At 43.7% G+C, this 116,376-nt stretch overlaps 1 non-coding gene and 5 pseudogenes across 1 annotated transcript; 2 read left to right on the top strand and 4 right to left on the bottom strand.

The window, feature by feature from the left end:
- Positions 1-26,633: 26,633 nt before the first annotated feature.
- LOC123484780 lies at positions 26,634-66,029 on the bottom strand (annotated as a pseudogene).
- On the top strand, positions 63,537-63,666 carry LOC123484787. Its single transcript, XR_006658698.1, has one exon. It is a non-coding gene; the product is annotated as a U4atac minor spliceosomal RNA (small nuclear RNA).
- A 3,313-nt stretch (positions 66,030-69,342) lies between the features above and the next one.
- LOC123484781 lies at positions 69,343-76,854 on the bottom strand (annotated as a pseudogene).
- Positions 76,855-80,237: 3,383 nt separating this feature from the next.
- LOC123484782 lies at positions 80,238-85,928 on the top strand (annotated as a pseudogene).
- Positions 85,929-88,759: 2,831 nt separating this feature from the next.
- Positions 88,760-101,432, bottom strand: LOC123484786 (annotated as a pseudogene).
- Positions 101,433-101,912: 480 nt separating this feature from the next.
- LOC123484779 lies at positions 101,913-106,084 on the bottom strand (annotated as a pseudogene).
- Between the last annotated feature and the right edge of the window lie 10,292 nt (positions 106,085-116,376).

Consider the following 116,376-nt stretch of genomic DNA (forward strand, 5'->3'; position numbering starts at 1 on the left):
TTTATCATTTCATCATCCTGTACTACTGCTGTATAACAAGCTATAGCTAGCAGTGGACACAGTCCAAAAATGTATATAATAGTTTTAAGTACATTTTTGTACACTTGGTCAAGAGGGACTGGGGAGCCCAACAACCCAGAGAGCCACAGATGCATAGCCCCGTGTGCTGGCCTAGCATGTACTCAAGCATCCAATCCTCCCATTTCTAATTCACAGACAGTCAAAGAGAGCTATAATCTGTAGCCAACCCCAACCAACACTCATTATTTACAATTAAAGTTGTGGATAAAAGAAGTTGCATGATTCACTGCTGTTCATCTCCTGGCGTTGTTATGTTATCACTGTTCTAATTTTGCCTTCAAGATAGATGGTGATCCCTTTCCTTTTAGATAGCTGATAAACATGTTGTCTCTCTGCCTCCCTCTCCCCTCTCTCTCGCCTATCGCTCTCGCCTTCCCCCCCCCCCTGCCTCCTCTCTCTTCCTCCTCTCCCCTCGCTCTCTCTCTCTCTCTCTCTCTCTCTCTCTCTCTCTCCTCTCTCTCTCTCTCTCTCTCTCTCTCTCTCTCTCTCTCTCCCTCTCTCTCTCTCTCTCTCTCTCTCGCCTCTCTCTAGATGTATCAGTCCAGCCCTGGTGGTCAGTCGTCATGTAGCAGCTGAGCCGCCGCCACTTGGCAAAGCCCACCAACCATGACAGTGGAGTAGAGATGGCCCTCCACAGCGGCGGGGGCAGCATGGGGGACCTGATCGGGCTGGACGACCGGGGCCCCCATTGACTCCTCCTCCTCTGGCCTCGCGTCTGGGCACAGCAGGTGGGGCCTCCACCCACATCAACACTCAGGCCCCAGCCACATCCACAGACTAGAACACCTGGAAGAAGGAGAAACTGAAGACGGTGAGGGACTCTGCCAAAAAGTGGGCCAATATCATCAGCTCCTCCAGTCCAGAACACCAAGCAATAAACATACCAGAAGGTGAGTGAACATAAAAAACAAAGAAGTAACCAGTGTTTTATAATGATCCTTTTTGAGTATTAGATGGTAGATAAAGTAAGATAGATATAAGATCAAATATGTTTTGTCAATAAAAAATGCAGTAATTCAGACCAGACTATATTTCTCCTGTGTAAATAAATTATATTCAGGGTCCCTTTGGAGAGTGGAAATATGGGTGGTGGGCCGGATGCTCCCCGGCCTCAGTCTCAGTGAGCTGTGTTCCAGTAAGATGACTGTCCTGAACCAGCTGGACCATCTGATGGAACGGAGTGGACAGCACCACCAGCACCGTCTCCTCTGCCTACATCAGCTTCTGGGCGCTCCTCTGGCATCTGCCTGTTACTCCAGCCACGCCCAGCGATGGCTCCAGCTCAGTGGCCACCGCCACAACAACATCAGCTCCACCGGCTCCTACCACCCCATCTCTACAGACCTGTCCCGAGGTCAGCGACGCCAGCCAATGTGGAGGTGGTGGAGGAGGGGGAGGAGGTCTGCCCAGTTCCTCAGCCTCACCCCGTTCAGCACTACCACCTCAAGGCTAAATATGGCGGCTACAGGTGGAGCCCCACCCACGCCTCTACCCAACATGGAGAGGATGAGTCTCAAGACCTGCATGGCCCCCACGGGGACGCTTCCCAGCGAGACCTCGCGCTGGCTACTCCTCCTTCAACACTATTGCCCCAAGTGGTGTTCCCAGGCACTGCACCGAGCATGGGAAGTTATAACGGCCGCAGCATGATGCCCCACGGTCCGTCCAACATTCCCTCGCCGGTAGGGTCCGCCCCGACGGCCGGGCCCCTGGACGCGCTGTCTCCGCTGTCCCACCAGCCTCAGGTGCAGCGCCACAACAGCATGGGCAACATGCAGAACCTCCACTCACACGCTCCCCAGCCGAACCAGGCCCTATCTGCAGCCGAGCGCACCTGGCCCTCCAGCCACCAGCCGCGCTCCGACGGCTGCAGCGATAACTCTACTGCCCCCGGCCGCCCAGCATCTCTTGAGAACGTGGCATGGAGATCATGGCCGGCGACATGAGCGGCAGTCGCAACAACAGTGAGGAGGAGATGATGGTATTTCCTGATGACGCTGCTCACTACATCACCTCCAGGGCGGAGCTGAAGAGTCAGACTGTGCCACCGGTACAACCGACAAGCACAAGGTGGTTTCATGGAAACGACAAAACCCTGACCCCAGCAGCAACAGCAGTTTTACCAGCGAAGGATGGCTGTGGTGGAACCAATATGAATATGAATCCCTCGTCTGCACCACAAACCATGCCCATCTCCTGTGCTCTAAAGCCCAGGCCATCGGAGTTTTCCTCCTCACCCAGTAAGACGAGCACCATGCCGTAGTGAACGAGGTCAGCTCAGGGACTGTGGAAGCTCCTCACAACCCAACCTAACAAATTCTGGTCGAAGCAAACCAAACTCTCAACATGGTCAACAGAAACAGAACTTTGTCTCTGCTCCGAATCAGAATCTTAACTCCAACCAGCACATTGCACAGATGAACCACAACCTGGCTCACGAGCCCAGCAGGGGAGATACGCACAACAGCAGAAGGCTGACTCGAGGCTGAGTTGTGTCAGCAACAGAGCCTACAGCAACAGCAGCCCGCTAATGCTAACCTCAATGAACCAGTGAGCCTCTAGGCATGGGTTTAACCAGGGTCCTAGCGATGCTAACGCTAACGCTAACCAGCGGTCCTCCTGTAGTAGTATGGCAGTTGGTGGCACTCTGGGTATGTTGAGCAAAACAGTAAATCCTCTGTAGACATGCAGAACAGCCAGCTGGAGGAGCAGCCAGGGGGAGTAATGTTCAAGTCACATTTAAGGATAGCGGTGTGAATTTTTATGATGATTACATCAACAGAACTATAATATAGCATCCTGGGTTAGCATCCCATCCAAAATGGAGGTAAATATCCTCCAGCAAGACCGCCCACAGAACCTAAGTCTCTAAGCAGACAGCATTCAGGGTAATGACAATGCAGCGACAAAACTCAATTGGCAATCACTGCAGCAATGGCAACAACACAGACAACAATGGTATGTTCTACACGGGATGATACACGTGTTTGAGCCAAACGGGAACGTCAACATGCAGATGATGACATCATCAGTAGTGAATGTTCCTCAAATGTCCCTTAGACAGCACTGAGACCACCATGAACTCAGCTGAGTAAAATAACCAGGTCTCAGTACGTGGACTTTTCCAATGGGACAGGGGCAGAGGAGCCCTAGATTAATTCTCTTGACACCATGCTGATGACGGGGACCACTCCAGCCTAATGTCAGGTACATCAGCCCCAGTATCCTCCAGAGTCTTCGGTCCCAGACCTCCTCCAGACTCACCACCCCCGGAACTCTGTCACCCTGCCTTCTGCCCTTCCCTGCAGGGGGCAGCAACATGGCATCAGTGATATGAGCTCCCTGCTCACTGCGCTGGCAGAAGAGAACAAGTTCCTCAACATGATGTCATAGTGGATGATCCCAAATACACTGAAGGCAGACACAAGTTAAACCAGGGTACCTACCTGGTGTATTTGGCCCAGGACTTGTGTTGCAAGAATTGGACCTATTGTAACCCAAGCTCTTTAAACTGACTGTGTGAATGATAAGAGGGGAATATACTAGTTAACATTGTTGCAGAGGTGTTGAACTCCTCCTGACCATGTGATTGAACACTAATCACCTCATTGGAGAACTTTGACGACCACCAGAGACTAAGGAATCAGTTAAAACACCTCTATGTTTGTGTTACTTATTGTATTATCCTGTACAGTATTATTATGAGCTATTATGGCAATTTCATATTATTGAGTAGCTTCATATTTTGCCTTAGATGAGTAAGTTAATGTAATCACAGCACAATTTCTTGAGCATGTTGTACATGAGATATAGTGTACAGTTCTGCAGTAAAACAAGTTTACCAAGTGCCTGGCATGCCGCAGAATATGCAAGACAAGCATATGACACAGTTACGTTGAAATGCAACCAGGTATTTGTATGATACGATGGATTTTTTATATGTGTTATTTGAAGACACACATATATGTAAATTGTGTAAATTACTTGATCTAAAATGATTTGATTCTTTCTTTCACATCTTATTCGAAAGTATTCATCGGCGCAGATTTTGGTTTTTTCTGTCAGTGAAAATTGCAAAAAAAATAAATATGGGACAAAAATTATTAAATAATTCAATATCAGAAGAAATCTTTTTCTAATCTATTTAGTCATGTCAGGTCTACTTCCATACAGTGTCTTCGATATGCTTCATTGTCTTATTTGTCCGTTGAGTTGACTATTGAGATTAACAGTGATTGTGGGGGACAAGTTGTGATGGAATTAAGTAAACATTTCAAAAAGAATATGCAAAATACTTTTACATGATACATATTTGGGGGAGATTACATTGCCATTAACTCTCATGATGAATTATAAAGGTGAACTAAAAGGAAAAAGAATCCTAATTTTCAATGAAAAATGACCTTTTCTCCAGTGCAGCCCTTGCCGATGACAAGGATACTAAGATATCATAGTGTATTAGAATCAAAGCGTTTTTCAACACTACATGCAACTCGTTGTGCTGATATGTATATATATAAATTTTACAAAATACAGTATTGTTTTTGTTTACTGAATTGCGTTGGTGAGTTATTTCAAACCATGGGTGTTATTTTCTAATGGAATATGATATGTTTGAAATTGACATCATCATCAAAGGTTTTAGAACACCTACTCTATTCAAGGGTTTTTTTAATTTTTTAATTTTAGCATTATAGAATAGTAGGCAAGACATCAAAACTATGAAATAACACATATGGAATCATGTAGTAACCAAAAGGTTAAACAAATCAAAATATATCTTATATTTGAAAGTCTTCAAATAGTCACCCTTTGCCTTGATGACAGCTTTGCACACTCATGGCATTATCTCAACCAGCTTCACCTGGAATGCTTTTCCAACAGTCTTGAAGGAGTTCCCACATATGCTGAGCACTTGTTGGCTGTTTCCTTCACTCTGTGGTCCGCCACCTGATCCCAAACCATCTCAATTTGGTTGAGGTCGGGGATTGTGGAGTTGTGGTATCTGATGCAGCATTACATCACTTTCCTTCTGGTAAAATAGCCCTTACACCGCCTGGAGGTGTGTTGGAACATTGTCCTGTTGAAACAAATGATAGTCCCACTAAGCCCAAAACCAGATGGGATGGCGATCGCTGCAGAATGCTGTGGTAGCTATGCTGGTTAAGTGGTTGAATTCTAAATAAATATGCGACTTGGTCTTTTACCAAAAAAGGCTATCTTCTGTATACAAACCCTACCTTGTCACAACACAACTGATTGGCTCAAATGCATTAAATTACACAAATTAACTTTTAAGAAGGCACACCATAGCACTGAAATGCATTCCAAGTGACTACCTCATGAAGCTGGTTGAGAGAATGCAAAGCTGTATCAAGGCAAAGGGTGGCTACTGTTAGCCTGTTAGGCCTACTGCTGCTAGTAGTCTCTCTCTGCTCTCTCCCTCCTCTGTTGTCTGATTGCAGGAGGAAGTTGGTAAAAGGGAGTAGGGTTCAGCTGCAGCTCATTCACCATAACTACCTCAGCCTTTAAGACCCGGGCCAAACTTACCACACTATGTAGATCATAGTCAAGACGACCATGTTAGTCTGGGCTGCCGACTCAACCTGTTTATTTTTGCTCTTTGTGTTTTGGCCTGTTCTATTTAATTTTTCTCCTGTGCCAGATATTTGGAACCTGACTCTGCCTCCTACCCTGCCACCACCACCCTGCTCTCCACTACCGACCTCTGACTCACCACGGACACTAGGACATTACGGCACCACACCTGCCCTGACCTGGATCTGTTACCCTCCCTGTAACCTGGACTTGCTCTTCCCTATTATTGAACCTGGACTATTGAACATTTTAAATAAACCTGTTAAACCTTTCTCTGGCTTTTGGTGTACTTGTCTGCATTTGGGTTCTAATACTTGTAAATCATAACAAAGCTCAAATATAAAAATGTGTTTTGATTTATTTAACACTTTTTGGTTACTAATGTATTCATATGTGTTATTTCATAGTTTGATGTTTCACTATTATTCTACAATGTAGAAAATAGTAAAATTAAGAAAAACTACAATGAGTAGGTGTTTAAAAACTTTTGACCGGCAGTGTAGGATGCATTGTTTTAGGTCTCAACATAATGTACAGGCAGATAGAATCCAATTGGCCTGTAAATTCATATTACACTTTACTAGAAAATAAAACTCCCATTTTCGATCCCACAATATAATGGTGTGTTGTATTTCAGGTTAAAACTGAACATAGAGACAGTAGACACACACAGACAGTAGCCACCACATCAGAGAGCTGAACTGTTCGTTGTAAACCTCCCCCTCCATCTTAGAAGTATATGAGTGTTGATTGCTTAAATAATTCAGGAGAAAAACTTTCATTGAAGCCACACAATTTCTCCTCTCTTGCTGCCAACAAAGCATTTTTCCTCCACATCGTATCCTATCATGTCAGACATTTAAAAGACACCGGCTATCTTTCAAGGTAATTATGGAGGCTGAATATGTTTGTTTATCCCTGCTCATAATGTTGGCCTCCGACACAATGCTAGTTTCACTCCAGAAACAGGTGAGAAAGGACACACTTGTAAAACCGCAAGGTGCATACAGAGCATTGCTAAAGTTATCTGTGTGTAGTCTAACATGAGCAGTTACAGATCGCCCAAAGGAAATTGCTGTTGAAACCACATAAAACACACACCAGTTGGAGGGAGAGAGAGAAAGAGAGATTGAGAGAGAGAGGTCCAGGAAGGACAAAGCGTAAGCAGAGTGTTAGCGCTGAGGAACAAATGATTTTATTCTGACAGCTTTTGCCACTGGAATTCCTTATTCTCTCAGAAAAATGAAGGAGAGAAAAATAGCCTGAGGATATGAAATCAGACGAGACAGGGGTTAGCGAAGCAAGTCATAAATTAGCAACACCTCAATTTATTGGTAGAGCTAATAGGTTGAGAATAGGAGATGCACTGACTTTCGTGAGTATGTACAGACTACAAAAAACATCAGCTGTATTAGGGTGACATTGAGGGGAAAAAACGTGTTTTAGCATTTGGACATGTTTTAAAATAACCAAGGTTTATTACAGGAGGCACCAGCCTTAACCTCAAATCTATCAACCCTAACACTAGCTTCATGTCCACATCCTGGTTCAACCTCAACTCCTAGCTTCATGTCCACATCCTGGTTCAACCCTAACCCTAGCTTCATGTCCACATCCTGGTTCAACCCTAACCCTAGCTACATGTCCACATCCTGGTTCAACCCTAACCTCAGCTACATGTCACATCCTGGTTCAACTCCTAACCATAGCTACATGTCCACATCCTTGTTCAACTCTAACTCCTAGCTACATGTCCACATCCTGGTTCAACTCAAACCCTAGCTACATGTCCACATCCTGGTTCAACCCTAACCATAGCTACATGTCACATCCTTGTTCAACTCTAACCCTAGCTACATGTCCACATCCTGGGTTCAACCCTAACCCTAGCTTCATGTCGGCATCCTGGTTCAACCCTAAGCCTCAACCACAACTCCCCTAACCCTAACACTGTCCACAAGTACCCAGTTGGTTTGTCACAGAAACAGTAACCAACGGTGAAGTAAATCCACAGCTTACATGTGATATTATTAGCAGAAGTATTTTAACCTCTCGTCCTCATGTTAAAGGAAAGCATGTCCCTCTAAACTCCTGCAGTAAAGCAGACATGCCTGTTGTGAATTAAAAGGGCTTTTGAGGCATGCATTTTACAGCAGGTCTGCATTCGTCTGTCCCAGGGAGAGGAATGGGATTACAGGGTTTTTATGAGTGACAAGGTATTCAGGACACACACATGACTCTCCACATAGCTGCCCACAGACATCAGCCACAGACAGTTGGCACACGCACAGCTGGGCAGCTGCATGCTGACTAACACTGGCACTGGTCTGGACTGGTCTCCACTGCTGCTAACCACTGACTGGGACAACTCAAATTATACATTGGCAACATCCACAGGCTGATGAAAGATAAATCGTGAGTAACCATCCCCATCCACACAAACCTGTGGACATGGGACTAGTGCTACAGCAGCACTGAGCCACAGGCCCAGATTGGACCACAGCAATTAATGATGCATTAATATAGTGCTGCTGTCGGGAACAGGCTCTTGACTGATTGGATGAGCAATGAGAGCAGGCAAAGAGCTGCAAGCGCATTGTTGGACAATCAATCAATTAACCAAGAAGGCAGTTCCAGGCTGGCTGGTATACAGGCAGCAGGCAGGCAGGCCCCCATAATTACCACACAGGGTTAGGTCCTTACATCGCTCAGCATGGGGTCTAAAACAACCACCTTTGGGTCATTGAATAGAACAACAATTGCATTTGATTATTTAACAAATTAAGCATTGCAAAAGATTATGTATTTAATGATTTGTCATTTTAACCTCACTAAAATGGTGCTGTGGACAGTTTTTAAACCAGGCTCCCGTATGATAGAAATTCTGAACACCTAGTTTGTTTTTTCAGCACCATAGACCTCATCAGAGAACAACAGCTTTCATCCTGTGTCCCCTAGTCAGAACATCACCATCCACGGTGGTGCATCGATAGCCTTTGCACACACACACTTCCTCGCGGAGGGGCCTATACATGTCTGTTAGTGATTGCCGGAGATCTGAGGGTGCTCCGTTCACCAGGCCCCCGTGAGAGTTTCACGAAGCGCGCAGCCAGCCCTCTGACGCCTCCACTCCGCTGGTGCTCTACTCTCATTTAACTTCCAGAGTGAAGAGCATTGCTGCATGTGACACACCCGCCAACACACTTAAAGTGCCTCTCTCCTACATCTCCTCGATGTTGTTAATTAAATATAGTACAAAGCTCCTCCTCCAGAGTGGTGTTAGAAAGAGAGAGAGGAAAGAGAGTATTTGTGGACTCCCAATGAGGAGGAGGGGGGAGGGGAGGAGAAGGGGGAGGAAGGGGGGAGATAATGATTTTGGGCTCTGCATATAGGATGGGGCAGTGCCTGGCTGGTCCTTATTAGGGAAATAATTATGTTTGAAATGGGATGTCCATGCCTGCTCAGTTGGAACAGCACATTTTATATAAGTGTTACCCTACAGTGTTGCTCACTGATTGATCTGGCCACATGGGGACTCAAATTAATTAATAAATGAATGTTGTCTTTCAGTGGGAAAGAGGCCTGGCTAGGAATCTTAGATATTTAATGATATTATTTTAATAAAAATGAATGACTATATTTTGTGCATGATCATCAAGAATGACATCACAAGTAGAACTAGGCTGCGGGGCTAATTTTGTGGGGAAGATTCGGCCTTGCTAGCATGTCATATGTAATAATATATGTGACATAATGTACGGCTGTGGCTTTAATGGTGGGAAACAGTGTTGATGTTAAAGACAAGGGAGTGTGAGGAGGGTTAGAGACATGCAGCCTCCCTCACTATCCCCTTTGTGACAGGATCGTGCATTGACCAGTAACATTGCAACCATTCACTTAATCAGAATTTTCCATCTGTGGCAGACACCATGCAACCCAACAACAAGCACGGTTTGAGTGACACCACACATGTCTCCTTGATATCCCTAATAATTATATGACTCAATGATGGTTAAACAACTACAATTTATTTTATTTAACTAGGCAAGCCAGTTAAGAACAAATTATTATTTACAATGATTGTCACCGCCAAACCCGGATCGACGCTGGGCCATTTGTGCGCCAACCCTATGGGACTCCCAATCACGGCCGGGTTGTGATAAAGCCTGGAATCGAACCAGGGGGTGTGGTAAAGCACTGGAGATGCAGTGTAACAGACCATACACTGAGCCCACATTACAGGAATAGTAGAAACAGCACATTAATACAGTGCCTGCAAAAGTATTTACCAACCCCCCTTGGCCTTTTTTCCTATTTTGTTGCATTACAACCTGTAATTTAAATTGATTTTTATTTGGATTTCATGTAATAACATACACAAAATAATACAAATGATGTAAAGGAAATGAAAAATAAATGTTTAAAAAATTCTAAAAAATGAATAACGGAAAAGTGGTGCGTGTATACATATTACCCAAGAAGCCTCTAAATAAGATCTAGTGCAACCAATTAAATTTGTACATAATTAGTTAAATAAAGTCACTGTGTGCAATCATAGTGTACATGATCTGTCACATGATCTCAGGGGTATATATGTAATACCTGTTCTGGAAAGGCCCCAGAGTCTGCAACACCACTAAGCACGCAACACCAAGCAAAACATGAAGACACCAAGAGCCATAGGGACAAAGTTGTGGAGAAGTACAGATCAGGGTTGGGTTATAAAAAAATATCAGAAACGTTTGAACATCCAATGGAGCACCATTGGAATCCATTATAAAAATTGAAAGAATATGGCACCACAACAAACCTGCCAAGAGAGGGCTGCCCACCAAAACACACGGACCAGGCAAGGAGGCATTAATCAGAGAGGCAACAAAGAGACTAAAGATAACCCTGCATGGAGCTGCAAAGCTCCACAGCGGAGATTGGAGTATCTGTCCATAGGACCACTTTAAGCCGTACACTCCACAGAGCAGGGCTTTACGGAAGAGTGGCCAGAAAAAAGCCATTGCTTAAAGAAAAAAATACAAACACGACTCCAGAGTGGCTTAGGGTTAAGGCACTGCACCAGTGCAAGTTGTGCCACTAGAGATCCGCGTTCGATTCCAGGCCCTGTCGCAGCCGGCTGCGACTGGGAGACCCATGGGCGGCGAACAATTGGTCAGCATCGCCCAAGGTAGGGGAGGGTTGGATGGCAGGGATGTGGGCTCGCTTTCCACGGGGGCCATATATGAAAAAATGTAATAATGTAGGCATCCACTAACTGTAAGTTGCTCTGGATAAGAGCCGCCTGCTAAATGACAAATGTAAAATGTTTGGTGTTCGCCAAAAGGGCATGTGGGGAGATCAAACATATGGAAGCAGGTACCTGGCCGGGATGAGACTAAAATTGAGCGTTTTTGCCATCAAGGAAAACGTATGTTATGCTAGAAAACACCCACCACTCTCAGGAACACCATCCCCACAGTGAAGCATGGTGGTGGCAGCATCATGCTGTGGGGATGTTTATCGACAGGAATCAAACAGTAGAATTGAAGGAATGATGGATGGCACTAAATACAGGGAAACTCCTGAGGGAAACCTGTCTCAGTCTTCCAGAGATTTGAGAATCAGATGACGCTCACCTTCCAGCAGGACAATGACCCTAAGCATTCTGCCGCTGGTGTGTAAACTCAAGTGGTTTAAAGGGAAACATTTAAATGTCTTGGAATGCCTTTGCCAAAGCCCAGAACTCAATCCAATTGAGAATCTGTGGTATGACTTAAAGATTACACACCAGCAGAACCCATCCAACTTGGAAGGAGCTGGAGCAGTTTTTCCTTGAAGAATGGGCAAAAATCCCAGTGGCTAGATGTGCTAAGCTTATAGCAGACATACCCCAAGAGACTTGCAGCTGTAACTGCTGCAAAAGGTGGCTCTACAAAGCTCAGCCATTGATTTGGGGGTGAAATTATGCACGCTCAAGTTTTCAGAGTTTTTGTTATTTTGTTTGTTTCACAAATAACAAATATTTTGATCTTCAAAGTGGTAGGCATGTTGTGTAAAATCAAATGATACAAAACCCCCAAAAATAATTTTAATTCCAGGTTGTAAGGCAACAAAATAGGAAAAAATGCCAAGGGGGTGAATATGAAGCACTGTATATATTTTAGTGATACGTTTATTGTAAATGAATGTGAAATGCTTAACTTACATGCTTATAACAGTGCAGTAATTAATACAAACATTTATAATTAAATAAAAATGTAAAATATAATAAAGAAAACTTGAGAAACAAGAAATAAAATAGAAGCTATGGTGGTTAATGTAAAGTGAGCACTGTCTTGGAGTCAAACACTAGATACAAAGTGTTTTAGGCCAGGTGCTCAACTGGCCCCATGTTTTCTGAGCAATACAAAAAAAGTTTATATTTTTTATTGTTGGACATAAAATATTGAAACACCAGCAAAACAGCTCTTTTAATTTTAATTGTTGCAAAGATTCTAAGCTACAGAGATATATGTGTGTGCTGTATTTCAAATGTAAGCAATGTTTGAAATTATTATGTTTTAGTCAAATATTATATATGTTTGGGCTTTTCAGGTCAATTTGGTGAGTCCACAAATTATTTACAATTAAGTTCTGGCCCCTGACCATCTGCTCAAGAAAAAAATTGGCCCGCGGCCGAATCTAGTTGATGATTCGGTTTGGTCAAAGAGAGAGAAAGATCTTGAATGTGATTCTCCTGCAGCACTGAGGTGAGTGGTGCAGCAACCTGGGAGTCATAAACCTCTGAGGTGGGTTTATAAAGAGTATTAATAATATTTTAATAACTCATGGTGATGTCCTACTGACTCATGACTTCTGATCCGCTCATTACACAGGGACAACCACACAGCCAATAGGGAGGAGAAGGGCTAGGAAGAGTAGACGTCAAGGGCCATGTCTCTGTACCTGGTGAATATTAACAACGCTTCCTGCATAATCCCCCTCTGCTGAAAGGTAGAGAAAGGGAGTAAGACAGATACCACCGCGAGTTAGTGAGGGAGAGGGAGTCAAAGAAAGCTGGTGTTTACATGATAAATTGTCTAAAATGGTGTTAATGAGTTTCAACATGCAAACGGTTATATGTGTTTGAATGTGTGTATTACAGTATTAAATGCACGTGTGTGTGTTTGAAGTAAGTATTGAGCCCGATCTTAATGCACTGTGAGCACCCTGTCACGCAGTCAAAGGTAAAGCTTTGTGAGGAATGTAAAATCAGATGGTTTAAAGTTGAAAGATTTATGGAAATGGATTCCAGATGTAGTTAAAAATTAAGTCCAGTTGTGATGCTCTTGAGTATCCAGCACAACCCTGGTGGAAGACAGACCCCATCCATGCAGAGGAGGCCAAGTAGTAGGCAGCCTCATACAGAAAGCCCACCCTCAACACACAAAAACACCAGCCCTGCATCCCATTAAAAGTCCATTTCTCCTGCAGCGTGTACGGGTTAACCTCGTCATGGATTTGAGAGAAATGATGGTAAAATAAATAGGTTTTTAAAAGTGTGGTGAGAAGTTACGAATGCAAGAAATGACAGGTTATTAGGGGGCAAGACTGGCTTTCTGCAAGACACCATCAGGGTCCAGCATGGTCCCACATCAACAGCCCCAAAATAGGCTCTTTCACCTGGGACCAACCTATTTACACAACAGTCTGTCAAGAAGGAGGGAGGCTTTCTCCTCTCTCTGCTCTGCAGCTAAATGAGGGTTTAAAACTATTATCATATATCCCAGTAGACAATAGAAGTGGGGAGAAAGTGTAGATACAGGGGGTTGCCAAGTAAAGAAAACCGTGTTAATCACTTGATGGAAATGACAACATACAATGGAAAGGAAATAAGATAGTTTGAAAATGTTTAAATCAAGAAATATTCAGAGATTCTTATAAATTAAAATGTATGAATATGATAAGACACTTTTCCAACAAAAAGCATTTTGATTAAGAAACAACATTACAGCAAATTTTAACAAAATGTTACAGCACAAACATTACAGCAGAATTAAAAATAATGTATATCACTATAATCCCGAATATGTATCCTAGTATTTCAAAAACAGTTGAGAAGGCTTATCCAATCGTGGGTGACATCAGTGTATTAACTAATATAACATACATATTCATGATGTGTTGCTATGCAAAATAGCATCTGTCTTTCAATAGCCTACCATCTGTTTAAGGGACTTTGTAATATTAACTGTTTATTAGAGAAATAATACACAATAAGGCATTTGGAAAATAATTGTGATGCTCATTATCTTGAAGGTTTATACAAAAGAACAGAGTTTAGTGGTATTTTGATGTGTAGTAATTGATGTGGATGATGGAATGTCCCCTTTTAGTATTCGCTCAAAAAGGAGAGGAGAGGAGAGGAGAGGAGGGAGAGGAAGAGATGAGGGGCATTGTGGTGAACCTAGCCAGGCTAGGGGTTTTAATGAGGCTCTAAAGCCCCAGAGAGGGGAGACCTGGAGGTCCTGTGAACAGCAAGGTGGCATTCCTGACCTCCCCTCTGCTGCCGCCACTACCCTGGCTTCCTGACTTCTCCTAGACCCTGCTATCTGCAGAGTTTTAACATGCTCCATCCATCCCTTCCTTCCGCCCCTCCCTGTCTCAGCCTGGAACTTTCATGAAAGGCTACTAAGGGCCTGGATATTAGAGTCCAACAGCTGATCACTACAACATCCAGTAGTGGACTGGGCCAGAGAGTGCCAGAGGTGCTTTGACCGTGGTCCGCTCTCGCCCCTGTACTGCCCTGCATGTAAGGGATGCCTGATGCCTGAAATGTTTTCCCACATCAAATGATTTACACCTTTCAAGTGCTAAAAGCGGAGGGGATTTGCTGTTAGCCAGCCGTGTTCAGCATTCAACTAAAAGGGTATCCAGTGTTTTACCATCCTCTCTGGGAGCCAGACTAACGTGGATGGTGATGTTTATAGGCCAGGATGGTCGGAGTGTTGTATCACTAGCAGGGGAGAGGGGCTAATGTGTTTGATGATGATTGTTTGGACTGTGATGAACAAGGATACAGTAGTAACAAGGCCCTGAGACGGAATTATGGAACTATTTTAATTAGCAGAACCGATACAAAATCAGTTGAACTTTAATTTAATGTGAGATCCTTGCAATCAAGATAGAGGATTTCACTTCTGTGAATCTGGGCACCTTGCATGTATTTGTTTTAATATTTGTTACTTTCATGAACAAATCTATACTGAAAGGGATGTTCATCATCTAAGGCCTCAATAGAATAATCTCCACAAAACCTCCATCTGCCATACAGTATAGTCTGTAGGAGTACATTGTTTTCAACATCTAGTGCTGGCTTGGAGAAGGTGAAATAATAAAGGCTTGGACTGGGAATGCAGTTGAGACGCAGAATATCTTAACCATGAAGCTGTCAAGACAATCTTTCCCAGAACATACCCACTTACCCCATTACAGAGCAACGGAGCAAACTCCTAACCAAAACTCTGACATCGTTTCACTCAGAGAGCAAAGACCCAAACAGAGGAACCATCCTCTTTGATCTGCATGGCACACAAGGTCAATAATGTAACGGTGGTTTGGCTAAAATACAAATAATATATTTCTAATCTTCACAAAGAAAAAGTGGTTTGAAGATTGCATTCCTCTCTGTGGTCTGAGAGAAGACAGGTGAAGAAAGTTATTTCAACCCAGCATTTCAAAAGAAAACAAAATGTAATGTAGCTAAGGTCAAAAGAACAAAGGAGCTCTGTGTTGTCTAAATAGGGTGAATGTGCAGTGCATTCGAAAGTATTCAGACCCCTTTGACTTTTTCCACATTTTGTTACATTACAGCCTTCTTCTAAAATTGATTAAATGGTTTTTTTATCAGTCTACACACAATACTCATTATGACAAAGCAAAAACAGGTTTTTTAAATTTTTTGCAAATGTATAAAAAAAAATAAACGTAAATATCACATTTACATAAGTATTCAGACCTTTTTACTCAGTACTTTGTTGAAGCACCTTGCCAGCGATTACAGCCTCAAGTCTTCTTGGGTATGAAGTTACAAGCTTGGCACACCTGAATTTGGGGAGTTTCTCCATTCTTCTCTGCAGATCCTCTCTGTCAGGTTGGATGGGGAGCGCCGCTGCACAGCTATTTTCAGGTCTCTCCAGAGATGTTTGATCGGGTTCAAGTCCGGGCTCTGGCTGGGCCACTCAAGGACATTCAGAGACTTGTCCAAAAGCCACCCTGCGTTGTCTTGGCTGTGTGCTTAGGGTTGTTGTCCTGTTGGAAGGTGAACCTTCGCCTCAGTCTGAGGTCCTGAGCACTCTGGAGCAGGTTTTATCAAGGAATCTCTGTACTTTCGGGTCTGCCTGATCTTTCCCTCGATCCTGACTAGTCTCCCAGTCCCTACCGCTGAATTAGATTCCCATTAGCATGATGCTGCCACCACCATGCTTCACCGTAGATGGTGCCAGGTTTTCTCCAGACGGACGCTGGGCATTCAGGCCAACAACCAATCTTGGTTTATCAGACCAGAGAATCGAGTTTTCATGGTCTGGGAGTCTTTAGGTGCCTTTTGGCAAACTCCAAGCTGACTGTCATGTGTTTTTTAATGAGGAGTGGCTTCCGCCTGCCACTCTACCATAAAGGCCAGGACAGGGTGTGCAGAGATGATTGTTTGGAAGGTTTCCCATCTCCACAGAGTGAAACTCTGGAGCTCTGTCAGAGTGACCTCATCGGGCTCTTGGTCACCTCCCTGACCAAGGCCCTTTCTTCCCCGATTGCTCAGTTTGGCTGGGCGGCCAGCTCTAGGAAGAGTCTTGATGGTTCAAACTTCTTCCATTTAAGAATGATGGAGGCACTGTGTTCTTGGGGCCCTTCAATGCTACAGAAATGTTTTGCAATTCCCCAGATCTGTGCCTCAACACAACTCTGTTAAGCTCTCCCACGGACAATTCATCTCGACCCTCATGGTTTGGGTTTTGCTCTGGCATGCACTGTCAACTGTGGGACTTATAGACAGGTTGTGTGTACCTTCCAAATCATGTGCAATCAATTGAATTTACTCACAGGTGGACTACAATCAAGTTGTAGAAAAACACTCAAGGATGATCAATGGAAACAGGATGCACCTGGGTCTGAATACTTATGTAAATAAGGTTTTTCAATTATTATTTTTGTTTACATTTGCAAAAGCTTCTAAAAACCTGTTTTCACTTTGTCATTATGGGGTATTGTGTGTAGATTGATGGAATTTTTTTATTTAATCAATTTTAGAATAAGGCTGTAACATAACAAAATGTGGAAAAAGTCAAGAGGTCTGAAGGCACTAAATGACTGTATATATGTATCTGTCTGTGATGGGATTGTGTTATTCCAGTGGCAAAGACTATACTGTTTAATGTAGAGTTTAAACTATTGTAGCTTACTGAGAATAGATACAGTTTATGTCTCCATGAACAAAATGAGTTTAGTTCTGAAAAAGGATTTAACAGAAATAGAGACTAGGAGGATACTGATATCATGGATTTACAGACTAATGCAATAGTGACTTAACCCACAGTAACACATGCTAATGGTTTTCCTAGTGAGAAAATAATTCACGCCTGCCAAAATATATCAAGTAAAAAGGCTCCAAACATGATTATTTTCATAAATTTTTAAAGAAAACCTGCAGTATTCTCATTTCTATAAATCACTGCGGCTATTAACACGCCTTTTCAATAAGCAGGGAAATGCAACATCATTTACAGCAATTAGACAGCCTGGATGTAAAGTAACTGGCTGAGGCACCAGGCATGTTGTATGGCTCCTTCTGTAACCTTGCTGGAAGATTAACAGGGCTACAGCGCCGAGCAGCGCATGCTTTGGCTGGGAAAAAGCAGGACTGGAGTTGGGCAAGAGGACATGGTGATGTAATGCTGCCACAGAGGGTGAGCTGGTCTCTCCTTCCCTCTCCTCTCTGTTCCTCTCCTCTCCTCCTCTCTGTTCCTCCTTCCCTCCCTTCGTCCTCTCCTTCTCCCCTCTCCTTCTTTCAGGAATTCCTTCCTTCCTCTCCTCTCCTTCTCTGTTCCCTCTCTCTCTCCTGTCCTCCTTTCCCTCCCCTCTGTTCCTCTCCTCTCCCTCTCCTCCTCTTCTGCCTCACCATCGCACTCTCCAAAGAGAACCCCCTCCCTTTCTCTTCTTCTGTCTGATTATCAGCACAGTAATAAACTCACATAAAGCCTCTGCAGACAGACAAACATCTAAAACTCATGGCGAAGGAAAATAGTCCTTCTTTCTCTCTTTTCCACCCGCTCGTCCGGGACTGCCCGGCATTAGAACCTATTTATGCAAAGTAGCCAGGAGCCCGATGCCTGTCACCGGCTAATCACCACAAGGATGATAGATGATGTTTATTTTGTGATGATGAACGAGCCTCCGACTGATGATAATGTAATAAAAAAGGAAGATCAAGCCTCTAAAGTTGTAAAATTATCAGGCCATAATTTGCATTAATGTCTGGTTTGGGTGTTGGGGGCCTTGACAGCTAGTTAGGGGCTCCCCGCGCTGCTCTGGCGTTTTAGGACGAAACCACCTTCAAGTGCACCTGCTGCCCTTGGCCTCCAGAGAGAGATTGTCTTACATCCCATATGATGATGGTCACTATCATAATGACTCATTACTAACCTTGAGAAAGATAGCCTGGACTTTGATACTATCTCATTGACTGCATTCAAGACATTATTATGAGCCATCCTTCCTCAGCAGCCTCCACTGCTGTACTCATTTTATACCGAATTAGTAGGTATTTCAACATGAACAATTCTCTATAAGCACATACATTTCTAATGGCTGCTCTTTCCATATTTGTTTTAATTCTAAAATATATAAAGTAGTATCATCATACCAAAGTTGACTCATTCATCTGACCCTCCATCTGTTCAATATCACAGACTAGAGTGACCTGAACCACAGACGCTCTACTGGAAGTCCTAGAACCACTTGAGCAGAGCAGTGTTATTAGACGGCCAAGCAGCCAAGGACTTGGAAACATTTGCCTCAGTAGTTAGTTGTCCTGGGTTTTTATAAGTGTTTGAACCGAGAGGTCTCCAAGGGAAACTGAACCTCTGTGGTGAGCCAGCTGGAATAAATAGGAGAAGAAGAAGGAAGAGGCTAAAGAGACTAAAGAGGTTCAACTTTATAGTGTGATGTACCGAGGAATACATGAATGTGGAGAATTTATTATTGCACCAAATCACACTGAGGAGGAACAGTGTGGTTTTTTTCTCCTTTTCTGTTTTTGGTCTGAGGAACTTCTTAAAACCTATATTTAAATAGGACTGAGGCTGAAGTTAAACAATATCCTGAAATTAATACAGTGTTGACATCCATCAACTAACGGAGATTACTATATTGAGACAAAATATATATATTTTTTTTTTGTGTGGTGTATCAATGTGCTTCTTTTTAGATATTCTCTTTGAAGATAAGAATAGCATGTGTTGTACTTTATACATAATGCATGAGGAGAATTTAGATTTTTTTAACTAGCACCAATTCATACACATCTCCTAAGAGAGATAAAAATTATACAAATTAAATATAAACAAAAATGTTTTTTGTCTTTTCATTTTTACACAGATGTGATTCATAGGAGGTTTATGTGTTTGCATTCATTCGGAGGATTGTAAAAATGTGATCCTCCTTCCCCTCATATCACCTTCATTAATATTCTGTAGCTCTGAGCACTGAGGGAAAAAATAAACAAAAACAAACATTAAAGACACAATTATCACAAGCATACTAACCAGATGTCTGTAGGATTTGCCGGGCTGCGGCTAGGTAACTAAGAAATGATGGAGAATAAGCGTCAGAATCCCTGGTCCAGCCAATCGGAGAGGCTCTGGGGTTTAATGACCCCGAGGTAGAGGGTCACCAGAGTGAAAAAGCGGATCTGAGAAACTGTGGGCCCACTGCCAAGACAGGCCTCCATAAATCCCCGCTCTCTCAGAGGAAGCAATCTTGTATTATGCTGCTAAACCAAACCATAATCACAGCCTTGCATTGTGCTGTTGGCCCCGCACATGGTGCAGAGACGAGGCTACACAAGAGAGAGATCAATTAGCCTGTGAGCTGAACAGGAAAATAATGTGCTGCTGAGAGAGAGAGAGAGAGAGAGAGAGAGAGAGAGAGAGAGAGAGAGAGAGAGAGAGAGAGAGAGAGAGAGAGAGAGAGAGAGAGAGAGAGAGAGAGAGAGAGAGAGAGAGAGAGAGAGAGAGAGAGAGAGAGAGAGAGAGAGAGAGAGAGAGAGAGAGAGAGAGAGAGAGAGAGAGAGAGAGAGAGAGAGAGAGAGAGAGAGAGAGAGAGAGAGAGAGAGAGAGAGAGAGAGAGAGAGATTGTTCTGCTGCTTCGCAAAAATACATTTTGGCAGCTTTACATTTATTTATTTTAAATAATAAATAACAACACTTGTTTTCTGCATGAAAATTACATAAACAAATTCATTTTATATGAACATATAGATCCTAAATGATAACATATATTCCCCATTTCAAGTGCTTACTGCAAGTTGAGAGAACACTAAATTATACAGACAGAATAACAAAAACATATTCCATAGCCTATATGAAATGGTGTTCATTCATTTTAGAATGTTCAACAGGTTGAAGTGTTGTCAACATAGAGAGTCTAGTCCAATTTAGCAGCCCTTAAGCTCTCTCTAGTGGACAATAATACGGAACAGCTTTAAGATTTTTACCATACATACAGTGAGTAGATTGATTACAGTGTAATTACAGTATAATTAAATGGCTACTTTGAAATATATACACTAACAGTCACACACCTACTCATTCAAGGGTTTTTTTTTATTGTTTCTATTAATGAGAATCATTGTAAAGACATCAAAACTATGAAATAACACATATGGAATCATATAGTAACCAAAAAAGTGTTAAACAAATCAAATGATATTAATTTTCAAATAGCCATCCTTTGCCCAGATGACAGCTTTGCATAGTTTTGGCATTCTCTCAACCAGCTTATGAGGTAGTCACCTAGAATGCATTTCAATTAACAGAAATTCCTTCAAAAAGTTAATTTGTGGTATTTATTTTTAATGAATTTGAGCCAATCAGTGACAAGGTAGAGGGGGTATACAGAAGATATGGCAAGAACAGCTCAAAAAAGAAAAGAGAAATCCTATTAATCCAACATTACTTTAAGACATGAAGGCTAGTCAATAAGAAACATTTCAAGAACTATGAAAGTTTCTTCAAGTGCAGTTGCAAAACCATCAAGCTCTATGATGAAACTGGCTCATGAGACGCCACAGGAATGGAAGACCCAGAGTTACCTCTGCCGCACGAGGATAAGTTCATTAGAGTTATCAGCCTCAGAAATTGCAGCCCAAATAAATGATTCACAGAGTTCAAGTAACAGACACATCTAAACGTAACTGTTCAGAGGAGACTGTGTGAATCAGGCCTTCATGGTCAAATTGCTACAAGAAACCACTACTAAAGGACACCAATAATAATAATAAGAGACCTGCTTGGGCCAAGAAACACGAGCAATGGACATTAGATCTGTGGAAATCAATGGAGTCCAAATTGGAGAAATTTGGTTCAACCGCTGTGTCGTTGTGAGACGCGTGTGGGTGAACGACGATCTCCGCATGTGTATTTCCCCACCGTGAAGCAATGGAGGAGGAGGTATTATGGTGTGGGGGTGCTTTGGTGGTTAGCATTAATTGCCTGTTATTTATTTAGAATCTGGGGGTTAATACTTAACCAGCATGGCTACCACAGCATTCTGCAGCGATAGCCATCCCATCTGGTTTGGTAGTGGGACTATCATTTGTTTTTCAACAGGACAATGACCCAACACACCTCCAGGCTATGTAAGGGCTATTTTACCAAGAAGGAGAGTGATGAAGTGCTGCATCAGAGACGACCTGGCTCTCCACAATCCTCCGACCTCAACCCAACTGAGATGGTTTGGGATGAGTTTGACGGCAGAGTGAAGGAAAAGCAGCCAACAAGTGCTAGCATATGTGGTAACTCTTCAAGACTGTTGGAAAAGCATTCCAGGTGAAGCTGGCTGAGAGAATGCCAAGAGTGTGCAAAGCTGTCATCAAGGCAAAGGTTGGCTATTTGAAGAATCTCAAAAGAAAATATATTTTGATTGTTTAACACGTTTGTGGTTATAATGATTCAGTGTTATTTCATAGTTTGATGTTTCTACATTAACCTACAATGTAGAAAATAGTAAAAATAAAGAAAACCCTTTGAATGAGTAGGTGTGTCCAAACTTCTTTGACTGGTACTGTATATTTCCAAATCAAAAATCTTCATAAGTGACACAATCATAACAGGCGTGGATTAGCGTGTTTGTAAGGTGTTTAGCTTAAAAAAATCATGTCAGATTGAATTATTTTTGTAGCGGAACATCCTTTAACTAGAAGTGGCTCTCTGCTGGCATGAAATGTGGTGTATTTGGATGCTTAAAATATGAATATCACACAAATTCCCCTGAATCCTACTGTTCAGTTTCTATATCTGAATAATAAAATAATAGAGAAATTCACCTCCTGGATTCCCAGATCAGCAGACATCTAATGTCAGTTTGACACTGGTGCTGCTCTGCTCTCTACAGCTTTGGGACTAAGCTAGGGCCTGATGAGGGCCCTTCATATTAAAACAGGCAGATTAGACACCTTAAACGGAGGGCAGCTGGAGAGGTGCTGTTACGAGATGTCCTGCTGCCTCTCATCAGGCAGGCACGGTAGTGCGGTCACACACAGGAGCACACACACACACACACACACAACATGGGCCACAGGAACGAAACCCCCCCTCTCTCCCCCACTGCCTGCTTTTGCTCACTGTCTTCCTCTTCACTGACCCCTTAGTCTGCCAGCGTCTGCTGCTGCGTAATGCTACCACCATTCCCATCATGCACAGGGGCATACGAGCTTCCATGAGTCCCCACACCGCTCCCTGCCATCTGCCGTGATTTTATAGAAAATGGCCGATGATTTATGGCCTAGTCATCTCACAATGAAGTTGTTTTCGTTCTGCCATGGCGAACCTCCCGACTCCAGCCGCCACTCCCTGCCTGCTTGGGGAAATGTGTGCTAATCATACACCATAAAGATCTTTAAACAGAAGGGGGCTGGGCCGGGGCAGTGGAAATGGAGGGGCTTTAATACAATTAATTTTCAACAGCGTGGTGAATACTAATAGAGCTGAGTAGAGCAGACCTTGGTGGTGGCGTGTGGAGATGAGACGTAAATACGCAGAGAGATCCCAACCCTAATGAGACTGTTTCAGGTACCAGGGACTGTAGATTCGAGGTAGCTGCCTGACAGGCCATGCACTGTGGCCACTGCACCTTCTCCTTCAGCTTGATTTAAATGAAAATGACCTTGGAGTTTGGGTGATCCAGAGGAGTTCAAAGATTCATGCCTAGTTAGAGCTTGTAAACCTGGATGTCTCTAGTAAGTACACATTTGCCCCAATGTTAATTTAATCATATGCTACTGATTGTAACAAACAATACAGGGAATCCACTTCAACGCTGGCCTGCCTACTAACACTTTGTTTTTGATCCTTAATGATGCAGGTGGCGACAGTGTTTTTCCAACTTTATTGGTGAGCTTAGATGACCGGAGAACGCACACAGACCAAGGATGTTGCAGTGACAAATGAGCGTTGGGTTTATTGCTGATTCACCACATCCTGGGCGCATGGTATGCCTTCTATCCTATCGCTGATCAGGGAAGGCCATTGTTCACCCATGCATTCCATAAGAGCAGCAGGACAACTAATAACTGTTCAATTCAACTTTCAGTTTGCTTCCTCTAAGATAGCCTACTTTTTGCAGCCCAAATTATTTCCAAAAAGAAATAAGAATACACAGAGGATGCTATTCCTCTCAAGAAAATGCAAAGAGCGCCATCTGCTGCTCTTCCCCATGTCCTGCAGAATATTTTTTCTCCCACATTCGAGAAAAATACTGTATATCTGTCTTCTCAATTTATATTCAAATATACAACATATGTGATGACATGCTTAGGACAGTGACAGAAGTTGGTTTATTTAAGTTTAACTTCAACTAATTCTATCACAGGAGAAAGAAGTGAACAAAACATAGAAATATGTACAGTTGTCATAATACACAGAAAATATAACAGACTGAGTAAATATAAGTATGTGAGGGATAAAACAATAACTGAAGCTAAACAAAAGAAGCATGCATTGTAAGTGGTTCACAAGGAACAGAACAGCCAAGCCAATATTACATCTAGGAAAAATACTGCCATTACACTATTGGCTTTATTTACAGTAGCTTTGGGATACATCCAATGGAACCTTATTCTATAGGGACCACTTTTGACCGGGTCCAAGGCTGGTCAAAAGTACCACTAGGTAGGGAATAGGGTGCCGCTTGGAACATAACCTTGGTCTTCAACGCAACACATCTCCTGTATCATCCATGACATATAATACAGTATTTTAAATGGGGGCAAAGACCCAATTCAAAAGCAGTATTCATAAGCTATTAGGTATGGATTAATATTGCCAGGTATACTGTAAAAAAAAAAGAAGGCACAAGCAAATACACGCTCAAGATACATGGCTTGGAGGATAATAGGGTTTGGTTTTTTGATACAGGCTAATGCGCACACAGCATTCAGTCACAGTACAGTATACCATGTTTGGTCTACAAAATCAGCCCTAGCTTGGTAGCTGTGATGGATATCAATAGTGTGTGTGTGTGTGTGGTGTGTGTGTGTGTGTGTGTGTGTGTGTGTGTGTGTGTTGAGAGTAAGTACAAGCGACAGGAATCTTCATAGATTAAAAGCAAATCGTCTCTTCAACATAAAGTCAGAGTTGGGAATGTTAGTTAATCATTGAGGTTGCTGGGTGCATAATATGCATGTCCCCTCGCATGCAAATGAGGTCTCTCGACTCTCTTTATAACGAGTCATGGAATCAATTATTAAAAAGTATGTAAAAAACTATTTTGAGTTTATTTTAATCAATTGCAACAGGTAGGTTAACAAAAGAAATACTGCGTTTATATTTGACACAACATATTTTGGACTTGGACATAGCCAATGTTCATCCAGTCCAGAACAGATAAAATTGCTATGAGTTCTCACAGCATTTGAGAAAAAAGAAACATTGTGCACTGTTACAGTAATTTTTAACAGTTAATGTAGTGAAACTCTACTACAGAAACAGTAAGGCCCGATAGTGTTCTCAGTAACAATCACCCTTATCTTGAATCTTTTAACAGGGCTGGGCCCAATTCATTTCAATCAAATCAGGATAAGTAACTGAAATTCCAATTTCATTTTATCCTTATAGACAAGCATTGAGGAAAATTGGAAATTGGAATTTCTGAATGGATTGAATTGAAATGGAGTTAACCCCAACTCTGAATTCTAGTTCTAATCAAACAACTGTACCTTTAACATTCATAATAAGTACAGTAAAATACATAAGGTTTAACGCCATGATTAAGATTATAAAGCAGCAGTAACATTTCATAGGTGCACTTAAAAATGACATCTGTACATTTCAAATAAGGATGGTTAACTTACAAATGGTAATTTACAGTGCTTTGACAAAAAATTGGATTTTGTTATAATTAATTATTGCTGATTCCAATTCTAAAAGACCAAACTCTTTATTTCTTATTTTTTGCCTCCTATGTCTTTAAATTGTAAAGATTTATTTTTAAGCACTTGCACTTAAAATGTTTAGATTATCGCACCAATATGTAGATTGTCAAGGTCTTTTCTAATATATGAGAATAGGTATTGCCCATATTTTGCTTTTAGGACAAAATATTTCACATTTGAAAGTTTAGGACTCTTCATTGCGATTTTACATTACAAGAATATTAGATCCCAGTAGTTTTGAATCTCATTACAACATGCCTACATTTTTTTGCACAAAAACAGCAGACTTAACCTAACAACTCAACCAATAATTCCTTCATAATTATGTATGAAGGGTGATATTGTGATCCTTGTGAAAAGGAAAATATTCCCTTCACCAGTTGCTGGGCCCAAACCACAGTCAACACAGGCGAACACATAGGTTATACACATAGGCAATTTACAGAGGCTATTAACCCAGCTTTTCACTGCATTTACTAATCATTGGCCAGCCAAATGATCTTCTTCCACTAATGGAAATATAACTTTTTTTTAGATTTCCTCACTAACTGAGAAATTCTACCTCTTCACAAGGATTTATTATTAAATAAGGCTTAAAAACATAGCATCGCCACTAAGAACAAATTCTTCAGACGCAAATACTATGGAACAATTAATATCGAAAATCAAAATATTTTAAAATTGCCTCTTTACAAATGACCAAACACGTTTCCAAATAGGCCTATCTATCCATTGCAGAAGGAACACTAGAGACAATGAGGCAGTAGCGTATAGAGCAACACTTCATTTCCATCAACATTAAAACCTTTCAGACGGTTTATAAAGGATTCAGGTTTCATTCAAAGCTCTTTACATTCATTTGACTAGGTGTGAAGTAGTGTCACATTCAAATCGTGATAAAAATATGTGGAATTAAAGTATTTACAAGACTGACAAAACAGAAGGAAATAAAATACTGATTGCAACAGGCATAGGGTTTCCCAACAAGGAACAACCTACAGCCTTTATTAAAATACATTAAAACCACAAGGAGGTCTGGAAAGAAAGATTGAGGGCACAACTGTTTCCCTATCTAAAGTGGCGTTCATTAGGGGACGGCATGCGGAAAATATTTCCAAACGGTAAAAATAAAAGAAATTTAGTTTTAATGGACCAGTAGTCCAGGTAGTCCCTTCCTGTTTCAGTCTGTTTTGCACCGTTTCGTGCCCCTATGAACACTCTAACAGCTGTACTGTATGTACCTGCACACACATGGATGGAGCCGGAGGGCCAAAGTTCATTAGTAGGAGGAGATGTCTGAGGAGCTGCTGCTGTTGCTGGTGGACGTCTGGGCTCTTCTTTATGGCACAAGTTCAGCAGCTTCATCTAGTGGGATAGTAAAGACGCTGAATGGAAAACCAACACATCCCAACATGACGTTTCAAGATAATGAAAAACATTCTGCAACCTGTAGATCTTGAACAAAAGAGAAGGAATTAAAGACATTGTCGTCCGAAATGGTACTCTATTTCCTAGGCACTACGTAGAATAGGTTGCTGCATTTTGAGACTGTTCGAAAGGGTGTTGAGATGAGATGGTAGTGTACCTTGCTTCCTGTGAGCTGGGCCAGGTAGGGCTTCAACTCTTCGCCGATGACAGAGTAGACAGCCACCAGACAGAACACACTGGCCTTTCTCACCACTGCCTCTGTGTTGTCATACCCCCTGTACACACAGAGACATCAGAACATTATTAGACATACACTGAGCATACCAAACATTGGGAACACCTTCCTGCCCTCAGAACAGCCTCAATTCGTCTGGGTACAGACTCTACAATGTGTCGAAAGCCTTCCAGAGGGATGCTTGCCCATGGCTGACTTCCAATGTTCCCCACAGTTGTGTCAAGTTGGCTAGATGTCCTTTGGGTGTTGGACCATTCTTGATACACATGGGAAACTGTTGAGCGTGAAAAACCCAGCAGCTTTGCAGTTCTTGAAAGAAACCGGTGAGCCTGGCACCTACTACCATACCCCATTCAAAGGCACTTAAAGTTTTGTCTTGCCCGACTCACTCCTCTGAATGGACACATACACAATCCATGTCTCAATTGTCTCAAGGCTTAAAATCCTTCTTTAACCTGTCTCCTCCCCTTCATCTACACTGATTGAAGTGGATTTAACAAGTGACATCAATAAGGGATGCAAGCTTCACCTGGTCAGTCTATGTCCTTGGAAAGAGCAGGTGTTCTTAATGTTTTGTTATACTCAGTGTTTAGACAGTGTGGCATAATCCAAAAAGGACAGAAAGTAATCATCTTACGTAACTAAACCGCATCAACACTGTACTGGAAGTAGATACATTTCAAGTGCTTCTATTTGGCGCAGATACATTTAAAGTGCTTTCTATTTGAAGTAGATACACATTTAAAGTGCTTCTACATCAACCAATCAATGTAAGTAATCAATAAATCAACCAATGGACCAACCAATCATTCAACTTGATCTATAAAGCCCTTTTTACCTGCAGAGTCCTGGTATGATGTCAGGCAGCAGCTGGTGGAGGGGACTCCTTGGTGATGCCGATCACCTTGGTTGCATCTTGATGGAAGCCAGGTTGATGGGGTAGTCAGCCGTCTGGACGATGGGACACAGTACCTTGATACACTGTTCTGGGTGGATGGAGCCGGCCAGGGTGGGAGAGCTGACTCTGCTGCCCGTTTAACCTGGGTAGAGAGGGAAGATTAGGTGGAGTGAGGAGGTGAAATGGGTGATAATGGAATCGGGTTCATTTGGTTTATTGGCAGAGCAGGGTACATGTACATCCACAGGCAAGACTACACTTCATCCCGATAGTCTTTTCATAATTTTATTTTCAAGAGCTATCAACTCCATAAAAAAAACGAACACATCATCACACAGAGTTGAAAGCTATTCATTCAAGAAGTGCAGACTTATAGCATGTCCTCTAAAGCAGAGCCTCATAGACAGACAGACAGCCAATGAGAGCTACCTCTTTGTGGGAATCTTCGTGTGCCTCCAGGGTCTTCATGATGGTGAGTTCTGCATAGTTCTTGAAGCGGGACCCGGCTGGTTACGTAAGAATCTCCTTCAGCACCCGTAGCGCCAGGGCCCGGATAGTGTGCTGCAGGTTGGGAGAAAAGGACACGACATGCTCAGAACCAACAAGTCAGACAATGGAAGGAAAAACAGTGGATTCAAGCATCAGATTTTAGCATTGCTCCCAGGACAGAGTTTACTTTGTTGATTGTTGTTTTTAAAGTATTTTTTCTTCCTAGATATCTCTCTATCCATCCATCCATTGATCCATTCCTCCAGAGTCCTTTACATCTTGATCTGACACAGGGTCTCCAGCAGCAGCAGTAGCATGGTTTTGAAGTGTTCCTCCCACACTGCAGGCTGTCCTCCCGGGCTATCTTCAGCTTAGCTCCACCAGGGCTCCCCTCCTCTCTCTGGCCTCTCACTGGGCCGACAGCTCCTTCAGCAGCTCACCCACCTTTCAATGACCACAATAGATATTAGTCAGTGACCATAGAAATTACATATAGATCACTAAATGGAATTGAATAGGATCTCCATGTCCGTGACTTTATAGTGTTATTATGTAGCTATAGTCAAAAATAAAATAAATAAAAAAGTCAAATAAATTCTATCAATCCAGTTCCAGTTGCTCCGCGAGGGGAACGTAGCTTGGTGTGCAGCATCTTGTTTTCTGCACCACACTGTGTATGGCTCGCGAGGAAGAGGGGTGAGGGGGGAGTCTTCCTTAAGCTGATATATAGCCTATTATAAACTGGGTGGTTCGAGTACCCCGAATGCTGATTGGCTGACAGCCATGGTATATCAGACCGTATACCACGGGTATGACAAAACATTTATTTTTACTGCTCTAATTACGTTGGTAACCAGTTTATAATACTAGCAATAAAAGGCACCTTGGGGGTTTGTAGTATATGGCAAACATACAATGGCTAAGGGCTGTATCCAGGGACTCCGCATGTTGCATCTTGCGTAAGAACAGCCCTCTTAGCCGTGGTATATTGGCCATATATTGACCGGCCTTATTGCTTCAAATGTATTATGACCATCCAAAATGGCACCTATTCTTATCAGGGCGCACACTACTTTTGACCAGAGCTATGTAAGGAATAGGGTGGTCAAAAGTAGTGCACTATATAGGGAATAGGGTGCCATTTCAAAAAAGTAGCACTCACCATCTGGAAACTGCTCCACGTCGTCCTCATACACCGTCTCTCTCAGGGCAGCCTTGTCGTAGGCGCTGATGGTGTCTGTGGCAGTTGTAGGGGTTGTAGTCACGGCACCGGGGCCGGGAGAAGGAACGGGGGAGGGGGTGTTGAGGTAGGGAGGTCTTGTTGTCCAGGGCCAGGCGACCCCCGGGCCCCCCTCCACCAAGTCAACACCAGAGTCTGATGCTGCTCCAACTTACGCAGAGGAGAAACAAGACTATTGATATAACGTAACGTAACAACCATACAGTCTTATACATGTCAAAAATAACAAAATGTATGCATGTCCATGTCTATTCTAGAGAAAATTAATATATTGACCAAAGAGAACAGTAGCCAAACAAGTGCACTCGTTCACTTCCCCCTCTGGATTTAAAAAGGGCTGTTGGAGAAGATACTCCCTCTAGTCCATTCTAACACCAATCCAAGTCTTTTAAATCAATGAGGGGGAGGAGTGAAGTGGAGAATAGTAGGGGAATTGCCACGAAGCCCCTCACCGTATCTCTCTCTCTTGCCTCTGCCTGGCTCCGCCCAGAGGTCCTCCTGACTGCGGAAGCTGTGAGTTCTGATGGCCTCAGTGACGCTTCGCAGGGGAGCTATAGACTCATCAGTGTTCAGGTTCTCTGTGTCGGCATTACTCCAAACATGCTTCGTGGTCACACCGGGGAGGACAGGGTTGGCTTATACAAGTACGACACTAACACTACACATACAACAACACCACAGGAAAAAGACGTCTGCCCGGTGGGCAAAGCAGGAAAAAACTGGTTGAAACAACGTCAATTTTATTTACCTAGTATGTAAAGATGTCATTTCAAGCAGTTTATCCCGCTTATTCCTTTTCCATATAAAAGATCAACCATGCATAACAGTACGTGTTGACAGAGACAGAGTGGAACAGACTGGTGAGTCCAAAGAAGCTGTTAATGTGGTGAATCCTCTGAAAAGTGGCCACATGAGAGCACAGATTGCTGCTGCGGAATGAACAAAAAGTTAAGGAAAAACAAAGAGACTGTGGGGTAGGGACAAATCGCAAAGGTGACACAGCCATGCTGACATTGTACCTGGGAGAGTAAAGCACTCGTAGGGGTCTTGAGGGAGGGGGCAGCAGGGGTGGAGGAGAGAGGAGAAGGGAAGGGAGGGGGTACTTCGACAGGCCATCAGCACTCCTCAACCCCATAGCCGACTGTAATGTACCCAGAGCACGGCGAGGGAGGGAGGGAGGGAGGGAGGGAAAGAAAAGGGGGAATAGAGTCGTGAGGGAGAGAAAAGGTAGAGAGAGAAGGGGAACGGAGCAGAGCGGGATCGGGGGACTACTTGTTGTCATTGTTAGTTAAGTTGAGTAGTGATGTAACTAACTTCTATGGTGTGTTGGGGACCAGGTATTAAAGGTTATGTTAGACCTACCTGGGAGAGAGCCCCATGGGAGCAGTTGGTGGGAGAGGTGAGGGGGCTGCTGCGACTGCTGGGGTGGCGAGCTGGGGGAGGAGTCCGGTCCGCGCCATGGGTTACTGGGAGGCCTGCGGGATCACACAGAATTGGAGCAGTTACAGTACATTATAAACTGGGTGGTTCAAGCCCTGAATGCTGATTGGCTGACAGCTGTGGTATATCCAGACCGTATACTACAGGTATGACAAAACATTTATTTTTACTGCTTTAATTACGTTGGTAGCCCAGTTTATAATAGCAATAAGAGCACACCTCAGGGTTTGTGATAATATGGCCAATATGGCACGGCTAAGGGCTGAATTCAGGCACCTGGTAGAAAGCCCTTAGCCGTGCCATATAAACACCTCCTCTGGCCTTATTGCTTAATATATATGAGTTATCCCAGTATGTTGAGATTACAATACAACTTTATTGTCCATGTTACAGCGAACAAAGTTTAGGTTGTTGGCGCAACGGTGCCAGTGTGAGAAGATATTCAGAAGCGCATTCGAGAGGATCTTCCTTGAGCAAATTCAATATTCTTGTTCTGTGTAAATTCACCTCTCATCTTCTCATGATGAGGTAGATCTTTGGAGACCACAGCGATAGTCAGGTCTTACCACTCCGGTGTTGCTGGAGTTCCGGAGATGGTTATGCAGCAGTTTGGTGGCTCCGTCCCATGGAAGGTCTTGGGGGCAGGGCCCCCCAGCAGCATGGTGAACTCTTGGGGTGTTCAGCTCAAACAAGGCGATCAGAACCACCTGGGCTGCCTGGGTTTTAAAGGGTCACAGAGAGGTCAATTAAGTGAGGTCATCAAAGAGGGCGTTCACTTTTTCCATTAACATTGATGTATGATATCACGCAATAATGAAGTACTTAAGGGAATATTTGGCCCTTAGAGAAGAGACGGAACATTCAACAAAGCCCATTCTGCTCTTACGTAACCATGAGCTTGATCGGTCAATGTATTTACAAATACATGATCCAAATACATTGCACAGAAATACAGTAGCGCATATTTGTTTAGGTTCAGTTAGCATTCGTTAGTCAGGCGAAGTTAAAACCACATTGTCAGTTCTTGTAAACCTGTTAAAAACCAGTATCACAATGCTCTCGTATGAATTCAGTGGATGTTGGTCAACCAAACCTGTCACTGCAGATAAACAAGACAAGAACCATGAGTAATAAGTAGCAGCAGTAGGATATTATAGAAAATGAAATACTACCGCACATTCAGAGCAATTCTGTTTGCCCATTCCCACCCCATTGCTTAAAGTGGGTTAAATCTGCAGTTGCTACACATACATGTTTTGACTTATAAGTTAATTATATGTACCCATTGATTGTTGAAGATTATAACTTATAAATGCCTCATGAGCTTAGTTCAACTGTTGTACCCCCATCAGAATCCCAAATAAAAAGCTTGGTTTTACTCCACTGTTTGTAAACAAAAATGAATGTAAACAAACACGTATAGCCCACTCAAAACATGGTTAAAAAATTTTGATATCATGGATGGTCAGTCCTTGCATCCCTAGCTCGGTCTATGAATTTGAGAGCTGGTTACATTTCTCCAGCCCCATCTCTCAGCTTTTTAGCGAAACAGTGGTGGGAGTCGACACCTGTTATCATTTCAACTGCTGATTGCTGCTTTAACATTCACTCATTGAAGAACCCTTTGAAAGCAGAAAATGAACTGTTATGGCTCATTCAGACATTTCAGTCCCCATTCCCACCCTGCACTGCCACAGTTATAAAGCAGAAACAACTCTGTAAGTCTAAGCCAGCAAGGCCAAGTTGTGTTGTTAGAGACAGAGAGCCCAGGCGGGGAGGTTATGAGAGGCAGACTGCAGACCGAGCAGCTGACTGATGGGACTCTACTACCTGCTTGCACCTCTCCTCCACGTTCCCCTCTCCAGGTAGAGAGGCTACGGTGGTGCTGGGCCTGCTGACAACTCCTCACCCGCCCAGCTATGGAGGAAGCTCTGGGGTTGGGGGTCAACCGACGGGTAGGGGGGGGAAATGATCAGTTTAAAATACTCAAATAAAATCAACCAAAAGGGATGAAGCCGGCAAACAATAGTTGTTTGAAAAATTAGCCGTTAAATCAAGTACGTTTACAAGAAATGCTGATTAATGTGCATTGTCCCTGTGAAAATAAAGTCAATTAAAATAGAAGTGTCTGACGTTGTTACTATGGAAACAAAACAAACCTAACTCTACCCACCTTCCTGACGGTCGGACTCTCTTTGGTTCCGTGGGTCCAGGTGATGATGGGGAGACGGCCAGGCGTCTCGCTGGAGTTGACAAAGTCTGCGGGGGTCCATTTGATGGGCCAGGCACTCAATGTACCTGGATGGCCACGCTGACCTTCCAGGTTGGGGGTCTGGGTCTGGTCTACGATGAAACAGGATCAGGATGTTAAACTGCTGGTCGGTAAAGGGAACGAGTCCCTGGGAAAAGAGAGGAAAATCAAGAGAAATAGCCATGGATGAGAGGGACTGATCCACTAGAAACTCCACAAACAGACAAAAGCACCATCTGGGGGCTTTTCACACTGGGCAAGCAGAACCAAACCAAAGCTGTACTGAGCTGGCCGGGTCACACATCCACCACAGTTGGTGGAATCGTGCTGAAAAGCACAAAATGGGGGAGAAAAAAAAAATACCTGTGTGAAAAGGGTAATAGAGATGGAGCTTTAGTTCTGACCTGGTGACATCAAGAGCCTTCTGGACCGCAGCCTGTACAGACCCCAGGAGGTCAGCTCCCATCTTCTTCAGCAGCTGGGTGAGCAGGACAAACAGCCAGTCCTGCAGGTCCTCTCTCTGTGCAGGGTGATGAAGTCTACCAGGGTCTCCAGAAACATACTGAACACCTGAGAACAGACTGTAGTGACCACACAGTCAGTCACTCATAATAGGCTTTACTGTACATATTTACTTCACTGTTCAGGAGTAAGGTGAGGACAACACACAGTATCAATAATTAATCAATCAACTATCGAATAGTTTGATTCAATTGCATTATTATTAAAAGGTGACGGACAAAAACACTTATCGCTGATGTTATAAGTCCACCGCAAAGACCACCATGCTGACACAGAAACAGACAGTTAGTACAGTAACTACATTAGCTTCCCATCAGAACACAGGTTATATCAGACATGGGGGATTCTGTTGTGAGAGCTCACCTTGCTGTGTGGGTCAGCAAACATCCTTGTGAAGATCTCACACAATCTCTTCAGCTCCACCATGACTGCAACACGGATCGGAAAAAAGTAAGGCCATCAATCGCACAGCGCTTTTTGGTTTCAGCAAGATTTCTATCTAGAAATTTAAATAAATTGGTCATTTACAGACGCTCTTATCCAGAGCGACTTACAGGAGCAATTAGGGTTAAGTGCCTTGCTCAAGGGCACATCGACAGATTTTTTCACTGCCTAGTCGGCTCAGGGATTAGAACCAGCTGAACTTTCGGTTACTGGCACAACGCTTCTTAACCACGAAGCTACCTGCCGCTATCCTAGAGCCCAGTTGTCTCAGTGACGGCCTCAAATACATTACAAAAGTTCAAAAACAAAAATAGACGGTGTCATCCCACCTGAGAATTCTCTGGCTCTTGAGCAGGTTCTGTAGTCCCCCAGACCCTCCTTCCTCTCCTGACCAGTTGGAACTGGCACAGTGGTTCAGCACCTCGGCCACGTCCTCCGTCTGTCTCATGTAGTAAGGCAGGCCCGGAGACCATACCTCTGACCGCTCAGAGCAGGCGCTGTGGCGTCGCTGTTAGCGTCATCGTCTGAGTAGATCCCCGGGGACTCGTACGCCGTCTGACTGGCCGCTGAGGGTCAGGATCAAAGGTCAGATGGTCGTACAGGTACATATACAGTATCCTCACTAAGTCATGCCACAGAGTGAAGAGAAATCAATGACACTGTTACTGTTAAACAAACTACCATGTGACTACATTCGAGAGGCTAATAAGAGTCAAAATAGATGTTAATGATGAGGTTAACATCTACCTTGTTGTTCCTGGCGTCTCCTAGTAACAGGGCGTCGGCTACAGCTGCCTCCACCTCAGTTCCAGTGTTGAGGATCCTCATGGCGTTGACAGAGGCTGAGATAACGGGCCTCGGTGAGCCAGACCTATCGCTCTGGAGGAGAAACAGAGAGATTGAATAATACTTTTATAATAGTATTGTATAGGAGCACAGTAATACAGTATTACAAAGGAAAAACAGTCGACCTATTAACAAAATGGGGAGTAGAAGTCGTAATGGTGGAAAAACAAATGAAGCTAAATTTCATCAGCACGCCATGAGAAACTCAAAGAGAAGATAAGCAGGGTATAGCACAAAATAATAATATGATGAATTTAAGTTGTATTTTTACAGCACAGTATAAAAATCAGCCAATAAAAACAAAAAGTGTACTAACAAAACAGAATGACACAAAAGAACAAAGATTGACTTGAAAAAAGTAAGACGCATCCAAACTGAAATAAGGAGGATGCTCAGCTCTATAGTACGCCCCTCTGTGGGATTCTGAGGAGTGGAACTGCACTATGGAACACTGACATCTATTGTCTGTTTTAATAGAAACATGCAGGACAGGTCACCTGAGTGGCCCATGGACTCAGCCAAGAGTGGAGAGCACTGGTGGAGCTGGGAGACACGTCTGGACGGCTAGAGAGGAACACGGAGGTGTGGGGAGTGGGGTGATACTTTATTTGGATCGTCCATCTACTAACCCCTAACCCCCTCTAACACTAAAACCCTTATCCCTAACCTTACACTTAACACTTATCCTAACCCAAAACTTAACCCTTTACCCCCAACGCTTTATTCTAAACTCTAACTTGCAAGTAACCTTAGCAACCAGTTGCTTATCAACAGATAGTATGACCATCTGTAGATCTACAGATGGAAAATCTGGACTATCCCAAATAAAGTAGGACCGGAGTGGATATCCCCCACACGTAAAGTTTCGGACATAACTTTAAAAATAGTATCTTCTTCAACTCATACAGTACATGACTGTCAACCTGAGGAGGAGGCATTCTACCACCATGTGACAACGCTTAACTGGCTTCATGCCAACATTAGCACCAAGAATGTTGAGCGGGATCCCCAGCATTGGACACAAAGGCTCTGACCGCCAAGTCAATAAGCTTACAGCGGACACAAGTTCAGCATCAACTTCATCCCTGTATTATGTCACATCCAGTCAATGACTCCCTAGCATGATTAGTAAAATGGTTGTTGAGGAAAATGTTGTTGTCACTCACTTAGGGAGTGAAAGGGGAAAATGTGAAAAGACACAAGTTAACGCAATGCAGAAGATGGAAGCAGAAGAGGTTTGTTTCGGTTGGTTTTCTTGTGATCTACTCTAAGACTGGGCTAGTCCGGGTTCAGGCACTGAGGGGCATAGGTGGCTATGGTGTCTGGGGTGGGCATGTTACTATACTGTACTCACCCAGGCAGGAGAGAAGCCCCGAGCTGGGCTGGTGTCCTCGGCATTGCTCTCCCTAGAGGTGTCCCTGCTGCAGCCCTGACTCATGCTGCCGGGATACGGCTCTCGCTAGCATAGTGGTGGGGGTGGGACACACACAGAGAGAGAGCAGCAGGAAGATGAAATAGCTTTATAACACACAGCCAGGCAGCCCAACACACTCAAAGAGAGAGAGGCGGAGGTAGGGGAGGAGTTGAGTTCGTAAGGACAGAGGAGAGGAAAGAGACGTGGTTGCATTCAGTGACAGACAGGAGGTTGGGTGATTCAGAGAGCAGAGAGGTTGGAGACTCGGAGTACAGCTGTTGAGGGCTGTTTTCTGTCTTCCAGTGTGTCTGTGTGTGTGGTCCCTCTTCCTGGTCCTTACCCAGGCCTGATCTGTTCTGGACTGGTGGTCTCGGCTGCAGCCCTGGCTGCGGGGGACTTTAGACCTCCTGTCTGCTGGTGTTGTCCCCTCCAGTGGCCCTGGGGATCTGCCGGTATGGCTCAGGAGACGTCCCAGGGGAGCCAGAACACTGCCAGTGCAACACAACATAGTATGGTGTATTTCTTAAAAGGGAGAAGAATACATTCCCACACAGTAATAGTCTAAAAGGTGGGAAGAATTTCAAACAACTGCTCTGGATCAGTGTCCTTGATTCTGGTCCTGGGGACCCAGTGCAACATATTATTTTATGGCCCTGGCACTACACACCTGATTAAAAGTTTGATGACTTGATTAGTGGAATCAGGGTAATGCAGGGGCAAAAACAAATACGTGCACCTCTTTGGGTCCCCAGGACCAGGATTGAAACACTGATCTAGAAACAATGTGTATTTTTTCATTACGGCATGATGCTCATTTTTCTGGGGAAGATACTCACGTTGAGACACTGACACCATTTTGGCTCGACTCCTCCCCCTACTGTCTGTGACAGAGGGACACGCCCCACGCCGCTCCCTGAACTCGTTCTCCTGGGTACGTACACGGCCTGGGATAGAGAGAGGAGCGAGAGAGCGAGAGCGAGAGAGCGAGAGCGAGAGAGCGAGAGAGCGAGAGCGAGAGAGAGAGAGAGAGAGAGAGAGAGAGAGAGAGAGAGAGAGAGAGAGAGAGAAAGAGAAAGAGAAAGAGAAAGAGAAAGAGAAAGAGAAAGAGAAAGAGAAAGAGAAGAGAGAGAGAGAGAGAGAGAGAGAGAGAAAGTGAGAAAGAAATTGAGAAAGTGAGAAAGAAATTGAGAAAGTGAGAGAGAGAAAGAGAGAGAGAGAGGTTGGGGAGAAAACAGAGTTAACTTCATGTGGACACAGATCCATTCAACTCGCAGACACACCCAGCTTGGCGAAACCAGCCATCATCACCTACAGTCAAAAGACTCATACATAAGACCACACAGAAAACAGAGACACACTAATTAGTCTACACTTGCAGGTTGCTACTCAGCCATTTCAACAGACAGCATGCACTCAAATCTCTTATTAGCTGGTTTCAAGCAAGACATCTCAAGTCCCAAATGGCTCATCCTCTATAAAAAGTGTTTCATCTCAACATATTAATTCATTAAACAATAGACACAAATACAGAAACATGATTCACAACAAATATATCCCTGTATTTCTGTCTTCTAGCATAGGAAAAGGAGAGTACAGCACAAATGAGTTCATGAAATTACAGTTAAACAGCCAACGGTAAAGGTCAATAACCTGACAGACACGGAGGCTGCCTGCCTTTATAGGTCATGTAAGTTGGACAGATCTATTTGTGGACACAATCAATGTCTCTTGTCTCTCCTCTCTCGGCTACCAACCCAGTCCTGATGACCCAGTTCAATCTAGTTCTAATGCAGACAGTCCATGCAGAGTTCCACAGATGAGCACCGTATTCAATGATGCAGTACACTACACAGACCAAGGACGACCACTGTAAACTTGGTGCAGCATTACACAGACCAAGGGGACAGAGAAATCTGGATGACGTCTATCCAGCTCCACACATCAAGAACAAACTACACAGTTAGCCATCATCTTACCCTCTGGTCTAACGTTACCAGGTGTGCTGTCTAAGAGCAAAAACAAGAGCAGGAGAGTCCAGGAGAGAGGTTAGCAGAAGTTAGCAGGATAATCCCCATATGGAAGACGAGGGGGTTACAAGAGAAATCGGAAAGGCCCTAAGATGTATTTTAATCATCATATTTTGAGAAAAAAATTAAAGAAATTAGGGTTAAATATCCATACTGGTCCTATATCCCTCATAAAGGTCAGCAAAAGTGGCTCATAGAAATAGAATTATAAACTGGGTGGTTTCGCCCCTGAATGCTGATTGGCTGACACCAGTGGTAGAGATATCAGACCGTATACCATGGGTATGACAAAACATTTATTTTTACTGTTCTAATTACGTTGGTAACCAGTTTATAATAGCAATAAGGCACGGGGGTTGGTGGTATATGAACAATATACCACTGGCTAATCGGCTGTGTATCCAGGCACTCCGCGCGTTGTATCAAGCTTAAGTACAGCCCTTAGTCGTGGTATATTGGCCAATATATATATCACACCTCGGGCCTTATTGCTAATTAGAACACACAGAGACAGAGAGAGACAGAGACAGAGAACATATGGTTTGTCTCACTCTAGGCGTAGGAGCCGGGTGGCAGGGGCGGGAGGCAGCACTGAAGGGGGCGGAGAGGCGGGCACCGGAGTCATCCTGAATGCTTGGCACTAGCGGTGGCGGCAGCGTTCAAGGTCCACGTCTGCTACGGGAACGCTGGAGAGAGCTCTGGGGTGGAGGGAGCTCTGGAGGGAGAGCTGCTTTAGCTTACGGGAGAGAAGGGAAGGAAAGAGAGGGAAGGGAGGAGAGGAAAAGGAGAGGGGAGAAGAGAAGAATAATGGTTATAAGCCAAGCTCTCTACCCAAATGTATTTTCATAAAGAGAGAGGAAAGAGAAGGCGAGAAAAAGAGGGGAAAGGCCAACATGATTAACAAGTCGTAATGTCACGTGCACAAGTACAGGAATGCCTTTCTTGTTAACTCTAAACCCAACAATGCAGTGATCCAATATCAATGTAGTACTAAAAAATAACATAAGTTAGAACAAATACAATAACAGGAAATAAAAATAAGAAGAACACGAGAATGTAAGAGAAGCTATATACAGGGTCAGTTCCAGGGTCCAGTTCCAATACCATATTTACAATGTGCAAAGATACTGTATAGATTTCATAACAGATGTCAGCACGTTGTTGCTGTGCTGAAAATCAAGTGATCAGACATGTACGAAAAATATATATTCTGGTGTCTGATTATATACAGAGCTGTGGATCATTTAAACGATAGATCTGAAATATAAACACCTCCAGTGTGACGTAGTAATGTCTGTGGTAGTAATGTCAGTCATGTAATGTCAGTGATGTAATGTCAGTGTTCTTACTCCTGGTCAGGGTGTTTCGGCTGGAGCTCTTGGCAGACTGAGGACGGCTGTGGAGACAGACAGAGAGATAGACAGTGGTTAACCTGACTGACTAAGATCAATACTTTCATTACGACTACTTCTCATATCACAGACCGAAACAGAGAGGGAGAGAGAAACGGAGACAGAGAGAGACAGAGAGAGAATGACAGAGAGTGGGATATGCGTCAACAGCAACCTTGGGGAAAATCCTCTGCATTATCATTAACAGCAGACTTGTAGATTTCCTCGGTGAAACAATGTACTTTGTAATTTTTACCAAATCACCGTGCACAGACCACGTATTCACCCTGCACACCCTAATTGACAAACAAACAAACAAAAACAAAGGCAAAGTCTTCTCATGCTTTGTTGATTTCAAAAAAGCTTTTGACTCAATTTGGCATGAGGGTCTGCTATACAATTTTGATGGAAAGTGGTGTTGGGGGAAAACAGTTAAAATTGGCAAAAAAATCCCACATTTCTTTCCACAGGGCGGTGGGGTGAGACAGGGATGCAGCTTAAGCCCCACCCTCTTCAACATATATCAACGATGGCGAGGGCACTAGAACAGTCTGCGCACCCGGCTCACCCTACTAGAATCTGGAAGTCAAATGTCTACTGTTTGCTGATGATCTGGTTCTTCTGTTCCCAACCAAGGAGGGCCTACTGCAGCACCTAGATCTTCTGCACAGATTCCGTCAGACCTGGGCCCTGACAGTAAATCTGAGTAAGACAAAAATAATGGTGTTCCAAACAAGTTGCCAGGACCACAAATACAAATTCCATCTAGACACCGTTGCCCTAGAGCACACAAAGAACTATACATACCTCGGCCTAAACATCAGCGCCACAGGTAACTTCCACAAAAATGTGAACGATCTGAGAGACAAGGCAAGAAGGGCCTTCTATGCCATCAAAAGGAACATCAAATTCGACATACCAGTTAGGATCTGGCAAAAAATACTTGAATCCGTTATTGAACCCATTGCCCTTTATGGTTGTGAGGTCTGGGGTCCGCTCACCAACCAAGAATTCACAAAATGGGACAAACACCAAATTGAGACTCTGCATGCAGAATTCTGCAAAAATATCCTCTGTGTACAACGTAAAACACCAAATAATGCTTGCAGAGCAGAATTAGGGCGATACCCGCTAATTATCAAAATCCAGAAAAGAGCCATTAAATTCTACAACCACCTAAAAGGAAGCGATTCCCAAACCTTCCATAACAAAGCCATCACCTACAGAGAGATGAACTTGGAGAAGAGTCCCCTAAGCAAGCTGGTCATGGGGCTGTTTCACAAACACAAAACATACCCCACAGAGCCCCAGGACAGCAACACATTAGACCCAACCAAATCATGAGAAAACAAAAAGATAATTACTTGACACATTGGAAAGAATTAACAAAAGAACAGAGCAAACTAGAATGCCATTTGGCCCCAAACAGAGAGTACACAGTGGCAGAATACCTGACCACTGTGACTGACCCAAATTAAGGAAATCTTTGTGAGCATGGCCTTGCTATTGAGAAAGGCCGCCGTAGGCAGACCTCGCTCTCAAGAGAAAACAGGCTATGTGCACACTGCCCACAAAACAAGGTGGAAACTGAGCTGCACTTCCTAACCTCCTGCCAAATGTATGACCATATTAGAGACACATATTTCCCTCAGATTACATAGACCCACAAAGAATTCTAAAACAAATCCAATTTTGATAAACTCCCATATTTATTGGGTGAAATACCACAGTGTGAAATCACAGCAGCAAGATTTGTGACCTGTTACCACAAGAAAAGGGCAACCAGTTAAGAACAAACACCATTGTAAATACAACCCATATTTATTTTCCCATTTGTACTTTAACTATTTGCACATCGTTACAACACTGTATATAGACATAATATGACATTTGAAATGTCTTTATTCTTTTGGAACTTTTGTGTAATGTTTCCTGTTCATTTTTTTTGTTCATTTCACTTTTGTTTAGTATCTATTTCATTTACTTTGGCAATGTAAACATATGTTTCCCATGCCAATAAAGCCCCTTGAATTGAGAGAGAGAGAGAGAGAGAGAGAGAGCGAGAGAGAAGGATAGAGAGAGAGAGAGAGAGAGAGAAGGATAGAGAGAGAGAAGGATAGAGAGAGAGAAGGATAGAGAGAGAGAAGGATAGAGAGAGAGAAGGAGAGAGAGAGAGAATAGAGAGAGAGAGAGAGAGAGAATGAGAGAGAGAGAGAATGAGAGAGAGAGAGAGAGAGAGAGAGAGAGAGAGAGAGAGAGAGAGAAGAGAGAGAGAGAGAGAGAGAGGAGAGAGAGAGAGAGAGAGAGAGAGAGAGAGAGAGAGAGAGAGAGAGAGAGAGAGAGAGAAGGGGAGAAGGATAGAAGGATAGAAAGGATGGAGTGTCTCACTTGAGGCTCTCCTGTGAGGAGGAGGAGGAGCGGTCTGAGGCAGGAAGGGACATTATGCTGTCAGAACTCTTCAGGTGGGACTGGAGAGCCTTCTGATAGGACGACTCTAGAGCCTGGAACAGCTGCTCCGCCTCCCGGCTGAAGTGGCCGTGGAACGTCCAGTAACACCTGCACAAAACAACAGAGAGGACAAAGGCGCAGAAAGAGTGAGACAGCCTGTCTTCAATGGAGCAATGTTTCAGGTTGGCAGATATCAAATGTGGAGGAAAAGTTGTTACCATGATAACATGTGATGTTTGTGAACTCCTATTTTCAAATAAAAATATGGTTAATGTATGGCCGACATAGTGTGAGAGTGACTTACTTCCTGGCCACTGATCTGGCCTCGGAGTCTGCATCATGGACTCCTTTCTTGATGGTCTCAGTCAGAACAGCTACATTCCTGAGGGGTCAAACAGAGAAGGAACACCAGCTTCATTCTCTCTGCATGCAGCATCCCCTTTACCCCCCTCTCCACCAAAACCACCACAGCATAAAAGCTACGGTTTACATCCCAAATGCCACACTAATCCCTATATAGTGCACTACTTTTGACCAGAGCCCTACGGGCACCCTATTCCCCTATATAGTGCACTGCTTTTGACCCAGAGCCTACGGCACCCTATTCCCTACATAGTACTGCTTTTGACCAGGTGCCAGGGCTCTGGTCAAAAGTACTGCACTATACAGGAATAGGGGTGCCATTTGGGACGAAATGTAATTCAATGAGAAGGGGACCTGAGAGCTCCCTGACATCCCAGTCAGAGATTTGGTTTCACCACAATGATGAAGCACAGTGTGCTTTTATGGGATAGATATCCCTCCCTGGCATTGCCATGGAAACTGCGGAGATGAGGAGCGACTCACTGACAACAACATTGTTTCATATTACTGTAAAAATTCACTTGACAGTAGCTAGAAAAAGGTTTACAGTACAGTAGCTAGCTACATCACAGCAATACAATATTAAGTTGTTGAAGAGGGGGACAATTATAAGTATGAGTTTATAGGCCTGTCTAGTAGCAGCCATTTTAGCGTGACCTCTCTAGAGAGTTGGTCTGCCACTCCTGCAGCAAGAGGTCCAAGAACTCAAAACAGCGCCTGGAAATAGAACAATAAGACAGTCAGGGAAAACAGACAGACATTCAGCTAGAGAGCGAATAGGATAAGTCTTTCTGAGGCTGTTTGTTTGTTTACCTTTCACGGCCACAGATTTAGATTGGCAGCTGCTGGTCACGGGTAGGAATGAGACGAGGGTAGTGTGTATGCTGGAAGACAGAGAAAGACCAGTTTTTACTAATTCAGTTACTAGCTGTTCTAAACTCAATAGAAATGTGAGGAACACACAAGGCATCTTTGGAGAACAATCGCAAGCAACCACCAACAATGAATGCCCACATCGGAATGCAGTGGAATGCAATTTGCAGCCCTCGGGAAGGAAAGATGTGTGTTTTTGTTCCTAAAAAGCAAGGCTAGCCACTCGACCATTTGGTCTAACTGACACTCAACAACCCAGCTCAATTGAACTAAATTAAATTCACCCCTCAACTTCATTCAAATGTCAATAACTTTCCTGTCCACTCACTCTGATGATGAGTCGTATGACAGCGATGCCGGATGTGGCCATGACCTTGGCCGGTTAGAGACCAGGGTTAGGAGAGTGGGCATGATGGACTCAGCACAATGGTCAAACCTGTTCCCCAGGATGTAGGACAGGTGGCTGCAGGATAGAGGTACGAAAAAGAGATGGAGACAAGTTATTATGATATCAATAGTATCTTATTTTGTACTGATGGGGCTGTACAATAAAGTGTGGGGAAAAAAACATTCCTAACACTCTTTGTAATTTCAGTTATTTTATTGCATTGATATTGTATAAATTATAATAGTATGGCTTTGGTAACATTAAGAAAGCTTGTTTGATTTGAATTGATACCGTGAGTAAGAGAATAGGACCAGAGGTCTCCTTTACCCCCCAGAGTGATACAGGCCTCTCTGACCACCTGAGAGCGCAGGTCTTTAGCGGACATCTTAAAGGCTGCCTCCATGAGACGCAGCTGCTGGGAGAAACCATCAAAATCACCGCTCCTGCCAAGAGCACAGAACGCATCTTCTTCAACTAGAGAGAAGAAGACAATGCTCATCAAGCCATTCATCAAAATAACATTTCCAATCAAATGATGAAGTGGCTGCTTAACAGAACAGTTACTTAATAGTCGTGGCTACATTCCAAAATCCACACTTAGAAAGCATGGCCAATACATTGCGTCATTCTAAGTGGTACGCTAGTGTGGATACTGGAATGTAGCCAGTGTGATGAAGTCATCTGGAGGTGGGGGACGATTGGTTGGTAGTCTCTTACCGCAGTGACTCTGTGCTCCCAGTCTCGTTTGTCGTCAGCCAGCACCTCTCTGATCTTGGTCATGGCGTCCTCCATCTCCCTGTTAGAGAAAAGCTGAGAGGAGGAGAGAAGAGGAATCCCTTAGAGGAAGCACATTCCAAATGCGTTTAATATACTCCCTGTAACATAGGGCAAGTTTGCCCAAGCGAGAATAGTGTGGAATGATTTTGATATTGTTATGAGAGTGAACACATACTTGCATAGTGGGCACCTCCTCGAAGGCCCGGATGAAGTCCTCCTCATCCACAGCCCCAGCAGCAGAAGCAGCACTAGGACCATCTCTCCCTGATATAAGCAGAAGACCACAAGGTCAAAATTGTTAACTTTACCAGGAAGCTATTCTAGTAGGCTATTATTCACACAAATATTCATCTTGGATTGGCTGCAGCCTTATGGAGTTCATGCAGGGTATATCACGCTCAATTCTCATTATCCCATGTTTCTATCAAATCTGTGTTCTCTCTGTGTTCTGGTTCCATTACATCATAACATAATCCTCACCATCGGCACTGTTCCAAGGTTACAGATAGACACTAGACAGCTCCACAGTGACTTATCTCCCATACAAATCCTGGACAGAGGTCATTATTCAGGGCTCTACGCTCAACCTTTTTACATGGAGAACGTGTGCGCCCTAAGTTGAAAAAATGTAGGCGAACACAAATCAATTTAGGAGCACGATGAAAAGTATTTGAGATATTAATTAGAATCATTCATTTTTCTAGGCGCACTGGTGCTCGAAATAAAAATTCTATGTGCATTTGTGAGTAAAATGGTTGCACTGCAGAGCCCCTGTTATTACCCATAGCCAAATAAAGGCTTTTCTAGATAATCCAGACATCATGAAGTCTAAAAGCATGAACAATGCACGCACACAGATAGAGCACGCACACAGACACACACACACACAATCATTCTTGAGGAAGCAAATGAAAGGCATACTGTGGTAGGAGAAAGAACTAATCCCATTTGACAATGTTAAAATAGTCATGGCTCATCGTTCCATCCCTAATACACTCTCTGCTGGTGCTGGAGTGAACAGGAAGGGCATCTCACCTGTTGATTTGGTGCTGGAAGCAGAGCTGGGCTTACGGAACGACCCCATGCTCACCGTCTTCTTCCCTGAGGAGGGGCCCTTAGAAGAAGAGGACCGCCCCCCGTCCACCGAAATCATCAAAGTTCTTATCTGGGAGGAAGGCAAAACAGAGAACTCAAGTTATTTCAACTCTGACACAATTTGAATGCTGACTGTACAAAACAAACAAAGCACGTTTCATATCAGCACCATGTGCTCAATCCCATTCCCTCATACAACAACACATTTCAGCAGCCGCCTACATGACCTTTTGGCATGACCTTCACACACACACATTGGGGGGGGTCATCAGCGTTCATTCTGTTGGTAATTGTCTAGGTCTGATTCCGGTCACCGGTGGTTGCGCCACATGCTTTGGAAGTGGAAGTGACTACCCCACAAACTGGTGTACTGAACATGTGAGTCCCGGTCGGTCGGCCCAGAGGGGGCAGAGTAATCTGCCAGACCAGCGATCAATGAAACAAAACCCCATGCATTATTCAGAGGTCCACACACACTGCAGGGCAGCACACCAACACATCACATCAGTTATGTGCCATCTACCTCAGTGTTTCTCTCCTCATTGCAATATTAAAACGACGTACACTGTCAATATCCCAACAAGGTGTCTAATAAACCAGCCTCATTTAAAACCCAGCTCTGAGCATTTCTGTGTCATCAACTACCAGTTGTGATAAGGGTAGCTCATTAATACAAAGTACAACAGATACAAAACTCATTGTACCGTTTTCATCTAGGTTAAAGACCATTTTAGGGAAACAACCATTCAGCAATGAATGTATTAAAATCCAGAAATGGTTGTGATAGCCTTCAGATTGTCTGAGCCTTCAGTCTTTATAGTGCATACTCTGTACCCAGCTGTCCTCTGTCTGTCACTCCTCAGCTGAAAATGTAAATCTCCCCAATCTCTCAATCTTCATCTCTTGACATGACCCACATTCCTCCAAGGCGCTCATTAACATGAATACAATGGGTCTCTCCTCTACCCCCACGTGTCAAGAAGAAAGAGAAGCAGAGCTTACAGGCACAGATCTTCCTGCAGACCAGTTTCCTCAGCATGTCGACAGACGGTCCACTCCAGACCCCCTCCTCACTCCTCACAGTCTCCACAGGTCTCCCAGCTAGCTCCCACGCTGCAGGCAGCTAGCAGTAACAGCTACACGCTCTCCTCCCTGACGCGTGAGCACCCGTGGCTCAGGCTATGGCTGCCCTCCTGCTACACAGTTGACACACTCTCCCAGTACACACAAGCGCTTGCTGCGTGCTGTGATGCTAGGTGTCCCCCCTACTGAGCACAGTGAGCCGGCCCGTAGAGCAGTGATTACAGAGAGAGCAGATGGACAGCTCCACCTCCCACAGGGGAGAGAGGAGCCAAGGACACACCCTCTCTATCACCATGATATGCCACCAGGCCTGGGAGTGGGAGGAGCCAGACAGAAACTGATGAGCCATGAATTCAATCTTAACAGGTCAGTGAGCCTAGCGCCATCACTGGAGAGTGATGAGAGAGACAAGGTGGAATTTACTCTATCTACAGGCAGTTGGTTATTCTCTGTCTTCAAGATTATTTTCCTTAACAGATGTGGAATTTGTCAGCACAGACAGCAGAGCAAAATGGAGGGAAATTCGCAGCTAAAGGATGAGCTGCATGCAAATGTTGGCTTCAGAAGCAAGCAGAGAGGGTTCAGGTTCAGATTGCAGTGTTTGCATTGTAAATAAAGACTGAGTTTTTTCTGGATCAAAATGGGCCTTAGTCGGTGGGCATAGCCATGGGAGTGGCCAAGGGTGTGGTCACAGTCTGAAAAATATAGAAGCTGTTTTAAAGCTAATTTCCTGCAATTCTACAAATTTTGCATTGACTTACAGTGGCTTGCGAAAGTATTCACCCCCCTTAGCATTTTTCTATTTTGTTGCCTTATAACCTGGAATTAAAAATTTATTTTGGGGGTTGTATCATTTGGTTTACACAACATGCCTACCACTTTGAAGATGCTAAATATTTTGTTTTGTGAAACAAACAAGAAATAAGACAAAAAACTGAAAACTTGAGTCGTGCATAACTATTCACCCACCCCAAAGTCAATACTTTGTAGAGCCACCTTTTGCAGCAATTACAGCTGCAAGTCTCTTGGGGTATGTCTCTATAAGCTTGGCACATCTAGCCACTGGGATCTTTGCCCATCCTTCAAGGCAAAACTGCTCCAGCTCCTTCAAGTTGGATTGGTTCCGCTGGTGTACAGCAATCTTTAAGTCATACCACAGATTCTCAGTTGGATTGAGGTCCGGGCTTTGACTAGGCCATTCCAAGACATTTAAATGTTTCCCCTTAAACCACTCAAAGTGTTGCTTTAGCAGTATGCTTAGGGTCATTGTCCTGCTGGAAGGTGAACCTCCGTCCCAGTCTCAAATCTCTGAAACAGGTTTCCCTCAAGAATTTCCCTGTATTTAGCACCATCCATCATTCCTTCAATTCTGATCAGTTTTCCAGTCCCTGCCGATGAAAAACATTACATTTTAGTGATTTAGCAGACGCTCTTATCCAGAGCGACTTACAGTTAGTGAGTGCATATATTTTCATACTGGCCCCCCGTGGGAAACGAACCCATAACCCTGGCGTTGCAAGCGCCATGCTCTACCAACTGAGCTACAGGGGATCCCCACAGCATGATGCTGCCACCACCATGTTTCACTGTGGGGATGGTGTTCTCCGGGGTGATGAGAGGTGTTGGCTTTACGCCAGACATTTTTCTTGATGGCCAAAAAGCTCAATTTTTAGTCTCATCATTAAAATGCAAATCAATTTATAACATTTTTGACATGCGTTTTTCTGGATTTTGATTGTTGTTATTCTGTCTCTCACTGTTCAAATAAACCTACCATTAAAATTATAGACTGATCATTTCTTTGTCAGCGGGCAAACGTACAAAATCAACAGGGGATCAAATACTTTTTTCCCCTCACTGTACTTTATATCTGGTTTTAGTCGTTGAAGTTTACACTGAAAACGTTTTTATTTTTTTTTTACTGTTTTGACATAGGTGGCCGAAGAAACCCTTAGGCGGCCCGCACAATACTTTTCTATGCAGATAAAATCATGGACTCTTTGTGAGCAAGGGCAGTACAACTGGTCTGAATGCAAAACATCCTGTTTGGTTAAAGCTACGAAGAAAATCAAATCCAATTTTATTCGTCACAAGCGCAAATACAACAGTGAAATGCTTACTTACAAGCCCTGTAACCAACAATGCAGTTTTAAGAAAGAATACAAAAATAAAATTCACACTAAAAATACAATATAAAATAATACGAAATAAAAGTAACAAATAATTAAAGAGCAGCAGTAAAAATAACAATAGCGAGGCTATATACAGGGGGTACCGTACTGAGGTAATTGAGGTAATATGTACATGTAGGTAGAGTTATTAAAGTGACTATTCATAGATAATAAACAGAGAGTAGCAGCAGCATAAAAGAGGGGGGGCAATGCAAATAGTCTGGGTAGCCATTTGATTACATGTTCAGGACATAGACAACAGTGTTTGCATAGACAATGTTAGACACATAACCTATGGATCCATGAGTGCATCCTAAAAGAAAACAACAAAATCAGCAATGAATCATAAGCCACATGAGACCTACTTTATAATGCAGTAATAATCTCCTGCAAACCAGACGTTCACTATTTAATCCACTAGATGGCAGTGCACCCTGATAATGGTACCAGTTGTTGTCTGAGAACAGAGCAACAACAGCTTCAACCTGAAAGTGATACTGTGGAATTCAACCTACAGTACCTCTGAGGAGAACACTCCATTATTCTCTACAGTACCTGAGGACACCAACTATCAACACACAGCTTGCTCTTCCTCTCCACCATCCGATACCTTGAGCACAAACCAGCCATTCTCTCACAGAGAAACTTTCTCACCGGGGAACGAGCTACTCAAGCACTTGACAACATAGGAGCAGCACAATTCAACAGCCCTATTCGTTTCAAATATTAATGCAATTTCTGCAAGAAAAAAAACATACATTTCAGCAGTAATTTCTCACAATCAACTAGACAAATAGGAGTGAAAAGCCAAGCCAGCATCAAAACAATCCTGAATGAATGAATGTTGCACATAACCAATCCCATGCCTACAGGCACTCTCTTCACTCTAGTTAGATCTTCATAATTATGAAAGAAAAGCATTGTAAATTAAAATGTCATTAGAAAAATAAAGTTAGTGTGGAAGAGGTGAACAAATTGTTGCTGGCCATTAATAATGAGAAACCACCTGGTATTGACAATTTAGATGGAAAGCTACTGAGGATAGTAGCGGAATATGTTGCAGCTCCTATTTCTCATATCTGAGCTTGGAGAAACATTTTTTCCCTCAAACCTGGAGGAAGCTAAAGTCATTCCGCTTCCCAAGAATGGTTAACCACCCTTTTCTGGTTCTAACAGCAGACCAATTTCAGTGCAGCTTTTGATATTATTGACCATCATCTGTTAGCGGAAAAACTTATGTGTGTATGGCTTTACACCCTCAGCTTTTGATCAATGATATGGCAATCTATCTAATAGAACACAGAGGGTTTTCTTCAATGGGAGCCTCTCTAATCTAATACATGTAAACTGTGGAATTCCGCAAGGGAGCTGTCTTGGCCTGTTACTGTTTTCTATTTTTACTAATGATTTACCACTAGCCTTAAACAAGCTAGTGAAATCACTGCAACTCTAAACAAAGAGTTGAAGTTAGATTCAGAATGGTTGGCCAGCAATAAACCAGTCCTGAATATATCGAAGACTAAGAGCATAGTATTTCAGAACAAATCATTCCTTAAGCTCTAGATCAGGGTCTCCAACCTTTTCTAACATGAGAGCTACTTTTAAAAAATGAAACGTCACGAGCTACACATTCTTTTCTAGCTTTCAAATAGGAACATTCTTTTCTTTTCCCACTCCCCTGCAACTCTTCCCTGTTCCTTACTGTACAAGAGAAAGTAGCGCACTGTTTTCTGTCAATATGCCCATGGGGCAGCGCAGCACAATGGCCCAGCGTCGTCCAGGGTAGGGGAGGGAATGGCCGGCAGGGATGTAGCTCAGTTGGTAGAGCATGGCGTTTGCAATGCCAGGGTTGTGGGTTCAATTCCCACGGGGCCAGTATGAAAAATTAATAAAAATAATAATAATGTATGCATCTCACTAACTGTAAGTCACTCTGGATAAGAGCGTCTGCTAAATGACTAAAATGTCAATGTAAATGTAAAATAATGGTTATTAAGCCACTCTTAAGGGGGCTCTATAAAATATGTGATTTTATTTTTCCTGGTTTTAGATTTCTTTTAGGTTTTTCACTCTCAAAAATAAAATAGTTCATAGAGAAACAATGGAATTGGATGTTCTGAGTCAATGTCAATAGTTAAATCCAGTGGTGGAAAAGGTACCCAATTGTCATACTTGAGTAAAAGTAAAAGATACCTTAATAGAAAATGACTCAAGTAAAGTGAAAGTCACCCGAGTAAAATACTACTTGAGTAAAAGTCTAAAAGTATTTAGTTTTAAATATACTTAAGTAAGTATCAAAAGTAAATGTAATCGCCAACATGTACTTAAGTATCAAAAGTACAAGTATAAATCATTTCAAATTCCTTATATTTTAAGCAGACGGTACCATTTTCTTATTTTTTTAAATTGATGGATAGCCAGGGGCAGACTCAACATTTAGACATCATTTACAAACAAAGCATGTGTATTTAATGAGTCCACCAGATCAGAGGCAGTAGGGTGTAGGGATGACCAGGGTAAGTGTTCTGTTGATAAGTGCGTTTTTGGACCATTTTCCTGTGCTTGCTAAGCATTCAAAATGTACCGAGTACTTTTGGGTGTCAGGGGAAAATGTATGGAGTAAAAAGTACAATATTTTCTTAAGGAATGTAGTGAAGTAAAAGCAAAAGTTGAAAAAATATAAATAATAAATATACCCCAAAAAACTACTTAAGTAGTACTTTAAAGTATTTTTACTTAAGTACTTTACACCACTGGTTACATCACATCAGAATACAATTGTTTTTAGGTCTGGAAGAAAACTAACAAATATATATTTTTTTGAGTAATTCCCTTTAATTGCATATCTAGTGAGTGAGGAATATGCCAGTCTAGCTATGGTTCTGCACTGCTGCTTCTCATTTCATGGAAACGCTTGAAAATAACAAATAATAGATACAAATGATATACTTCCTCATGATATACTTCTGCCAGGTAAGCCTACTTTGCAGTTAACATTTAATTGAGATGGTTTTGGGAAAGTATTTCTGTCAACCCACAAAATGGTCATCACATCAACTGGTAACACGGTGATAGACAAACGCACGCACCACACAGACAGGTGGGCAATATTGCTGGAAATTAATTGGCCGATAGTGTGTTAAGTTTGGCTTTTTAAGCCAATAGTGGATAACCAGGAATGGGATAAATGTCAATGTTGCGTTGATTAGATAGTAGCTGGGAGCTTGGGTGTCTGATACTTGTGAGATTTGTTTATGACAGTTTGCAGTGGAACACGTGAAAATTGCATGTACTTTCAGAATTGTTTGGCAAGCTACTCATAATCGGCCTGTTGGAGACCGCTGCTCTAGACCTAAGCTGGATCTGGTTAGGAAAGATGTGGTTATAGAACAAGTTGAGGAAACTAATCTTCTTGGTGTCACTTTAGACTGTAACCTGTCAGGACTAGGTTACCACAACTGATCAAAAGAAGTCCTGCAGGCTCAATTTGATCTTATCGTGACTTCTGCCACGGTAATATGGTCAGGTGCTGCAAAGAAAGACATAACGCTACAGCTGGCCCAAAACAGAGCAGCACGTCTTATCCAGCAATGTTCCAAGAGCTAATGTCAACAGCATGTTGACATTTCCTGGCTCATAGTAGAGAAGAAATTGTCTGTATCACTTCTCGTTTTTTTGTTACTCCAAAACGGTCCTATTCAATCAACTAACATACAGCTCTGACAGACATTCATACTCCACAAGGCATGCAACTAAAGGTCTTTCCTTAGTCCCTAAAGCCAAAAAAACAAATTCAAGGCAATTCACAGTAAATATAGAGCCTAATACTGTAGCTTGGAACTCCCTGCCATCTCAAATCACTCAAGCAAGCAGCAAAAGTAGCTTTAAAAAACTAATAAAACAGCAAACCACAGCGCCTCTGACCTAAATAGCTGTAGCATCTCCCTTGCAAGCACATTTGGTGTTTGGGTTAAAGTTAAAAGCTAGGATGTGCCCTTAGTATCAAGATATCAGTGCCTGCTCAGAGAAAGCATTCGTAAGCAAAGCCTCAGTAGAGTAAGAACATACTGCTCCATATAATATGATAGTCTGGTCAGTTTACTGATGTCAGTCAGTAGAGCAAAGTTTTATGAAAGTGTATTCTTATTTTGTGTGTGACTGGTGGATGCTGCTGGGTGTGAGTGTGATGCGGGAATGAAAATAGATATGCAAAACAAGTTTATGAGAACTGGAGGAAACTCCATATCAAGGGGACTTTATTAAAATAAGTCCAAAGGCCACAAACTATACCTTAGCTAAGCCTTTACGGGCGGTAGACTGTAACACGGCAATTGTTTGGTTTAGTTCATTTCTATGCACTAGACAGGGCGAATGCAGTAAGTGAAGCCCATCTGATGATATTGACTGTCACGAATTCAGCCGAGGCTGCCCCTCCTCCTTGCTCGGGCAGGTTTCAGCGTTCGTCGTCACCGGCTTACTAGCCACTACCGCTCCATTTATCATCACTCCATTTGTCTTGTCTTGTCAATCACACACACCTGGTACTCATTCCCTCATTAGTCTGTGTATAAGTGTTCCCTCTGCCCCCTTGTCCTTTGTGAGTGATTGTTCATTGTGAGAGTGAGTAGCTTGGTTGTATGTAGCCAAGGTGGATTTTCCCTTGTGCTAGTTTTGTTTTGACGCTTGCTGCGCTTTATTCATGTACACTGAATAAACTCTGGATTTCGGTGTTTTACCTCCTGCGCCTGACTCCGTCATTCACACCTCATCACAGAATCACTCACCCTCTATGGAGTCAGCAGGAGAGGAGCGCATGCCTGGAATAGTGGCAAGGGTCCAGGAACATTCCACTATGCTGGCCAGCTTGGGGGAAGCGATGGATCGGGTTCTTCAGGTCGTCCAACGCCTGGAGATCTGGCCAACCGGATCCAGCCACCTACATCACAGCACCCGGAGGGATCCAGATATCTCGACCACGGGCGTTCGATGGGACGCCGGCTCTATGTCAGGGATTCCCTCTCCAACTGGAGCTGTACTGCTCCAGTGTCCGTCCTCATTTCCTGCCTCTCGGGGAAAGCCCTGGAGTGGGCCAACGCGGTTTGGAGAGAAGGAGGAGCCGCGTTGGTGGACTACAGGGAGTTTGCCCGCCTATTTCGGGCGGTTTTCGATCACCCGCCCGAGGGTCGAGAGGCGGGTGAGCAGCTGGTCCACTTGAGGCAGGGGACAAGGACAGTACAGGAGTTCGTGCTGGAGTTCCGGATTCTGGCAACAGGATCCGGGAGGAACGAGTGGGCCCTGATCAACCAGTTCCGGTGCCATCTACGGGAGGACGTCCGACGGGAGCTAGCGTGCCGTGACACCAGTTTGTCTTTTACCGAAATGGTGGACATGGACATTCGTCTGGATAACCTGCTGGCAACCAGAGGACGTCCTGGAGGAGGTCTGCCCGTTCCCGCCCCAACTCAACGCGGATCCAGAGCTCCGGAGCTGGGTGGTACCGCGCACCGAGAGAGCAGGACGACAGCGCCAGTGCCAATCGGATGGCACGAAGGACATTCCACCACACGTTGTCGTCAGCGCTCTTTTGGGTCAAGAGGTGGCCGCAGGGCACTCTCGCATCACCCCAGGTATTGAGCACCCACACTTGTTCAGAGCCCTCTGCTGTGCACTGTACCATACCCATATACTTCCCTGATTACATGAGAGTTCCCAAGTGTAAGGCGCTTGTAGATTCAGGCGCAGCTGGGAACTTTATGGATAAAACCTTTGCACGCTTGCCAGGGCATTTCATTAGTTCCCCTATCCATTCCACGCCCCATCAGAGCACTTGATAGTCGACCATTAGGGTCCGGGTTGATAAAGGAAGTCACGGTACCAGTCACCATGATCACACAGGAGACGCATTGTGAGCAGGTCACTTTTTTCCATCATTGAGTCTCCTGCTTTCCCTGTGGTGTTAGGTATTCCGTGGCTAGCACTCCACAACCCCACTTTCTCATGCGTTCACAGGGTGGTCGTGGAGTGTCAGGGTAGGTGTCTGGGTGTTTCCGTTGGTGCAACCACGGTGGAAAGTCAGACGGTGCCTCCACCGTGCGCATTCCCCCAAATACCATGATCTGGCACAAGTTTTCTCCAAGAATAAAGCAACTAAATTGCCACCTCATCGGGCAGGGGATTCGCAATAAACCTTTGGGTAGACGCTGTACCTCCCAGGTATATATGTATCCCCTGTCGCAGGCAGAGACGTACGTCCCCGAGTCCCTGCACCAGGGGTACATACGTCCCTCCACTTCACCCGCCTCCTCAAGTTTATTTTTTGTGAAGAAGAAAGACGGGCGGGTCTGCGCCCGTTGCATTGACTATCAACCACTGAACAGGGAGACGATTAGATTTAGTTATCCTCTCCCCCTCATTCCGTCAGTGGTTGAGTCATTGCATGGAGCGCGCTTCTTCACTAAATTAGATCTCAGGAGTGCGTACAACCTGGTGCGTATCCGAGAGGGAGATAGAGTGGAAGACAGCATTCAGCACAACCACAGGGCATTATGAATACCTGGTGATGCCCTATGGTTTGATGAATGCTCCCTCAGTCTTCCAGTCCTTTGTGAACGAGGTGTTTCGGGTCATGCTTGGTCGCGGTGTAGTGGTCTACATCGATGACATCTTGGTGTATTCGCTAAGCGCGCGAGCATGTGTCCTGGTTCGCAGACTGCCCCGACTGTTGGAAAATGACCTTTATGCCAAGGCAGAGAAGTTTGTTTTTCAGCAGTCCATCTCCTTCCTCGGATACCGCATTACCACCTCAGGTGTGGAGATGGGAGGGAGATTCGCGTTTCAGCCGTGCGTAATTGGCCGACTCCAACCACGGTAAAGGAGGTGCAGCGCTTCCTTGGCTCCGCCAACTATTATCGGAGGTTTATCCGGGGCTTTGGCAAGGTCGCAGCTCCCATTACATCTCTGTTGAAGGGTGGGCCGTCCCTGCTCCGCTGGTCTGCTGAGGCTGACAGGGCCTTCAGTAACCTGAGGGAACTGTTCACCTCGGCCCCGGTACTGGCCCACCCCGATCCATCACTACCGTTCGTAGTGGAGGTGGATGCGTCCGAGGTTGGGATGGGAGCAGTCCTGTCTCAACGCTCGGGCACGCCACTCAAGCTCCGCCCCTGTGCGTTCTTCTCAAAGAAGCTCAGCCCGGCGGAGCAGAACTACAGCATTGGTGATCGGGAGCTGTGACGTGAGGGTGTATGTTTCCTCCTGCTCAGTGTGCGCCCAGAGTAAGGCACCTAGGCACCTCTCAGTGGGTAAGTTAAAACCTTTACCAGTTCCACAACGACCATGGTCTCATTTGAGTGTTGATTTTTTTAACTGATCTGCCTCTCTCTCAAGGGAACACCACCATCCTGGTCATTGTGGACCACTTTTTGAAGGCCTGCCGCCTCCTTCCTCTGCCCGGTCTCCCCACGGCTCTGCAAACTGCGGAGGCCCTGGTTACACGTCTTCCGGCACTACGGGGTACCAGAGGATATAGTGTCTGACCGAGGTCCCCAGTTCACGTCAAAAGTCTGGAAGGCGTTCATGGAACGTCTGGGAGTCTCGGTCAGCCTGACCTCTGGGTCCCACCCTGAGAGTAATGGGCAGGTGTAACGGGTAAATCAGGATGTGGGTAGGTTCCTGAGGTCCTATTGCCAGGACCGTCCGGGGGAGTGGTCAGTGTTCCTGCCATGGGCAGAATATGCCCAGAACTCTCTCCGCCACTCCTCTACGAACCTAACACCATTTCAGTGTGTTTTGGTTATCAACCGGTTCTGGCACGTGGCACCAGAGCCAGACGGCTCCTGCGGTGGATGACTGGTTTCGGCGCGCGAGGAGACGTGGAACACTGCCCGTGTTCACCTCCAACGCCAACGTGACCATCACCGCAGTGAGGCCCCGTCTTTGTACCGGGGATCGGGCTGGCTTTGACCCGGAATCTGCCCCTCCGCCTGCCCCTGCCGGGAAGCTGAGCCCGCGGTTTGTGGGCCGTTCAAAGTCTGAGGAGAATCAACGAGGTCACATATAGGTTATTACTCCCCCTGACTACTGTATTAACCCCTAGTTTCATGTGTCTCTCCTCAGGCCGGGTGGTGGCTGGTCCGCTCCAGGAGTCTGAGGTGCGGGAGGTCCCTACACCGCCTTTGGACATCGAGGAGCGCCGGCGACTCTGTCAATTCCATACTGGATTCGAGGCGCCGGGTGAGGCCTTCAGTACCTCGTGGAGTGGGAAGGGTACGGTCCGGAGGAACGGTGCTGGGTCCCAGTGAGGATATCCTCGATCCCTCTCTGTTGAGGACTTCCATTCCGCCGCCATTCGACTCGCCCTGCTCCGTCCTCCTGGCCGTCCCGAGGCTTGTCGGCGCTAGTGCTGGAGCTGCGCGTCGGGGGGTACTGTCACGAATTCAGCCGAGGCTGCCCCTCCTCCTTGCTCGGGCAGGTTTCGGCGGTCGTGTCACCGCTTACTAGCCACTACCGCTCCATTTATCATCACTCCATTTGTCTTGTCTTGTCTTGTCAATCACACACACACCTGGTACTCATTCCCTCATTAGTCTGTGTATAAGTGTTCCCTCTGCCCCCTTGTCCTTTGTGAGTGATTGTTCATTGTGAGAGTGAGTAGCTCGGTTGAGCTACTCTTTCCTTGTATGTAGCCAAGGTGGATTTTCCCTTGTGCTAGTTTTGTTTTGACACTTGCTGCGCTTTATTCATGTACACTGAATAAACTCTGGATTTCTGTGTTTTACCTCCTGCGCCTGACTCCGTCATTCACACCTCATCACAATGACGACTCTGTTCAATATATTTAGCGGAGTGATGGATCTCTAAAAAGTCCACGTATGTAGCTAAAGTGAATGATTCAATTGAAACTTTAGCTGGAGAAAACTCCAACGCAGTTGCTGAGGTGAAGGATTAAATTGAAGCCTTTAACAGGGAGGAAACTCTATCTGTAGCTCATTTATGAGCTGATTGGCAGTTGCTGGGGTGAAAACTGTGGTTGAAGCCTTAGCTGGAGGAATTGTAGCATTTCCATTGTCGTTTTCAGTGCACTTGCATTTCAGTAGAATCTATGAATCACATATTATGAATAGTATTGATTTCAAATGGGAGAACCAAGGACACGGGTGGTTCCTAATGTTGTGAGATTCACGCTAGTCTTTTTGCAGAACAACTGGTTCTGGAGATTAGGATCAGGACCTACAATTGTAACAGTAAGCAACTGTAACAAAAGGCTAAGGCATAAGAATATGAAAGTGTGTATTCTTATTTTAAATGTATGTACTTATGTCTTAATTCTATGTATTATAATGTATTTATTTATTTTACATTTATTTAGTACTGTACCTGTCTTTAATGTTATGTAATATGTTGTTTTCTGTAGTTCAGCTGTAATTGTCTATTAATGTTCTGTATTATGTCATGTTTTATGTGGACCCCAGCAAGAGTAGCTGCAGCTTTGGATGTAGCTAATTGGGGAGCCTAATAAAATACAAAAAGACAAAATACTATGAAGCCCTAGCTAGGGGCTGTAACCCTACCCTACTGACAGAAGGCACCTCTGCCAGTCATTCAGTGCCCCTATTCATAATGTGTGCGTCAGAAGTGCACTAGGCAGAGGGCTATTCACAGAGCACAGTTGGCTCCTTAATTGACTGGCTACTGGCAAGAATGATGAAGAAGTAGACAAAAGTAACATTTAGTCCTCTGCTCTTTCTTCTGACCAAAACATTTGTTCAAGTATGAGCTAAACAAACCAGGGCTAATTTGCCTTGTATCTAGCATCTTAGTATAATGTTTCACCAATGTCAAACACAGTAACATAAACAGCCCAAACTATTTCCTTTATAAGAAATGAAAGAAAGAGAAACATCCTGTATGAAATCTCCTGCACCACTCCTTTCATTTTACCTACGGAGGCCACCTGTAAACACCATAGGCTAATCCCAATGCGAACACGACTATAGCTAATCTACCCATGCAGTAGCTATAAAAGGCCTTTGTAAAGAGAAAAAGATCCATACCTTCTCCTGTAGTCATAGCAGGCTGTTGATTCCACACACTAACAGACCCTAAGTAACAGTGAGCAACAAGGACAAACACTGCCGTATGTCTGTCTCTTCTCTATTGTCTCTACCTACCGTACTCCAGGCTACTCCTTCCCCTCCCCTCTAGCTAGGTCTTGTGACTGCACGGATGACAAAATGCCTGCAGCAGAGTCCCTTGTGTTGCTGCCTCTTCCTAGGCTAAGCCTCTCTGGCTCTCCCTTTCCCTTCGCCAGCCCCAGGTCTAGTATTCATTAGGGCACGCCGTGAAAACAAGTGTTTCTCATTGGACAAATTCAGATGCAGTACCTCCCTGTTTCAATCGGGTTGGTACCAAATGAATAGGACACAGGATTCCTGGGCAGAGAGAGAGGTCCTTTCCACTTGCCTGGACTGTTGACATTCATGAGCTGTCAGCTGCACAGGAGAGGCAGGCCTTTGAAGTATCTGGTGTTGTAGAGAGGCCAGGCCAAGACATTGCCTTTATTCCTGGTTAACCTTCGGAAGCCACACAGGGGGAAAAACTTGTGTTGACAGCAAAGGGTTTTCCCCGCTCTTTGGCCCACAAGGTGAACAGGAAACACCAATGAGATGTCGGTCAATGACGTCAATGATGCATTACCATAAAATAACTAGCATGACACCTTGCTTTGGCCAATTTGCTTAGGTTTGATATGAAGTCATTCAGTCTACTAAATGAAAGTAGAGATTACAGCAGCTCTAGTCTAATCTCTACAGGGTGAACTCTTGTGATGAAAGTGAAGCCTCATGACCACAGCAATTATACCCTTTATGTCCCAGACTTAACAGGCCTGAAGAAAGTCAAATGATACGGCCGCAGCAACAAAGAGACACAATCTCCGATATCAGTCGGTCCTGGTTTCAATACCGCTGCTTCAGGGTAAGGCACTACTCTGTGTGCAGAATACCAAGAACATGTCCAATAGAGAGCAGCTGAAAGGAGAATCTGACCCCCTGCCTGCAGCCCTGCATTGCTGCAGAGAGACTGCTCAATGCATACTAACTGTTCTCTTCTGAAAGAGCCTGGACACGGAACAGGTTTCTCTGTTGTTGGTTTTCTGTCCAGCTCTAAGTGGTCTGAGCCCAGGGTCTGTATCCACAAAGTGTCTCAGAGTAGGAGTGCTGATCTAGGATCAGGTCCCTACCTGTACATACATCTTGTCTTAATTTGACCAGTTTCTCACAGCAGGAAAATAATCCTGCAGCAACAGGAAATGTCAATTATTATGTGCATTATAATGAATAGAAATGTTTGTAGGGTTTGATACATTTTTCGTTAGGGCAAATGACAAACTTTAGAAGCTGCATTTCGTGCTGGGCAGGAAATTTCTCTGTGACAACAGTGATCAAATTAGGATAGCAGCTCTGTATAATTTTCATGCATTATGATCTAAAAGCCTAAACGGATCCTAGATCAGCAATCATACTCTGAGATGCTTTATGGATATGGGCGCAGCTTGGATATGAAACCCCCTCAACTCCATAAGCATAGTCCTAATCCCAGTGCACTGCTTGCACTACACCAGAACATATCAATATGACAACGCTCAATGGAAAGGGATGAATGTTTCCATGTGGTGTTGGACAGTTGGAAAGTACAACAGTGAGAGCAAAGGTACTGTGCTTACCTGAGACAGGGGACAGAATCATGTTCCCCGATCTTTGAACTTCATCAAATTTACTGAAAATGACATTCAACCTGGAAAGAGAAAGACAGAATATTGTTTTAAGGGCATTTTCATACAATTATGACAAGGCGCAAGCCTAAAAGCGGACAGGCAGGCTCCTGGAGATACCAGAGAACTGGGTCATGGTGATTGCACTTCAACAGAAAGCCTTGATATCAGAAATATAACAGAGGGTGAAGGTAACGTGACTGTGGCAGTCCTTTTTCCCCAAGTCCATCCGCACCCTCTCCCCGACGTGTCTGTAGATCTCAACAAGACAGTTCATGGCCCCATCTCGCACTCTGCGTGTCGGAAATAAAACAGGAGGCACGGCTTCACTCATCCGTCTGCACACTAACCAACGACATAATCGTTTGTCTGGATTGAACACAAAATTATATGTAAAAAATCTAGAAATTCTCTCTTATTGACTGTAATAGTCAATATAGTTGTGCTATTTGAAACGGACAAATATGGCTTGCACTATATCAGTACAGGAAGAGGTCCATGGACACAGCTTCCTGTTCCCGATAGGAAGTGCAGAAGTGCTGTTGAAGTGCGTGATGACAGAAGAGAGCAAAGCCTTTTGAAAGTGTACAAAACAGGAGCTAATTGCAAGGAATAAACAGACTAGAGATATCAGGAAAGTACTGAAGTCTGATAAGTTCACATGGAATCTGTAACACTGTTGGTCAACCACCAGAGTTCTGAAACACCAATAATGCTGTTGTCAACCTCAGTGACAGCTGAAATCCAAGTTTAACACTACAATGTATACTGAACAAAAATATAAACGCAACATGTAAAGTGTTGGTCCCGCATGTTTCATGAGCTGAAATAAAATATCCCAGAATTGTTCCATTCACACAAAAAGCCTATTGCTCTCAAATTGTGTGCACACATTTGCTTACATCCCTTAGTAAAAATGTATTATTTGCCAAGATAACCCATCCACTTGACATGTGTTGCATCTCAAGAAGCTGATTAAACAGAATGATCATTACACAGGTGCACCTTGTGCTGGGGACAATAATAGGGCCACTCTAAAATGTGCAGTTTTGTCACACAATACAATGCCACAGATGTCTCAAGTTTTGAGGAGCGTGCAATTGGCATGCTGACTGCAGGAATGTCCAATTTAATGTTAATTTCTCTACCATAACGTCATTTTAGAGAATTTGTCAGTACATCAAATCGGCCCTCACAACTGCAGCCCAGGACCTCCACATCTGGCTTCTTCACTCAGGCGGGATCGTCTGAGACCAGCCACCCGGACAGCTGATGAAACTGAGGAGTATCTGTCTGTACAAAGCCCTTTTGTGGGGAAAAACTAATTCTGATTGGCTGGGCCTGGCTCCCCAGTGGGTGGGCCTGGCGTCCAAGTGGGTGGCCCTATGCCCTCCCATGGATGCCCCTGTCCAGTCATGTGACTAATTAATTTATTTCAAATGACTGATTTCCTCATATGAACTGTAACTCAGTCAATTTTTTGAAATTGTTGCATGTTGCATTTATATTTTGTTCAGTATAGTTTAATAGCCTAAGCACCAATTTTTTGCTTCAAAAAATAATGTAACTATACCTGGCTTGTGGGTCTCCTAAAAGATTACATATGTGGGGGACAATTTTGCTGAGGGTCAGCCTTGAGCTCCATATCTGTAAGGGGGAAAAAAATCATTATTTTTTTAAAAGCACAAAGAATGTGTATGACAAAACAGATGAAATAGCGTTTTAACCCTTCCTGGCTATTATGAACTTACACATTTAACGTGGCGATAAAGCAAATGCAGACACTCTCTCTGGTCCTGTTGTTCTTGTGTTTGAATCCTCCTAACATTCGATCCCATACATACTGCAAATAAATAAAAGAAAACAAATGTATTGTTGTCCGTTTTTTATATTTAAACGTTTATTTCGATACTAACAGGTAGGTGAGTCTACAGTACATGCTGACATTACCTGTGGGTTAGCAGCTTGATCCATGATCTTTAGTAGAAGAGCTTGGTCCTGGTCTCTGACTTGGTCCTTTGAGTCGCCTAGTCGATCTATCAAACTCGGCAAAACTAATGGGAGGAAGAAGGCAAGACAAAGATATGAATTATGTGACAAAAAAAAATATGAATCAAAATATTTGTTATAATGCATACAATTGCCAGGGATAGCTTACCAGTTCCAATCTGTGTCCTAAACCGTTCCTGAAGTCTTGTTAATAAAGCTGACAGTATGTCCATTCCCAACAAAGCCACCTAAGAATAAAGATCAAAGATAAACATTTTAGTATATATTTTTTTATATATAACATAGGCTATTCAACAAAAGCATAAATGTTAGAGACATTGAGAGAGAAGAATGCATAACATCATAAAAATAAGCCTTTGAAATACAAGTTCAGGTTGCAAAGGATTGTGGGTAATGTGATACATCTTGGTTTTGTTCCCTTTATAAAATGTTAAAAGCAAAAGGAAGCCCTCAAACACAAATAATATATATTGTAACAACCTACTGATGCTGCTGTAGGACTACTGTAGAAAATAAAATACTAACCATGTCGGAAAACAACTTTGAGATGTGATAAGGGTTTGGCTGGCACTAAGGAAGGTATCTTTCCTTGTCTTGGGGTGGCATGGGACACTCAATGAACGTGTAGTGAGAGTATCCCTGCTAACGCCATAATCAACACATTCGCATCACCTGAGCTTCTTGCTCGGGCTATGGTGCAATTTTTGGAACCCCCAGGGTTTATATTTGTAGAGAGAGAACAATTTCTCAACAGTTTCCTGCTGCCTAATGTCACCTAGTGGAGAAGTTCACATTGCACGTACAAAATAATTGTTGGTTGTAAATACAAATTCATAATTGCTGCATATCAAAAATGTGTCTGAGTAAATAGCTTTAATTTAAAAACATTTAAAACAAGGTGCTGAAGACTATTCAGAAGTGACAGAACACAAACACACACCATTTGAGAACAGGTTGTCCGTCAACAGCTGTGTAGAGCTGTGAGCCTGCTGCAGTGCCCCCTCCCTCCCTCTGAAAGTCCTGCAGTGTTTGACTAGGCCTGCCTTCCTTTCCTTCTTTATCAACAGCTTTCAACCTACTCCCATCTGATGCTGAAACAAAAACACAGCATTTCCGGCGCTGAATGCTAAAAACTAACTGGTCTTTACTAGCAGAGCGATGACAGAAGCTAGCAAAATGAGAAAATAAACTAAATCCTGATCATTCTTCACGTAGGGGGTTAGCCTATTCATTGATTCTTAGCCATTCATATCTGGTGTTCTCCTCCCCTCTACTTGTGGGGGGCCAGCCCAGGTAGACAGACTGGGTCTTATCTGGGGTAGCCTAATGATAGTTGGTAAAATAAGCTCAACACTATTGCCGTGGGAGTCCATGTCCCCATTACTGTACTGCTCTCTCGGAGTAATCACTCTGATTGGAGGGGACACCATTTCTAGAGCAGCACAGGGTGCAGCATTCTGATTCGCTGAGAGAGGGTAAGCTGTTTTCTATGCGTGTGAGTGCGTGTGTGTGTGTGGCAGTAGAGTAGTTGACATGGCTTCTCCCTTCATCACACAGAGTTCAGAGGTCAGCTCCAGCCTGAAAGCACAGACAAATCAAAGCAGCGAACCCCTTGCTTGAGCTCAGTCGATAGATTACTCAACATCAGAGCTCGACAAAAACAAGCTGTGATACTGTTGACAGTGTCCCGCTCCGCCACCTCAATGTTTACATGGAAGAAGCCGTTAGGAGACTCTGACCACTGACAGTCTGGAAGGACATTTGTGGAGTTTGAATAGCTGTTATAAACAGTCTGGGCAATTTTATAGGCTAGGTTAATAGCCTAAAGCTTGGGTAGGGGGCTGAATTGTCTGCTCTGCTGATAACATTAGGGTCCCATGTTATCCTATCATGTTATCCTATGGCCTTTCTGCAGTGCAGTGATTGTGTAGTTAGCTAAATGTCCCTTGGGATACGTCTCTAGTGGATACAGATCAAACACAAAGGATTCAGGCCACCAAACAGATAACCATCCCCCTTGGTGAAGAATTAATTCCTTACTGCTCAGCCTTCATCTTGTGTTTGTGATCTGTACTGAGGCTGAAGACCTAATAGTGAAAGAATGGGTGGGTGATGTAATGTTTTGGTTTTGCTGGACATGTAGGCTAGCTAGGCTTAGGCTACATCTGATGAATCACCATCACATCTTATCTAGGACTGGCAAGGTGAGATCTACTCTGGTGGGGATTTTGGGGGTCAAGAGAAGACCATCAACAGTCATCAGGAGCTAACCCACTAGTCAGTTCATCACTGCAGTATGCATGAAGTAAGCTTATAAAGCAACTAACCTAATATTGTGCACAACAAGCCCTTGTGTGAAGTTTGAAGCCACAGGGCCTGTAGGTTATATTCTCCCCCCAGGTGACAGTCTCACACACCCTTTCTGAACTATGTTACAGTGAATGACAGTCTCTTTCCTATACTTGTGTTACACCAGTCACTTTCACCTTATGGTTATAGAGCACGTTTTTGGCTGCCTGTGACAGTGCCATCCCATGGTATCCCATACCTTGAAATTGCTGGAGTTGACCCAGTTGGTAGCGACACCATCCACCCATTCTGTCCAGCATGGTCTGGTCCTGCTCCAAGTCCTGGAACTTGTCCTTGTCCAGGATGGAGTCTATGATGTCCTGGCCCACCTGTAGTCTCCGACCCAGGTCCTTCTGCATAACCTGCTCCATACAGTACTCCATATTCCACTCCATAGTGTCTCACCAAAGGTATAACGCCACAATAACACGGGACAAAGAAAAATTTAAAGGCCTATTCTGCTCACAGAGAAGTGTAGGGTAGGCCTATATTCCAGATATATTACACACTTTCCTATATAAAGTGTGTAATGTTTATCCCAAAAAGTTGACCCTTTATTTCAAGGGTATGCTGTGGAGATGAAATCTCGGGGAAGGCGAGAATGCAGAGATAACAGCAGTCCAGTCAGGAACTGTCCAGAGGTTTTAGGTCACTCTTGTGTTCCAGATCAAACTACAAATATGATCAGTCGTGGACAAGAGGACAGCAACGTGGACTGATGATGAAGAAGAGAGTTGCTGAAATGATTGTACTTCATTCTTCAGTAATTATTTGCTTTCCTATGGACCTAAAATCACAAGGGATACAGAAGTATTATAACAAGTACTCAGACAATAGGCCTTAGTGTAACACAAACACAGGCTAAGCAAAACAGTGTAATTACAGTCAGTGTAACAATGAGTAGCTAGTTAATAACAATAGTATTTAGCTGGACTACTGAACTGACAAAACACACTAACGTTACACAGCAATAAAACCCTATTTTATTGAAGCATCAATACACAATTGGCTTAGCTAACGTTAGTTACCTAGCTAGTTAGCTGGTTACTTCACGTTGTGAAAGTTGCTAGCTAGTGTTTGCCAAGCTAGCTGGCTAGCTTAGTAAATTAGGTAGCTAGCTAGGTAGCTTTTGTGCTAAGCAAAATGGATAGCTAGCTAACTTGAAATAGGACGAATTATTTGCTATACAGACAAATAACAAGCTAGCTAGTTAAAACATTTACAGTTAGAATTGTTAGCTAACTAGATTAAATGTAGATATCAATCAAAGCTGAATCAACACAGCAAACGTAGCTAACGCTAGCTAGCTAGATTAGCTAACTAGTTAGCCACTAGCTAGCACGCCAAGCTGTTTCACCGTCACTGGCTCCTCCAGCTAGCTAGCCAGCTAGCTTCCGTTGGCTAACTGTCTCTAGCAGCTACCAGCAAACATTTAAATCATGCCAACAAATATCAGCGGTCAATTCATTTAGACTACAATTAAGCAATTGTCGTCACTAATTTACCAAGGGATTATTAACTAGCTAGTTAGCCAATTACCAGTAATCTGCATCCAGACGCTCGTCTCAGCTCAGATTCGTTCGGAAAAAAATCAAGAGCCAGGATACTGGACATCCAGCAGTAGTAGCAGGCGATGAACCCACACGTACTGTATGCGTGGAGCCAAGTACAGTACTCAGACAGACCGTTATGTAGCCTGCTCTCTAGCTCGATCAATATGTGATATCATTTAGCTAGCAACAGTTATAAAAATTAAAAAAATCTGCTAGCTACATTAGCTATTTGGTTACATTGTTTATAGTAATAATTTCCAATGAAAGTCATACATGTGTTGCTTGTTTGCACGCCAACAGTGCCCTCTGCTGTCTATTACAGAAAGCTCACTCTCACTTTCAAATATTTGATTGGAAAACAGTAACACCGACAATTACAAGAGTTTGTACAGTGTGTTGTTTTGTATCTCAAATAGTTGTCTTATTTTATAATAAAGCATTTTGTTAATAAAACACTATGTGTAAATAACACTATTTCACTTTGTAGAAATAGCTAGCCTAGATCAAGATTACAAAAAGTAAAAAGGTATGGGAATTGTGTCCGTTTGTATGAAAAATAACTATAGAAATGTTGGGAAATGACTTAAGTAATTACAGGTGTTATTTTGTTGCACTAAACACTCGACAAAGAAACAAATTAAATAACTCTTATTTTTAAATTTTAGTACAGATCAATGTCCTTCTAATGGAGTGTCTCTCCCACTTGTCTCAGTACCTACCATGTTGTGATTGGCTCCAGACTAACTCTAGTTTTCACCTGGCCAAAGGACAGAGACAGTATCTTATATGTTGACTGATGAGGGCGGAGAAGTACAACCCTCCACCTGTTGGGGAGCTACCACTATCGTCTCCATCCCCCTCTACAACCACAACCAGCTGTGTTTAAATTCAAGTCCATTCAGAGAACTGTAGCAGTATCTTGACCAAAAGCTCAAGGAGGCTGGTTCCATGCGCCCTTTGAACTTTAAAACAGCTCAGGTGTTAAACACTGGGTATTATGGGATGACCTGATCTTAGAACTTGGTCCTCCTTTTTTAAAATAATGTGACCGTAAACAGTTTGTCAGTAGAACCTCTACATAATATTATAGCGACGCTCAATATGTTTAATGAACCACCCTTAAAATTATTCATTTTCCACATGATTCCTTGTGTTTCAACATCACAAATATGACAAAGATATTACTAACGTGATGAGTATCATATGCCTCAATTACATAAATACAATCTCTCATTCTTGTTGACACAATGTCCCTTTTCTTTAATGTCAGAACTGCATACATTGCAAATAGTATATATTGTGCATCACTTAGACATCATTTACAAACACCAACAAATGTGCAAATAACTGTTTTCTGTACCAGTTCCAAGTTACAGTAATGTTGAACAATAAATATAAACAGCTACAGTAGTGTTCAATTGCTCGAGATAATGACAATCGATAGTTTCGCAATACAGTAACAACGGATGGATGGATGGATTTGGATTTGAGAAAAATGTGGAATTATCCTTCAGTATGAAATGACTAAGAAAGAGAACCAAGTGTGGCTGAATCCACACAACCACTGTGGCCCGTCTGGACTGACAAGTATAAAATAAAACAAAAATAACAAAGTGAGGCAGGTTCAATATATCGTTATTTTCAACAATACATTCCCCTTGGCATATAAAAACAAAACCTATGAAACTGGTGAGGGACAACATGGAGTGAAAATTATAAAGTAACAAGAAAAACAATGGACTGGTGGCGCTTTCTGGTTCAGCTTTCTTTTCATCCAAAGTGCATTCTTCATTGCAAAAAAAAATATACATATATACACATACCCTGGATAAACTAAATCAACCTGACATGATATGCTATCTTCTAGTAAATACACACAGTACCAGTGTTAAAACTATGTTATTACAGTTCAATATTGAGAAACATTTGAGAAGACGCAATGTTAAAGTAACGTTAACATGTGAAATATACCCTCGGAACAATGGGTTCTAAGGGCCACCAACTAACATTGACAACTTAGACTCAAGTCAGTTACAGTAGGCGTTGAAGCTATTAAAAAACATAAATATGGTGTCAGCAGCACATCAAACTAAAACAACAACTGTCATCATCCCAGACATAAGGTGCTTCCCTCCTTGCCATGATTGACACCTCTTCCTTCCCCTCTCCATCCTGGTCCTCACACCCTGTTCATTCATCTTCCTTCCTTCATTCATTCTTCGACCAGACACCATCTTCCTTCCTTATCTCTCCTTCCTTGTCCTTAGCACCTCTTTATTCATCCTTCCATTCTGGTCCACACACCTCTTCCTTCATTTCTCCATCTTAGTCCTGATCCCCCCTCTTTCTTCACCCCACTTTCTCCATCCCTCCATTCTAAACACTGGGGGCCTGTTAGTATTTGAGAGTGACTCATCTTCATTACAGGTTACAGTAGCGTTTCACTATTTACAGTCTGAGGGAGGGGAGGGCAGAGAGGTCTGGGGATAACAAAGCATCTTCTTCTTCTTGGGCCGCTAGTTAAACATGATGGATTCTGGGTCCTGGTTCATCATCTGGGCCATGTGACGGAGGACATCCTTCTTAGTGATGATGCCCAACAGACGCCTAGAGAGAGAGAGGGGGGGACACAAATCATTCCACCATCCAATAAACCTCGGAATGATTCAACAGAGTCTATGGTCTTCATAAATCTAACACCAAAGTAAAATGAGCCCATTTTAGAATACTGGGCCCGTTTTTCCCAAATGCATCTTAAGGCTAAGTTCATCGTTAGAACCTTTGTAGGAGCATAGTTAAATCTCCGAGCTGTTTCCCAAAACCCCCGTCACTCACAGTTGCCCTTACGCTTGTTATTTAACTACTGCCTCAGACCACTAAGTGCGTCGCGTTAGATACTTTTTGCCCTTTATCACAGAAGATCTCAGCTAACACAAAATCAACTTGTTTATCTGTCTTTCTGATGACGCATGACAACATCAGCTCGAATGTGACTACAAATACAAAGTTGCCAATGTCTTTGCAATTGTTACAAACAACCAAGGATATAAAGATGCTTCAAATGAAAACCAAATGACTGTATTAAGATACATACAGTATAGACTATAGAAATTCATTTCAAGTTGAATTCAATTGAGTTTTATTTAGCTTGTAGGCTACGCTACTGTCTGTAATTTTTGACTCAATATATTTCATGATGTATAGCCTACATGTGCAGCTAATGATGTGCCAAATCTTGATTTAGTGCATTATTATAGGGTGCATTAGAATAAGGCGCTTCAATATTTGTAGCCATAGGTGATAATATCTCATTGGAGCTGACCCGTCGTCAGTATTGTGGAATCATTCTAATGTTAGGGTAGGTTTGAAAGGGAGACGCCCTGATCCGAGAGCAGCGCTGCGCTTTCTTCGATCCTATTAGTCTCAACACATGCCTCAAAACGCACTTACATTTACATTTACATTTTAGTCATTTGAGGCGGCTCTTATCCAGCGACTTACAGTTAGCGAATGCATACATTTTCACCCCCTGTGAGAATCGAACCCACAACCCTGGCGTTGCAAACACCATGCTCTATCAACCGAGCTACATCCCCTGTACCGGACATTCCCTCCCCTACCCCGGAGCGGCAGCTGGGCCAATTCTGCGCGCCGCCCCATGGGTCTCCCGGTCGCGCCCGGCTTCGGCAGAGCCTGGATTCGAACCAGGATCTCTTAGTGGCACAGCTAGCACTGCGCTGCAGTGCCTTAACCACTGCGCCACCTTCCGGAGTGCTGACCGCTCTATCTGCGTGTATTTTGGGAACGCCGTTACATCTTCGCCGTTGTAGAAAAGATACATCGTTAAAACAGTCGTTAGCCTACAATTCCATCGCTATGGGAAACCGGGCCCTGGACTGTCTGTCGCTCATGGGCAGCTGCTTTCGGTATGGCTAAAATGTGAAGCATTCTAAACTAGCAGAAACTCTGGTGGATGAAAACTATGTTAGGTTGGTTGATTGGTTGATGACAGACTCACCTCGCTTCTGGTGACCAGACACTGTCCGAGCCGCAGCGCTTCCGGATCACTAGACCCCCCATAACCCTACCCACTCCCGCACACACTCATCCCTCACACACCCCCTCTCTCTCAGCCTTAGCCGGCTCCTGGTGACCAGACACTGCCAGCTTTCTGAATGTCCACCACAGTCTCCATGGGGGGCGTGGTCTGTGGCGGTGAAGGGGCTGAGGTTGAGGATGCGCCGCAGCTTCAGGGGCTGGGGGTCGTGCGCCTCGCCCCTGGTGTCCTCCGTGAAGTAGACCACAGAGCTGCTCACCACCCGTCCTGCTTCAGAGCCGGCAGTCTCTAGAGGGAGGGAGAAATATCAGCTGTGACTCCTCAGACACCACAGGATATTGCTCAATGGACTGACACATTAAATACAGTGTTCTTCGACACATGCTGATGTCTTTCTATGTGACTTATACTAGCTATGATCCCAACTTCCTATTCATGTTCTCCAAGCTATTATGTTTGGTGTTTAGCCTTCATTTCACCAGTGAAAACAACCTACTGCTTAACAGTCCCATATTTTTGTTCAATGGAAGCAGGCCCTTTAAGCTCAGCAGATATTGTTGTTGGGGATACGGCCAGAATAGGTGGTCATTTGAAAGTTTGATGGAGTGGGCCTTTGCTGAAAAAGCTGCTTTCAAATACCCAGCCCCTAATATCACGCTTGCACAGCCGGATATGAGTGTGGTCGGTGGCTTACTGATATTTGGCAGCCTTGGCACGATTACACGAGGCTTACGGTACGTGGCCTTACAGTTAGTGAACCATTTACCTAAGACTTAGAGTAAAGCAATTAGCAAGGTGCTGTTCTCTTGCAGGTGTTATGGGCATCCTAGCTGTATGGAGAAGGTGCTTTTTGCTCATTCTTAAGTGTTCCAGCCCATCCAAGACCTTGAAATATTTGAATCCTGCTTGATTGTAATGTGATTTCTGGATTTGAATAAAATTATTTAAAAATGTGTGTGAGAGTGTGTTTGTGTGTGTGCAGAGATCCAGGGTTAATGTCTTACTGATGGCCACAGTGGGGTCCCCTCGCTGGGACCGAAGCCGATAGGCGCTCCGCTCACCGGGACACGACCACGGGAAGCCGTTGTAGTCGGTGTCCTTGATGAGCGTCTCCCACATCCTCCATGTGGTGCTGTCCTGGGTCAGCACCTGACCAGGGGGCTCACTGCGCCTGGGGCATCACACATCCGTGTGGGGTCCTGGCGGATGCATATTACGAACTCTTAGGGCTGTTTACTCAGACACAGATTAATCCCACTCCTGGCAAGCATGCTCAAAAGTATACAAAATATATTTTTGGACTCAGGACTATGCTTAATTTGTGTCTGGTAAAGCCAGCAATCAGAAAAGGGACGACTCCTAACTACTGCAGGAGTTGAGACTTGACCCATAGGGAGGTTCCTCCTGAGAAGGAGGAGCGACAAAGTTCCTAATATATCATCCCGTAATACATTTACATTTTAGTCAATTAGCTGACGCTCTTATCCGGAGCGACTTACAGTTAGTGAGTGCATTTTTCATTAATACCTGTGCGTGAACTCGTCCTGACATCCAGTAGGTGCTTCGTGGGTTGGTGTAGGTTTCGTCGATACCTCCTTTCTTCCAGAGGCATCCGCTAGCCACTTATGGACGGCTGCAGGCCTCATGAAGGGTGCAGTGCTCAAGGCACCGGTCAGCTCCAAACATCGGCACGAGACACGTCATCCTGGTCACACCCCTATAACAACATAGTGACCTGAGTGTTTATTTTATAGAGTGTAAGTAATCCCGCCCTGTTTCAGTCTGTTTTCATCCGTTGGGTGCCTAATAGACACAAGCCCTAATGAATAGGGACTCACCCAGACTCGTGGCTCACCATAGGCGCGTAGAGACCTGGGGTAACACAGTCGGCTCAGGGCGACACCAGTTCTTAAAGATGATCCAGTCGTGGTGGTGGTGAGCCATCTTATTCACAGCGATGCCACGATTCGCCAGCGATGGCCCCACAGCCATACAGAATCGTTGCAGCCCCGGCAGGATCTGGAGACAACACAGGACATAGAACAACATGGCGGAGAGGTGATCTGAACACAACAAATCAAGCAAGTACGGTTATCCTACTCACAATGCCTGGGATCCAAACTTGGTAACACTTTATTTGAGGAGCTACATGGACCTAACGCTCGTATTTCATAACCCACACATAAGCAGTTCAGTAGCATTTTCATAACTGCTTCGGTCAGTTAACATAACCCTCTAGCCATACGTGCAAACCATAATTATTCATGCGAAGGTGAAGATGGTAATAACTATCTTGGGCCAAGGGCCAGGGCCAAGCCTGCAAGTGGTGTGGGCCCGGGTCAGCAGAGCGGTCTGGGATGTAGATCCACGGACTCATGTTAGGGGTTATTAACGTGGTCACACAGCTAGAGAGGACTCCAGCCTTCCATGATGGTGAACAGCTCTGAAATGAGCTACGCTGGTGCTGCGCCGCGATGTGCAGGTTGAAGGCCTTCAGGACATGATAATACTAAAGTGCATCACAGATCACCTTAATCAATCAAATGTATTAATAAAGCCTTTACATCAACGGACTTCTCACGAAGTGCTTTACGGTAAACTAGGCAAAGACCCCAAAAAAGCAGAAACTGTACGTTACATTTGAGTCATTTTGTAGATGTTATTATCAAGACAACTTAGATACAATCGATGCATTCAACTAAGATAAGTAAATCACAATCATTGCACTAAAACATTCTTATAAATAGCCTATCCACATAAATCAGTGCTAAGTAGCAGAAGTAAATCAATGCAGAACTACCCTATGGGGTCTGGTCAAAAAGTAGTGCACTATATTTGAATAGGAATTTCACCAACAAGGTCAGATACCTCTAGACAAGGTATCTCCACAGCAAAGTGAATCTTCTCTTATCCTACAGGCGATGTTCCCCCCAGGATGAAGAGAGGGTTCCCCAGAAGCCCCCAGGCCCCCCAGCAGGATCGAAACAGGACCAGCTCAGCCATGTACCAGGGGGTGTGGTACTCCCGTGGGAGTGGACCAGTCTGCTGTTGCGCGGGTTGATGGCGCGCCACAGGTGGGCTGCCTGCTTGCCCAGCGAAGAAGGAGCGCCACAGCGTCTTCAGGAAGTAGTAACTCACCTGAACAGGGGAGTCTTTAGTATTTATATTTAAATGGATCCAAAAATAACAGCAAGCAGTATCTGGAAGTGAGATGGAATTTGATTGGACACATTGGTGATTTCTAATGGACCCCAGTATGCAACACCTCCTCCAGGCTGAAGAGAACTCCTCCAATCGGAGCTCCAAAGGCCACTGACACCCCAGCGGCAGCAACCGGCGATAACACCTGCACAACGAGACAAACCAAATTACACATGCAGACTACACTAAAATACTTGGATAAATTGTTTAATTTCTCCAAATTGTATTATTTCCCCAGAAATGGGAAGTAATGGAGCTACCACTGTACCTCTCTTCGCTTGCCCTCGTTCTTGCTGTACTTGGAGAACAGGGGAGCAGAAGAGTTACCACAGCAGCAAGCCACGTGGACCAGGGTCCCTCCTTCCCCCAGGCTGAGCCCGGAGGACAGCAGCCAGAGGACCAGGAGTCACCGTCTTGATCATGAGGTCCTTTAGGTACCCCCGGATGATGAACCCACTCCAGGATGGTCTTGATCTACACAAAGGCGACACACAGCATCCCCCTTTGGTATAGCCTTTGCAACTGTGCAGTTATCTGAAATGAATAAACACTCTTAGAGATGCTCTTCAGCCAATCAAAATGTAGTATTTTAAATACTATAGTATGGTTATTTCTATTAGTGAACGCCAACATTTCAAACACTCACCTCAGGAATATCTAGCCCACACGTAGAGGCAAAGACTCTTACTAGAGACACAGCCAGGGAAGAGAATAACAGCGCCCACAATACATACAGGAAGTAATTCAACACATATGAACCCGGCACCCTGGAGAAACAAGAACAGGTGGAATATATGGGTTTAATGACCATGATACACAATCATCCCTCTCTATCACAACAAACACCAAATTCAAGCCTCCCAAACTGAGAGTAGTTACATTCCCCAAGCCACATCCTTAATCTAGCCAAGTGGCATTTCATGGATTTAGGTCGGAGCTAAAACACAAACTCAGTATTGTGGCTTTATAGAGGATATCTGGTTTGCGGTCATTGTTCTACTGACCTCGGAGTAGTGATCATCAGCTCGGCCCACTTCTGCCCTGCGGACACTTGTCTCTGTCAGTAAAGGTGGTCTCGTTGGAGGTCCAGCAGCACTGCTCATGGCTGTGGTAGAAACGCAGACAGACACACACCCTTCTTTAGATCTGTCATCCAGTCCACAGCTGGAGTCTCACTCCAGCCAGCGTACCTACATGAGGAGGCCACACAGCATGAGACCACAGATGATCACTCTAAGAAAGGAGCGGGCATGCCTATCAAAAGGATCCAGACCAGGCGTGGTATTTCACAACTCTGGCTGTGTGACTTTGATTGGTTGATTGAAAACCATGTCATGTGTTCATGTTTGTGCAGTATGAATCTCGGCACTTGAAGCAAATCTCATGTGTGCCTGTCACAAGAGACTAGTGTAGTACCAAAGATGTAAGAGCTTTGCAGGATGCCTCTGTCTCTGTGGTTCCACCTGTGAGCATTCCGAGCAGCATCACCACCCATCCTGACCAGGCATCCAGGAGCTCTTAATCAGCTCCCAGTAAGACTCCTTACTCTTGGTGGTGATCTAGAACAACCATCAATTAAGCCATCAATGGCAGGTTCAATGGATCATCAGGTTAAGTTAATGAGGTGGACATCAATAGTTTTTCTATGATGATGACGATTATGATGATGAAGAAGAAGAAGAAAAATTATATCCTCTGGGGATGAGAAAGAAGAAAATGCTTAGAGTGTAGAGCTGTGTGTGTGTGTGTGTGTGTGTGTTGTGTGTGTGTGTGTGTGTGTGTGTGTGTGTGTGTGTGTATGTGCTTCCCCTCACCTTCCTATATGGCGGTCTGTGTCGCGTGACTTTTCCCGGAGCCAGTCAATGGTGAAGTCTTCGGTAGGTGCCACGTCAGGAAGGGCTCATCCAGAAGTCCATCAGGTTCCCAGTACCATTCATCTCCTCTTGGGAGTAGGCTGATGCTACTGGCCCCTGGTCAGAGATGATAAAATAAGAATTTTTATTGTCTAATGCAGGCCTTCACACACTTCTGCCTTTATCCCAACACCTCAAAAAGACACACACACACACACACACACACACACACACACACACTACCTGAAAGGTTGAAGAGACCGTGTACCCAGCCAAGTCAGTTCTCCGATCCTCAGCACTGTATGAAACATTATGCTGCCAATAATGCCCATGAAATGTATGAAATTGTAATTCTTGGGATTCGGGTCATGAAACAGACCTTGTGATACTATGTCCAGATTAATTTTAGCTTCAGTTTGGACATTTGTCCAGAGCAGACAGTGGCCCTATTTTCATGTTCTTGTTATTTGATCATCATATATTTCACATGTATTATTTGCATTTTACTACTCATAACTACATTAGTAGCTTACTTGGATATGGTCGCTATAATTCTGTCATTTTTCTCATAGGGTAGCTACGTCGTAGAGGCAGTGAAAACAGTAACGTTACTGAGCAGTCAGAAGCACAAGAGTAAGCTAGCTACATACGGAACTTACGGGTATGCTTGAATACTGAATTACAAATCATTGATCAGTGACAGTGACAGAGAGGCCTTCATGCCAGACTTAGATATACCTAGCTAAAAGCAAGTAAAGATATGGATATAATAAGACCGCTAACGTTACTTTTACTGCTAAGATTTGGCCAGATATCATTTCGTCTCCCTTTAATCATTATGGCATTATTGGGCATGCAATAGAAGTTCACTTACAATCTCCGTCCATTGTTCACACGATCCGACTCCTCAATAAAGACATCTATATCTCTTAGCTATATAATCACCAATATTGAATGCATTTTGATACGGTGTTAAGGTTGTCACCAGCCAAACCTGTTTAGAAAATAGAGAGAAGATGACGTCATAGGCTTCTTCTTTCCACAATGCATTTGCTCAACCTGTCAACGCATGAAGGTGGGTTGTAGTAGAAATGGCAGCACCATGTGTGAAAGGAAAAATCTATAATGTGTATCCGTTTATTCATCTCAGTGTGTAGGCTACTGTTCACTCACAGAGAGACCACCCAGACCATTAAACTGCCTCTATAGAAGGTTGTTGTGTGCTATTGTGTGTGTTGTCATGTGTTCTTCTCTTCTTGACATGGCCTGTATTCAACCGCCTACTTGGGTTCTAGCTCTGTATGTCAGAGATTTGTCTGAGGAAAAAAGGAATGTATCACGGATATTGTTCCAAATCAAATAAATGCACCACTTGAATGCCTCTGTATAGTAAAACAATCACTTGATTTCTTTAAAATGGCAGTTAATAAACAGGCTATTAGATGTATTTGATCAGTTCAAGTCTCCTAAATCTCTCCTAAATCTATAGATGACATGTAAATGGCCTAGTAGCATATATAGCTGGTTTGGTCTTTTTAAAATTTGATATAACAGCCAAAGTGATGCCTTCTCCCATTTCCATCAGCAATATTTTTAAAAGAACACACAGTCAGTTGTATTCTTATTTAATCTGGCAAACCTCCATGGGACCCAGTTCTTAAAGAGACAAAGCCTAGTAGTAGAGAGGAAGAAGTCATTCCATAAACTTAAAAGCATTTCATCCTCTGTCTGTCTGTCTGTCTGTTGTGTGTGTGTGTGTGTGTAAGTTCAGTGGCATAATGCCCATTGGGAGCACAAAGACATGTGCCCCCTCAGATTTTCCTGTTTTTTAATTTTTTTTGATGTTCAATGAATTATTAACTGTGCAGCACATGTTTTATCATCATTATTTATAAAAAGGTCTCATCAGCTGTAATTTTGCGAAGGCACACCGGCTGGACCAGGAAAAGAGTGCCCTGTTCTCCCAGTAGTGGTTTGGTTTTAGCTGCCGGTGCTGGGCAGGAGGTGCAGTATGTTTGTAAATTACACTGAACAATATGATTAACATGTAAGTAGTGGACTCATGTTTTATGAGCACAAATAAAATAATAATAAATAAATGTTCCCTTTATATAAATTGTGTAACAAATTTGTTTACATCCCTGTTAGTGAGCATTTCTCCTTTGCCCAGATAATCCATCCAGCATTGGGGTGTAGCTTCAAGCCAGTTAAACAGCATGATCATTACCCGGTGCACCTTGTGCTGGGGACAATAAAAGGCCACTCTAAAATGTCTGGTTGTCACACAACATAGTCCCACGTGTAGCTCAGTTGGTAGAGCATGGCGCTTGCAACGGCAGGGTTGTGATTCGATTCCCATGAGGGGCCAGCATGAAAAAATGTATATTCTCACTAACTGTAAAGTCGCTCTGGATAAGAGTGTCTGCTAAATAGCTTCAAATAACATAATTCCCACAGATATCTTAAGTTTTGAAGGTGTTGGCATGCTGACTGCGGGAATGTCCACCAAGAGCTGTTACTTAGAAAATTGAATGTTAATTTCTCTACCACTAACCACCTCAACGTCGTTTAAAGAATTTGGCAATCGTCCAACCGGCCTCACAACCGCAGACCACGTGCAACCCGCCAGCCCAGGACCTCCACATCCAGCTTCTTCACCTGCGGGATCATCACAGACCAACCACCCGGACAACTGATGGGAGCTGAGGAGTATTTCTGTCTGTAATAAAAGCCACCTGTGGGAAAAACTCATTCTGATTGGCTGGGCCTGGATCCCAAGTAGGTTGGCCTGGCTCCCAAGTGGGTGGGCCTGTATGACCACCCAGGCCACCACCATGTGGCAACGCCCTGTCCAACCATGTGAAAATCCATAGATTAGGGCCTAATAAATTTATTTGAATTGACTAATTTCCTTATAGTAACTGATTAAAATCGATAGAAATTGTTGCATGTTATGTTTACATTTTTGTTCAGAATAATTTGATCCAAGCTATGTGGCCATATTGATTCCTTCTTGATGGAATAAATCAAACAAAAAATATTTTGTTGTTTCTCTGTAATACTAGCCATCGCAGTTTTATGAAGTTAGGTTTCCTATCTGGCTGTTAGCAAAAGCTATCTACCAACCTCATAACTAAGCTACCAAGCCATTTCAGGCTATCAATCAGAAATTAGAGTAACTTGTCTAACTATCTTAGCTAAGATAACCTATCTGCAGAAAAATATACTTTTTTACATAGAATTAGGCATTATGATTATGGCTCTTGATTGCAGGAAAAGCTCTGTCTAGTAGCCTTCCAGACATTTTTATAACAGCTGTCTGCATTTTAATAGCATCCTTCGTAGGCTACAACCTCCTCACTGTGTGTGTGGAAATGGGCATCACTGTAGATCTGAATGATGCTTTTGTTGTTCAATCGTCTGGCTCTCACTCAGTCCTCTCTCGGCCACTGAGCAAAGCAGCGGCTGAAGCGAGCCTCCAAGGAGGGCATATATACCAGCAAGCCACCACTCTCCTCCTCTCAACTGCAGATGATGTGTGCATGTTTTGGGTGAACTACTGATCTTTTGAAGAAGTTCCTGCAGAAGGTGGATTGTACTTGGTCAACATTTAGATTTATGTAAAGGTAAGGAAAGTAACATTTAACCCGTCCCTTTGGACAAAGGGATTTTGAAGAAAGCATGCAAATGGCGAAGCGCTTATTCAGATGAGAGGGTGAGTGAGTAAACCAAGGCGATAATGTGGTTTTTGCGACGAGCGTTGAGGCAAAATACGGATGACGCTACTTTGCAACCGTTTATAACAAGTTAAACATAACCGAAAACAAAGTAAGTGATTAGAAACATGTTTGACTTCCTTGATAATTAAACCCGTGACAATTCAGCGCGACGTCGGAAAATGGCTGCTAGACAAATCATTTTCTGACAGGCTGGAGTTGTGTTGCAATTCCTGGCCTGGGCCAAACCAAAAGGTAAGCGTCGTGAAGGTAGAGGGTAACTGAAAATACCTGAAGATCACTCGGTGTGTCTTTTCTATTATTGAACAGTTTTTGTTGTTGGTGTGTTGTGTGATTTGAAGAGTAAAAGGTAAAGTTTATGGATAAAAAGAATTCTGAGTTTGATCTGAATTGATGAAATAGTGACGAAGGTGAGTGTGGTAGTTGTATTTCCTCCTCAGCTGATAAAGCAATGGGAGTGGGAGGTTTTGATGAAATATGCATGTGGTACGAATTTTTTAATTTTTAATTAACTATTAACTGTAGTGGGTGAGATGTGTATCTGCAATAAGAAGCCTGTGAGTCCTAACTCACCCCAAGAGCCTGGATTAAGGATTGAAGCTTTCATGGCTGGTGCAGGGTAGGCGACAACGTGTTATAGGTCCCGGCTACCAATAAGAGCAGTTATTCATTAAATAAATTACAAACCAGTTTGAGTGCCCGTAAAGGTATCTGGGTGGATACATGGTTCCATTGAAATAGAATACAGGAGAGATTACAAGTCTATAGAGAATTCATTCACTATAGAGAATCTGAGAGTGAGTTGAGGAAAAATAGGCAGAGGAATGCAGCAGCCAGGGACAGACCAGGAGAAAATGCCACAGTATAGAAAGACCTGGCCATCATGTCTGTGTCCACCAGTATGAGAGCAGTTTGGACAGTCAGACAGGTGAGATTAAATGCTAATATACTTGATAAAAGTGTCAGAGACTAGTGAAGGTCTCAGTGATGTGGACCAGACAGCATGATCCACAGAGACCAGTCATGAGCCACCTCCTTAGTCCTGACCTTTAGCCATGTTAATAAAATAACCTGAACAGACTAGAGAGTGAGACAAGCATGGTCATCATTCAATAGCCCCTGTATCTGTTGCACATTTTGGGAGTAATGCAAACATACACCTTGGTTTACCTCAAGCACGTCTCTAGTTTCCCTTTAAAGCTCAGGTTCTAAAGCCTTTTGTGGAAAGGGTCATTGGACATGTCTACACTAATAAACTGGTTGTAGGTCTCAAACATATTGTTTCTCTATCTTCCACTATAGTACGAGCATGGAAATCTGTTTTGTTTTCCTCATCTGATCTCCAGGGAGAGAGAGCTTGTTGACGTCACTCTTTTGTTCCAATACGAACCCCACCCCAACTCTGCATAAACAACCATCAATGAGTTCAGGAAAAGGCCTGCCACCAAATTCACGACATGTGCCTCGGGCTCCATAATATTAAAGTGAGGGAGCAAAACAACAGAGATGATGGAGAGGGCTAAAGATAAGGCAGTAAATTAATAATAGGTAGAATGTCTTGAAGAAGTAGGTGAAGGGATGATGGAAAGGAGGTGAAAGGTCAAAGGAGAAGAGAGGGAGGGTTGGGGGAGCAAGAGAAAGGGAGGGAGATTAGCGTGTGTGTTTGAATGGTATGTTACATAAGCATCTCTACTGTCACTACTACCATACTCCAACCTTGCCTGGGCGGCAGGTAGCTTAGTGGTTAAGAGCGTTTGCCAGTAACCAAAAGGTCGCTGGTTCTAATCCCCGAGCCGACTAGGTGAAAAATCTGTCTATGTGCCCTTGAGGAAGGCACTTAACCCTAATTACTCTGTAAGTTGCTCTGGATAAGAGCGTCTGCTAAATGACTAAAACATGTAATAAATAAAAAAATAAAAAGAACACACCACAGCTGTATTGTGACTGAGCAGCACTCTATTTGAATCAAAACCGTTTGGCTTTGTTGTGTTGGAGGGATTTATTTGAACAATAAAGAGGGATTATTGTGGTCCCTGTAGCTCAATTGGTAGAGCATGGGTTGTAACGCACAGGGTAGTGGGTTCGATCCCGGACCACCCATACGTAAAAATGTATGCACACATGACTGTAAGTCGCTTTGGATAAAAGCGTCTGCTAAATGGGCTTATTATTATTATTAATAATATTATTATAGAGGGTCAGTTTTTTGATGGTAGAGCAGCCATTGATTAACATCCGGATTGATATAGCCTACTGTTCATTGAGACAGGTTGATGAACCAATATTATGTAATGGAACAAACAGGCAGACATGCTGGTATTACGAGAGGCTGACCAGCTGTATAGTGGCTACTCTGTATGTTCTAGAGCAAGGTTTCCCGAAACTCGGTCCTGGACCCCAAAGGTGCATGTTTGCGTTTTTGACAGCTGAGGTTTAAAATAACCAACTTCATCATCAAGCGTTGATTATTTGAATCAACTGTGCTTAGTGTTAGAGGCAAAAACCAAAGAGGTTTGGGAAACCCTGTTCTAGAGGACCAGCCAATGGAAAGAAGTCTCTTGACTTTTTTGTGTATGTATCCTCTGTCAATTTAATATGTACTGTATCTGATTGGTGTAATGTATTTTAAATGATTAAATCAAATGTATGTAATGTTTTAGCTTCTATTTCTCTTTCAGGGACCTGGAGGATGGCATCGCGAAAAGGCTCGGCAGTCCAAGGTGTGGTGCTGGGTGCGCTGTGCCTGGGCCTGGCTCTCATGCTGTCAGGTGTGGTGGTCGGAGGGGCCTACTTACAAGTCCTACATACTGCAGGTGAGAGGGACTGCTTCGGTTAGACCCCTATAATGCCATAAGACGCTCAACTACTATACAGTTGAATAAATAAAACCAACAATTTCAAACGATTTTACTGAGTTACAGTTCATATAAGGAAATCAGTCAATTTAGCAATACATTCATTAGGCCCTAATCTGTGGTTTCACATGACTGGCGGAGCGGAGCCAGGCCCAGCCAATCAGAATGAGTTTTTCCCCACAAATGGCGCATTACAGACAGAGATACTCCTCAGTTTCATCAGCTGTCCCGGGCGGCTGGTCTCAGATGACCCCGCGAGGTAGTAAAGCCGGATGTGGAGGTCCTGGGCTTCGGCGTGGTTACACGTGGTCTGCGGTTGTCATGCCAGTTGACATACTGCCAAATTCTCTAAAATGACGTTGATAGAGAAATGAACATTACATTCTCTGGCAATAGCTGTGGTGGACATTCCTGCAAGTCAACATGCCAATTGCATGCTCCCTCAACTTGAGACATCGTGGCATTGTGTGTGCATGACACAACTGTACATTTTAGAGTGGCCTTTATTGTGCCCCAGCACAAGGTGCTACCTGTGTAATGATCATGCTGTTTAATCAGCTTCTGGATAGTGCCACACCTGTCAGGTGGATGGATTATCTTGGCAAAATGAGAAATGCTTACAAACAGGGATGTAAACAAATTTGTCCACAATTGGAAAGAGAAATAAGCTTTTTGTGTGTATGGAACATTTCAGAATCTTTTATTTCAGCTCATGAAACATGGGACCAACACTTTGACATGTTGTGTTTTTTTAGTATTTTTGTTCAGTATAGTTAACGCTTCCTTTCTTTGGTTAGAGGACACATTTTGACACACGCTGTGGGCTGGTTTCCCCAGTCTAGACACAGATTCGCCTAGTCTTGGATTTAAGAAGCACTTTAAATGAACCCCTTATCAGGAGATATTGTTTCTGGGAAACCAGCCCGGAGTGTGCTAGCTAACTACCTATAGTGTTGGTAAGGTAGAGGAGTCCGGGTGAGAGACAAGTCCTCACTGTCGTTTTCTTTACCTTGTCTTCCTCAGGAGGGCCAGGTGTATTTCTGCGGGTGGAGTACCGTGAACAGGACTACATGGTCCAGGACGAGTGGAGGTGGCCTGCCCTCTACGGCGCTGAGACACATCCAGGAGAGCATCCGTGTGCTGGAGGAGAGGTGGAGCTAATCAACGTGCCGTGCCCGAGTTCTCAGGACAGCGACCGGCCGATATCGTCACGACTTCAACAGCGTGAGAAGAGAACACTGCTACACACACACACACACACACACACAGGTTTCCTTCCAACCTTTTTAGACGAGTAAAGTACGTCGGATAAAAAGTCACGACAGGCCGAAAACAGAACATTTGTCGGTAAACTTTCCAAATGTCGACAACACTAAATACGCTAGACAAGGTGGGATCCTTTTGTGTCTGTGAAAATGAATTATGTGAGAAATGTAATTGGAAATGGTTTTATGGGCAACTATTGATATAATAACCATCAAATCGGTAAACTTGGAGTCACGCGATGGCGTGTGCTCCTCCCACTACGACATGGGAAAGAATGCAGTTTATCAGGCTACAGATGAAATAAGTTATGATGAACTTCAGAGTGGTGAACGTGCAAGCTGATGAGCATGATGCTGTCCAATAAATATTGAGGGTCTTATTCTGGCGACATGATCATCATTGTTCGGCTGCTGACAAAATAAAAATAATCTTGCTCTTTTGTCCATAATCTCATCATGTAGGCTATACCCCCATATGTATCTGTGAGCTGTTGGCTGAGATGTATACTATTCCAGGTATTCCTTAAAAGAGGTAGGGTTTCAAGTGTCTCCGGAAGGTGGTCATTGACTCCGCTGTCCTGGCGTCGTGGGGAGCTTGTTCCACCATTGGGGTGCCAGAGCAGTGAATAGTTTTGACTGGGCTGAGCGGGAACTGTGCTTCCGTAGAGGTAGGGAGGCTAGCAGGCCAGAGGTGGATGAACGTAGTGCCCTCGTTTGGGTGTAGGGTCTGATCAGAGTCTGAAGGTAAGGAGGTGCCGTTCCCCTCACAGCTCCGTAGGCAAGCACCATGGTTTTGTAGAAGATGCGAGCTTCAACTGGAAGCCAGTGGAGTGTGCAGAGGAGCGGGGGTGACATGAGAGAACGGAAGGTTGAACACCCAACGGGCTGCAGCGTTCTGGAAAGCTGAAAAGCTGTTATTAATTGGATGTAAACCTGCAGCTGTGGTCTGATTTTGTTTACTATATACAGTATCTATGCATTTATGTCTCAGGGAAAGTCATTCCTCCAGCGTATTAGCCTTCTTAAACTCATATTTGTAGAAACCGGTAAGTGTTCAATACTGTGTTAATAAAAACGTGCTGAATTGAAGTTGTTGAATGTAATAATGTGTGTTGAGTTCTGAATGTACAGTACCTCTGGGTGTTTTTGTAGCGTTGGATCTAATTCCTTTCCTCCTCCCTCTCCTCCCTCCTCAGAGGCTGACAGCCTACCTAGACCTGAGCCTGAACAAGTGCTACGTCATCCCCCCTCAACACCTCCATCGTCATGCCTCCCAAGGACTTGCTGGAGCTGCTCATCAACATCAAGGTACCTGTAACACGACTGGAGCTGTTTTATATGTATTTCAGTGATCAAATAAATTCAATGTATCAGTTATTGGAGGAAATAATGTTAATTAAATGTGTTTGATTTGCCCCTAGGCTGGTACCTACCTGCCCCAGTCCTACCCTGGTCCATGAGCAGATGATGGTGACCGAACGTCTGGAGAACGTTGACCAGCTGGGATACTTCATCTACAGCCTCTGCAATGGCAGAGACACCTACAAGCTGGAACGCAGAGAGGCCATACTGGGTTAGTACTACTGACGCCACGACACACACCATACTGGGTCAGTACTAGCACACACACCTTTTAAGTTGTACCCTGAATAGCCATGTATTGACCATATATTTGTATATAAGGCATGTGAATATTCTTTGTGAAATTCCTTGGGCCCCTTAGTGGACCTGAGAACACACACACAGCATCATACTCTGGCCAATGAACAGGTGCTATAGCAGATGTTTATATGGGCCTACACACTCATTTTTAATACACATCTTCCTTCATCTGTACCTTGCAGGCAGGGAAAAGCGTGAAGCCCTGAACTGCAGGACGATCCGTCATTTTGAGAACAAGTTTGTGGTCGAGACACTCATCTGTGAGCCTTAGAAGGGGAGAGGAAGGGACTGGCTGCTTCAGACAACCCATGTATAGTTTCACTCACTGTCTACAGTGAGATTTTTAACCCTTCTCTCTCCTGTATCACCCCTCATAGATCCCAGTTACTCTTCTGTACTGCTGGTAGTTTGGAGGGAGAGTTGTCCAAAATTATGTCAAGATGATTCCAAGGCAATACTGTTGTATAAGGTGTAAAACTAATGAATTTTTCCACTTTGTGTAAAGTAAGTACCATTTTCATTTGGGGGCAACTTCTCTTCAAAGAATAAGATCTGTGTTCAGCTTTTCTATATTTTGTGGGAATTGTTTTCTATCTTTATTCCTCTGGGGTTTATTAATGTTAAAGAAACACAAAGTGTTTAAACAGACACTAAAGTCACAGTTAATAACTGTGTTAAGGTATATAACTAGATTAATTAAATATAAACTCAATGAGAATATGCATACTTCAGCATAGAAAATGAATGATTTTTGTATCTGCTGTCACCAGTACAGTGCAATGAAACAAGAGGGAATCTCACACCACAGGTCCGTCTGAAAACGGAGCAGTGTGGTAACTAACTTGTGTATATAGTCTGTAAAAATGAAGATTAATACCACAATAAATCTTAATCGTTTTATTGGTTTCTTCTCATGATTTAACAAATATCATATTTATTTCTAAAGTTAAACTTTTTTACTGTGCAACACAATGGCATTATGGACTGTTTTACTTGACATCCAGAGATGTTGTGGGCTGAGGGAATAGAACACTTGTTCTTACACACTTAATTATATATTCTCCATTTACACATTAAATGAATGGCTCCTCCTGGAGTAGTCGAATCCCAAAACCCATAACTTTATTGATCTTCAGACATTGGGATCAAAGTTGACATCGATTCCAGCTTCCACTTTAGTCTTTGGATGAGGCTGGTTTAGTAGTACCTGGGGCTGTATTTAGCATTGCACAGCGTTGTGGAACATTGCAGATAGAAATGTCCTGAATAGAGCTGACATGAGTCCTTATGCTACATGTCAGAGGCATGTTTATTCTACATAACATATCTGAACATTCCAAAATGTTGTGCTCTGCTGACCGTGCCCCTAGGGTCCAGTTCTGGGGCTGCCTTTGAAGGGCCAACTGGGTTTCAGACACACTACAGTATTAAGAGAACAATGGCATGCAAGACTCAAGAACAGACCCACTTTTAATAAAAAATAAAGGATTTGACTTAACGCTCAGACACGCTAAACATTAGAAATAGAATACTTGTACCTCATTATATAACTATAGAAACACTCAATGCATCAGTTTCAGCATGATGAAACCATTAGGTCATTGAAAGGTTTTGGTGCCGGTTACGGTTTGTTGGTTAATTTCTACAACCAATGGCTGGTTTTTATGCTCATTTTAATATTAGTCACTCATCCCGAGGCAGTGAATACAGCTTATTTTTTATTTATATCATTTTATTTCAGTAACAATTCACTATCGTACTACAAATGTATGTGCTTTCAATCCCAAAACAACTCAAAGACTCTACATTTTCAAACCCATCCCACTGGCTATTTTTATTGCAAATGGAAGTGATACCTTAAACACCTGCACACACACTTCAATATGGCACAAGCTTTCTTTATCACCTCCTATAAATGCATCATGAAACCCCACCTGTTCAACGATGGTAATATAGGTGAATATTTAAAACCAAACCAATAACCACACCATACCTAAAATATTAAGACAGGAATAATCAATATAGCAGAAAAGGAGACAAATGAATCATTTTTCAAAAACATGCAGTCTGCCACCCTTTGGTGAAGACCCACTAGAAGAGGAACAAAATAAGCGTCAAATACTGAAATAGTTGATACAAATTAACACTGCAAATGAGTGGCCAGTTTATCTGCCTAATAGAGGCTGCAGATATTCCTTCTCTGCTCTGCCAAGACAGGCAAAGTCAATCTCCTCTGGTCTTGATTACAAGGAGGGTGAGGCAGTGACTTCAACCTATCAGTAATTTTGCAATTTGAGTTTCCCTTCCTCCTCTCCTCTTTCTACTTTGGACAGACAACTCCATCTATCTCAGTGTTTCTCAAACTTGTTTTGTGCCAGGAAGCCAACGTCTTTCCTTAGAACACTTCAATTGAAACTAGAACTGACCAAATCAGTGTCGGCAACATCCCCAGAAACACTGCTCTATCTATCCTGATACTAGAACTGGCCTGTGAAGTGAGGCAAGTGACGTAGTGACTGAGCATGCTCCAAGCCCTAGTGTTCTAAGCTGCCCTAGCTAGCCTGGGGCCAGAACCAATTAATTAACCACTGAATCCAAACTGAAGGAGTTTCAAAATGTGTGTTCAGGTGAGCTAAATTACATCTGTTTCATAGTGTCTTTTTACCCCCAGTCTTACCTGCCACTGTAATATCTAGCTTTTATCGTCTATATTTTGTCAACTGCAAACATACAGTATGTGCTTGTCTTGCCAGTGACTGTCAGCTTTGTTATGTCTCCAAACGTGACATTGTATAAAAAGTTCAAGCGACAACAGTCCATCTCCCCATCACACTAACCAATAGGAGCTCCTTCTGGTTTTAATAAAGAAAATGTGTGAGTCTAGAAAGGCTCTGGGGGTGTCAGGAGAAACTATTGGAAAAAGTATTCTCATTTAGCCTCTTCTCTTGGGCTGAGAGAGAGACCTTTATCAGGTTGATCTATTTCTATCCTTAATCAGCAGACGCTACCTACCATACCATCCCACCCTTCCTATATAATACAAGATCCAAATAAATAAAACTGTTTAAAATAAGGGCAAATGGGCAAAATAAGGAAATAAGAAAAAAAAACACTATCATCCTTGTGGCCTTCCTTATAATAATCATAAAGACAAAATGAAGCCCTAATAGTACATACAAAAAACCAACACCATACAGTCTCCTCATATTATTCAAAAACAGGGAATATCTACAAGTGGCCGTTGTACAATGTACTTCATCTGGTAAACGGTTGAGGATGGTTGTATACTCTTCATGAACGCTCTTCGACTTCCACAGTGTGATCATGCTCTGTCTAACAAAGTCTTTGACCTTCCTATACCTCTCCTCTTCAGTCGGCGTAGTGCATGATGGACTCGACGTAGTTCGCGGGGAAGAGGGCGGTGGTGCCGCTCATCGTTCCCGTACCAGCCGCGTCGTTCTTCTTGATGACGTAGATGATGGCGCCACTCGTTGAAGGACAGCTTCGTCCTCCTTGTCCGCCGCGTAGTCGTAGATCGCCACCACTGTCCACCAATCAGAGAGGAGGATGTTAGAGGAGCGGAGAAGAAAGGGGAGATAGGTAGAGAGAGGGAGAGAGAAAAGCACAAGGGAGGGAGATGAGAGAGCGCAAGACAGAAAGACAGGGGAAGAACAGAAGAAGTAGACAGGGCATGGGTTAGATCCGGGTGGAAGAGAGAGAGTCGCTCGCTACCTTTCTCCATGTAGATGCGTGGGGCCCACGGGGTCCTCCTCTGCGTAGGGGTCACTGTCTGACTCCACCACGGCCGACTCTTCCTCCTCCTCCTCCTCATCATCCTCATAGTCCTCTGGAGGCGGAGGCGGGGGTGGGTTCCTCAAACACAGCCTCTTCTACGGGGGGCGGGGGGAGGGGGGCACGTGCCTGAGACTGGGGAAACAACACAGTCAGGAACCACCTTGTCTACATTCCACTGGTTAGTTAGTTACATGTTGACTGACACTGGCATTCCCATGCATGTGGCGTTGGGCTGGAGTGGTTGTTTGGGCGTCCATGCCGAAAGTGTATAAAGACAAAACAGAGAATTCTGGGGGAAAGGAGAACACAATTTCAACGTGCACAGACGAGAAGTTTATTTCAGACAGGTAAATCGAAGTTGATGGATAGTTCAGCTAGTATCGACGATAAAAATACCTGTTACATGAGTAAAATAAACACATGCACGAGGAGCCACTCGAAGACGAGGCAACAAGGCAGAGGAGCTAAAAAGCCACTTACTGGTCTCTTGTACCCGAGCCACAAAGCCCATCAGAGGGAGCTGGGGAGTGATCTGCATGGAGGGGGAGGGGGGAACAACAAGAGGACCTGCTATACACACACCATACCACAGGAAAAAAGCAGAGAGAGGGGGAGAGAGAGAGAGAGAGAGAGAAGAAAAAGAGGAGCAGATTGTAATCAGGAAAGAAAGGAGGAAGGGGCAGAGAGAGACGTGGTGGAATTAGCATTTAGAACATGAAGCCAGTTAGATCAGTAGGCAGACTAGGCATTAAAAAGGGCTAAATCAAGAGCAGAAATCCTTTCACAAAGACAGCGAGCTGCCGAGAGTTAGGCGCTTTGTGCCTTCCCATAGGTCGCCTGTCTGAAATCAAATGGGGTTTTCATGTATGAATTCAATACTCTAGTGAGGTTCTGGAAACTCACAAAACTGTATAAATTTTGTTTCCACAAATGAGTTACAGGATGGACCTGGCACCCAAACGCTCAAGGATCCAAACCAGACAGTAATATATGAAAGAGAAAGCTCTAAAAGGCAGACAATCTAAATGAGAAAGATCTCTAAACACAAAAAGCCCATTTGCGTTCTGGTAGGAGTGATATTATGTTGCTGGTCAAGGCTGTTACCTGGGACCTGGTTGAAGTGGGGTCCTCCATTGGGCTGGTTCAGGGCCAGGGGCCAGGCATGTTGGAGTTGGGCTGGCCCGTCACTGAGCTGGCCGGGCGGTACGGCAGAGACCCCCCACCGCAGGAGGGTTCTGTGGTTGCACCGGTCGGTTCATGCTGAAGAACTGGGGGCACCTGGGGTACAGACAGCAAGGGGAACCAGAGAGAGTTTTGGTACGGTGTAGCTATGTCACTAAACTTATCAATCACTTCTGTTTCCCCGTCACATGATGCACTTCATTCATGGGATCGATTTAAGCACTTTGCTGTTTTTGGTATTCAGACGTCTTATCATCATGGCATATTTCAAGTCAAAGACCCCTTTTCAGCCATAAACTGTTACATCACTTACTGTAAGATCACAAGGACAATTTAACCTCATGCAGCAAGGTGTGAGGATGGCATGCAGGTGGTGACTGGGATCGATGGGAGAGAGTTGCCCTAAGAAGGGAATGAGAAAGATAGAGAGAGACACCCAGAGGAAAAGACAGAGTGACAGATCAGACAGTGAGAGGGAGGATGATGGAGGGAACTCTGATGATGCAGACACACAAGGTCTCAGGAGTGGAGAACACAAGTGGAGAACGACCGGCCCACGTGACAACAACCCTGCTGGTCACAGACATATACAGGTCCTGGGATGGGAGAGATGGACGGGATGCAGAGGTGGTGGTGGGGGACACACTACCTTGTGCGGGGTGCTGAAAGCAGCAGGGCCGGTGCTAGTGACGGCAGTGGGGGAGCTGGGGTGGGGGGAGGGGGGCACGGGTGGACCCTCAGGAGGGGGGTGGGGGGAGGGGTTGGGAGATAGAGAAAGGCCAGGGAGACCATCAGGTGGGGACGGGAGTAGTGGTGGTAGTGGGAGGTGGCTTAGCAGGGTTGGGAAGGGCAGGGGCGGTACCTGCACCATCAGCAGGTGGGAAAGGGTAGAAGGCAGCGGAAAAGAGGAAAGGAAAGGAGAAGGAAAGACAGGAGACGAGATAAAGACAGGTGCTCAGACACTATCAAGGGGGAAGGAAGGAGGAGAGTTTAAAGCAGTCAGACAGTATTGCTCTTTAGAGAGGTAGTAGGCGGAGCTTAGACACAGTGGGCAGGGCATGGGGCCGGACCTTACCTGGGAATGCTGTGGGGGCGGGGCCGGGCGTTAGCACGGCGATAGGCAAGCCCACAGAGCCGCTGCCGCTGTTTCTCTGCTGCTGCTGCGGCTGCTGCTGCTGGGGTGGCTGCCTCCACTGCTGCCACTGCTAATGACGTCACACAGCCCATCACATAACCCATGATAACCCACACCACACCCGCTGGCATTGGTTCTTAAGTCATTTACGTCTAGATTAGAGGTTACATACTTTGTAGGGCCAGTTTCCCAGACACAGATTAAGTTAGTCCTGGACTAAAAAGTACTGTGATTTTTGTCCAGCGCTAGGTTTAATCTGTGTGCAGGAAACTCAGTCCTTAGAGCCCTATTGGTATCAAGCACAACCTACCAAACCAGAGTTTCTCCTGGACCAAAATCCTGCCCCCACCCACCCAGCACTGACTGGATCTAAATGAACAGCTCTGCTTTGAGATGACATGTACAGCAATAAAGAAATGAACAACAAAACATTACAAATTACAACGTGACATTTAGCGGTGGTCGATTAGAGACATGACGTGACAAAGACAGAGAGGCGCGACAAAGCTGGAGGCATCTGAAGAAAACCAAGGCGAGAATAAAGACGAGGAGACTGGAGACAGGGAATGTGTGAGAAACTGGAAGGATGGATGGATGGAACGACCAACGCATAGATAGAGAGGTTGAGCTGAAAGAACAGTGTTTAATTTAAGCCAAGGTCAACCATTGCTACTATTAGTTTCAATGTCAGTTTCAAAACGTAATAATGAGCTCAGAAGGAAAGTGAGAGGGTTCTGACAGAGAAAAGGGATCAGTTGTATTATAAAGCCCAAGCTTCCAATTCTCTAGTGGCAGATACTCTGCCATGTAGTCCTAAAGATCTTGTTCTCACTGCCTGGTAGGAGCCTCAGTGACACCCAGAGCTGCTGGCGCTATCTAATCTGAATTTCCTCTGCTGTTACGCAGGTGCTAAAAATACATTCCTTGGAAAAGAGAAACATATTTGAATAAATGTCTATCTGAGCTGTACGTTTGTTCTCTGTGCTTGGTGTAGTGCCTATTCAAAGTGCGGGTAGGTTTGGGAAAAAAAGAAGTTTAGTGCCATGTAGCTACAGTGTCCACAAGCTATTGCAGCAGATCTTCCCTACAGGCAGTTGAATCAAAGCGTGTCTGTTCAGTGAGTCCAGGGCCGCTCGAAGTGTGTTCTAGGCCTGTTTTTAGCTAGCGGTGTGCTGAGAGCATGCGGGGCGGGGCGGGGCCTGTACGTGCGGTTCCTCTGATTAACAGATGCAGTGCGTGCAGGGCTCTGCTGTGGGGCGCCATGTTGCCATGGCGCGTCGGGCTCGAGACGTAGTCGTTAGGGACAACGGGAGGACGCACCGGCTCGAGCGTCCTATAGGGGGAGTGGCGCCTGCGGGGAGGGGTATGAGAGGAGTTTAACATCCACAAGTGAAGAGGGGAGGGGGAGAAAGAAAAAGGAGGACAAAAATGAAATAAAAGAGAACCAGTGCAAACTCAAAATGGGGTGTAGGTGGGAAAAGGCTTTCAATGCATCAGTCGTGTCCACAGCTGCTGCTTCAGTTCTTACACAGCCCGACATCAACCAGGAGGACAATGATGTCTATTGATGTGCTTCAGTGGAATAAAAAAGCCTCAAAGTATGGATGAGCTGCCAAGTATATTCTCTCTATTCTATATTATATTATTATATTATATTATATATATTATTATATATTCTCCCCCTGTTCTTGTTTACAGGATGGAACTTTGAGAGCTGTTGCCATGGAAGTCGCTCTGGATAAGAGCGTCTGCTAAATGACTAAAATGTACATGTAAATGTGAGAGCATGAACAGCCTGAATTCGAGTTGAGGGGGAGGAGTCACAGACATCACACATATGGGGGGGACAAAAGCAACCAAAACACCACAGACAGATGCCTCCTCTACACCAGAGACTGGACTAGGGCAGTGTGTCATTAACGACCGACATGCGTCTCATTTCAGGAGGACATGTTTGAAGGTCACACACACACACTTTAGGAGAGACATAAAACACAATGTTATAAACCATTTCATACATTACTGTTATGGACAGGTCTGTAGAGGGGGGACAAACTGGACAGGGACACAACAGGACAGAGCAGCAATAACAGTAGCCCATAATATCAATATACAGATTTTAAGATACCCATTCACTGGAATGTCCACACACACATACATCATCAAACAGCATATAATTTGCCAGAGGCTAGCTTCGACCTTTTCAAAGAGGTCTGCTTCGGACCTTAAATAAATGTCACTAAAGGTCGCTGCTGGGAGTTGTAAGGGTGGTGAGTGGGAAGCCTGGTCCATAGCCCACCATAGGGGGCTTAGGAGGAGCACAGGGACACTAAAGGAGTCTGTAGTACAAAGGGACACCTGGTGCCTGTATGATCACATCTTGCCCATTGATGAACATGTATAAAGATGTCTGAACGTGGTTGCCGAGACTTAAAGCATGTTTTTCTCGAGGACATGAGCAGCATGGACAGGGCTGTGGTACCTGCCACGTTTACATACCCAATGGTTCCCTTCCTGACATGGGTGGGCTGGGTGGCTTCTGTGTAGGTGGGTTGGTGCGAGGAGACCTGCGGCTCCGGCCTTCACGTTCTGAGCACTGGCCTACAGGACACGGTGAGAGAGGTTACAAAACAACAACAGGGAAGTACTAGTCAACAGAGCAACACAACATAACCTGGGATCAGACAACACACTCTGGTCATACACGCATACTAACTTTGTTTTTAGGGTTTACATTTCTTTAGAAATCCTTACCTTAAACCTTAGCAACCACTAGGTTCATTTTAAAGGCAAATAAGTGAAGCAAAGAGAGAGAAAGAGAAAGGAGGATTAGTGACTAAGTGAGAAAATAGGTAGAAAATGCACATGAACAGAAACACATGTAGCAATGTTATAGGCAAGCAACGAACAATTCACACACTGTCCTATTCAAAGTGACTCACACCATTACCACCACACCCTTGTGCTTATCCCAAGGGCCTACTACTGTCTTTGTATCAAACAGGGGGAGTTTCTCAAAATGTTTGTCGCACTAAGATCATTGTTTGTCCGTGATCTTAGTGCTACAAAAGGTTGATAAACTCACTCCAGTACAAAAATAATATGTACTACTATCATCAGGAATCCAGTCGGTAACCGTCAATGCCCGGACTCCACTGCTCCCTACCTTGACTCCGTGGCCCATGTCATCCAGCAGGCTGTAGTCGATTGGCTTGCGGATGTAGCGCACCGGCCTCTCTGGATTGGCCGGAGCAATGATCTTATGTGTGCGAGAGGTGTTCTTATTGGTGGTCAGGATGCCAATCTCCCGCCTGGCCACTTTCTCTTTGTGGATGTCCACTGTCTGGGGCCGCACAAGGGGGGAAGAAATACAGTTAGCCTATTTCTTAAGAGAGACTTGAACAAGACACCTTTTTGAACTAGGCCTATCGTTTCGAATCAGGTATTCTTAGGCTAATGGATGTGTGTGTATACAGTGCGTGTTCCACTTCCAGGCAGCCGTACCTGTGAGATGTGGTTGATGGAGGACTCCATGCGGCGTAGCTGGGAGGCCTGAATGTCAAGCATCTGCAGGACATTGTTGGCCAATGTGTTGATCAGGTAGGCTACGCTGGCCAGGGACTGGGTGGTGTAGTTCTTGGTCTCCTCCAACGCTCTGTGCTTATCTGGTGACTGAGAAGGGAGAGAAGAGAAAAATAAGGGAGAGGGAGAGAGAGAGAGGATAAACAGATAGACATCGGTTAACAGAGAAGAGCGAGTAGAGGCTATAGCAAAACAAGCCAAAAGGAAAGCATCGACATCATATAAATAGGATCTTGCAGGGGCTGAAGGATGACTAGGCAAGTCAAGGCCATCTGTTTTCAGAGGGAAACAGAGTTTCCTGGAGATGAACCTTTCCTTCCTTTTCTGACCAGGACTTCCCTTGTTGTCAGTATGTCATGTATGACATTACTTTTCTCAAAGGCCAACCCTCTACCCTCCCCATCTGCCCTCAATTCCATGGATGGTAGATCAGTCATCACACCCTTCATTTTGAAGTGTTAAATATCGACTGAACGCACGGATTCTGGCATGTGTTTCTCTGCTGCTCATTAAGAAAATAATAGATTTCGGTCTTGGGGTGTGGTTCGATGTGGCAGCTACTGATGATTGTCCCCATGAGACACCATAGGAACAAAGCCAGTATTACTTCTTCAAAATAGTAAATGATTCTAAGATAACTTCAATTAATTACATATTTCTTGAGTTTTTGCTGAGGTTTTAGTCGCGCAAGTTTACATCTAGCTAAGGTGTTTGGTGCAGTATTTTCAAGTAAAAAGATATGCGACGTGTTGTCTTATGTAAACAAAGTCAGATCCGTGCACTGACGGGTAGGTCTGTCTCACTGTCTGCAGTAGGATTGGATAGAGCGCAATCACCACAGCTGTGTATCCTGTGTTAGAGGGCAAGTGAACATTGTTGAAATCAAAACCCAACCCTCAAGAAAATCATGACGAACTCACTTACAAAACTCAGTTTTGGACGAGACTGACTTTATGAACAAAATTATCCTATTTACACTTTGTAGTCAATTTTGACACTAGAATAAATGTGTCTGACTAATATCGATGCCACATAGGCCGTTTTCTATCAGAGAAGTTGTTTATTGCCTTCAGATGCGCTTTAACAACAGTGAAAACTAGGCAGCCTCAGTCGCCAATTCCACAGTCCACAAATACACCTGCATGCCTTACGGGAGTCAAAAGCACCACTAAGGAATTACATCCATTCTCAAGCATGAAGACAGACAGGTTATCTGTCAGTAATCAAAGAAAGGTGCAGTTGTAGTGCACTGGGATGACAAGAGCACACAACCTTTCACACTTATAGTAGTCTCAAGATCAACTGACAGCATTCATCAGATCATTTTTGATTTATAGCCAACCTGCAATTAACTCAGGTGGAGGAAAATAGGCGTTGCTTATACAAATCACTCAAACTTTAGCAAAGAATAACTGACAAATAGGCCTACATCAGGCAGACCAGAGGACTTCAATCTAACCTCTCCCTAACTGTGTGGCTTCACACAGTTCCAACTCCATCAAGTTTGCTGACTACACGACAGTAGTAGGCCTGATTACCAACAACGACGAGACAGCCTAGAGAGGAGGTAGGCACTCGGACGGCGTGGTGCCATGTAAACAACCTTCAGCAAAACAAAGGAGCTGATTGTGGACTTCAGGAGGAACCAGGCTGTCCTCATCAATGGAGATGGTCAAAAACATCACAGAAATGGTCAAACTACACAGACACCGTGGTGAAAAAGGTACGACAGCGACTCTTCAACCTCAGGAGGAGGAAATTCGGCCAGTCCCAGAGGGCCCTTACAGTTTTCTACAGGAGCACCATCGAGAGCATACTGTCAGCCCCCCACAACAGACATTTACGCTGCCCCCACCCCCCTATGGACATTTATCATTGCTACAGTTGTAAATATGTATATTATTATTATTTCATTCACTTCTCTTTTTTTACCTGCACTGTTGGTGCTCGGAGCTTAAGAATTTCACTGTACCCTGCAATTACATCTGCGACCCTGTGCACGTGACTAATCTAATCTAAAACAAAAGAACAGTGATCCATTCTGTGACCAACTATATAGGCTAGGCCTATTGGGGAACCAGCAGACTTTTATTGAACAATCTCAGATTAGCCTAATTAAATATATTGAGTCCTGGGTGGCGCAGCGGTCAAAAGCACTGCACCGTAGTGCTGAGTCGAGGTGTCACAACTCGGCCGTGACCGCCAAGCGCCCGTCCGGGGGTAGGGGAAGTTTTTAGCCGGTGGGGCATTCCTTGGCTCATCATGCTCTAGCCCTTGTGACAGGGCCAGACGCCTGCAAGGTCGTCAGTCGAACTGTGTTTCCTCCGACACATTGGTGCGCCTGACATCCGGGTTAAGCGAGCAGTGTGATAAGACGTAGGCGGCCGGAGGACGCATTACTCGACCTTCGCCTCTCCCGAGTCCATTGAGGAGTTGCAGAGATGAGCCAAGGGACCTAATTGAGGGAGAACATTTTTTACTAAATATATGCTTGTGGCCATACCACCCAGAACACGCCTGTTCAGGGTTGGGCCTGGTTAGTACAGGGACGGGAGACCGCCTGGGAATACCAGGTGCCATAAGCTCCCAAAAATATTTAAAAATAAATACATCAAATAGTGAGTCTGTGCTTGAGCCGTGTGTGTGAGAATGAGAGTCATGATCACAGCTGGGCAGAAGCAGAAGAAAGATCACAAGTCAAGACATCTTTAGTCATGTTAATTATTAACTATACCCAATAATGTGATTGCGCATCAGTGCCAGGACGATTGAACACTGGTCACTTTAATAATGTTTACATACCATTTTACCCACTTTATATGTATAATACTGTATTCTAGTCATGGCTCATCCTATTTAACTACTGCTGTACACACTTTTGCTATTCATATACTGTCCATACACACCATTACACATATTATTTATATACATATACACCGGACTGACATTGCTCATTCTGATATTTGTGTGTACTGTTTTGTGTTGTTAGCTATACTGCACTGTTGGAGCTAGAAACATAAGCATTTTCGCTGCCCTGCGATAACATCTGCACAAAATACACAGTGGCCGTTCATGAAAATGGTTCGCTCCACAGACAGTGAGTCACGTGGCCGTGGCTTGCTATATAATGCAGGCAGACAGGCATCGAGGCATTCAGTTACTGTTCGATTGAACTTTAGAATGGGAAAAACAAGTGGCCTAAGCAACTGAGCGTGGTATGATCATCAGTGCCAGGTGCGTCAGGTCCAGTATCTCAGAAACGGCCGGCCTCCTAGGCTTTTCACGCACGACAGTGTCTAGGGTTTACAGAGACAGGTCTGACAAACAAAAAACATCCAATCAGCGGCAGTCCTGTGGGCGAAAACAGCTTGTTGATGAGAGGTCGAGAGGCAACAATCGTGCAAGCTAACAGGCGGGCCACAAACAGGCAAATAACGGCGCAGTACAACAGTGGTGTGCAGAACGACATCTCGGAAGGCACAACTCGTCAGTCCTTGTCACGGATGGGCTATTGCAGCATATGACCAAACCGGGTTCCACTCCTATCTGCTAAAAACAAGAAGAAGCGGCTCCAGTGGGCACACGATCACCAACACTGGACAATTGAGGAGTGGAACAACATTGCCTGGTCCGACGAATCCTGGTTCCTGTTGCGTCATGCTGATGGCAGAGTCAGGATTTGGCATAAGCAGCATGAGTCCATGGCGCCATCCTGCCTGGTGTCAATGGTACAGGCTGGTGGCGGTGGTGTAATGGTGTGGGGAATGTTTTCCTGGCAAATGTTAGATCCCTTGATACCAACTGAGTAACGTTTACATTCCCACAAAGAACTCCGGCTGTTCTGGAGGCAAAGGGGTCCGACCAAGTACTAGAGCGAGTACCTAATAAACTGGCCACTGAATGTATGTGTACGTGACCAATAAAATTTGATTTGACCATGAATGTGGTCGTGGTGGTTGGTGACTACACTGACAGCAGTCCGGAAAATGTTGTAGGGCAAGAGGGATGGATGTTTCAGGTAGAGGTCTTCACAGATCCACCTGTGCCCGAATACCCGAAGGTCCGGATCAGAATTTTTTATAATTTCACAGGTCTGGGTCGGATCTGATATGATTGTCACGGGTCTCGGATATGTGTAATTTTAACTGACTTGTTAGGAAGGACCCGTACAGATCCGAGCAGCGACTGCTGCAGTAGAGAGAGAAATTGTATAATTTATGCATATAGCTTGTTGTTGGCCAATCAATCGTAAGTCATCAAAGTGGCAATAGGCTACAGTCATAGAGCCTTGCTCTGTGTGTTGCAAAAGTTAGGAGATATCGAATCAATGGAAGATGGAATGAAAATTATGGAATAAAAAGTTAAAAGGAGAAGAATAGGTTACAACGACCAAGAGCCAACAGGCAGGCAGGCTGCTACTTAATATTCTGAATCGAGTTATTTGTAACTGTAGGATGAGAAAGTGCATGCACTGCAGCCTCAGTTAGCTTCTCCCGGTTTAATGCAGTCCAAGACAGGTACTACATAATCATATTTGATGATACATAACCTTGCTATGGCAGCTATTAGTCTACTATAGCGCGAGTCGGCTTGGATGGTTGCTGTCTCATCTCTCCCTCCCTCCCCATGTCACTCGCTCACAGTATGCCCTCCCCCGCCTGCTATAGCAGCACCTCTCTCCCCTCTTCTTGGCTTTTATCAGCTCCAGTTAATTAAACATGATTTTCTGCTGCTTCCATCACTTGGATCAGATTGGACCTGGAATCGACCGGGTCTATATGGAACGGGTCTAGTTGTCCTCGGGTCCGTTCAGAACGGGTCTCTATATATTTTTTAATGAATTTATGCATATCGGGTCAGGGTGGGAAAGCCCCAGGTCCATTTCGGAACAGGTCCAACTTTTTGGACCCGTGAAGACCTCTAGTTCCAGGGCTGTGGCACGAATGACAAATTGCCAAACGTTTCACACTCAGTGTCAGAACATCACTTTACATTAGGAAAAATGTACTTCATGGTATGACTAACGTTAACAATTTTGCTTGTTCTGCCACTGTCAGAGCCACCAGTACAGTCTATAAAACACACATTTTCCCACTCTACAGTCAGTAGTACAAGAAGTTCTGCATTCATGATACAGGATGTCCTTTCCAATCTGCAGTGACTTATTTTGGCACACATCATAAGGCTGTAACGTTACGTATTGGCAGGAGAAGAACGCTTAAAAGTGCCACACAGGATAGATATATTTTCTTCACGACCAATGTTGACAGCTAGCTAAATGTTGACACAAGTCCGGAATTTCAAAATCCTACCACTGGAGAATTTGACAGCAATGGCTGCTAGCAGTGCAGCTAACTAGAAACCGTGGCTAGTTGGAATTAGCTACCTAGCCCGTTTGCTATAGTCATAACGTTTACTTGTAGCTTCTTCGATCTACTTCTGGTATCAGATCACGTGTCCCATCATTTGATATTCAATTAAATTCATTACTTATTTACCTTAGCTGAATACCTTGTTGTGTACCCCATCACGACACTGTCAATCATGAAACCAGCTGTGCCTGGTGTGCCCAGATAATTCGTGCTAGCTCAACTAGTTAGCACAGCTAACTAACTAGCAAGCATCATTTGGTTGGAGGTAAATAGCTAATGAAGTCAAGTTAGTCAAAATACTAGCAACTAAATAAACGTTTGATACATGTATGACGGTTGGAGAACGGCAACCAATGTTTTCATATTAGGAAAAACATAGCTAGCTATCTACGTTCCACATGAAGTAGCCAACTAAGGTTAGCTAGCTAGATATACCCTAGCTTGCTCAGTGCTAACAGGAGCACCCTTGCAGTTGAGTCGCTGCACCTCCTCGGCATAGCTCGCAGCCATCACTTCGCCCACCGTCAAAGATGATACTCGTAGAATGTATAATTGATAATGTTATAAAATGATTATTACCTGAACATAGTTGCTTTCGCAATACTCGGCAACTCTTTCCAAATTAGTAAAACTATCTAATAATGCACTACGTCCAGCTGGAATCTCCCTCTTCCAAAAGCATTTGTAACTCCGCCATTTTCACATCTTTATCAATCAATGCAAGCCAGATCCCAGCCTCTCCACCGCTCATGCAGAGGTGGCGTTGGGCATCCCAACTATGACGGAGAGTGTGACAATCCGTGACAAATTGAATAATAAACGGAAGTGGATGTGATACCTAGAACTCTGCTCTTTCAATTCCTTGCCTATTTACATTGTGACTGGTGTAAATTATGAGAAAACCTCAAGATTCTGTTTTGAAAGAAAACAATACCACATGAAAAAAGGCTGTTAATAAATCCAGATGTTACTGATATTATTTAAATGTTAAAGTATTACACATTTTAAACAATCAATGCTAACAAAGCGATACAGGGGAAACAGGGCTGGGGGATTGAATCAGAGACCCTGCAGATACAGAGTGAGCACTTGTTGACAATAATGGCCTAGACCTCTTGACAGATGCAGGATACGCTCACAACCGGGTGGCTGCAACAAATGTGCAAAATATTATATTCCTATCCTAACACACAAGTAGTGTAAACTTTATTAAAGGATGAACTGTCTAAATGCCATGTATCTGGGGGAGTGGAGACCACGTGTTTTGGAAGGCAGTTCAGCTGGAATGTTGTTCAGAAGTCCAAGAGCAGAGATAAAATAGCCTTCACTTGGGCGGCATGTGTGGTTTAAGGCAAAGGTTTAAGACAAAAATATCAATGGTCATGCAGCTTGAAAAGATAGGTAATGATCCTCATATTGAAATAGGGGGGACAAAAAGCTACTTCAGGTGGTAGCTCAAATTACCGTGTCGCCATTGTTACTGACTTGAGCTACTCAAAACCATCTTCAAGAGCTGACTGACAAGTAGCCCTACAAAGCTCACCATCATGTTTACAGTTATTTTAACAGTTCCACTCGGTCTAGAACCTGAGCTAACTGACAAGTACTTTCCCAAATAACTCCGTTCCTCTTCCAAAGATGGAGTTTGAGACAAATGTCCACTGTTAGTTAGCTTCTTCTGCTCACAGTGATCCATGTGTCATCTTTAGGCGTGGACACCAGCTCAGATCTGGCCTCTACCACATGTCCCTTCACCTGATGCAGCTTCAGTTGGCGCACCACAGTGCTGAGGAGGACAGTGGCCACTGTGTACGCAAACCTAAAAGGTGGAGAAATGGTGTTGTGTAAAAAGTTAGTAACAAGCCCACATCATTATTATTTGCCTGGTAGTGACAGTCCCTCTCCATTTCCTTTCCTTTGATGTTGATAAGTTGCTCCTGTGTAATTACAACCAGAAAATGCCCTAGCCCCCTTGGTTAAATCTCAAGTGCACGCCACTATGCTTTCTCATCCCCGTTACCTCAGCTCAGGACAGGCCTGGTTCCCTGAGAATCCAAGCAGAGAGAAGCTTTTCCTGGCTGAATCTTCTGTGAATCGGTCTGGGTCAAACCTGAATGGACAAAGTGCAAGAATTCAAACTTGGTACCAAAAAACCCCGGCAAAAATGGCCTCTATAGGTGGCAAAAGGTTCCAAGGAAAATACATATGAACACACTTGTAGGGACGGTTCCAGGTGTCTGCATCCTGTAGGACTACCCCAAGGGCATAGATCACCAGTGTCTGAAAAGAAAACATAGGAATAAAGTGTTTTCATTATTCACTTTAAACTTCAAAATTCAGTTGTTAATTTTAAATCCACAAGCACTTGCTGACTGTGACAGTGAGATGTAGATAATAAAGGGACTAAGTACGGAAGAGGAGAATAAGATACCTCTTTAGGAATAATGTGCTGATCGACTTTCCCTTCATTTTCCTGGAGCCGGGCTGCGATGGGCGTCAGTTTGGCTGTCCGCACAGTCTCGTTCAAAACCTGCTGGAAGTACCTATAGTATAGAAGATACATTTTATCATGCCTATCAAATATATGTCTATAAATATACCTTGAAGACATGCTACCATGAGGATACCTGCCCCTTCTGCTGTGACCGACCAGGGTTCGAACCCGGGTGTCTTGTGGGCCACAAGGCTGTTAGCCCCTGTTAGCTTAGGCATTAGCTCAGGAAGCACACCAGTCTTCAGGTCTCAGATAAGGTACACATCATGCAAGAGTGGATCTGAAACACCTCTGTTACACTGCATCACATCGTTGATGTTACTTGGCTGTCAGACAGAGTCAGAGGTCACCTGAGCTGTGGGATCTTATCCAGAGATACAGGCTCAGAGCCCAGAACATCTTCCAGCTCCTGATGCAGCTTCTCCTGAACTTCCTCTGATGTGGACAGGAAGTGTACTGCCCAGATGCACACTGGGAAAATATTACAACCACAACGAAAAACATAAACACTTTGTGAGAGAGAGATTTTCTGACAAAATACTAACCAAATGTATGATTTTATTCTCTCAGAAAAAAAATTGACGATTGGATACACCATGAGGCCGCAAGTTATGACATAGATAGGCAACTACGTATAATCTATTTATTACTAGTACTCACAATTAGCTGTGATGACACAACCTGCCAGTGTGAATACCATGCTGTCCTCCATCACCTACAAAAAGAGAAACCATGAAAACAATCATTCATTAAAACAAAAGTAGGAAGGAAGTTTTATTTTCCTCTACACTTGAATAACAGCAACAGGACACTCTATGCTCTGCCTCAATGAGTCTGTTGTCCTTATAATCAAATAATCTGTGCATCACCTGTCTCTCTGTGAGGTTGGACTGGAGAAGAGTGTCCACAAACGCTGTCTGACTCCTTTGTCCTTTCCTCTCTTTAGCCACAGACATCAGCACTGTTTCCATTTCTGCCAGCGCTGTAAACAAGCATAATGTACTTAGCATGAGGACAGAGAATTTATACACATAGGGAGATACTCTGACTTTTTATTTCAGACACATTCAGTGGAAGTGGAAGTTTTCTTAATGCCGAGATGTACAGGTAACACATATGATCCATAGCAGTGAACTAGTTCTCACTCACCGCTCTCATAGTGCTCCTTTCTGCTGGGGCTCTTCTCCATGGAACCGTCCAAATAGCCTTTTCCGATCTCCGACCAGATCTGACAAGTCAAAGGGAATTATCAGTGAAAACCTGCAAACAACACAGGTCGTAATGGGCATATTTTCACCAGAAACGGTGACTGCTCACTCACTGCCTCGTGGTTCTTTCGGGAGCCGATGACTTCAGCATCATTCCGAAGCGGTCACCCAGAGCGAGTTGAGTGACAGCCTTCATGGCCAATCCTAGCAGATGGGCACAGAGGGGCGTGTGCTGGTCCTTAGGGAAAGACAGCCACTTCCCCACTAACTCCTCCACCAGCTAGAACAGGACACAAGGGAGGGAGGGGGGAGGAGGGAGGGAGAGAGAGAGAGAGAGAGAGAGTGTGTGTGTCAATGAACTATAACATCCCAGGGAAGTGAGCACAAAAGCTTTTGGAGTCACAAAAACATAAGAAAGTATTGCAGAATACTACAGCCAAATATTTTTAAAAGCAGCCAAATGAGCCATTGTGCAAAAGGCAAACCTTCAGCAGCAGGGGAAAGTTTCTCCAGGGTGTTGTTGATGGCACTCTCATACAACTTATTCCTCATTACTGTCTCTGTGGCCCCCTCCACCCATTCCTGATTGGTACCCTAGCAACGACTTCAGCATTGTCTCAAATGAGTCCGCTACAAGTAAGGGTAGAAGATGTCACAGTGGAAAATATGTTACAGTTTCTTAATTTCAAGACAACACTGTAAATGTATAACGGAAATCACTTGAATCTGTTACAATGTCTATCTATCCCTGCATTCCACTTACAATGGTGCAATCAATTAAGCATGAATTTTAAGTGGTATGTTAGTAAGAACAGAGCACCTGTTTCCCTTTGCCCCAATAGTTTCCCTCCCTCCCAAGTACTCACTAGTCCTGTTGGGGTTGATGTGCTGCCGTAGCTGGTCCACTGAACCCAAGCTGACCACAGGGCGTCCTCCAAACCAGAAGGATGCCACAGGACCAAACTGTCCATGTAGACTTGCCAGGAACTCATGCAGACTGCCTCGGTTCACTATGTCTTGTAGATTTCCATCCCTAGATTAAGAGAATGCGACGAATAAACCAATATTAACCAAGGTCAGGCCAGGGCTCGTATTCAGAAAGCTTCTCAGTGTAAGAGTGCTGATCTAGGATCAGTTTAGCCTTTTATGTGAAGATGAATAGACAGGGGGATCTGATTCTGGATCAGTACTCCTACAGAGACGCTTTATAAATACAGGCTCAGGTCAAGTGTGGTGACCTTAGCTGAGTGCTAAAGAGAGACAGCACTCAGAAAGTCATAAAACATATCTGGTCATAGGCTACTCACTTCTCTTCTGTAGGGTTGAGACCTGGGATACCAGAAGCACTTCTTGATGACTTGATAAAAAATGAATCAAGCATGTTACTTTCAGTTTCAAGAGAGACATATCATAAATTAAACATGACAAGAAATGCTGTGGGTTTTACATATTCTAAGTCCATGGCAGTAACCTCTAAAAACGTGAGCTTTTAAAAAAAGTATATTTGTCCACTCCACAGTCCACACCTTTGCCATATGTTCTATAATTCACCCAAACTGCTGAAACATTTGAGTGCTAAAGGTAGATGCATAAAATGTCCAGGGACTTTTTAACTGTCATGTCACTTTAAAACTGTGCACAAAGTTAGCAGCTTATAAGTAGCCTTAATGACGTCGGTGTATATACAATGTTGCTAAAATAAGCATAGGCATTGACTTACTGGATACAAATAGAGAACTGCGCCGACCAGAATGATGACAAAAGTCACTGCAAATATCGCAAAGTCCAGCATATTTGTTGGTGTTAAAAAAAAACGTTAAGATAACTAGCTAAAGAAAGACTACACATACGTTATAACTACCACGTCTACGGCAGCATCATCATCACTCCGTGTTCTACTGCAAAGCCTGCACAGTTAGTGAGGCCAGAGCAATGCATCTCTGAGCGCATGGATAAATCAGAACGCACAGAACCAGAAAAAATATCTATCTACAAAAGGTTACTAGCTACTGAAGCAACCATTGATCTGGCACGGCACAATTGGCTAAATCAATTCAGTGGAAAGCTGATTATTACCTATCCAGATAACTCAGTGATTAGAGGGAGGAAGCAATGGTGCATACAAAAAGAATAATCGAACAGCACACATATTTTGGGCAATGACAAAACTGGAGGTGAATCATAAGTAGTGCAAATAATGATAAAGACAGGAGAGCATATACAGATTTAGTATCTTAATATGATCACCCTGTTGCAGAACACTTGTAGTGTATTTGAGGTTTAAAAAGGCTTCTGAAGTTTGTAATCCACTTTTAAATATCAGACATGAAATGTATCAAACCCTTCAAACATTTCCATTAGTTATAATCCACCTAATAATTCAAATTACCTGTTGCTGCAGGATTATTTTCCTGCTGTAGCAAACTGGCAATGATGTCATTCCATTGCTATAATTATTTTACTGGGTTAAAATCCACTTCATTTACTGTAGTTCAATAATCAAAAGAGATGTTTTCAAACTCAAAGTGTCATGTCATACTGTAGCTAACACCCCATTCTTCTGCAGACATCTTTCAATCTGAATTCGGAGCAGATATTTAAGTGTTTTTATAACGTGGTCGCATAAAAAAAACAGAGGGAGATTTTACCGTAATAGACCCTTCACTAAGCCCCGCCCCCTTGGTTACTTGTTGCAACCTCGGACACATTTTGGGGGAAACCCATTTCCCCCTTCTAACCACTGGCGAAATTCCCTCACAATGATCGCAAACTGTGTTTTTTTATATACAATTAAATTAAACAACACAGACAATCCCTTGCTAATCAGGAGACTCGGGTATGTTGTGGTGGACTGGCATTACAATTGCTTAACTGGAACCTGGTAAAATTAAGGTTGGAGTGTGGCTAGCCACTGGATGGCTGAATGCACTGTCAGCATGAAAGCACTGTCAGCATGTAACCAAAGTTACAAACCATTTTGCTAACTAGTGTTTTCAAATCGTATCGTGATGTCAACAGTAGATGCGTTGTTTTCATAACATGGCTAACTTAGCTAGCTAACATACACTGAACAAAAATATAAACACAACATGTAAAGTGTTAGTACCATGTTTCATGAGCTGAAATAAAAGATCCCAGAAATGTTCTATATGCGCAAAAGCTTATTTCTCTCAAATGTTGTGCGTACATTTGTTTACATCCCTGTTAATGAGCATTTCTCTTTTGCCAAGGGGCGGCAGGTAGCTTAGTGGTTAAGAGCGTTGTGCCAGTAACCGAAAGGTCGCAGGTTCTAATCCCCGAGCCGACTAGGTGAAAAATCTGTCGATGTGCCCTTGAGCGAGGCACTTAACCCTAATTGCTCCTGTAAATCGCTCTGGATAAGAGCGTCTGCTAAATGACTAAAATGTAAATGTATAATCTGACAGGAGTGGCATATCAAGAAGCTAATGTGGGAAATGATTCTCTTATATTTTAGATGTGCTGTTAGCTTAATAAGAAAGCATTAATGATTAAACATAATAGGTTTGTACTGTACTGATATAGATTGGTCAACATAACAAGCTGTGATTAATGTGAGGAACTATTAGGGGGTAGGCCGAGACAGACTTGTGTCTCACATACACACACTGCCTCTTTGTTAGACCGCTCAAGGACATGTGTACTGCAAAAGTGCTGACTCTCTGGACAAGTTGCAAAACAACCAACACCTGGCAACAGTGAAGCGCATAGGGGCTGGGACCAGCCTGTGCGCCAAGGATAGGCTGAGTAAGTCTAAACCAAGCTCATTCTCTACTCTGATAGGCCAGCAGGGAGCGGGAACTATCTCTGTCAGAGTATTTAAAGAATAATTTATAACAATGGACCAGTTCTCTGAGTGCCCTGCGTGGTATTTCAGTGGACCCGTATATACGAACATCATATTTACCATTGAAGCGTTTTGCATTAATTAAAATACTAGTCTATTTTAGAAGACGTGTATTGACCTCGTTTTGTTCCAATACCAGATTTGCATTGACGCAACTTATCAATAATTAACATTTACATTTTAGTCATTTAGCAGACACTCTTATCCAGAGCGACTTACAGTTAGTGCATACATTATTTTATATTTTTCATACTGGCCCCCTGTGGGAATCGAACCCACAACCCTGGCGTTGCAAACACCATGCTCTACCAACTGAGCTACATCCCTGCCGGCCATTCCCTCCCCTACCCTGGACGACGCTGGGCCAATTGTGCGCCGCCCCATGGGTCTCCCGGTCGCACAATGCCAAGCTTCGGCTGGAGTGGTGTAAAGCTCGCCTCCATTGGACTCTGGAGCAGTGATGAATCACGTTTCACCATCTGGTAGTCCGACAGACGAATCTGGGTTTGACAGATGCCAGGAGAACGCCATCTGCCCCAATGCATAGTGCAAACTGTAAAGTTTGGTGGAGGGGCTGTTTTTCATGGTTCGGGCTAGGCCCCTTTGTTCCAGTGAAGGGAAAGGAAATATTAACCCTACAGCATACAATGACATTCTAGACGATTCTGTGCTTCCAGCTTTGTGGAAACAGTTTGGGGAAGTCCCTTTCCTGTTTCAGCATGACAATGCCTCCATGCACAAAGGGAGGTCCATACAGAAATGGTTTGTTGAGATCGGTATGGAAGAACTTGACTGGCCTGCACAGAGCCCTGACCTCAACCCCATCGAACACATTTGGGATGAATTGGAACCCGACTGCAAGCCAGGCCAACATCAGTGCCCGACCTCACGAATGCTCATTTCTGAATGGAAGCAAGTTCCTGCAGCATTGTTCCAACATCTAGTGGAAAGCCTTCCCAGAAGAGTGGAGGCAGTTATAGCAGCAAAGGGGTACCAACTCCATATTAATGCCCATGATTTTGGAATGAGATGGTCGACGAGCAGGTGTCCACATACTTTTGGTAATGTAGAGTATATTAACTGGCTAGTTGGTCTTAGCAATGTGGTTGGTCAGCTGAGCTAGCTAGCAAAAATGTAACAAAAGTATAATTTCGGATTTAAAAAATACTCCAACAGGCTCTGCATTTCTGGAATCAAAGTAGCAAGTACCCCTGTTGCACTGTTCAATTATTTAGCCATTTAAACAATTCGTTTTTGGATGAAAACTCTCAATTTTTGTAAAGCCCTCAATGGCTTTGATGTGTTTCAAACACGAGGTGGTGTCGGACTCAATGACTAGATGACAGTTGATATCCATTGGAGCGATGCTAATGGTTCCCCAAAATTCTGGGGCTGGGTCCCAAAATTCTGGGGCTGGGTTTAGTGAAGGGGCAATTATATTATGTTACCAAACATTGCATCTGCACATTTCTTCCAATAAGTGTGTTTTTATATCATTATCAGTTGAAATTGTTGAAAGTAGTCCTTGTGGATAGAGTTGTATGGTTTTTTAAACTTTGAAATCAATGTTTTTTTGTGTGGGGTTTTGTGCCAATTTGCTACAGTGGGAAAATAATCCTGCAGCAACAGGAAATGTGAATTATTATGTTGATTATAATTAATGGACATTTTTGTATAGATACATTTTTCATAAGGGAAAATCATGTCTGAAATTGGAAATGGAAATTTAACTTCAGAAGCCTTTTTAAACCTTCAAATACACTACAAGTTTTTGATTTGGCACTGCTTATGATCCACCTCCACTTTTGTCATTGCCCAACAATTGTGTTGTTCGAATTCTTTTGAAATGCACCATTGCTTCCTCCCATTCAAGTGTTCGAACTTGTGAACAAGGTTGCATGGGATTTCTCTTAATGCGACTCTGTGCAGCCAATGGCAATGTCCGCTTTAGGTATAATGCCAGGAGCCGCTTGTGGATGTGACAGCTCTAATGCAGTTCCACCTCTGACACTGCTAAAACAACCGCTATACGGATGTCGGCTAAAGCGCATCTGATTGAATAAAGCCCTTAATGTGTTATCACTGTGCTTCATCTAATACCACAGCCAAAAAATGTCCTGCATTGCAGTTAAGATTACATGAATGTACATGGTGCAAGTGATCAATGCCGTTTGATATTCTGTACTGATTATTATAGCAATTGTGAAGATTTCCACAGACCTGTGACACTGAACATGCACGCTTTCTATGATTACATAAAAATACATTTGTTGTTACAGTAACCTCAATGTGGCCATCGATGTGTTACTCACTTTAAGGTTGAATAAATACTGTTACATTAGTTTGTAAGATAGCCTTAACATTAAGCTATTTACTGTCTTACGAAAGTCATATTGAATTGTGTTTGGTTGAAAATGCAACCAAATATTAACATTTAAAGGAGATGTATCTACTACTTGGATAGTTCCATCTGAGCCACTGGCTTAATCCTATTCTTTAACTTTCATTTTTTGTTGAGATGGATACTTGAATCCAACATATCATTTGTTAACTTGTCGACAATTTAATAGGCTATTTACCGTATTGCAAAAGTGATATTGAATTGTATTTGGTTGTCAACGCAAACAAATATCAACATTTGAAGGAGATTTACATTTTAAAAAATTCATTTAGCACAGTGTTTCCCAACCCTGGTCTTGAGTACCCCCAACAGTACAATTTTTCATTGTAGCCATGGACAAGCACACCTGATTCAATTAGTCAACTAATCATCAAGCCCTCAATGAGCTGAATGAGGTGTGTTTGTCCAGGGCTACAACAAAAAATGTGTACTGTTGGGGTTACTGGAGGACCAGGGTTGTTAAACACTGATTTAGCAGACGCTCTTATCCAGAGCGACTTACAGTTCCTTTCTCCTCTCAACCAGAGCACATCAATTTCAACAAGGCAACTCCATCTCACCACGATGTGTCTCTTCTGGCAGATCATACAGACTGAGACATCACCGGTCCTCTTGGTCTTGTTGTTCACAGCTCTTCTCCTCTGTAAAGTTGAACAGCTACCTGCTATTAGGACTGTGTTGGGTTCTATTTTTCTCATAATTGGATCTGTATGTGATGAATAGCTTAGAAGGAATGCATTAGTTTGAACTGTACTGATATAAATTGTTTCACATAACAGGCTGTGATTCATGTGGGGAACGTTAGGGGCTAGGATGAGATAAGACTTGTATTTCTCACAGATACGAACACTCTCTCTTTGTTGTCTGTGAAACCGTCCTTGAACGTAGGTACATGGAGTACAGTGGAATGGTGTCTTTTGGGTGCTGACTCCGCAGGTTATTATGATAGCAACTTATGCCTGGCAACAGTGCAACAAATGGAGTGCCGAGGAGTTGGGACCAACCCCTGCGCCAACGGATTGGCTGAGAGGAGTCTGGACCACACTCAGTCCTTTGCTCTGGTTGGCTAACAGAAGAGGTGGAGGCTTTCTGTCAGAGTATTTGAGAAAGAACCTGTAAACAATAGTTTAGTTCTCTGAGTGCCCTGCGTGGTATTTCAGTGGACCCGTATATACGAACCTTCATACTTATCATACATACATTTTGCATATAATAAATTAAGCTTGGATTGAAGATCTCTTGATTCTTATTCCAATACCAGATTTGAATTACGCAATTTCTAACAATTGGTGACCTCCGACTGTGATCTGGTAGCGGAACTTCACTTCGCTGGAATTCATCCAGCCTATTGGACAATCGCTGTCTTGAACCGTGTGTTTCACAAATTGCCCGGACTTCTTAAAAGGTAAGCAAAACACCTATTGTAATATAACTAAAGTTTTGCACATTGGCTTTATCCAAATTAATTTTGTGAAACACCTGTTTGATGTAAGTGAACCCTATTGTACTATAAATAACAATTACAGTATACTATTTCGATTTCATAATATACTATGCAAATGTTTGATGATTGTGATGGTTAAACCCATGGGAGTGCGAGCTATGACTAAGGCTCATAGGAGGCACTTTAAAGTAGATTAGACAGTGTGACGCTATGACTAAGGCTCATAGGAGGTACTTTAAAATAGATTAGATAGTGCGACGCTATGACTGAGGCTCATAGGAGGTACTTTAAAATAGATTAGATAGTGCGACGCTATGACTGAGGCTCATAGGAGGTACTTTAAAATAGATTAGATAGTGCGACGCTATGACTGAAGGCTCATAGGAGGTTCTTTAAAATAGTTTAGACAGTGCGAGCTATGACTGAGAGGCTCATAGGAGGTACTTTAAAAAGTTAGACAGTGCGAGTGTTGTCGTATGCATGAGAGTGTGAATGACAAACCTGTATACCTTGATAGAAAACTAATTGGGAATTAAAACATCTGTGGCTGTCCAAACTGTATAATTTGGGAATAACTGTTGGGTTTGTGGTTGCTTAAACCATATAACCCGTTAATAACAATTGGGAACATAAAGCTAAAGTGATGAATGACTAGTGTGACTGAACTGAAACGTTTGAGCTGATATGATTGAACTGTGGCGTTTGATGTTTGACCCTGCAAAATACTGGTTAAACAATTAGACTGAAATAATTCGGTTTATCGTTGAAATATAAATATGCACCAACTTTAACTAATTAGGTGGGAATAATTTGATTTAAATAACTAGATTAAAGTACTTTAAATAACGGCAGAATGTTGGAAACACTAACACAGCTCCTCAAAAGAGCCTGCTCCCAGAGAGAGAGAGAGTTGCGAGGGGAGGGGCTGGAGAGAGAGAAAGTGTGGCTTTTGGAGCCAGGAAAGACTGGAGTTGGCTGGGAACACCACGGGGTGATTATTTGAGAGGTGCATGTGGGTTTCTGACGAGGGATGAGATGGGTGAGAAAGTAGAGAATATTTACATTTGCATTTTTGGTGATTTGGCAGACGCTCTTGTCCAGAGCGACTTGCAGGAGCGATTGGGGTTGAGTGCCTTGCTCGAGGGCACATCGGCAGATTTTTCGCCTGGTCGGCTCGGGGATTGGAACCGGCGACCTCTCGGTTGTTGGCGCGGCGCTATTGATCACTAAGCTGCCTGCCGCCCCATATGAGTTTAAGGTTGTGGCGTTGTTTGATCATGTGATATGGTTTAATTGCTAATCGGACCATAACTAATGTGGTTAGGGAAGTAATGTATAGGTAGGGGAGAGCCAATAGGGGGCTCCATTGAACTATTATGGTTTATTTGGCATTTCGGTGGCATGAGGCGAAGTCAACGGCTGGTGTGGGTGGTGACCGGATGCTACTGAGTATTTAGTTTGGTAATGTTGAATGGACTATTTGTAGCGTGTTTTGGGGTTAAATAGAAAAACTAACTTATTCAATAGGGAATCAAAGGGAGAGAGAGTTTTTGCTGAGGTGAAAGCTACTGTGATTTTCATTTGGTGACGTCACTTGCTCTATGAACTGGGAGTAGTTACTTTGAGAGCATCGCAGATGGTGTGGAGTGACTGGCGATGTCCCTGGTTCGAACACAGGTAGGGACAGTAGACAAAGCTTTCGCAGTGGGGCTATATACCTAGATTACTATGTGGATTGAGAAATGTGAAAGGTTGAATTAGATAGCTTAAATATAAGTATTCTAGAAAAGTCTATGAAAATATGTTATAAGGTTACCATGCGCTCTCCCCGAAGGAGCAAGGGGAGGGTGAGAGACAGTACAGTTCAGATGGTAGGAACATCATTAAATGTATGCTAATCAACGATAGCAAGTATTTGTTTTATTAATTAGGTCATAATCAGAGAGAACAGTTAAATAAATTGAATAGCGCCAGCCTGTGGTGGGTTATGGATTTGTTACATAAACTTATATTTTAAACTAAAGTGATGGAATAGGCTACAATTATAACATTATCAGAAAAAAGACACAATTTAATGTGAAATAGTTATTACAATTATTATTGATAGTTATTACAGTTATTATCATTGATCCAGTAATGATATAAGGATAGTAGACGAAGGCAGGGGATTTAATCTCATTTAGGGAAGTTATATTAGGAAGAACATACCATTAAATGAGGGAACATTTGATGTAACCGTGATTGTATTGGCTAAAAACTCATCTCGTTGGAATGTTGCTAAGGGCTAGGGGAGCAGTAGTGAAGTTAGGCAGTATTTAGGTCATAAAAGTGAGCTACCAAATTAAGGCCTGGCTATTTGTGGTTGTTGTTTTTCAAATTGGGTTTTTCAAACAAAAAACAACACACCTAGTATGATGTTTATAAAGCCTTGTTGTTTAAATTTTGGGGGGGTTTCAGCAGGTCAAGGGTGATAGGTCTTAGAGGAGCACACAGTGAATTTTATGGAGTTTTTAGCTTTTGGCTGAGTTTGGGGTATATATGATTTCTTATGAGAATGAATGTCATGAGGACTTAATGAACACTTGGGATAACTAACATTTATGAAATATTTAGAATAATGGTAATGTTTAGTATACTATGGGATTAAACAGTTTGTTAAATGATTTCAATTGCCTCTGAACTCTGTTTTAACCTTCTGGTGTTAATTAATCATCCACACTAGTAAATTCTAAAGGCATGAGAGGAGGACTTTAAGATAGTTTATTTTACTAAGTTGAGGGTAATTTATAGTACTGTGAAAATTGTGAAGAAGATTATAATTTGGTAATAATATATTTAATTTGAACCATAAAATAACAGAAGAGAGAGTGGAGGAATGGCAATTGGATAATGAATTACCAATATTACCAAAGTGATTGTTTAGGTAGGTGGTAATATTGACACATGGCCAAATCATGTGTCAAAAAGGGGGGATGGTTGGATTAAATATTAAATATATACGAAGGAGAGGACAAAATACTTAAAAAAAAAAAAACAACAACATGTATGATAGTTTATTAACCACACCTGTATGTCAGAGGTTTTGTGCCCCACAGGTGAACTAAAGGAGAAGGTGACCCACTCTATCTAACCAGGAGACTGAAGCAGGCCTGGCGGGAAGGGGCCCTACCAAGTACTGCCTTTGCCAGCAGAATAGCTGAGAGATCCATCTGGGTGCATGTCACTCACTGCAAAAGGTAAACCCAGCTACACCTGACGAACAAACACAGAGTTAGGAGAAAGAACCGATCACCACTAGGGCTCGGGGTTGGCTCCTTAACGAAGATTCCCTTACCCTGTCTGATCATCCCTGTGTGAGTTCGATAGAAGGTGAAGCAATGGGTTGGCCTCTGGCGTCTGACATGTTCTCAGGGCGAGGGTGGGGATTCACAGGTCTCCCGACGGTAGGTAGCTGTCTGATTGTGGGGGCCATATTCCTAACACACACGGACCCTCCTGTTTCAGCCAGAAGTGGTAGTTAACCTAACACAAGTTGAAAAGGCATAGGAGACAGCTAGACGTAGGGAAAGGGGAAATACTAGGGACCTTAGGGAAGGACATCACCAATCTCCATACACAGTTTAGGGACAGGTGTAGTATTGCGAAAGTAGGAATTATCAGAAATGGCAGTGCGACCCATATAAGGGTAGGTACTGTCTGAAAGTCTGAATTATGCTAAAACAGATTACAGACCTGACAAGTGAGATATCTTCTTCAACTGGGGCACCCTATAGAGTAAACCTCTCTGAGGGAGGTAGTGAGACAGTGCAAACTATAGACCTGAAGGAAGTAGTACAGATGGAGACGGAGTAAATAGATTTTAACCTGTGGTTGGAATGGATTCAGTATACGGTCTAAAGAGGACTGTTATGCCTGTAGGACAGCCAAACCAAGGTTAACAACTACTCCGTTCCCCTTGACAGGCTTTGACTCTCTGTCAGGTTTATCCTCCATGCAAGCCACCTGGGAATGTGGTGAAAGAGTCTTATGGTAACTTGCACTATCTGTATCCCCCGATAACAAAGTCATCCCGACCTGGGTTGCCTCAGTTTGAAGTCACAGGGGATTCTTATTGTTTTTCTAGGACTAGTAAGACAGGATACAGGGTAGGGCCTCTTAGCTCCTGCTCCCACACAGAGCATATCACAACTAAAAGAGACCATGACTAATCTCTCCTCTTTGTTGCAGCCAGAGGATTTTAGGATCCAAAACCAGGCCCGTGCTGACATCTGATGGTTGTGTGGTGATAACTGATTGTGAACTCACCTACATACGCAAACAATCAAACGTGTCAGAGACTGGTGAGTTGTCACATAGAAAGTAGGACCTCCTCCAGGAATCCTTTGATGAAAGGATATATATATTGATGGGAT

This window comes from Coregonus clupeaformis, unplaced genomic scaffold (assembly GCF_020615455.1).
Source record: "Coregonus clupeaformis isolate EN_2021a unplaced genomic scaffold, ASM2061545v1 scaf0460, whole genome shotgun sequence".
Taxonomy (NCBI): Eukaryota; Metazoa; Chordata; class Actinopteri; order Salmoniformes; family Salmonidae; genus Coregonus; species Coregonus clupeaformis.